The sequence below is a fragment of the Rhipicephalus microplus genome, chromosome 8 (assembly GCF_043290135.1).
Source record: "Rhipicephalus microplus isolate Deutch F79 chromosome 8, USDA_Rmic, whole genome shotgun sequence".
Classification (NCBI taxonomy): domain Eukaryota; kingdom Metazoa; phylum Arthropoda; class Arachnida; order Ixodida; family Ixodidae; genus Rhipicephalus; species Rhipicephalus microplus.
The window spans coordinates 52,180,661-52,324,839 of NC_134707.1; the positions used below are offsets into that span (position 1 = coordinate 52,180,661).

Sequence of the window (144,179 nt, forward strand, 5' to 3'; positions counted from 1 at the left end):
GGTCTTGAACGCAGTCGAGGAGGCGCTGTAGGAATTGCTGTGGCTGGTCTGGTAGCTTCGTTGACGTGAAGAAGTCTCCCGGAAGCCGTAGAGAAGTGCCATACACCAGCTCTGCTGTTGAGCACTGCAGGTCTGCCCGGATGACAGCTCGTAAACCTAAGAGCACCAGTGGCAAGGCATCAACCCAGGTGGCTCTATTGAGGCGGGTAGTCAAGGCGGTCTTCAGTTGTCAGTGAAGGCGTTCCACCATGCCGTTGGCGCAGGGATGATAAGCCGTGGTACGGCAATGTCTGGCTCCGAGGATGCGATTAAGGCAAGTAAACAGCGCGGACTCAAACTGACGTCCACGGTCTGTTGTCACGGTGCCAGGACAGCCAAAACGGGATACCCACGTAGAAATGAAAACGCGGGCAACTGTCTCGGCTGTGATATCTTGAATGGGAACAGCCTCTGGCCAGCGTGTGAAGCGATCGACCATGGTCAATATATAACGGTACCCTTGAGACACTGGTAGAGGGCCCACAATGTCTAGATGAACATGGTCGAAACGACGGCCGGGTGGAAGGAAAGGTTGGGGCGGCGTCTTAGTATGACGGGAGACCTTTGTCATCTGGCAGGGCAGGCACATGCGCGTCCAAGCGCGCACATCACCATTGATTCCGGGCCAGACATAGCTCTGGGTGAGAAGACGCTGAGTAGCCCGAATGCCAGGGTGACAGATGTCGTGTAAGGAGTGGAAAACGGTGCGTCGTAATGAAGCGGGAACGAAAGGGCGGGGAAGGTCAGCTGAGACATCGCACCACAAGCGCTCAGATGATAATGGATGAGGCACCAGGCGTAGTCGGAGAGAACGGGGGTTCTCCCGAAAAGCGGCAAGCTCTCTATCATCCTGCTGTGCCGAGGAGAATGAGGCCCAGTCGATGGTTGGCGGTGGAGAGTCAACCGCGGCTATACGAGAAAGGGCATCTGCGGCGGTGTTGTCAGCTCCTTTCACGTGGCGGATGTCAGTCGTGAACTCCGATATATAAGCCAGATGGCGGAGTTCACGGGGCACGTACTTGGATGAGTTAGTGCGGAAAACATACGCCAGTGGCTTATGGTCAGTCAGCACGTAAAACGAGCATCCTTCCAGGAAATGCCGAAAGTGCTGTATTGCAGCGTAGATGGCTAGTAGTTCCCGGCCAAAGACGCTGTAGCGGGTCTCAGCAGGAAGTAGCTTCCGAGAGTAAAACGACAAGGGTCTCCACTCGGAGTTAATGCACTGCTGTAAGACGGCTCCGACGGCCACGCTGGATGCGTCCACCATCAACCGAGTAGGGGCGTTGCTGCGTGGATGAATAAGAAGCACGGCGTTAGCGACCGCTTGCTTAGCAGCAGCAAAGGCGGCCTGGGCCTCTGACGACCAAGGAATGGCGGAGGACGGGCCGGCGGTCGACCGAAGGAGGTCGGTGAGCGGTCGTAGCAGTTCGGCACAGTGTGGTATGAAGCGCCTGGAAAAATTCACAAGCCCCAGGAATTGGCGTAATTGGCGCAGTGTTGTAGGCTGAGGATAATCCTGAATTGCTTTAACGTGGGACCGGAGAGGGCGTATTCCTTTGGATGATATGTGATGGCCCAAGAACTCGAGCTCAGATGCGCCGAAAGTACACTTAGAGGCGTTCACAACGAGGCCGTACTGCTGAAGACGTTGGAACAGAGCGCGTAGATGGTGCTCATGATCTTCAGGTGTGCGGCTGGCGATGAGGACATCGTCAAGGTACGCAAGCACAGTAGGAAGACCCCGTGTGACCTCAGAAATGAACCGCTGGAAAGTTTGAGCCGAATTGCGGAGTCCAAAAGGCATCCGCACGTATTCAAACAACCCAAAGGGTGTCGTGATGGCGGTCTTAGGTATGTCGGCGGGCTCGACAGGAATCTGGTGGTACGCCTTAACAAGGTCCACTTTGCTGAAAATTGTGCAGCCGTCGAGGCGCGATGCAAAATCCTGGATGTGAGGTAGAGGATAGCTGTCGTGGACAGTCTTGGCGTTCAACGCTCGATAGTCCCCACAAGGACGCCAGTCACCAGGATCACGCTTTGGCGCCAAATGCAGCGGGGAAGCCCAAGCGCTTGACGACGGGCGGATAATGCCAAGCTGCAGCATGTGGTCAAACTCCCGTTTAGCAATAGCTAGGTGGTCTCCGCACAGGCGGCGTGGTCGAGCGGCTGCCGGTGGACCCCGGGTGACGATGTGGTGTGTCACCGTATGTTTAGGCGGCTGAGTGAGGTTGCACGGTTTAGTTAGCTCCGGGAAACTCGCCAAGATTTTTTCGAACGGTGAGGAAGGTATCAGCATGCGGATGGCCATTGGAGCGATGTCGGACAGGACTCCCGAGATGGAGAGACGAGTCTTACCATCTATGAGGCGGCGCCGCCGCACGCTGACGTCCAAATCGAAGTATGAGAGGAAGTGCGAGCCGATGATCGGTTGAACCACGTCTGCGATGACGAAAACCCACCGGAAAATGCGGCGAAGGCCGAAGTCGAGGGTGAGAGATCGGAGCCCATACGTTGCTATAGACGAGGCGTTGGCAGCACGAAGCACTTGCCCCTGTGACTTTGAACGATCAGCCTTAGTCGGGGGCACAACGCTAATTTCCGCGCCCGTATCTATAAGGAACCTGGCGCCTGATAGCTGGTCCGTGACCATGAAAAGGCGGCTGGGACGAGAAGGGAGATCACACGCCGCCGTCAGTGATCCCGGCAGGCGTTTCCCTGCCACGAACATGGGGGTGTACACTTCGTGGCTCGGTGTCGGAAACGCCGATGGTACCAGCAGAGGGGTGGAGGGCTGGGACTCCGAGCATCTCGTGTGCGTGGAAGAGCTCGACGACCGGAACGAGGCGAACGAGTCTCTTGCAGGGGGCTCCGGAGTGCGGCAATGGAGGCGGCGAGTTCGTCGATGCGGGCCTCAAGGCGCGAAATCGCTGTGTCTGCTGGTGGTAAGACAGCGTTGACAGATGGGGAGGTCGCTTCATGAACCTGATCGGCGAGCTCCGCCAGGCGGTCGATATTGACGTCGCCGGCCGCCGCGAGGACGAGGCGGATTGGCTGAGAAAGGCGTTGCAGGAAGAGCTCGCGAAGCAACGCTGAGTGGGCAGAGACGTCGTGTTTCCCAAGAAGCTGTCGCATTCGGCGCAGTAGTTGGGAGGGGCGCCTGTCGCCAAGGTCCCCCTCTGCAAGGAGCTGCTGTAGGCGGACGCGTTCCGAAGGCATGAATCGTTCCAGCACCTTGGTTTTAAGGTGCTGATATGGCGTGGTGTCCGAGGGGTGGGAGAGGACGTCGGAGAGCTCGCTGGCAACGTCAGGAGGAAGGACGGAGGCTACGTGGTAGTAGCGTGTCGTTTCCGAGGCGATGCGGTACAGGGAGAATTGCGCCTCGACCTGATGAAACCAAACTTGCGGGTCCTGTGGCCAGAAAGATGGGAGACGCAGTTGCACGGCCGAGACGTCCTGCGGACGTGAGGCTTGTTCGGTTGAGGGTGCATTCGAGTCAGTCATTGTCTTCGTCCGAGGTCACCACTTGTAGGCGTATGCCACAGGAGCGAAAGAAAGACACGCCTGAACGATAACCGATGCCAGCCAGGAACGCGAGCCGTGGCTTCACGTGCCACGGCCTAGCGCCTTCTTTATTTTCCTCTGTCGCCATCGCGCGCTCTCCGGTTTGCGCGCCGCCCGAACGAGGGCGCTACAACCTACTTGTGCGTGCGTTGTCCCGTGTCCTCTTTTTCTTTTGCGCCGTTATCGTGCACCAACGCCAGCACGTCCAACCTTTATTTTTACTGCAAGTTAATCTTCTGACGCGCACCTATTCTCTTTCCTACACACGACCGTATCGCACCGCGGCTAAGTCTGCTACACGTGTCATATCGCGGCACAAACCGCGCTTCTAAAGCTATCGAAACATGTTCTGACGTTTCAGCCTTCTCAACCACGCGTAACTAACCAGCAGTTCATTCTTGAACGCGCACCAGTGATTATGCTGAAACTTAGGGAGACTCGTGCGCAAAAAGCCGATGGATCATATCGCCGACGACGGACGACCGTATACTCACCGCTATCACGCACGTGAATTTTGTTTATTTTTTTTCTTTCGTTTGCTGCCTGTTTGTGCGATAAATGAATTCTTTACGGGCTTGCCTTTTCAATTCATCTCCGTCACCACCACTTGGCGTCTGGCGAACGCACTGTAGCACCCACACACAAGCCACAAACTCTGCGCATGCGTAGAACATAAGGTTAAAGCAGCTCGCTACAATGATTGTATCCGTAGCGACCCTGCTCTTCAAGACAACGACCAGGACGACGACGCCGGCGTGTCCTCGTACGTCGTGCTGCAGGGACTAGCGGCGTGTATCATCAGAAAGTGCTTGCATATTCAGTGTGCTAGTTTCGTTGAAAGGCCACGAGCCGTATGTCGGTAGAACTAAAATGAACCAGACGGTGTAAACGGCCGGCGCATGTTATGATCTGCGCTCTTGGAAAGCCTCGTGTGTGGTTCTTTTGATGAAGTATGCAGGGCCGACCATACGCGTGCGCCGAGTTCCATTGCAAGGGGAGAGAAGAGCGAACCTTCATTCCTCTCCTACCTATTATGCCAATGTATGGCGCTGACTGCGTCCCCCTTCCACTCCGAGTCGCAGCGCCCCCATCTTAATTATGTAAGTGTATGGGGCTACGCCTTGCGCCTCTCCCCTTATGTGACTTGGGAGGAGAGCCCTCACCACTGCCCTCCCCTCCCCCGGTGCACGCCTCAGTGAACACTTCATCCCTATTGAAGCGAGTAAAAAAATTGGAAGTCCCTAAGCTTCTCCTTTAAGAGTTGAACACGTACGGTAGCGATATCCTGTCCCCGACCATTTAGGGCATACTTTTTTACTTTGTCACAGTACTCGATAAGTTTGAATTGGGTATTACTACGCTCTATTGTAAACTCGAAACTGGCTTATGGCATATGACTGCGTTTTCTGTAATTGGTAGCACGCTTGACACCACTAACAATTATGCGCGTGTTTCGAACTTGCTATGCACCCTCTACCTTTGTCCTTGGGCACACGCGTAGTGACGTGTGTGCCTTTTGTAATGGGTGACCGGCTGTAAACCACGAAGTACTCATAATAAGCACATGTTATGACGCCCGATGGCTATGTACACTCGTGCCACGCAACATTACTGAGCTACCGCATTTACTCGAATGTAATGCGAGTTTTTTTTTTTTCAAAATCTCTCTGAAGTGATTTGGGGGTCCGCGTTATAATCGAAGCACCTCAAATCGGGCCTTGGCGGTGCCGCCCCACTGGTTCCTGAATTTGAATTTGAGTCCGCGGCGATTATTGCGTGCTGTTACTTTTCAGCTGGAGCATCCTGCACCTGGGGGTTACTTGCAGCTGTGACGCCGGCTGCTTTGTCGCTTCCCACCCCCACCAGTACTTCGCTGAAGCTGGGTCTTTTGACCGTTGAACCGGCTGAATGTGTTTTTTCTGAACCTGTTTTCTCTTTCTTCTCTCCCGTTCAGTGTACCGGCGCTCTACACTTCTCTCCATAGGGCACTCCTTTGTTCGCCTTCGCTAGTACCTGCTCAGCTGACCTAGGCCATCCTTTCATAGCCCTTGTTTTTTCATGCTCAGTCGCCAACGCAGTCTCCAGCTCACTGATTCTTATCAGCAGTTCACTCTGGCCAACCATCATTTTCTCCATTTTTCCTCAACCTCACATTGCCTACACTCTGCGTCAGCTTCTTCTGCATTCGCGTCCGCACTAGCATCCAGTTTCAAACCCACCCCACATCCTGAAAATTTTACGGCATTTTTAACCATGTCTCTGTGACACCAATCGTCCCCATGAATTGTCCCACTCGATAATTACAAAAAACAGAGTACGACGAACCCTACCCTAAGCAAAAATAGTCTAAGATCTACTACGAAAATTCGCATGTTCGGTGTACGTGTACCTTCACCAACGCGTGGCAAGAAAGAAAACAAACACATACACAAAAACCAATAAACAAGTAAATACCTGGTGACTGACCTCCAAAAAGCCATACAATGTAATAAGTGCTATATAGGTTTATACTGCTGCCTTATTATTATAAAAGCAAGCTCGAAACATGCAAAAACACTTATGTGCACAGTCGATCGGGAGCCCTCGAGAAACACGCCCATCCACCGTGCCAATCCGGACTGAGAGCTCTATAAAAGTACCATAAGAAACTAGTGCCCCAGAGCGGAGCAGCACCAGAGACTACATGCCCTCAAGCTTCGGCGACACTTAAACACGCTGGATCGATGGAAGGATTGATGGATATGGCTGTACCCTAAATCGGGCGGTGGCTAACGCCACCACGCCGTAATACTTATTGAATCAAAAACTATATTTATTTTTTCCCTTGAAATAGGGAGGTTGAGGACTGGTACTTTGCAGAGAAGGGTTTAATTTTCATTCCTGCCTTGACTTTAGCCACCATTTAGATAACCTCCTTCGAGTCAATTCTACCCGCTGAAAGTCAATTTTGCCCCCCCCCCCCCCCTATCCCTAAACCCCAGTGCTTTGAAAAACTCTGCGCCATCATCCTGAAGGTTAAGCCCTTTACAGAACAATATCAAGTATTCGGCAGTTTCCTCATCCTCTCCTCACGCACCTCATACCGTGTATTCCTTCGTATTTGGCCCGATTTCTACCCCTTCGTATTTGGCTCGATTTGTCCCGATTTGTCTTGATTCGCAATACTCCCGTCCTGGCCTCAAATAGTAGAGAACTACCCCGAGTATTATCATAGATCCTCTCCTATGCTGTTTCCTGCGTAAAAGTTTGATAGATCTCTAGTGCGGACTTCTTAATCATGCCAATTCTCCACATATCGGTCTCAGCTTCCTTCACCTTCTCCTTCACCGACAATTCTTTTTGGTTTGGCCCCCTACGGTTTTCTAAGTATTTACCCGTCATTTTTCTGGTTCGCTTCCTCCATTTTGTATTGACATTCTTGATGTTCGAGTAGCTGAATATTTTCCTAGCCCAACGCTCCTCCCCCATTTCTCTCAATCGCTCCTCAAATTTTATCTTGCTGCGAGCTTCCCTGCCCTCAAATGATGTCCATCCCATATCACCTTGAACTCCCAGATTTGGTGTATTTCTGTGAGCTCCTAAGGCAAGCCTACGGATTCCACGTTGCTTAATTACTAATTTTGCTTGAACTTCTCATCTCTTGCACAAGACCACATTGCCGAACGTCAGACCAGGAACCCTGAACCCTTTCCATATTTCTCTCACAACATCATATCTATTGTAATTCCACACTGCCCTGTTTTTCATCACTGATGCATTCCTGTTACCTTTAGTTGTCACGTATATTTCGTGTTCCCTTAGGTACTCGGTCCCCTTGCGTATCCATGCGACCAGATATCTGTATTTATCTGTTATATTTAGCATGACCTCCTGTATTCTAAGCTCACTACCTTCATTACCATTAAAAATCATGACTACTGATTTTTCTTTACTAAATCTAAAATCTAACCTATCTTCCTCATTACCGCAGATGTCCGTCAATCTCTAGAAATCTTCCTTGTTGCCGGCCATTAGCACTATATCATCTGCGTACATCAATGCTGGTAGTGCCTGTTCAATGAGTTTTGCTTGTTCGACGAAAGAGAAGTTGAAGCCCGGTCCACTTCCCTCTAATTTGGCCTCTAGTCCTTGTAGGTACATCATGAATAACAAGGGTGATAGAGGACACCCTTGCCTAAGCCCCTGTTTTACCTCTGTAGGGTTGGATACCTGTTTTTCCCGCTTTATAACTACCTTGTTACCTTTATTGATATCCTTTAAAAGATTTGTGACTCCCTCTTCCACACCTAGTGTGTTTAGTATTCCCCACAAGTCCTCTTGAACCACGCTATCGTACGCTCCCTTGATATCCGAAAATGCTAGCCACAGGGGCCTGTGTTCTTTTTCTGCTATTTCAATGCACCGCGTCAGTGAGAACAGATTGTCTTCCAACCTCCTGTGTTTCCGAAACCCATTCTGCAGTTCCCCCAGCACCCCATCATTCTCTATCCATGCCTTCAGTCTTTCCTTTATAACCTGCAAGGCCAGCCTGTAGACCACTGTAGACCACTGATGTCACTGTTATAGGACGGTAGTTGTTTATGTCAGCTTTGTCCCCCTTTCCTTTATAGATCATGCTAATCCTGCTAAGTTTTTATTCATCGGGGACTTTACCATCAATTATTATTTTGCTCACCGCCTCTCTCAAAGTCTGCTTAGACTTCAAACCCAATGTTTTTATCAGCATAACTGGAATGCTTTCTGGGCTTGTTGATGTACTACTAGGAACCCTCTTCTCGGCCTTTCCCACTCTCGTTGTGAAAATGGAGCCATTGCGCCACTTGATTCATCCTTGTCTATTGTGGTGCATAAGGCACTTCTTAGTTGAAATTTTTCTGTCACCCTGGTTCTTATTTATTCAATAGATTCGTCCCCTTCAAGCTTAGCACCTTGAGCTGTAGTTATAAACCTCTGTTCCAGGTTCGTCTCCTTTATTAGGGAGTTTAGATGGTTCCGAAATTTCGCAGCTGCCTTAATTTTCTATCCTTTTAAGTACTTCTGCCAGCCACGGACCCCCTTTCTTCTAATCTGTTCATTGATCAGAATGGATGCTTTCCGTCTACAGCTTAGAAAGATGTCCCATTTTCTTTCAACATCATCTGTCGGTTCACCCCGGTATTTAGCATGTCTGTGTTCCCAAGAGGCTTCCTGACGTTTTGCTATAGTTCTCTTAACTTCCTCATCCCACCAACTCTTGGGTTTGTGTCTTCTTTTCCAGGGTGACTTGTCATGTGCCTTTGCAAGCTCTCGCTCAAACAGTCTAATTAGATTCGTGTATGTCCACACTGTTTTATTATACTCAGTGATTACTTTCTCAATTTGTTTATCAGCTATTTCTATTTGCCTTGCTGAATAAAAATTTTCCTGTAGTTGCTCATCTTGTCTCCTTCCCACTTTCACTGCTCTTCCAAAACTTAGCTCGATACGTTTGTGTTCACTACCCAGACTTCTGGAGCCACCTTCATCTATGTGCATTGCTCTGAGCTTATCATACATCCTATGTGACATCAGTGCATAATCTATCGTCGACTGCAGCCTTCCTACCTCCCATGTTATTTGCCCTTCACACTTCTCGGTACTGTTGCAAATTATCAAATGATGCCTTTCACACATATCCATGATCATTTTGCTTGTTGGGTTGGTATACTCATCTATATCTTCTATGTGTGCATTCTTATCACCTAGTATAATTATCTCGCACTATCCTCCTAATTCCTCAATGTCCTTTGATATACACTCTACTATTGCCTGGTTTTCCTCTCTGGCCTTTGCTCCCATCCACATGTACACCTAACCAAGGAGTGTCATTTGCCCTCCCACTTTCTCTTTGAGCCATAAATGTTCCTTGCACTACTGCTTGACGTTTTGCCAGTCTGTACTTTTATGAATTATTGCCCCAATACCACCCCCTTTCTGCTGCCTTCTGTTCTATTACAATATTCCCATGCGTAGTCCGGATTGTTAGGAGGTATTCCATGTCTCTAAGATGTGTTTCTACAAGACCGTATACCATTGGCCTCTCCTCCCTTAGCTGTTCTTCTCTCTTCCCACTTCAGCCTGTTCCTGCCACCCTGTATGTTAATATACCCTATGTCTGGATCGGCTCGGCCCTCGTGGCTACGTATATTTCTGCCCCGGACTCAACCTGTCGGAGATATTGTTGCCACTTTGGAATCATATCTGTCCATACCACCTGTCAAAGAGTCCACCTGGTTGTCTTCCTCGTTACTAGCTATCCTGCACCTCAATGGGCCTGCGTGCCCCCCCCCCCCCCCCCCCAAATCTACTGCGCATCCTGCAAGTCGCCAACCCACCTCATGACCTAGCCGCCCATTGAAGTGAATTCTGTCTCGTTGAAAACCACCCCACCTATGCACCTTTCTGTCTATTTCCACCACCTCAAAGTCTTTCTCGTGACTCATCCGCCATATCTCTTGGTTTGCGTTGACAACCGCTCTTTGCAGATTGCCGTCACGCACCGGTATGTCTGGTATCGTGCATATCACTACCTGTACCTGAGGAGAAGTGGCGCGCATGTCATGGACTCCTTTCGCCATTGTGGTCACTAGTCCTGCCGTACCTTCATATAAGACATCCGTTAAACCGCCTAAATTTATCCCGAGGTTTCGTCCATCAGCTGTAGTTTTGAGTTTTGTGCTCCCTTGCCTCTTGACTGCTTTCAGCTTGTGTCCTGGGAACATCCCTACTGCAACCCTCTTGTCACCTCTTACCCTCTCTATAATTGCTTCTGCGCACCGATTTAAATTCGAGTGCCCAGCGATTATCACATGCTGTGACTTTTCAGCTGGAGCGTCCTGCACCTGGGGGTTACTTGCACCTGTGACGTCGGCATCTTTGTCCCCTTCCAGCTTCACTACTTCGCTGAAGCTCGGTGCACTTGCTTGCTCTTTCTTACAGTAGGGCACCGGTAACCAGAACATTGGAGAAGAAAGAGCAGTTCCCTCCATCGGCCGCTCCTTTGTTCACCTTTGCTAATGCCTCCTCGGCGGACTTCAGCCTTTCTCCGATAGCCCTCGTTTTCTTTTGCTCTGTCGCCAACAGAGTCTCCAGCTCGCTGATTCTCATTGGCAGTTCACTCTGGGCAACCATCATTTTCTCTATTTTTTACTCGACCCCACATTGCCTACACTTGGCGTCAGCCTCCTTTCCATTCGCTTCTGCACTTGGGTCCATTTTTGAACCCACCCCGCATCCTGAACACTTCAGTCTTTTCAACCATGTCTTTCTGACACCAATTGTCCTTATGAATTGTCTCACTCGATAATTGCAAAACACGAACCTTGCCCTATGAAAAAGAGAGTCTAAGCTCTACTACGAAAATTTGCGTGCTCAATGTACGTGCACTTCCCCCATGGAGTGGCAAAAGAAAAAAAACACAAAGAAACAAACACATACTAGCAAATACCTGGTGGCTGACCCCCGAAAAGCCGTACAATGTAATAAGAGCTACAAAGGTTTTAACTGAAACCGTATTATTTATAAAGGCAAGCTCGAAACACGCAAAACCACTTATCTATGCAGTCGATCGGGAGCGCTCAAAAACACGTCCTACCAGCAAGCCAGTCTGAACTCAATGATGAAGCTTTGACTGAGGGCAGCGCCACCAAGTGTTGGAAGCGGTGTGTTTGTTGCAACCAACGATAGATGGCACGCACGTCGATTCTGCTAATAAATTTGTTTCACTTCTGCCTGACTGGTGGTTTGAATACACCCACCTGACTGGTCTATTTTCGTCTCGTTTCTGTCGTGCCTACGCTCCCGCACGCGCCATTACATCAGTTGTCATGTGCTTACCACGGAAATGAACTGTTGCTTACGATATCTCCCGCAAACTTTCAGTTTGAAATCAAGCGCAATGGTCCATTGCTGAGATGAACGGACAACTAATTATTTCCCGCTGACTGGGTAAAACACGCCAGTTGTTCCTCTGGCGGTTTAGAGCACTGGTTAGGAAGTTGTTGCCGAGTGGCACATTTATGACAATAGTAAGCTTCTGATAGTTTCGTGAAGCATATTTTTTCGTAGACGCTTCGAGATAAAGAAAACAAGCTCATTCATTTCTTATATGAAAATTAGCATAACACGGAAGTGATACGTGCCTTCACGGAAGTAGTTAAGCGTTTATTGTGCATTGATTGGCCGCGAGTACGAAAGAATGCATACTTTAGCAAGGAATTGTAATGTCACGCAAAAAAAAGCAGCTCGAAACGTGCACTGCGGATGTAGAAGGAACGCATGGAAAAAACATACACAGGATGAGCGTGAAATAACCACTGTCCCAGCTCGACACTTAAGGGGAGATGAGATTCGGAAATAAAGTAGCGTTATTCTGCAGCCTTGGACAAGAAAATTTTTGCTGTATATATAGGCCTTTTTACTGATTTCACTTATGTAATTAGTTCCATAGTAAGTTTTGCAGTTTTAGTTTTATGCCATGACAATGCGTAAATGAGTTGGTTTTGGACAAACACTTTACGCCACTTAGCGTTATGGTTCTCAGCCATTAATAGCTGATGTTGCTCGAAATGAACTGTACAATGCAAATAACTATGAAGAGAGTGCGTAGGAGACATTTCAAATTAACAAGAAAAATTGTAATGTGAGGACACCTAGGATCATAAGCCCATACTAATTGTTTATTTTAAGTTTGGAATAATTATAGAGGTTATATCAAGTTTTAAAGAAGATAATTGCACTTTTGACAAGTTAAGAATGATGTGGGCAAAATTTTATTCTTTCAGGGCTATCAGAACTACCTGAAACATGATGTCTAAACTCAGAAGGTTGCCCATAGATGGATCTGGACGAAAACGCATTTTCAGCCTCTATAAGTTAAAGGTCATCTATGGATAAAAAATATATTTTTAAGATTATTTCTTCCATCACCATAGCTTGGCAATCATGGTTATTTTGAGTATATGGCTTTAGAAAACTCCTCATGCAATGGAAAATAGCCAGGTTACAATTTTTAGGGGACTTTAGAAAATTAGCTCCGTTTAGTTTTTAGTAGCTACTTTGTGTTCTTTAAAAGCGATTTTAACCTACTTCAAGTTCAATTGAAATGTTCAGTTTTTTTTTTTTGTCGTGAAAGTAGAAAAACTATACTTGTGAAGGCAAATAAAAATTAAAAAGACGTAATTTTGGAAAAAAAAAAGTTATGTTTTTCGACTCGCATCTTCCCTCAAAACGCGCTGCTGAAACACCATTTGAGAAAGCACGAAATGAATGCAAGTGTGAACAAGAAGAGCACAAACTAACTACTTTCAGCGGTAACTTCTTTGTGCGTGAGCGGCGCGCTCTTCTTGCAAAAGCGGCCGCTGCAGTGACCAAAGTGACCTTAGTGCTCTCGGGAAATTCAACGGAAGCTTGCGGTAAGAGCACAAGACGCGTAAATCACCCCCTTCTGAGATAAGGCGCGGGCATCGCAACACGCGGGGCAACAATCTTTAAGTTTCACCCTTCGAGCCTGTCGCGCCATCACGCTAGTCATAACGAAGACGACATACCGAACCCTTCGAGCTCAGATCACTGCCAACGATAAATGGTGGATATAAACAGCTCGCCATTAGTATGCCAACCAATGTGCCCTTTGTGGCCTAGTGAATTCACGTAGCTTGCTGCAGGGTGAGAAGTCGTAGGTTTTACTCTGGGCAAATAAACGTTTTCTTCAAATTTTTTCTTGGTATCCGTTTTTTACATTTTACAACATTATATCCGTTGTAGTAACACGTCAGTGGAGCCATGGTGGACCCCAAATAAAACACTTTTGTGTTGATATACACAGCTAGCCATCTGGTTACCATTAGTATTTTATCAATTCATAATTATTTTCGGTTTAACGTCACAAAACCAACATACAATTGTGAGAAGCCGTAGTGGAGGGTTTCTGGCAATTTAGATCACCTGGTGTTTCTTTAACGTGCACATAAATCTAAGTACACAGACCTGAAGCATTTTCGTCTTCATCGAAAATGCGGCCGCGATGGCGGGGACTCGATCCCACGGTTTCGGAACGGAAGGGAATAACCTTATGATCCCTCCGGGTACAAACTAGCACGTAAAAGATTGCTCTTACGTTGGGGCAGATAGGCTCCGTGCCGCGGCCTGGTAATGTGCTTATAATTGTGCTTCAAAATTTAGGCTGCTAGAGACTGTAGGTAATCGAAAAACCACGAGGCCCACTTGAAATGACACCACTGATGCTGCCACCAGTCCACTCTCATCTTCTCCAAGGCAGATGCAGTCATGGTCTCGAGGTACTCCTCAACATAAAGGGCACAGTTCGCAAATTAGTTTGTATGTACAACAAAACTAGTTTATTGGGAAAGGCCCATGCATAACTACATCAGATCTCATCTAAAAAACAAGCACTCCTTCTTTGAGCAGACAGTGATCAGACGAAGTACGCGGCCAGCTGCGCCATCTTGTCCTTGGGCTTGCCCCGACGCCGACCACGGCCCCGGCCCCTACCGCCGCCGGCATTGGCGCCTGCTGCCCGGCGGTAGTTGTTCCTAGGCTTGAGTGCTTGGTGCCTCTCCACGAGGCCAGACAGTGTCACGTCACAAAAGATGCAACCAACCGCTTCAGTCTGTGCACCCGGGAGCTTCGTCTTCTCCTGCAAGTGAGACAAGTGATCAATGTATGAGCAGTGATGATAAACTGCTTTTCCCAGTGCTGGTTCAGGTTAAAGGAGAGTAATATAAGCATCATCAAAATGTAGATAATGTCACAGGGTCGTGACGTTGACAAAAGCTGAGATGACGTGCCTAAAGTTGAACTTTATTGGGCTGCACTTGTGGCAGGGAATATGAAAACTCAAATTACAGCAAGCAATGCGTGCGGTACACTCATATATGTGAACAGTGAGCTGGCCGTCAGTAAAATTGATCCGGTGGCAAGGCAAGTCGACATTCATACATGCGGCGTCTAACATTTGAGCATCATCACAAGTGTCCGCGTTTCTTCTAGAATTAACTCAGCTATTCACCCTTGCGTGCTCAAGCCTAAGAAATGATCTCAAGATAATCTTGAATACTTTGAGACATTCTGCAATGATTTGTGCAAGCCATCATCTACACGTGCGATGGGCCGGCAATAAGAAACACAGCAAAAAAGGTGCATGGGTGGCAAAATGAAAAACATTGCTTTCCGAAAGGGGTCAAATGTAAAATGGTTATGTCAAAATTTACCGCCCCAGAACATCTGCGCTTGTTGATAAAAGACAGCTGGCAGGCTTTTTTACAGAACCCTCAAAGACTGCAGAAGAAGAGTGAGCATTTTCAGCTGTATATATACATCGGTCACACTATAGGCACCATTACAACGTAATGGTGTACAAATTTCTCAGCTTGGCTAGTCTAACAGCACATTACATTCGACCCAATGACTATGTTTTTGTGCCGCTGCTTTTGGAGACTTGCGCAGGCATTTGAAGACTCGAGCTTTGATTCACATTACACGTTTTAAAAGGGTTCCAAAGCACTTGTACAAGTAATTATTGATTGACCTTGTTATGAAAGTTTATTGGCTCCTGTAGTGGTCCCCACAAAAGATTTTTCAACCAGACAACTACAAGTGCAATTACAGGAATTTGCCACCTATTTTAAGCGCTTTTTATGTTCATTCGAGAAGTGAGCAAACGACCTGAAGTGAGCAAACGTGTTTCACAACATTAGCTGATGTAACCTCTTTTTCCTCTGTCATCCACTTGTGCAGCTTCTAGTGCACCTCTCAGCAGAAAAGAAGAAATAATGCGCTTGAACTTTTCAACCAGCTTCCGCAACTCTGCTTATTCCTGACGGATAAAAAATTTTTGCGGCAATCGATTCATGGAACAATAAAATCTGATGACTACACACCTGACTTAATATAACAAACATGGATATAACGAAATATAGGTTATACCGAAGTAAGTGACGAATAGTCTCGCAAAATAGAGTTTCGAATATACCTTTACAACAAATTCTTGGACATATGAAAGTCTTTTATGTATAAAATGCAACTTCATTATTATGAGGCTTGAGTGTACTTAGAAAACTGCTCAGGGACCCTTTTCATACGACCCTAGTTAAGACTCGAGAAAGGATCATTCTTGGTAGCACAGATTTTTAAACTTACAAGCTTGTACTCCACGCTGACCAACTGGCTGCCACATTCATCACACGGCTCGTCTTCCACGCACACTTTCCGGGCATCCTCGCAAAGCTGGACGATCACGTCGCACCTGGGCAGCAAGAAGAGACGAGATTGCGTGCAAGAATCACGGGTAAACACCAACGTCATTGTCATCTTGATAGTAGTACAATATTCACTACAGAATGGCCTTTTCCAGTGGCAAACACTAATTACCTTCGTGCTGATACACATAGGGAGATCCCAACACTTTGAAATGCAGTTCGCCTCAGTGGAACAGCAGTTACAAAGCTCAGCTGTTGACCCAAAGGTCGCAGCTTCAATCCCGGCCGTGGCGGTCGCAGTTCAATGAAAGCAAAATGGTTCCGGCCCACGTACTGTGCGATGTCAGTGCACGCTAAAGAAGACCAGATGGTCAAATTTTTTGGAGCCTTCCTATACGGCGTCTCTCATAATCATTTTGTGGTTTTAAGACATATAACCCAATATATTATGATATTACCAATTAAAAATGCATGTCATCTCTTGCCTAAGAGGCAGTGCAATGCCTGCCTAAATGCAGTTCAAGTGTTTACTTTCATGCATCTTTCAGCACATGTGCACCACCAACGTCCCTGCTCCATACAAAAAGTTTTATGAAAGAACTACAAAGATGCTGCAATAAACAATATACAAGATTTTGTAAGTAGATTTTCTCGTGCGTCTACTTTGCATCGACTGAGATGAAAGGCTAGAGGCTCGTGTACGTACATTGAAATGAGCGTTAAAGAACCTCGGGTGCTCGAAGTGTCTGGAGTCCTCCAATATTGTTTCTCATAATCGTATCACAATTTTGGGACGGCATACTCTCGACAAGTATTATTATAAACCGAGGTGGTGAAACTTCGGCTGACCCTCTTGCTGAAGCTGAGAGACAATTTTGAAAGACCGTGAAGAACACAAACGAGGCTCATGCACAGTGGCACACATCTACATCTTAATCGTACTTAGCGCACACGATTAAGGTTCCCTTGCACCTTTACAACTCACGCTTACTTACTGTCACTGATCCCACTGTTCCTTTCATCTCACGTTACTTTTGGTTCTCTAGGGCCATAAAAGGCCACGGTGCTATTGAATGCTATATAAGAAAGCCATGTAACAATCACTAACGAACTGACTTGCTTTGTGTCGTCTAACAAGAGCACACTATGCAGTGTAAACAGTAAGTCTGCACGCACACACACATGCACACAGACAGACAAGCAAAGAAAGGCCACAGCAGCAGCAGCAAGAGACAACCCACCTGTTGCAGCCTATCTTCCACTTGGGAGCCGACGCCGGGTCCAGCACCAACACGCCAGACGTGCATTCGGGACAGACTGAGATGCCGTTAGCCATCATGGAGTGCGGGCAGGTGGGGTGCGTGCAGGAGTTGCAGCCAATCTGGCGGCCAGTGTCTCGGAATGGCGGGTGGTTGTAGCAGTAGGGGCAGAAGATGAAGCTCTGGATAGTGAGAGCAGGGGAAGCCGAGGAAAGCGAGAATGCGTGACCAGTTCTTAACAAGATGTGCCGCCATGATCGTGCAAGTGAGATAGCGTAGACGAGAGTGCATGATTGCCAGTGATGCGTAACTGTTCGCGTAGCACAAATATTTGATGCAGGACAAGAAAAGAGATGAAGACAAGCGTCAACATTTATCAACGTTTTGTTTGGTCTCTTGAAATGCAAAAAACAAGTGAAATACTATTCAAGAGGCACATACTTGTCGTGCCCAAACAACCTACCGAAATTGTGAGTTGTTTGCACATGACGTGCATGCCTCTTGGATGGTGTTGGAAGTCTTTTGTTTGTTTGCTTCTTGCAACTCGTGCAAATACTGTATGTTTATGACCTCTGAAGTAAATGTTGCCGAAAGTAAGCGCTCGTCTTTGTTCGTTCTTTCGGACCGTGTCAAATATCAGCACTACAGGAACAGTAGAGATAAAATTTTACCCCGTCTGTAAATCTGCAGTGCCCATGGGTCAAAACAAAATGATTGTAACCTGAAATGCGCATACATTCATTTCTACCACTTTCAGTTCCTGTCCTCTCGGCATAATCATCAATCACATCAGAGCCAACGATACATACCTTCAGCAGTCAGATTAGTCAGATGACGCGATACAGCTACGTTTAAAAATTGCACGTACCAATCTTTATGCTCAATGTTTCGGTGTTGTGTTTGAATCCACAAGCAGTTTTTATTTTAACCTTGTTATAACATAGTGCCACTACACAAAAATAGTTGTCCTAATCTGATATTAGTTTTCGGTTAAGCAAGCACCGCGATGTTTTTGTTTGAGTCAATAGTCGTTTGAAGTTAGGAAAAGCATTTATTTCTGCCGGGAACCTCCAAAAAAGATTGCGGTTTAAAGTGGGGAAGAAAAACTAATTTCTGTGACAGAACAGTGTTCTGGGCGGTCTAAGGAATAAAAGATAGGAGTGTGAAAGAAAAGCCACCTTCGCGAGGCAGCACCCACACCACTTAGCTTTAGAATAGGGTACCCCTCTCCCAACCACAAAAGCTGGTGCCTGCCCAGCAACACTTTAAACTGAATTCGATACCTGCCACAGTGGCAGCGGACACTGCACCACTGGACCAACAGCACATTTGAAAAACAATAGGAAAACGCACTGACAAGCATCGAAGTACATTGAATAATTTGACCCCAACAGCTCTTCTGAATTCAGTTAATAGTTAACATTCTGTGGTGATACTCTGATGTGATGAGCGAGAAGGCCATCACATAGGAGCTGTACACTATTGTATTGTGACACCCAATCGAATTTCTCGGCTCTCTGCTACGCCACTCACATCCGTTCTTTCAATAAGAGGCAATTGAGCAACCCACTGAAAAGCCACAATGTGTGGCTCTGAAGCGATCCCTTTCCATGCAACGACACCCCGATACAATATTAACTGCGGTAACACATCTGAAGGTAGCTTTACAAAAGCTTCTACTATAGTAAATCATTCATAGCACTTGAAATTGACAACATATTTTCTACCCTTCAGAGGCCTCAAATGTCAGTACTTGTCTGAAAGCATTTGTGTGCTATTCTGTAGGAGTTCTTTGCTTTCTCAAACTCATGTTTGCTTTGTCTAACCAAATGCATCTTCTAACTCCTCATACGATGGTCTTAACGGAAGCATGCTTCAACAGCCAGTGCACCGAAGTAAACTCACCAATGCAGACAGTTAGATATGATTAGAAAACGGTAGCGTGCACCAACAGCAATGAGCGAGTCTCACCAACCTTTCCTTTTGTGCCGCCGTACCACTGCAGCAGCTCGAAGTCATCGAGGGGGCACTTCAGCTCCCGGTACGTTCGCACGCTGCCGTTCTGCGGTATGCTGTGGGTGTCATTGCACTGCACACAATGCAGCCGGCTGGGCTTACTGGCCACCAGCTTCAGGTATCGCCGGCACTTCCCGCATCTATGATGAAACAACAAAAATGAAACATTTATTGCGACGGCAATCACATGGACACTCTTCGCTGGATTTTGTTGCCGCCATCAGTGTCACTCATCGTATATGTATACATATCTATAAATATATATAATTAAAATGTGAGAAAGAAAAAAAAAAAAACCCTGAGAAAGATCCCAGCACCCAAAATCTAAAACGAAACTTCTGAGTCGTGAATGCGAGGCGTTAAGAACTGAGCCATCAAGGGGCACGTCTTTCAATGTTCAAACGGCAAGCTATTTATATCTACCGTTTATCGCTGGTGATGAGTATCTCAGGAGGGAACTGTCGTGTTTTTAGCATTGCCAGCAAGATGGCGCAATGAACGCGCGGCGATGCACATTCTCATCTCCCACGCGTACTTTGCCCCTCAGAGTGGAGAAGGTGGACGCTGGCTCATGCGCCCTTATCTCGCGGTAGGGACAATCGTACGTCTTGGCTGGCGTTGGGCTCTCACTAGAACGTTTCTGTTGTAGTTACCGGGAGCACCAAGGTCAATGTAATCGTTGCACAGTCTCCGCTTGCGAAAAGGGCACGCTTTTCAGACACAGAGACGTAACAACTGAGATGCTTATTCGTGTTCATCTGTACCTGTGAGTATGTTTCGTGCATCATTAGTGCGTGAGAAACGCGGGGCATGTTTCGATCTGCTTGCCATTGGGCGCCTGACCTTCCATTTTCTTGATATTGCATTCATTGCTTCGCTTCTGCAGCAAAGCTGTGACTTTTTTTCCCTACTTGAAGATGAAAGCTCAAGGCGCCTCATCAGTTGTGAAAAGTGACCATCAGCACTGTTTGCGTCAACACCAGTAATGTAAAAAAATCATCGTTCATGCGATTAATGAAACCATCATCGTTACAACGGAGGCAGCCAAAGATTATGATGTTGCCATGACGTTATACCTGACACATGATGTCATCATGTGACATCATCGCCTTGTCAGAGATAAGCTAACCATAGAGACTGTGAAAAACCACATGAAGTGCGAAGGATGAAAGCTTCCACTGCCTTTGATACCAAAGGCAGTGTAGAAAAAATTTTGGCTTGGAAAGCTTTCAGTGGAAAGGGGGAAGGGGTCTACACAATCGACTATGACTACCTACTATGCCCGTTTACAAGTCAGGAGCAGTCTGGCTTTTTGGCGTCCTTTAAGAGATCCTTCTCCAGCCAATGGTGTCGCTGCATCAACGTGAAGTCACGGCTACTTTGTGACACGCTTTTACACAATTTGTGATTCCTCTTGTGCGTGCGGTGCGAAAATGGTTGGTCATGATGTCACATGTCACGGCAGCACCGTTGGTTAGAGGGGAGGGGGTTCTTTGGCAGTGAAAAGAAGCACTACTCTTGACTTGTAATCACGTATATGAAGAAAAAGAAAGATTTTTTTAACAGGTTCGACTGTATTGCCACAAGCCTCATCTTGAATATTGTGTTCATGTGCTTTAAGTCGTTAACTCACCCTCATGCTGCCGACTGCTACTATTCTGGTTAGCTCAATTGGTAGACTGACAGGGTTTGATTTCTGGACCAAGACGAATTTTTATTCAAGAAGAAGCTCTCCTTTCTGAGAATCTTCTAGCTGCTTGATACTACAAATGGGCACTTATTATTTATTCCTTTCATAACGTTTTCACCACCTTGCTAGAATCTGCTGAACGCATTCGCAAGCCTACTACTGTGCATGCTCAGAAAATATCGGTGAACCGCTTCATCAGTTCTATCAAGAAGCAAAAATCTGTGAAACGCTATATCAGTGAATGGAAGTCTGTTAAAGGGGACTGCTGCTTAAACGAAACAACAGCCTTTGATATGATAGGTTTCATGTAGGCTTATGCAAATAGTGAATTTTAGGTTCCACAAGAATTCGAAGCAAATAGTGATTTTGGTCGAATAATTTTGAATCGAATTCCAATAGTATATATGATATGTAAAGAAAAATGAGCGTATTTATCATGACCTAACTAACTGCAAAATATGTTTTTCTGTGCGAAATAAAGCCTCTAGGCAAATGCCTTTTCTTTTTCACAGCAAGTCGAAAAAACTTTGAGTAGTGACAGGATCTGACTTTCAGTACAATGCGAGTGACAACATATAAAATATGTAGCATTTTAAAAATGTATTTTACTTAGAGCATATGAGCCGCCATAATAAGATTTTAAACATAAAAAATGATGAATCAATCTAAGCATAATATGTTCATTTAAAGAAGCCCTGCAACACTTTTACAAGTAGCCATGAAATGGATTCACTAAATAAGCTTATTGCCTCACAAATGCACTGGTGCAAAAATTTTAGTCTATAGAGTATCAGCGGAGTTTCAAAAATTTAGCACACGCTGCAATCGAATTCTCTACTCTCTCGTTCCGACATTAGAGCTGGAAGCTATGCAGGGAGGGATGGCATGACGAAAAAAAATACGTCACACACGTCTCGAATGTGCGGCTTTTCAGTGTGCTAGCGCACGTACAAATGGCGGCCTCCCTCGGCTGCTCCAGTAACAACCACGCGCGCCATGCTCAAATCAGCCAATGGCTGTGTGAAGTGATTTTTGAGCTTGTAGCATCATTTGCACTGAGAAGAGAGCAATTTTTAGCTGACTTTGAGAATTAATTGTGAATTACACGCCACGCGCTGCGCTATGATATTTGGCTTGTGCGTTCTCGGCTCCCTCAACCTTCGATCGGCAGCACTTTCTGACCATGCTTAAAAAGTGTTGCAGGGCCCCTTTGAATTTAAAGTGAGGCTTCGCGGCAGAGCGGATTTCTCCTGGACAGAATTGGCGGTTTAGCACCTCTTCACTACAGTGAAACAACCTTTACAAGTGTCTACATGAGGATTAATACACATATTCATTCATTGCGAATACTTTGAAATTTTCAATAATATAAATTCGAATCAAAGTGAATTCAATTACCCTACTGTTCGTTCGAATATTCAAAGCATTCAAATATTTGCAAGAGCTTAGTTTCGTGCTTGCAATACGAGTCTAATGTGCATGCAAGAGCAAAAGTATAGCCAGTAATCGCTGATGCCCTGACCACACGAGATATAGCACAGCAAGGCTGACCTTGACAAGGGCTTTCCGCTGTCCGAGAGCGGGGTGAAGGTGACTTCGAAGAGCTCGTCCATCTGCATAATGCTGGTGACAAAATAGCAGAACTTGAGCTGGAACACGGTCAGAGTGTGGCTCAGGATGGCGTCGTAGTCAGCCTTGCCCACGGCAATAAGGTTGAGCTGCTGCTCGACGGCCGCTCGCATGGTCGGCAGGATCAGGTCTTGATCAATCTGGAAAGAATGCGTGTGACGCAAGAGATTAGGGAGCTTTAGATGTTTCAAGCCCAAACATTCCGCTGGCCGAAACTGGTGCATCCCATCATGGTTTACAGCATAAAAAGGACACGAACAGAAGGAAAGCGAGAACAACAAAGCGTCGACTTACAAATCCCATTTACTGAAGAAATGCAATGGGACATAAAGGAGATGTGATATCACGAAAACTCAAAAAAGGCAAGCAGTTTTGAAAGACGTGACAAGAAAAATATCTGCTTTCCTAAATCATGTGTCGGTCAAGCAAAAATTGCACTTCATAAATGTCAATTACGTCCGAACGGTTCATCTAATCTTTCATCATGCTTATCTTTCACTTGATTGATCTTAAAGGGACACTAAAGGCAACTATTAAGTCGACATTGATTGTTGAAATAACAGTCCACAAAGCCCCGTAGCGTTACTTTTGTGCCAACGAAGGGCCTATTTTGACATAAAATCACGTTTTAGTGGTCCACATGGGGTTAGTGCGCTTCAAATTACCCGCCTCAAGATGCAAACCGTCCGGACCAACTCACATCACTCTTGCTGTGCACAACGTTGCCCTGCTTTTACTGCGCTAGTAGCAACAAACTGAAAGCAGTGGAAGCCACAGCAGCAACAACAGCCATTGATAAATTTCCCACCATTGGCTGCGAGATTGCAGACGTTCTTTGATTCAATAGCGCCCTGCTAGATGGCACCACCTGTTCAGTGTAACTACGCAAAAATCGTTCAAGGGCAACGAATTCGCTTTGCAAAGGTGATAGCTTTTAGTTTATGTGAACAAACCTTTTGGTATCCGTGCACCAGAACGATGCCCAGATTGGTGGGAATGAGGCGTCGGCCGGAGCCGACGGTGACGTAGTTCCGCTGGCAGATGTTGTTGATGTGAACCGGAATTGATGCATCCGTTCCGATTCCGTGCTTGTCCATCAGCGAAATGAGTTCCGATTCCGTCAGGTAATCCGGCGGGTTAGTCTTCTGTTCGGCCAACTTAGTCTGAAAAAAAAAAAAAAAAAGAAAACTTGAAGAAGCATTTAGACAATGGTTCGTAAATCTTTCAAGTGTGGCAACTTTTCTTCACGAAATTTTCTAGCCTTCTCAATCTCCAAGTGTTCTTACTCTCTCCAACAACCAAGTGTATCTCAATCCATAGTACAAGTGGGACCATTGGATGAAATCCCTACACTCAAACCTCATTTTAACGAGGTTACAAAAATTTGGTACAAAGGTTATTGCTACCATTGCATCTATTGCAAGGCCAGTTCTCACTTCCTTTATTATAACCAGTATTTTGTTATATCCGTGTTTATTATGTGATTGAGTGTATATCTGAACAGGAATATAGGTAAATGACAGGCTAGCCCATGTTTTGATAGATGGACCTGTCACTGGTAAAGTCACCTTGTCATTTTCGGCAGGCTAGTTTTGATACGGTTAGTCACTACTCTCTTCAAAACTCTCTGAGCAACCCTTTCAAAACTAGCACGTCAAGTATGATCAGCACCTCAAGCATGACTTGTGACGAATGCGACTCCCATGTATCCAGCACCAACCTGCTTGTCTTAGACCCTTATTCCAGTTCAGAAAACCTGTACAATGCATATTGTGTTCAGTTCTTGCAGACAACATAACTGCATATTGTTTGTCATGAAGTCCACTCTCTGTAACCCAAATTTGGTAACCCGCCCGTTACGTGATACCTTTTCACCGGGGTCTTTAGGGTATTCAAGCGAAGTGAATAATGATCTTTCTAGGAATTGCCCCTTGAGATGGGGCGTTAGCGAACAGTCGGCGGTTTCCAAAAATGCACTCATATGCAGCAGCATGTCTTAATTCTGCATCGTACCTGTACGATGGGGACCACGGTGCCGGCCTTCAGCTGTGGCAGGGCCTCCTCGGGAGCAACCGCCTGCCACGACATGAACTTGGTGAAACCGGGGTTGATGACGCTCTTGCCCGTCAGGCTGAAACGCTCCTCGCCAACCGTGAACGACGCCGTGGTTTGCAGGTACTTCATGTCTTCACTCACCTGGAGTTGAAGCGAAGCGAACGAGAACCGATCAATTGTCAAAGATTGGCAGACGAGAAGTCTGACCGCCATGTGAACATAACCGACTGGATTGAGCGATCGTGTTCAATGTCCCAAAGCAACAAACCGACCAGGAGAAAGGCTGTGGTTAGGTGAAGGAAGCGTTCACAATGAATTTTCAATACGTGGTGTTCTTGCAGCGAGATGGACACCAAGATATACACTTACAGTGCAGGACGCAAGGGTTCTTGAAGTACATCTCCATCAAATTTCGACAAACAAAGCTGTAATACAACATTCAGCAGTGAAATGCCTTAGTAAGCTTGAACTATACAAAAGACAGCACAAGCAGAAGAAACAGGCAACAAATCCAAACTGTTACTACAGTTCAATCTAGCTCAACTCAATCCTGCAGTCTCTCGAAGCTTATCATATAGTGTGACACTGTCATAGGACACAGTTCTAGTCAAGCAACACCATCACGTCACACCAGGGTCTTTGTCGTCGCCACCATCTGGCGGTGACATCACACATCAAGTGGTTTGCTTTGAAACTTCAACTAACATTTCGTGTATATACTAATTCGATTCTACACTCCAAACCCTTCTACCACTGTCTGAAAACGTATGTGAAAGATTATCTACGTTAATGACTAGGGTGTGCGAATATTCAAAATTTGAAATATTTTTTTAATAGAGCTTGCTATTATATTTGGCTTGCACTGGAATTTCGCTATTCGAAGTTTCCAGAAACAGATAGCCAACGTCTGACTGGCCGTGGCCTTTTCAGATTTTTAATACGCATCCCCCTAATCACACTATTGTATTGTGGCAAAGCTGCCTTTCAGGCTCCACCACGATCACAAATGTATAGACTCAAGAATACGCCGGTTGCAACACTGTGACATTATGTGCGGCAGAACTGGGGGCTCAATTAATGCTGTTTTGGATCTGAAGTTTGAATAGAAAGTTCTAAAAATCGGATGTCGGAGATTTTTAGCATCCCAAATTTCAGATATAATAATGTCTACGAGGTACATTTCGAACTTCGGGCTCGAAGGAAGCCCTAGTCCGTCACATCAGTTGGGCTTCCACAGAAGTGGAAAGAAAAGGAGAGGCTGAGGAAATAAATACCATCTTTGCCTTTCGTGTGTAAAGTGTTTTCGGCAGTCCTTTGATTGTACCAAATCATTTACACATATGAAATCCGGTCTCTGCAGTGCCCTATTCTTGATAAAACAACTAGATAACACCACCCCACCAGCACCTCATCGACCAAGCCAAAGAAACATTTGCTATCTCATAAAAATATTCTTGGAAATTCTCTCCAACTTCTTTTTCTACAATTTTGCTTCGAAGTATTCGAATAATATTTGAGAAATATTCGATTAGATTCCCACTCACACAACAATAATCAAATTCACTTTGCACCCATAATTTTACTATTGACACAGCTCTAATGACAAAAAAAAGTGTCTAACCTTGATGCTATGATATCACTTGGTCAAGGAACACCCGACGTGAACATGCTTAGGATGCTCGCTGTGTTTTATTGCATACGTCCACGACATGCATTATGATGCCAAACGTTCTCAAGTTACATTTCCAAATGCAGAGCTATGTTTATCACTATCATCAATATTTTACACTACCCAATGACACCAAGCATTTAGTTCATATTACTGAATATGAAGGTAAGTGTGCAATTACCTTAAATGGTGCTTCACATTATCAATCAATCAATCAATCAATCAATCAATCAATCAATCAATCACGTCTTAATTTCAGTTTGTACACACAAACTGGGACTGCATTATGCAACAATCTGTGTTACCGTAGTAACTGGTGTTTTGATGTCTTGATTCATTCAATGAATCTGTGTTTTTATAGTACTGCTACTTATCAGGACAGATATGCTGTTGTACCAGTTCTATCTTTTTGTAAATGCATAGGGCCTTGTACAAAATTTCTATGCGGCACTTGTTTCTGCTTTGTGCCTACTGCTGACATGTAAGGATGGCAAGGCCTGTCAAGTGACGTTAAATTGATTGCTCTTTTTCTAGTTACCCCTGGTTTGTGAGTACAAACTGATGTAAAGACATGACTCTACACTCAAACCTCACTATAACAAAGTAGCACTTTATACAAAAACAACTTTGCTATATCCGGAAATTCATTACAAATATGTATTCCTAACACTATATTTATGACAAGACTATGGTATATTGCTGTTTATAAGTCGACTCCAATATTATAATAAACCCCCCCCCCCCCTTGCAACCCCATCTAGGCAAAAAAAGAAAAGAAAAAGTTGACTCCGAACACAGCTTCGTGCAGCAACCGTAGCACACCAGTAAGCCTTTCAGAAGAGGGAATGATGCAAAGAAACATGTATTTGGCCGTACAACATCGCTCACGCCTCGTCATCGCTTGAGAGAAAGATGCAGCAGCCACGGTCATTGCCATCGTGTGAGCCATTGCTGCTGCTCGCCGTCGGAAGGGCGGCTGGTGGTACTGGGATGCCGCACGTGGGAAACGCTGTGCGGACCATGTCTGTTGTCAGTCCATACCAAGCATCACTAACAGGAATGAATGCTTTGCCTTTAGGTGACTCCTGAGCGAAGAAACGCGTTCCGTTTTTCTTTGTAGGCTTTGGGAAACCTGTGGCATCCAGTTGTGCGTTGTCTTAGGCTCAGTCCGGTCTGTTTCATAAAGTTTGTGAGCCCTTTTTCTGACACTTCAAACTCCATTAGCGAGACGCACATATTCTTCGTGACAGTATACGCTTTTGCTTCAAAATCATCGTAGCAAACACACAGGCTTTTGCTTTTCTGGTCAAGAACCCAATTTAGAACTACCTCCTCAACGGCAAGGTATCGCCCAGACTTAAGTGTGTTAAAGGAACCACGTGTCGCAGTGCGTGCGAAGATCTTGGTCCTTTGTTTTCTCCATTCCCTCATGTACTTCTTTGACACATCAAGCTTCCGCCCTGCTTCAATGTTGCCTTACGACTCTGCGGAGAGGTTCGCTTGTTGTCTGAAAGCAGTGCTGTACTGTTGCCGGCGTTGCGGGGGCACCTTGGCGTTCATTGAGCAGCTGCGCATACTGCGCACACCACTGTTCGCAAGCGAGGCGAAATGCAGAAGTGGCGAACAGGCGTGAGCGCAAAAAGAGGGGAAGACGCTTGTGGGCGAGTGTGGCTGACCATGTGGTTGATTTCTCTGCAAACTGTTGCCAGCCCACAAGGCGCTACCAGCTTTTCTGTGGAATGCCCATGATGCTTTGCGGGAAATTTAACAGCAAGCGCTGTTATGGCATGCTGTCTACCAAAGCGAGGAATGCATGTCACGTCTCACGAACGATAAACGTCACGTTTCTTGCAAGCGAGAGATGCTTGTCGAGTTTTCCGAGAAAAAAAAAAAAAATTCATGTCCAATTGTTAGCAAGCGATAAATGCATGTCGGGTTAATTTCCACTGCCTGTAACTTTTGTAAATTTGCAATTTAGATTTTTTTCTGGGTGAAGGGGCCAGTCAAGCTGTGAAATGCAGCTTTTTTTCCCTTCGCACCAAATCACGTATACAGTTTATTTTTCATGTACTTGTCACGTGGTTGAATAAACTCAAACTCAAACGCACTGTCATACCCATATGCAGCAAGTGCCAACGTTGTTGCCGATCTCACTCAACAGATGCACCGATGTGGTGGCGCTACCATTAAAACCGTAATGCTGCTGGTGGCACGTCAAGGGAAAATGCTGTATCTCCTACGTGCCATTGCTGACACCTCCCAATCGTCGCGGCAAATCGTAAAGATGTCTCTGAAAGTGTCGCGCACGCGTTGGGGAACAGCACTTCCCACCACTCTATTGCCTCTGCGGCTAATGTTATCGATGCATCGAATAGCAGTAAATCTAAGGACGATGACTGTTGGTCGGACTCCTCAGGGAAGTCGACTTTATGATTCCAGGTTGACTTTATGATTTCACATATGGGATAACACCCGAACTTAAGGAGGCCGTTTTATGAACAAAATGTCGCAGGGAAGTCGACTTTATGATTCCAGGTTGACTTTATGATTTCACATATGGGATAACACCCGAACTTAAGGAGGCCGTTTTATGAACAAAATGTCGACTTGTAATCAGCAATATACAATATTTTTAATTTCCTTCATTATAACTGATATTACGTTATATCCAGATTTGTTATAACGAGGTTTGAGCGTATTATGTGTCCCCCATAGGGTTAATCAATTGCGTGAATGAAGACAGAAACCACACTGACCGTGGCTACAAAGTGTCTCGCAATGTAGTCGTACAGCTTCCACGCATCCCCGTCCAGTTCACTTCGTGACGCTTCCCTGGTTGGCGTTATCGGAGGGTGATCCCCCGCGTCATGGCCTTTCCTGCAGCGTACATGTCACAGAAAGAAGATGAATGCATCATCGACAGCATGCATATAAGGTGGGGTGAGACTTTGAATGTGGCTTTCGAAATTTCGCTATACAGCAGTGGTAATAAAAGCTATGGATATAAAATTCGCAAGGCATTTGAATGGAATGTGCAGGTTTTATTTGAGCTCAAAGTTAGTTCTGAATTGTGTTAGTGCCTTTTTTCTTAGTTTTTCTGCATATGTACTTTTTTGTAGGAATCTGCCAATTATAGAACACTGCAATTTTAAAAAAATGTAGCTCCCAATGCATTACAGAAGCAGAGCTAAAATCGTGAGCATACAACAAAAGAAGATTTGTTATGTTTTCTTATGTTCGTTGATGCATGAAACTTGCCATTTATGAAGAGCTTTTTATACTAAAAAATACAAATACACCTAGGCTTCTGATTCTAGTTCTAGTTATGTAGATACCATGAATCAACACATGTGAAAATTTTTGTTCGTTTCTTCTCTATATACAGTGAACTCCCGTTAAGATGAACTCGTTTAAGACGAATTCTCGCTTATGCCGAACATTGTGAAAATGTTTGTTTGGTTTTCCATAGACCCAATGCATAAAAAAAAATCCACTTAAGACGAACAGCCTTGCAGCTGCTCTTCTGTTAAGACAAACACTTTCCCGGAGACCAGGAGACCGAGGCGATTTTACAGAGGAATTATGGCAATTTTGGGGGGCCATTCCCGCGGCCGGAGGGAAAGAAAATACAAAAGCAGCAACGGCGAGAAGCGAATTCTTGCCACGGTGGAGGGAGGCAGCGACGAAAGAATGGCCCGCGGCATCACCCACACTTCGACCCGCAAAGAGAGCGGCAAAGCAAACAAGAAGAAAATGAGAGAGCGAGAGAGTTTTGAGATCGGCTATTGGCTGCGAAGAAACAAGCAAGGGAAAAAGTAAAAAAACAAAATGACGACCGAGACTCCCTATTCGCGAAGAGAGGATCTCTCATGACCAATGCCGTTTCTCAGTGGGAACATGTGAGCTCGCGTCGTACAGCCACAGCCCTCTCCACGTGAATGTTCTCTCTGTCCGACCTCGCCGTCGCTGCCGCGGCCATCGCCGAGGAAAGAGTTCTTTCTCTGCGCCGAGCCTGCGATCGCACGTTTTCTATTCCATGCGCTTTGTTTGCTTCGCTTGTCTTGTTGAAAATGGCCAGCAAGCCAACTGTACAAAGAAAGCCAATCGAGCTTTCAATCGAGCCAGTGGCAAATGATGCTGCAGATCTCTACATTAGTTCGTTAAGGAACTATTTTGAGCAGCATGAAGGAACTGAAGTGTTTTTGAGATCGCTAGGAGATATGGCGTCATTTGTGGCTGCTCGCCGATGTGCAAAACAGCGACAGACGTCCATTATGGACTGGATCAAGCCGAGCAAGAGCACTTGAATGCAGTTGCCTAATAGGTTACTCCCTCAAATAAATTATTTTTGTGTCTTTTTCCTTCACTGTAAGTGTACAAATACTTTGTTTTGAACTAAGATATTTGCATGCACCTAGGTATGTAGCCAATTCTTCTTTCAGGGTGCTTCTTATAAGATGAACATCTGATAAGACGAACAATTCTTCATGGTCCCTTCGAGTTCGTCTTAAAGGGAGTTCACTGTAGTTTTTGAAAAAAGCGTACGCAAACTCCAAGAACGTTGTTTTGAGAAAAATGCAGAAATTACGTAAGGATACCCACATACTTCCTGTCAATGTGTCAAAAAAGAAAGGAAAAAAAAATTTAAACCACAAGTGCCGAAGTATGACATACTTTTTGAAAGATATGAATATTCTCAACAATAAGGTGACTGCAAAATCTCAAAACCAAACTTTTGGGCCAATGGAAGTCTCACCCCACCTTAACTTCCAAGTACAGAACATCACTTAAACAAGCTTAAAGGCAGTGCAAGAAGATACAAGCCCCAAGCAAAAGCCAGATCAAATGCACGCAGTGCCAGAAAATGCAATGCGTGCAATGTTCCGCGTGTGCCAGTTCTCACTGTTGCAATCCAAGTCATGGCACAGTAAAGGCCAGCCCAATGCACCCAAAGTACGAAGAGCCACAAACTAAACCCAGAAATATGAGACGGCAATCAACCCACCAGTAAGCACACTAGCAGATTAGCGGATAGAGATGCGTAGCACATACAGGCATAAATGTAGAGATTGCACACAATCATCTAATCAGCACACTCACACACATTAGAAATCTCACTTTGGTTTGTTGATCCCCTTGGAGAGCAGGTCTTGAACATCAGCGCTCAGGTCTGGCACCCTCTGGAGCTGGTGTAGTGTGCCCCTGTTGTAAAACAAGTCGGGTACATCTTACATTCTTAGCACGTGTGCAGTAGACTTGCAATAATTCACTCTGTTAATTCATAGTTTCGGTTAATTCAAACAAAATTCAATATTTTGGTTGGTCCTCTATTCTTTCAATGCATTTAAAAGCCTGTTCATTCAAACTCCATCATTTGGTTAGTTCATACTTTTTGCCGTTCCATACCAGAAGATATCTTCTGCTTTCCTACTACTATTTAAAATTTCGCGTGCTTATATATACTAACAGTCTAAAAATGAAAAATAAGCACTTCAGGCCTTCAAGAAAAAAGGGTTTGCTAGTAAACAAATGTTTGAAACGAAGCACACACACATGGTAAACCGTGCTGCTTCTTAACTGATATAGAGAGCTTTGTGCCGAAGGCACATACCTATAGCAAAGAAGCAAAGAAGAAAATATTTAAACGTGATAAAATCAATGCATAATCACCCAGAGTCATCTATCTGAGAACTTCTGATAATTCAAACTTCTTGATAAGTCAAAGAAGAAAAATTCAGAGGTCCCTGTGGGTTTGAAATAACGAGAGCCTATTGTAAGTCCTGAATTCTTTTGGCGTTTATGGGTGGCAATCAAGCACCACCATGTATAGAATGTGCCGAGGAGCCGGACATTATTGGTCATGCAGCACACTTTTTGAGGATTAATAACAGCATTTCCTACACTTCCGGTGTCAAAGACAAGAGTGTTTTTGTTGGTGCAGTAACTTGAAATGAATATGTCTAAACTTTTGCAAGTAGTTAATTTTAATTTTGAAGCGAATATAGTGATTTTGGCTCTACAATCTGAATACAATCTGAATAGTACAAATAAAAAAATTGTAAGGAAAAAATGTGCATATTTGTCGTACTTTTAGGAATCGAAACCTGCCTGTACAAATGCCATTTTTTTTTGTTCAAAAGAAGTGGAAACAACTTTGACTAGTAGCAGGATTTGGTTTAAAAATTTACTCTACATACTTAGAACATGTAAGCCAATATAATGAAGCTTTTAAACATGAACAAATTGCAGATGGTAATGACTTCTGATGGCCCACGACTATTTCCGTTGCTTGCGAATGCCTTTTTCACTTGTTTGCACCGCACATTAGCAACAATCCCTGCTTAGCGTGCTCCGGGTGTCCATTATTCAAATTAAGCTGGCCGTGGCTAAACCTGACCAAATTTGACGAAAGTTTAATGCCATTAAAAATGCAAATGCTTGCCTGGACCCCAGAACACGTTTGAAATATCCTATTTTTGCCCTATATTGGGGACTGAATAAAAGAGCTTATTCTGCCTCTTCGTTATCTCGGAACAGGTTTCCTACACTGTAGAAAATGTCTCCGTAAGCTTCCTTTTGAGGCATCTAAAAAGGAAGCAAGCTCGGCCAAAGCCTACCTGAGATCGAAGTTTTCAGGATACTGGGTGGTCTCCGTTCGGGGATAGCTGATGTAACCCTGGGTGTAGAGACGCTCCGCGATCTGCATGGCGTGGTGCGGACCCATGCCCAGACCGGAGCTCGCTATGCGCATCAGCTCAACAGTGTTGAGAGCCACGGGCCGAGGCTTGCTCTTCTCTTTCTGGGTGACATCCGTTATACTGCAAAGAGAGAAGTCACGAAAAAGTCGGAGGCACACTTTTCTTAATACAAAGTATTCTATGTGCAGTTAACTTTTCATGGGAGACGTGCAGTGGGAGGCAATTCTCGTCTGCTGTCCGAGGTGAACAGAGTACCACGGTTGCATTTTCTCGTCAACACCAATTATAGGCACGCTGCTGTCTCTTATACATAAATATCTGGTACATCAGCATCTCTTAAAAAGGCATTCGACTGTATGAGCTCAAACCTGATCCCGTTCAAGTCTCGTCCAACATCAAAAAAGTCTCATTACACTGGAAAGTTCATAATAGGCAAACGTTCGTAACACCGTATTCAAAATAACGCTGTGGTTCATTTACTTCGCAACAACCGATTATTACGGTAGACTCTCGGTAAACGGGAATACCCTACATGAAATTGCTGATAAAATGAACTGCTTTTAATTTGATTGGTTTCATGTTCGAATTCAGCCCCCTTGTTCACTAATGAGTGAAACAAATATCTTGACAGAACATATTTTCTTGGTCCCTGAAGGCTCCATTCAAGGGGATGCCGGTCTTCTACGCAAAAATTTCACCGAAAAGTCAGATTGCTGAAACATTTTTTTTGATAATCTATACATTCAAGAGAATTTACTTCTGCAACAATAATGCATTCTGAAAAGTAGTTACAGTATTTTGTTATCACACACTAAAATTAGTTTTTTGACAATTATCATTGACAAATGCGCCCCAGGACGAAGAACATTTCTTTCATGTAGTGTGCTGTTGACCAAGTTATCTTTTGATGTAGTGTTCAGATTTTACGAGTTCCTACACCCAATAAGGCTGACAAACTATAAATTATTTCACGACAAAATAACCTATTGGACGATACAATGATAAAAATTCCGGGGTTCCCAACCGCCATATTAGCCATGGCAATAACTTCTATAAGAACTGAGCTAAAATTACACTGACGGTTAAGTTACCATCTCTGATTGCCCTAGAATACACCCTTATAATTGTTTTCAAGATATTAAATGCTAAAATTGCAAGTCCATATTGCATAATATGTTGAATATTTCAAACTATTGCAGATCAGAAAAAAAAGAGGACTAGCAGGCTAAACATAGTCTGACTGAAAATTTAATTTTTAATGATAAAAAATTAGCACAATTTTACATTGTAAGAACAATTTAAAGTCATATTTAGTAGAAAAGTTTCTAGAAATAAATGACATCAGTATGACTGCAAGCTTTTGGCTGAATTCGATGTTGCTGTTGCTTGGTAAATAAATATATTTGACATTTAAAATTAACACAAGATAGAAAGGTTATTACACCATTGCAGAAATTTTAACGCTATTTGCATCCCTTCAGAAATATGCCACAGTACACTGCTTCTAGGATTAGGATGCGCTAACAAAAAGCTGCAAAGAAGTGTTACATGCCAACAGTGCTTGAAAAATTTGGGAGCATATGCATTTTCACTTAAAACACACAGAAACAAAAAGCATAAGGGTTCTTATACTTCCGAAAAGTATACTCAAACCTCATTACAACAAAGTCCTACCTGCCGAGAAAACACTTCGTTATATCCGAAAATTTCTTATAAACATATATTTGTAGCAATGTATCTATGACAGACCTATTTTCCAATTACTTCATTATAACCAATCATTCGTTATATCCAGGTTCGTTATACCGAGGTTTGAGTTATAAGTATTAGTAAACGAATTTAAGTTAACAAGTGCATCCCCTGTGTGCATAAAAAAGGGCTGTTGGCTGTAGGATGTTCATGATGTTTATACTTTGATGCTTCAAATGTGAGATTTTGTGTGCTGGCACCTCAATATCTACTGTACATTAAACCAGGCCTTTTATTTGGCTAGAAAATTTGCCATCGGCCTTCAATGTCAAGAGGCTGCAAAGCGCGACCATTATGACATGCAGCACTGTAGTACTTGACCAGACTTCCGAGTGATGAAGAATGTGCAAAAATGAAATCACGGATAAATACTATCTCAAAAAGAAACAAGCAGATGCCTTACGTAGCCTCCTTAATGTTGGTGGTCTGCGAGAGAAACACCATGGCCACCTCACGGTCAAATATCCTGCCCCGCTCCCAGTCCAGGGTCATGGTTTGCTCGTTGGTCAGCTTGACCTGCGAGTGAAATGGGGCACTCGAACGATTTCAGTCAGCCTTCCATTAATGTTGTGCAATAGCGTTTGAATAGCGTCAATAATGGTGTGCAATAGCGTCTGAAGAAAAGGCACACTGATAGGCCTGCACCTGGAGCATGCCAGCTTTGGTGTAACATGTGGCTGCATTAGAAAATGCCGTGGACTATCGGCAAACAGAATTGCTGCTTCAATGTAACAACTGCCTCTGGATTAGTTGTGTGCTTCAATATCTCCATTCGTGTTTCAGCAAATCCAACTACTTTTAAACAAAACATATTTTTCTGGTCCGTTTAAAGTCCATTTAATGAGTCTACTGCACTGCAATGGGGTGTCCTGTTCATTTTTTTAAAGATCTCTTCATGGGATCCTGCAGAATTCAATCTATTAGTTCCTAATGTCCAGAGGCTGGAAAAATACTTTCATAATGTTTAACTTTCTTTTATATGCTCAAAAGCAAACACGTCAATAAACCTGGACCCTGAACCAATACCAGAAGGAAAAAAAAACACCAGGCTGTGTGGAGGGCGCGCAGAGTCACAGCAAAAGCTAGAAGGGCAGTCTTTCAGAGCTTTTCAAAACACTCATTGGCTAAATACTGCAAGCACACTTGCCCGACACCCACAAGGGCATTAATAGGAAAATTTTTTTGGTAGTAGGCTGGCATTCGCTATTCTATTTTTCGCCATTCTTTTGAGAATCGTGGTATCCACTAAACACTTGCAAGGAATTTTGTACCAATTGTTCATGCAGTGGCTCACGAAGATGAGGAATCAAGGCTGAAGTGGGTATGCGCCACAGTTAATAGGTGAACAAGAACAAGCTTTTGTAATGGTTGTCACATTGGACAACCCACTCATTATGCTATTCGCATTGTGCAATGACTGCTTGCTCTTTTTCTGTTTTAAAATGAGTTTATAAGTCTTATTAACATGATCGTTTGCCAACATCAAGCCTGCCTAAGACAAGTTTGCCAACAAGTCCCACTTACCAGTGTAGCTCAGTGATAGAATACTGGGCTGGCACCCAGCAGACCCGGGTTCAGGCCCCACTGTGTCATTGATGTTAGTTTTTTTTCTTTCTAATTTTGTGCGATGCAGTTACGAACACCGGCGGCGGAAGCAGACAACTGCGCGTGACCAGAGTTGTGATCTCATAACAGCTTTGGCTGTAAAAAATATGCGTAACTGGGCATTACCATGTCTAACAGTTAACCCACTGCTACATTATAACTACGTATTTTAACCACAATAGCAGCTGGCCAAAATGAGTAGTTGCCGAATTTACTCATGAGCAGCCCAGGAGTGAACACATGACCAAGACAATAGTGATAATGTGCATGCCATAATCGTGATAACTAGCTGATAAACAATACTGATACTTCAAAAAAGCACAAGAAAAATGATTTTAAACGTCTAGGCTTGTGTGAATAGTGAATTTTTTATTTGAAGGGAATTCGAAGTGAACAGTGATTCTGGTTGAATAATTTCGAATCAAATTCGAATTGTATGTATGACATATAAAAAAATGGGAATATTTATCATGACCTAACTTGCATAATATTTTTTTTTGAATATTCTAAGCCGGACCTTCTAAGCAAATACCTTTTTTTTTCATTCAAAAAAAGTCGAAACAATTTTGAGTAGTAGCAGGATTTGAGTTTTGGTAAGATGCAAGTGATAACATGTGAATTCCATAGCATTTTAAAATTTATTATACATATTATACATATATAAAATTTATTATACATATAAATATGTTATACATATATAAGCTGCCATGAGCAATTGATTTGAGGGAAATAGGTTCATTTAAAGGGGCCCTGCAACATTTTTTCAAGTAGCCATAAAATGGATTCACTAAAGAAGCTTTATTGCCTCACAAATTCGCCGCCACAAACATTTTTAGAATCCTTTTAGTACGAGCAGAGTTGCAAAGATTTGTTTGCATGCTGCTCTCTCTTCTCGTCCCGACGAAAACGCTGGGGGGGGGGGAGATCACATGCACCTCATGACATTTGGCACTCTTTCTGTCGTTCTTCGAATACGCGGCTTTTTCAGTGCGAATGCGCACACACCTGTGCACAAGTGGCAGTCCCAGGAACGACCGAGCGCGCCATGCCCACGGCTCATACAATGGCTGTGACGAGGGATTTTTCAGCTTGTGGCTTCATTTGCCGAGAGAAGAGAGCAATTTCCAGCCAAACTTTGAAAATTTATTGTGAATTGCAGGCCGCGTGCTGCGCTACGACATTTGGCTCACGTTTTCTCGGTAGCCTCGACTACCGAACGGTAGTGTTTTCTGACCATCCTCAAAACGTCTTGCAGGGGGACCCTTTAAATTTGAAAAAAAGCTTCCCGACAGGGCGGGTTTCTCCTGTAAAAACGCTTTCACGGCTTAGCATCCTTACACTGCAGTGAAACCACTTTTACAAGCAGTTACTTGTTGATTAATATTCGTTAATTGCGAATACTTCGAAATTTTCTATAGTTTAAATTCGAATCGAGGCGAATTAACGTACATTACTATTTGTTCAAATATTCGAACGCGAATTAAAGTACTCTACTATTTGTTCAAATATTCGAACCATTCGAATATTCGCACAAGCCTACCAATATCTTAGGCGTACAAGCTCCTGAAGTTAGCATACATTTGAGAAGGTTTTTTTCTTTGAAATGCTCTTAAACAAGCTGCACACGGTATTGTAAAGAATAAAAAAAATAAAAATAAACTATGCTGTACTTACTCGCGTAATTCTCCAATCTCGTGACTCTCACACCCCCCCCCCCCCCACACACACACACATTTTCCAACACAAATACGATTTTTTTTTCCATGAGTATTTTATCGCATTCCCAGAAATTCCAGCCTTAATGTTGTCTGCTCCCTCCAACCACAGATGATAGTGCACGACAGCCTGCGCCATCCCTTAAGTATTATGTGTACTATAAACGCACGGCGGCCAAATCTAAACCAAGCTAAAGCGGCAAGTGCGTGTTGCGGTAGTTACGGCTTGTTTCGTCCATTCTGCTGTTACGCTATTGGGCGATACAGAAGCTACACGGCTGCTGTCCAAGTTGAAAGTGATTGATTATGCACTAAACAATGAAAACAAGGTCTCTGGTATGCACTTTGAAGTTGAGGAGTTTTCTGTTTACCACTTGCGAAGACGACACGGGCAGCTGAAAACCAGTAAGACGCCCTGGGCCTTTTGTACGCCTAAGACTGAGTGAATGGTAAAACTTCATTTAGTCGGAGGGTAACTGCGGACGATCCCGTGTTACGCAGTAATCGGCCCGAGGTTGATGTCGTACGATAACGTTTTGTGCGCTCCCAAAAGTGATGAACGCTAACGCTTTGCCCGCAATGTTTGCGTACAGTATTCCAAAACACTCTGCTATTTGTTTGCAGCTTTTGTGTCTCAAATAAATCTTTTCTCGACTTGAAACTGTGATTTTACTGCTAAGGAAAGCCTTGATTAGTACTTCTCATAGCCTGTATAATCAAAGGCTAGCGTGACAATCTCAATTTGTAACTACTTCGTTTTCTTTACTTTTTTTTCGCTTTGTACGTTATTACGAAAAAAATTTTCTCTCGAAATTCTTCGAACCCCCTTAAGAATTCATCGGTTTTCCTTGAAAAAAAAATTAACAAGGAGTATGCAAGTAAATACGGTAGTTCACCTGCACACTAAGGAACCAGTAAGGCTCGGGCTTGAACGACTGTATCTTGTCATGCCGGTCGACACAAAAGCCCAGCGTCGGTGTCTGGCACGGTCCAAATGACACACACGCACTGTCCAAGTTTCCATACTTTCCCTGCAAGTAAGAATAACGCATCAATTTAGTAGAGACTCGTTCTACATCATAACGCCCATTCATGGTAAACTCTGAACCTAGAAATTTGTGTTGTCAAGCACCCGCTTTCTGTGGGGCAGATATAAACTTCGTGGTGATTTGCCGCAAAATCATGAGCAAGCACCCGCTTATGAAAGGTAATCAGACAAGGTATGAAAGGGGAGACCCTTGCTCGGTTGTGGACTAAAATTGAAGATGGCAGCGGAAGAGGCTTCAAAAAGATTGCACACCTGCCCATCTAATGAAATGTTTTGTTGAATATGTGTGAATATACTGTTTTTACTGAACGGGAGCGAATCCTCATATGAAAATACATGCGTTATGACAAAGAGGGAAAGACATTTTTCAAATGTTCTGAAAACGTCACACAAATGCGATCCTGAGGTCCCACACTGTAACAGCCGCACACAGGGCGAATTTTGGAGCCCTAACCTGGCCCGGGCCTGCTGACTGCTTCCAAGCCCGCCCGAGCCCTGCGAGCCTGCCCAGCCTGGCCCGATATAGTACAAAAAACAAAAGCCCAGGTCCAGCCCGGCCTGACATTGTGGAAGTTTGCTGTGGAGACAAGATGTCGTTATACAATAATGTGACATTCTATTTAACATTATTGGCACTTATTTAACATCTTTTGACAATGAGAAGGGCGTGCTTGCTCAGGTAGAGACGCTTGCTTGGGATCTAGACAATAAAGGGCCCATAAACCACCCAGTGCAGGGATACTCAAAGCGGGCTCCGCAGAACCTAAGTGTTCCGCAGATCCCTCCTCGTGGTTCCACAAGTCACTGATAAATTTTTTTTTGTTCCACACTCGCCCACTCAACCCACTTAGATGGCAATCCCAAGGTGTGATTGACCTAGGGAACCTCCATTATTCACAGCCCAGCTCCAATAAACACATCTCGGCCCGTAACAGAAAAGCGCGGGCCGCACAATAAATACCACCGGCAGTTTGTAGCCAGCCAGACTCCGAAAATGGGATGCGCGGTGGCTTAAACTTCGGGGGCCTTATATTACCACCATGCGCATTTCGGCTATTTGAAGATAGGTGCCACTATGCCTAGGCTCTGCGCCTCTACTATGCTCATTTGTCCACCACCACGGTTGGCCCTGCACGCACTGCGCGCTACGCTTAGTCCTCTAGACACAATTTTGCGTCGTTCAACACGAGCAAGAAGGCCAAACATAGAGCTTACTCCAAAAGCTTCTCACAGTACAGGTTTTCAATTTGAATTTATCGAACATAAATATGAAAACAGTTGGGGGGGGGGGGGTCCTTGGCACATAATTTAGCTTAGCACAGTTCCCTAGCACCAACATGCTTTTGAAAGCCCCTGATCTAGAGGATGAAATTTATTAGCGTTGCAGCTGCACACGAGTCTACAACTAACACGTAGCTGTAAGAATTCTTCGAAATCGTGCCCCAATAGTGGAGTTACCCACGTTTGATGACCGAAACATGGCCGTCACATGTTTAGTTTTTTTGTCCTTGACTTCTCTATTCGCAAGTAAGGGCATGAATATCTGCTGCGGACAAATACGTTCTTGTTGGTGCTGATCTGACGAGATGCAGATGTCGACATAACGAGCAATGCTAAGGGATCCGAAAGGCCTGGAGAGAATAGCAGGATTGTTTTTATACTCAGTGGCACACCCAGTCTTGTAGCGCTGCTGTGTTCGGCATTGTTAGTCGCGATGGTGTTCTGAACTTAAAGCAATTATTTACTTGAAATGCTGCAAAAATTCTGGGGATGGTTTAGGGGCCCTTTACTGACAATGATAATCACAATTAGTAATAATGGATGGTTGTTACGTGCAGCACACAAGCAGCAGCTAAGTAAAAAAATAAGCTTCTGAGATTCTGAATGTAAAAAGCATGATACAATTACATGATTATGCGGCGCACCGTAGCAGAAGACTATGGATCAGTATTGATGCCCTAGAACTTTTTAACTTATATTTAAGACAAAGTTGAACATATTCAACAGATTTTAAATTCAACATTAAAAACTATAGACTAAAAGTGGCTGGAGAGTGTTTTATTCCTATTTAAGAAAAAGCATGGAGGTGTTTTTCTATTTTAATATTATCAAAATTATCCACTGTGGGCAGAAATGGAATTCATGCTTTGCAGTTCCAAAAAAGGAAAGCTAATTACGAACACTTACCTGAAAGTACTTAGTTTGGAAACGAGTGAATGCACATCCAATGCGAAGGTCGAGCTCCTGTCTTGCGTCCACAGACCTTGCTTCATTCTCGTTGGGCTCCACCAACTGATTCATGGCCGCCTTGATGTCCTTCTCGGTGATGGCACTGAACCGAGCTCGGAAGATGTACTGCAAAGCAAACACACGCCAGACTCAAATTGATGAAACATTCGAAGTCAGTGTACTGCCCCACCAACCTAATTATCAGTTTGCCCCTTCAGGCATTGAGTACATGTTTGTGGGACACAACTTCTTTTGGACAGTTCTGGGGCGGCGACGGCTACGGAAAAGCAACCAGTACACGGGCACTGTGCTTATGATGAATTCAAGTGTCTCCCCCATACCCTAAATATTCATTGAAATTGCAGTGTAATTAAAGATGAGCTGTTTGTTGAGCACGTTACTATACTCGCGGGCATGTTCGATACCATGAATATGACAACAAAGGCAACGGAGTATTTTTTTTTCTTTCGCCTCTCTTAATCCTTGATGTTAATATCTAGCTTGTGCACGTATTTTGAAACTGTGATTCAACATTTATAATAAAAGAACACAATAACACAACAAGCAAGCATTTAATTATTAGGTAACTATCGTGGCTGACTGGAATATTTACAAGGCAACATCCAACCATCTCAATTTTCTTACAGCAAAGACAAACACCTTGTAATCAATATTTATAACTGTCATGGACCAATTATAACTTACATCTGAAGGAGTTAAACGTGAGAAATGCTAGTGGTCTGTTTTAAAAATGTAACAAATCTCTGAAATCACATACAAGTCTGTACCTTCCATCTGATAAGAAATGCAAGGGCTCCAATTATTCTTGTTTGAAATCATCCACAAGTAAAGATTGAGTTTTATCTCGCTAATTGAAGTTGCGTGTAGGCTAGATAACACACAAGGAATATTTCTGACAATTTTCTTAAGATAAACACAAACAACCCAACATTAAGCTTTCACGAAATTCACATTTGATTATATGCGAAAATTCTAAAACACCTTCACTGTCAAAGCACGGTTCCTTTAGCAAGCGAAAAAATTCTCTTGCATGTTCGCCAAAACCAACCTTGGTCCAAGCATTCCCTTTCCCAAGGCATCTTCCTAAAAGTTTTCACGCTACTGCAAAAAAAAAAAAAAAAAAAAAAAAACACCCTTGTCTTTTTAGCGAAAATTAGCTTTCCGTGATACTCTGTTTTACACAAGTCACTGGCTATATCTGTTGCGTAGTCTTGATAACATGCGCACCTGTTGGTTGTACGATGTGGGCTTTCTCAGAAATGGTTTGACAATGTTGATGACTTCGAAGCAGATGTTCTCCCCTTCCTTGTCGCAGTCTAGCCACAGCACCAAGTAGTCACAGCCCTGTGCCTACAACACGATTCAAAGAACAAGCAATGTACAAAAGAAGTGAATTGATCGAGGGACCCGTTTTTCTTTTGGTTGACAGAACCACATGAAGACAAGAGCTAATGAAGCATAAGAAAGCACAGGAGACCATTTTTGAAGATTCCATTGAAGTATGATACAAACCGAGAACCTCGGCAGGTGCAAATTTTGCTGCATCATATCAAAGGTGCCAAGCTGTCTTTTTCTTGCACTTTCATCTTCCTGTATTCATTAATTACCACACTTCAATTAGAAAGCACAAATAAAACCCTCCATTCTTTCCCTAGCTCATTAGCTCTTGGCATTGCGTGGCTCCATCGACAAGCTATCTAGAGTTCTGGTACGAGATTTTGTTTCAAACTTACTTCTTTCTCAAGAAATCTCGGGAGTTGCAGTTTGGGGTTGGCTTCCTTCTTTTCCGTTGGTGCGTTGAACAGTTCAGCCTTCGAAGAAACATGAGACACACAAACAAAGCATACAATCAGGAGAGTTCAACAGTGATTCGTAATGGAATAACAAAAACATGTTTACCACCATCTGTTCACATTTCTCTCCTGGAGCAAAAATTTTTCCAGACTTGCGTTCACAAATGCCTTGGATAATCGATGCCACTAAATGTGCTCAATCAAGAATCAATATTAATCTGTGTAAACACAGCTTTTCTGGCTAAGCACGACTGGAATAAATTGTCGCGGCAGCTTACCCACCATATGTGTTTGAAAATTTCAGTCACTACACTTGTCTGTTCTGGACAAAAATTCTTTGCTTCAGATTGATACTGTGCAATTTTTATGGTCAGTTAACTTCTTTCAATGCCCTACATAAAATATTGTATTAATTACTTCATCAATAAGAGAATTTCAGAGGTATCCCAAGCCAAAATCATGACAATATTATGAGGCACGCCATAATTAAAGACTCCGGGATGAATTTTCACAACGACGTGTACCTAAATCCAACTAAATGGGTATTGTAGCATTTCACCCCATTGGAATGTAGCCGCCGTCATCGGGACTCAAACCCGCGTCCTTGTGCTTAGCAGAGCGACGCGATATGTACTCAGCTACAATGACAAGTTGCGTATTACTGTGCAGTGGTATATTACATGTATTTATTTTGTGGCATAATGACCTTTATTTAAAATCTTGCATAACATTCCCTCTGCATTTATCATGTTCACCACTGGGCGCACGCCGCAAGTATGCAAATTAATAAGTGAAATAAACAATTCGGCCGGCCGGTTATTACGTAATTTGAATCTAGTAGTTTGGATCTAGGATTCAGATATATTACCTGAATCAGCATCACGAAGCGCTTTAAATTATTAAAATATTAGATATGCGACAGCTCACTTCAGCGAGCTTAATCACGATCGAGACTTTAGATCCCGATCGAGCGCGATCTACATTGGAAGTGCGTGGCCCTGTGAACGCAGTGTTTTCTTTCCACCTCTCGGAAGTATTTTGAGAAGTATGCGCTGCTCACAACGAAAGATGTGGCACCATCTTGACACCTACAAGCAGTCAACTTTATTTACGAACTCAGTGATTCATTCTCGAACTCTGCTCAAACCAAGCATCACTTCGTGAAATCGCAACAGGTACACGCCTCGATTAAGCCAACATCGTGAGAAGTTTGCACCGGTCTCCTTCTCCTCTGTTCGGGCGAAATAGAATAGCGAGTGAGAAGACGATGGTACTAAACGTAACTCACGGGGTCCACTCGATCCCAGCTGTTGTACTTGCTGTGAAAGTCGGTTGTCATAACGTGACCGCACACCGATGTCATCTTGAAACGTGCCGGCTCGTTGTAGAACTTGCCCACGTACTCGTACACAGTGCAGGCGCTGCTTATGCCTTTTCGCGGCTTCATGTTGCCGTTGGACAGGATGGCTGCCAACGACTGGGACAGCGCCGGCTTCTCGGCGACCATAAGAACGGTCTTCATGGCGAATCACCAGTACGCTCGCTTCGCAAACCAAGCCTTCACGAGAGCGACATTTTGGATTTGATGCGGATGGAGGAGCGTTTTTGAGACGCACCGCCAGAGGGCCAATGTGTTGCAGTTGTGTTGCTAGGAGACAAATAGAGAGATGAACAACAAACATGCTTAGGTAGATATATGAGAAGATTCAGCAGGATTCCCTTGTTTAAAACTCATAGAGGAGGAAAATTTGTATTGCTGGTAAGCATTTTTAATCAGCAAATCGCAGGTTACTAAGATACTCTTCATTAACTGTTATCCCTAACTCTTCCTAATCTAGGGCCCTGAAAATCTCCTGCAAACACGCGGTGAACAGCATCGGAGAGATCGGGTCTCCCTGCCTTACATTCTTCTTTATTGGGATTCTGTTGCTTTTAAATGCGAAGCATTTTTAGAAAGCTTCAGCGAGTTTGACCGTATCTATCTATCTATCTATCTATCTATCTATCTATCTATCTATCTATCTATCTATCTATCTATCTATCTATCTATCTATCTATCTATCTATCTATCTATCTATCTATCTATCTATCTATCTATCTATCTATCTATCTATCTATCTATCTATCTATCTATCTACTTACGATTTTAGCTCTCCTGGCCGTTTGGATAATGGCATCTATACCAAACTTGGTATGGCCTAACATGACTGTGTGAGCAGCAAAGGTGTGGTGACCAGTCATAACATGAAAATCATGACATGCATGTTATCAATGCCATGATTTACGTGTCATGGTCTTGCTGCTCCTGCGGTGGTTTCGTTCACATGACATATCGCAGAGCTGGTATGGCATCACATGACTGCATGGCGAACGTAAGTGACAGGCCCTCACATGATAATCATGACATGGCTCATGTAAGAACATTACTAAATGCCACGCTCATGCGCTCGCGGTCGTTTCGCTAGCTTTACATATACCGAATTTGGTATTACGTGACATGAATGGAGGACGAATGTATGTGAGTGGTGCGAACATGATAATCCTGACATGCGTGTCATGCATAAGCACATGGCTACATATGCCACGCTCGTGATGCACTCGTGGCCGTTTAGCTAGCTTCACAAATATGGTATTACGTGATGCGAACGGACATTGAAGGTAAATGACAGGTCCAAACATGATAATCATGATATGCGTTTCATGTAAAACATGACTACACGCTTCGCTCATAGTGCTCTTGCAGCCATTTCGCTAGCTTCACATTTACCAAATTTGGTACGTGACGTGAGCGGATAACGAAGGTATATGACTGGGGGCGAACGTGATGATGATGATAGGCGTGTCATGTAAGAACATGACTACATGCCACGCTCGTGATGCGCTCGTGGTCGTTTCACCAACTTCTCATATACGAAGTATGGTATCACGTGACGTGAATGGACGACGAGCACAAACGCCAGGCGATAGCTTCGTAATCATGACATGAAAGTCATGTAATTTACGTCCGCCTCGTAACGTTGTGGTGATTTTAATGCAACGATTCAACCTTGCTCATTCGTGCTTCGCATATCATCGATTCACACTGTACGTGGGATCAACCAATTTTCTTTGTGGAGAACTATCGTTATAGTACCTAGAAACTATGGTGACTGTGAATATACTGTAGCACAAAAAAAAACATACAAAAATACACTGCGGGAAAAACTGGAAGCACATTGCAGCAAAAAAAAAAAAAAAGAAGCGTGAGGCCAAATGTTTTGCGTCAGTGCCCTTTTAGGCGAAAACGTCATTGATTCGCCCTCGACAGATGTGCATATTTCTACACAATGTTAAATCTGTTAGTGACTCGGATAAATGCAGTCAAAAGCACACATAGAGGCAAGTAATGCGCTAGGATAATGGTCTTGTGGAAATTTAAGCAATTACCGTTTTTTTTTCAGGGCTGTAATTCATCCAGAGGCACTCAACTTCGCGACGAATTAACAATGGGTGAATCATTGCTTTTGATTTTGATGACGAGCCAACAGTATATGTGAGTTTAACGCTCGCGAACAATTGCGTGCATAATCTGCCACAAATGTATACCATTGAACTTTGTCCGCACAAGACACTCATGATCTGCCCCTATTGCCGCACGAGGTGATTTGTTTAGTTCGCTTATGACACCACAGCACGTCTCGCTAACGAAAAATATCGGTAACGTAGTGTACTTGTACACCTGGCGAAAAATATAGGGTGAAATGCAGGCTGAGCAAGATGCAGAGGTGTTCACATCGGGCCGGGTTGGTACTGAGGCACATTTAAAAACCCTTGATGATGTTTAATGTTTTGTGGCGAGAGGGCCATTTCACGGCCAAAGAGCGCCAGTTCATCTTACTAAAAATATGGACAATGATTGTGATAAGCGGCTGTATAAGGGCCATAAAATTCCTCGCGGTAAGGCGGGTAAGAACATACAAGTAATAAAATCATGACCATGCCGTGAAAGGTGCGTGTGGTGTGAATAGATGACAAAAGTTGGTGATAATAAAAGACGATGGTGGATATGTATGGCATTAGCACAAGTGCCTCACTTGTTCATACCCTTGAGTCCAAGGGCCGTGAGGCAAGTGCTTTCTTGTGTAACCACCGCAGCAAAAACCTCTCTGGAGAGGTCGTGCTACGGAATGCCCGGAAATATGATATGAAAACTATGAATTTCTTTAAAAACTCTAACAATGATTTATGACTAAAAAGCGGTTCCCTACCGACGAACATTGCAGGGTGTAAAGATATATGTTGTTGGTAGGGTAATGGAAAGTGTTGTTTTCTTAGAGTTTCTAAGTGTTTGCACTGGATTAGTATGTGAAGGACTGTTAATGTTTCACCACATTTGTCACACAATGGTGGATCGTCACCAGACAAAAGATAAGTGTGTGTCGCATATGTGTGTCCTATCCTGAGTCTCGTTAGTATTATATCTGTATGACGCGATTTTGATACTGGCAGCCAATGACCAAGGTGTGGCTTAATAATGTGTAGTTTGTTTTGTGTGTGTGTATCCCACTTGCTCTGCTAGTAGTCCCTGAGGTTTCGTTTGAGAGACGGCTTAAGATCAAGGGCCGGGATTGATATGGGTGTAGGGGCAGTGCTTTTGTGGACGGATGCAGCGAGCTGATCCGCCCTCACGTTGCCTCCGATCTCACGGTGCCCTGGCACCCAGCACACTACAACATGTTGTTTGAATGTGTAGAATGTGCACAAAATGGAGTAAAGTGAGACAAGGACCGGGTTTTTTTTGTTTTTTAAGACTGTGCAGAGCCGTTACCACACTGAGGGAGTCTGTATAAATTACTTCTTTTTGTATTTGTAATTGTTTGATGTGTTTAGCTGCCACAAGTATCGCGTAAGCTTCTGCTGTGAAGATACTTGTGCCTGGATGTAGAGGGCCAGCATCCGAAAAGGATGGACCGACAGCAGCGTAGGACACAGAGGAGTTGGACTTGGAGGCATCTGTAAAGAACTCAGGACGTGTGTATTTGTGTTGAAGTTCCAGGAAGTATGTTCGGATATGGGCAATAGGCGCATGTTTTGTAACTTCTAGAAAGGACACATCGCAGTCTATAGTCTGCCATTGCCACGGTGGCGGATATGTTACAGGAGCCATTAAACTGTGTTCAAGTGAGACTCCAGTTTCCTCAGCTAGACTTTTCAGGCGAACTGAGAAGGGCTGCCTCATCGAAGGCCTGTTTTGAAACAGAATTGAGCTCGACAAATCATTAAGAGTAGAGTATGAGGGGTGCTTCTTATCCGTTTTCACCTTAAGGAAATAAACAAAGGACATGTAAGTTCTCTGCAGATGAAGCGACCACTCATTTGACTCAACATAAAGGCTTTCTATGGGGCTGGGGCGAAAAGCACCCGTATAAAGGCGGGTGCCCAAATGGTGCACGGGGTCCAGCATCTTCAAAGCACTTTGAGTTGCAGACTGATAAACAACGGCCCCATAATCTAAGCGGGTGCGAACGAGGCTTCGATACAGATTCATGAGGCATTGCCTGTCACTACCTCAAGTAGTACGTGACAACACTTTTATAACATTCATGGCTTTTAAACATTTTGTTTTTAAATACTTTATGTGTGGTAAAAATGTCAACTTGTTGTCCAAGATTAAGCCTAAGAATTTATGGTCGGCTTTGACGGACAGACGTTGCCCGTTCAGTCGAATGTCAGGTTCCGAGTGCATGCCTCTCTTTCGAGAGAACAAGAGACACGTGCTTTTTTGTGGGTTAAGTCGAAATTCGTTTTCATCTGCCCATTTGGAGACCTTGTTTAAACCCAGCTGAACCTGCCGCTCACACATTGCCAAGTTGCATGACTTGAAGCCAAGCTGAACGTCGTCGACATATGTACAATAGAACATATTGTGGGGGATGGACAAGTACAAAGAATTCATTTTGATAATAAAAAGTGTGCAACTAAGCACACCACCTTGTGGCACGCCTGTTTCCTGGACAAATGTTTGGGAGAGAACACTGCCCAGACGGACACGGAATGTCCGGTTTGACAGGTAACTTTCGATTATATGAAACATTCTTCCGCGCACACCAAGGTAGGACAGGTCTCTTAGGATTCCAAAACGCCATGTTGTATCATAAGCCTTTTAGATATCGAGGAACACAGAGAGAAAATATTGTTTATGGACGAAGGCGTCTCTGATCTGTCCCTCGATACGAACAAGGTGGTCTGTGGTGGATCTACTTTCTCGAAACCCGCACTGAAATGGGTCGAGCAAATTGTTTGTTTCAAGGATATGTACAAGTCGGCAGTTTATCATTTTTTCAAAGACTTTGCACAAGCAGCTTGTAAGTGCAATAGGCCTATAACTTGAAGCTAAAGAAGGGTCCTTGCCCTCTTTCAAAATGGGAATAATAATAGCCTCTTTCCAGGAGGTAGGGATAGTGCCAGAAAACCAGATAGCATTGTACAAACAAAGTAAGGTTTTTCGTGTTTCGGCTGGTAGGTTTTTTAACATTTCATACACCACACGGTCAGAACCTGGGGCAGAAGTACTGCAGGAGTTTAGAGATGTTCGGAGGTCAGCTAGACTGAAAGCTTGGTTATATGCCTCGTATCTAGTGGATTTGTGTTCTAGTTCCTGCTTTTCTATTCTTGTTCTGTATTTTTGGAAAGTGTCAGTATAGTGGGACGAGCTGGATACCCGTTCAAAGTGTGCACCGAGGAAGTTTGCCTGGTCTTCCAAGGTGTCACCCTGAGTGTTTACGAGTGAAAGTGTGTGTACTTGTTTTCCTGCTATCCTACCGACCATGTTCCAGACTTTAGCCTCCTGTGTGTATGAATTGATCCCTGACAAAAACTTCTGCCAGCTTTCTCTTCTGGCCTGCCGACGCGTTTTCCTGCCTTGAGACTTTATTTTCTTGAAGGTGTCAAGATTTTCGGCTGTTGGCGAGTTCCGAAGCAACCTCCATGCCCTGTTCTGTCCCTTTCGCGCATTACGACACTCTGTGTTCCACCATGGGACGTGTCGTTTGCCGGGCATTCCAGATGTTTGCGGTATGCACTTGGCTGCTGCGTCAGTTAGAAAAGCTGTGAAGTACTGCACAGCTTCATCTATGTTTAACCTACATATGTCTGTCCAACTCAAACGTGTAGTGTTATGAAACTGTTCCCAGTTTGCTTTGTTTATCAGCCATTTGGGAACATGTAGAGGACCTTCATATGTTGTTTGTGAACTCAACACTACAGGAAAATGGTCACTACCATATAGATTATTTATGATTTTCCATTTGAGTAGGGGTAGGAGTGAAGGTGATACGATGCTGAGGTCGATAGACGAGTAAGTTTTGTTGGCAACGTTATAGTATGTTGGCTCTTTCCTATTAAACAAACAGGCACCGGAAGAGAAGAGAAATTGTTCAATGAGACGACCTCGTGCATCACAGCGAGAATCGCCCCACAGTCCACTATGTGCATTTAGGTCCCCAAGAAGCAAATAAGGTTCTGGCAGTTCGTCTATTAAAGACTGAAATTCACGTCTTTCAAGACGGTGGTGGGGAGGTACATACAAAGAGCAGATGGTGACGAGTTTGTTTAAAAGTACCGCTCGAACAGCCACCGCCTCAAGAGATGTCTGGAGTGGTAAATGTGTACACGCTACTCCTTGGTTAATAATAATGGCTACGCCACCGGATGACGCCACAGCATCATCTCGGTCCTTTCGGTATATGACGTAAGCACGTAAAAAATTTGTATTGGAGGATTTTAGGTGTGTTTCCTGTACACACAGCACTTGAGGTGAGTGTTTGTATAAAAGCTCTTGTACGTCGTCGAGGTTCTTAAGCAGTCCTCTGACGTTCCAATGTATAATTTGTGTGTCCATATTGGAAGTAAAGTAGTGCTGTGCGTACGTTAAGGGAGTGACTTGTTTATGCTGAAAGGTCGAGCTCAAGTAACAGGGCCATTATCAGGCCCTGTTATGAGCTTTTTAGTTCTCTTAGCGCGCTCCAGAAAGCCGCGCCGTTCTTTTGGCACCAGGGGTGCCGCCGTATCCATTGCCTCCTCGGAGGCACTGGATGCCCGGTCATGCGAGCTGGTTTTTCGAAGCTTGGGCCTCACCTGGCGAGGTGAGGCCTTGAGACCCGAGGACCCTGAAGTCTCTGGTTTCTGTTCAATAGTAGGCGGAGTAGACTCAACTACTGCCGCCTTGGGGGCAGGCGCCACAGCCAATGGCTCGCTCTGCGCAGGCCGAAGGAGTGGCGAGGGCTGGTGCGACAGTGCCCCCTGGCGCGCCGCATCAGCATATGTACGCCATAAAATGGCGAGACTCTTTTTCTTGCTTCTCTAAATGTAATGTTTTCTTTTATCTTCAAAGTGATGATCTCTTTTTCTTTTTTCCAGAAAGAACAGGAACGTGAGTACGCGGCATGATTACCACCACAGTACACACAGTGTGCAGGTGCTTCGCAGTTGTCGGACTCATGGCCCACAACTCCACACAGAGCACAAGTTCTCCGGCCAGGACAGCTTTGCGAGCCGTGGCCATATCTCTGACATTGGAAGCAACGGCGGGGGTTGGGAATATATGGTCTCACGGATGTCTTTGTATACCCAGTCTGAATGGTTTCCGGCAAATCGCTCGAAGCAAAGGTCAGTACTAAGTGTTTGGTTGGTATTTCTTTTTGATCTCTTCTTATCTTGATACACTGTACGTTTGTCACGTTCTGGCTCTTCCATCCTTCCAGAAGTTCAGCTTCGGTCAGGTCAAGCAAATCTGTGTCCGATACGACCCCGCGAGATGAGTTCATGGACCTGTGTGGCGTAGGTAATACTGATGGGTGTGTCTCCAAACGTTGTGAGGGTGTTTAGTTTATTTAATTGGTCTTTGTCACGTATCTCAAGGAGTAGATCTCCGCTGGCCATTTTGGTAACCTTGTACCCGGCACCGAGAGTTTTGGTTAAGCATCTAGCCACTACGAAGGGGGATACAGTTCTGGCTTGCTTGTTAGTTTTTTCGCAGTGTATAACGTGGAAATGAGGAAACATTTGTCTTGGCCGGATGAAAAAATTGATATCTTCGGTGCGTACCCGCTTTGAGGAGGCACGATCACTGAGTAAAGGGAATGCTTTCTGCATGCTAGTTGTATGTTGTTCAGCAACATTGGCGGCCACCCACCACGGAGCCCAACGAAGGGACGCTGCAAGTTTGCGGATGCTGAAAGCTTGCAGACGTCAGCCGTACAACCCTGCTATAACCCAATGCGCCTAGGCCAAGGTAGGCTATTTGCACAGGGTTAACCCTTGCCGCCGAGAACATTGGAAGTAAGCAGAAGAGAGAAGTAGACAGGAAAGCTAAAAAAGTAAGAAAGACGAAGTTGTAGGGAGAGAGAGATAGGAAAAGGCGACTGCCGATTTCCCCTGGGTGGGTCAGCCTAGGGGTGGCGTCTACGTGAAGCCGGGGCCAAAGGGGTGTGTTGCCTCTGCCGGGTGGGGCCTTGAAGGTCCAATCACCCAGCGTCGGCTCAACCCCCAGGATCCCCTTTTCCCCGGACACGGCAAGGCCACGCACGGCTAGGCGTGGGAGGGAGTCAAAACTCCCCCGTTAGCTCGGGTCCGTGGTGTCGCTACACACCAAACGCCTACTTGCGCAGGCGCCCCTGTGGGGCATTTAAATACCCTTAAACACCACATATATTGTCTGTATTTTCAACAACAATATCAATTGGTTTTTAAACACAGCACGTGAAAACATAGACACAAGAAAAAAGTCATGTTTTGACTTTGTGTGCGTGTTTGCATGGCTTTAATTAAAGAATGAATACTTAATGAGCACCTACCTAATATCTATGTTATTTAGGTCTAATTTACCACTCATTAAATTATGTATTGCAATAGCAGCGATGCTCTGCATGCGCAACAGGACTATGTATAAGATCTTCATCCACATCCGTTTGTCAGTGAATACCCAGCTTTTGATAATGATAACAGACAGCCATCGTTCCAACTCTCCGTGGGTTTATTGTTCACCTAACGCACCGCGCAGCTGCGTGATTTTACAACACAGAGAGTGCACGCTGCATGCGCGCCAGCCGCGAGCATGTGTCCTCACACTGCGGAGGTCACGTCCCGCCAGAATGCTTCGGCGCATGTTGCGGAAAGCTCAGGTGCAGCCTCGTCTCGCATTAAGCGTACACTCGCACTGTCTTATTTTTATGAAGGGGACATCCTGTTTTCAACAACCCTCTTTGCTCGACATGCGCTACGTGGTTTGGTCGTGAACGTGTACACATGTGTTCGCATTGTTTGTCAGAGCCATATTTTAGAGCCATATTTCAGAGCCATATTTTGTCAGAGCCATATTGCGCATTGTAGGAGATGGCATAACACCGCAGTTACAGACTGAAGGCCAAGGTGCGTGGCAACCATGCTGGCATCCGCACCCAAGGCGCAGCCTAGCACACCGAGAGCACAAGGCATGGGTAACTGGTTCCACACAGCCATTTGGGATAGTTGGTAGCGGTTCATTCCAGCCCCACCACGATGGTCTATTGGCAAAGGTACTCGGCTGCTGACCCGCAGGTCGCGGGATCGAATCCGGGCTGCAGCGGCTGCATTTCCTATGGAGGCGGAAATGTTGTAGGCCCGTGTGCTCAGATTTCGTTGCACGTTAAAGAACCTCAGGTGGTCGAAATTTTCAGAGTCCTCCACTACGGCGTTTTTCATAATCATATGGCGGTTTTGGAACGTTAAACCCCACATGTCAGTCAGCGGCTCATTCTAAATAAAAAAAAAAATCACATCATATCCACGTAGTGCATGGTGATGAGTGGGGCGAAGCGTCTGTGAGTCCGTCAGCGCTTCCGTCCGTCCGTGTGTCCGTCTGTGCGCCCGTCCATGCGTTAATCCGTCCGTCAATGCGTTAATCCGTCCGTCTGTGCGTTCGTCCGTCCGCGCATCCATCCATACGTCCATCCGTGGGTGCGTCCGCCCGTGCGTCTGTCTTTCCGTCCATCCATCTAGTCAACACTACAGTACCGCAATTCGTAAGTTTTCATCATATATTCATCACATAGAAGTACCGCCATCCAGCGGACATTCCAAGGACTAAACGAGAGGTGGCACAGCTGGACTAGAGGAGCGGTACGCGCGCACTCTCTTAGGGTCTGCGCTTGGGGTCTAGTTCGGACCTTTCACCGCCGCCGGTTCATGGCACTGCGGCCCAACCCTCGCCAAAACTTGCTAAAATTAAGGGAGTTATGCCCAGCGATTTTAACGTGGCAACCTTTTCTGGTCAGGTAGTGCTCAAAGTGCGTCCTTCTGTTACTAGTTTTTTTTAGCGAGATTCAAATTCAAGCAAATTTTATTGGAGATTAAGTCACCAATACACGTCTCTGTAGGTTATTTCACCAGAACTATCTTTTCATTTATGATTAACGTGCGCGGGTTTCCCCCTCAATTCAAAAGAGTGCGCGCTTGCCGCTCCTCTAGTCCGGACGTCGAGGTGGCTACATACTACTACGACAACTGCTACCACTCCATACATCGCGGACGCACGACCCATGGCTTAAGGAGCTTCGCTTCAAAAAGTTGGGTGCAGCGCAGAACAGCGACAAGAGCTGTCGTTCTCTTCTCATGCCCCTGTTCCGGACCGCGTCCTACTTTTCGTATTTAGAATTGGTAACTCAGCGAGCCTTATTCGTGATCTTTGTGCTTTAGCACTACTGCCGATTACATACGCAGACGGGTTGCCATTGAGACCGTCATGGAGGCAATGCCTGATTTCTTACATCGCGTAGAACCGCCCTTCACCAGCGTTATAGGTACGTTGACGTGGCCATATATCAAGAGCACTGCGGGGCAGAAGTAAGTGTTGTTGATCATCGGCTTAGGGAAGCCAATAACAGCGCATCGATCAAAAGCAATAACACCTTCGTGGCTGAGAAAGTAGCGATCGCACTGGGCACGCACCAGAGCGTAGAGTTTACTGCGGAAATGGTTACTGACTCGCAAGAAGCGTGTAGATGGCACACCACTGGACGCGTATCCACTGCAGACATCCGCACACTTAAGGCAAGAAGAATCACCTTAACGAGCTGTTCCATTACGGGGACATCAGGATACGAACCTGTCACAGGGAACCAACGTGCCGACGCCAAAGACCGAACATCTATACGCCAACCGGGTGGTGCACAACGACGAGGAATCAGGCACAGTCACTAGACACTATAAAGCAATTTTAGACCACTAGATAGTTCTGAGGAGGATTTACCCCCTTTTCCATAAACACCTCAGCTAGGGGCAGTGGGTTGCCTCGAGACAGCTGCAGACTAATACGCACCCAATCTCAGTCTTCTCGGCAAAATCTATCCGGCAATATGTGACAACAAATGACCGCTATGTGGATAAAACCCAACACTTTATCACGTGACGTGGGCCTGCCCAACACTCAAAGGTAGTGCCGAGAAACAGCACACCAACACCGCAGCAGTGTCAGATGACGCATATGTCATTTAATAAAGCCATCATAACAAGCTTACGTAAAAAAAAAACACGAAATATTGAGCTGTATTAGCAGAAAAGGAAGCATCATTGCATGCTATACTTCGTAGTTGAAGTTGACAGTGATGTCCATGTTTTCGATTCGCCTTCTCTCGCGAAGTAGACGGCAAAACATGCGCATATAGGTGTCTAATATTTTAACTTTCCAGCTTGGGCGTCTGATACTCACAACCAGTTAGGTAACCTTAAGGGGTCGCTGACGAGAAATGCGTAGTTGAAACGAACAGTGACACTGAATAATGCGCGCAGGTTTAGTTGGGAGTGAAAAGATAAGGCTTATCAGTTTGGATATCTGCAAGCAAGGACCTGGACCTCTTACTCAATTTCTCTCGCCCCAGATTTGGTGCTGAAGCGTTGTCGTCACGAATGTCATTGCCCTAAGAAAATCGGAAGGCGGTCCAGTCCCGTAGCCATTTTCTTTTTTTTTTTTGGGGGGGGGGGGTGCTGAAGGGTTGTCGTCACGAATCTCATTAAACTAAGAAAATCAGAAGGCGGTCCAGTCATGTAGCCATTTGGGGGGGGGGGCACTTGGGGATGAAGACCTTTTGTTTTTGTAGAATAAAGTCACAGCATGTTTACGAATGATGACGAGTGGGCGAAGCTTGGTCCTAAGGTCTATAATGACTACGTTGAAGTCGCCGACTAGTATGAAGGACAGACAGATGCACGACGGACGGATGAATGGACGCACTCATGGATGTTGGGACGGAGGGAGTCGATCTATATTTAAACAATATGTACGCGATGTACACTCTATGTACGGTATATGTAACACCTGTGTGGTCCAAGTTTGACCTATGACGACGACGACGGTGACAACGGACATTGTGAGAGGAGCTTCGATCGCTCCGAAAAATTCCAATTTTTATTACTAATTTTTGGTAAAACATCTCCTGCATCAGAATTTCGGTAACGGGAGAGAGGACTATAAGGAACCCCCCTTACTATGGGCCTCGGCGCCGTAATACGTCACCACGTGTGCATATAAATGAACGCTCCATGGTCGCGGCTTTCCTGATTGCTACGATGTATGTGGCTGCGACGTTTGAACCTCGAGGCGAAGGACTCGCGATGGAAGCAGAATTGCCTTGCAGTGAGTCTAAAATGATCCCCCGCGCCCTCGCGTCCGCTCTTTCTGCGTTTACGCGATGTCCGGCAGCAACCGACGGAAAGCGAAGCTTCGTTTTCATCGACGTCATGCGAAGTGTCTAAGTGTCGACGTCATCGACGTCATTCGAAGTAGCTAAGAGGCCAGAATAGCGCCGTAGAATAGCGCCGTGTATGTGTTCTGTGTTTTCTTCTCTGTCCCGTCCTGGATGCGCTATACCTCGAACAACTCGAAGTGTCCGTTTGCCGAATACTCCATGTACACGTGTATTTCGTTTTCTGTTTTTATTAATGGCGCTTTCTGTTGGGACAATTGCAGCAGTGGCTTCGTGTGGCAGAGAAGCAAGAGCAGGACCACGTAGGGTCACACAATATACCGCACGATGAATGCGGCACGCATCGGAAAAGTAGGTAGGAGGTTGCCATGGCGGAGAAGTGCACCACGTGATCAAAACCGTCGAAGCCCCATAGTTCTCGGCGGTGCAACGGTCGAACACGAGTGAAGTCCGGCGCAGACTCGCTGCGAAACTCGGTCGTGCAAAGTATGTCAACATCGCTGGTGTCAAACTGCACCTGGCTGCATGCCATCATCCCCACCGCGCTCATCGACAAAAGCAAAATAGAAGTGGTTTGGGGCGGATACCACGATGACTCTCGACAGATCGCGAACAGGAAATCTCGCTAGTACCCGCTCCTAGATTTTCTATTCTTCATCATTTGATCCATGCGAGCAACGACTGCGTTTACTTGGGTGTCAGACTCGAGAGAAACCTAAAATTTCATAGAAGAAAACAATCAGGATAGAACAAAGCAACCAGCATAACAACTTCTACCGCACCTAACAGCAGTTCCAAACAGTTGTTCTTCGCGTATAATGTTCTTACAATGCACGATACAGTTAAATACAATCTAGCGTTCTGGTTATTTAAACAAATCAATAATAGCTGTGCCACTTCTCTCACCCCTTTTTTATTTTTTAACCCTAACAACACTAGAGTTGCTTTACACAATAGCTTCATTTTGCCCAGAATCCAAACTAACTACGGTAAGCAAACCACTCATTCCAGTCCATTTTTCCAATGAAACTCATTGGCATCTGTCATAAAATCAGTGATTCTAAGCTCATTTGTCAAATAATTAAAAAAGTTTCTTATCAATCAGTATACTTCCAAATAACTTTCTCTTTACACAGCCCCTAAATATACTTTGGTGTTGTTTTTACAACTTTTGTATATATTGCAAACCCTTTTTTTTCTCCTTCAGGTGTATCGCATGTTTTCTTTTTTGTTATATTAGGTACTAGAATTTTTTGTAACCACTGTTCTCAAAATGCGCATTGAAAATTTTCCTCCTGTTTGCCGATGCAAACGTTACACTTTTCTCCATGTTTAGCCTGCACAAGAGATCCCAGTTCTGTCCTCGACTTCAGGACCTTCTCCTGTATACTCAATCGCAACACGGAGGAAGGAAAGGTAAGGAGCGGCCCTGACGTCACTCGTTGTGAAGCCGCGATGAAGCCGGAAGTCGGCCATATTGAGTAGGCAAATTCTCCTCTCTTGTTTACATGTGAATGCGAAGCAGAAGGCGCGACTCCCTCTCCCTCTCGGAAAGCACGTGGGCTGCGCAGCGCGTGTGTCGTGACGATCCGAAACTAATGGAACTGGGCTCATCACTCTGAGCCAGCAGGACACCTTCAGCGAAATCGCTTCGTACGAGTAATAACAGGGAGTAACAGCTCGCCGACAACGAAGCAACTACGAGAGAACGCGCGCTAGATGCACTGACAACGGCGAGTGCTTTCACGTCATTATTTCAGCAACTGTACAGACAACGCGATCGGTCGTGCGCCTTCTACGGTTGCATTCCGCCACGCGACTGACGCAGCGTCCTGCCACTGTGTCCGTGTTCCGCGTGAAACTCACCTGCGTCAGCATTCTGCGACCGTGGTGACTTTGAGCACGGTGCTAGTGACAGTTGAACGTGGTTGCTGTTACGTTGAGATTACATGCAATGCTGGTGGAGAGTGTACAAAGCGGAACAGAAAAGGTGTTTTAATACGCACATGCAAGTTATTACTGTACACACACAACACGAAACTACGTATGTGCACATGGTCCTCACGGCGCGTGTTGCTGGACTCAACAGCGTCGTCCGTTGTCACAAGCAGCAGCACTGCTCAACCGTCACTGACCTGCAAGGCGTTCGTCGTCACTGAGCTTCGTCATGGTGCCTAACGCAATTTCGCTGAACACTAACTGCTTCATCCGCGTCATCCGCCGCACGACACATGGATAGCACTTGTTCTACGCACTGTTGAAACCCCGTGATGGACAAAGGGATTCGTAAACGTTGCTAAGAGTAATGTAACAGCCAGGAGAACACTGCGTAACCAATAACGCGGCGCAGAGCACAGATATTGCCCGCCACGGCTCAGAACGAGACCTGGGGAGGCACACATTCCGCCGCCAGCCGCGGCCGCTCACTGCTAGACCAGCTCCACTGCGCAACACGTAACCATAACAACGCCGCCATTGTGCCTACTGAACATGGCCGCCATGATGTAATTTCCGCCACATTTTTTACGCCCTGCGCCGGCTGGGCATGCCCTCTCCTTACCTTTTTCCTTCCTCCGTGCAATCGCAATAACGGGATTTTATAGAAATAATAAAAATTTCTGATTCGGACTGCGTTGGTGATCGCTGCGAGAAAGTTGAGGTGGCGTTAGTAGATCCAGAGTCCTTCAATATATTTGTGCGATGGTGGTACATCCTTCCATTTTTCGCTACTTTCTCGCTTGCTAAAGCTCAATTCACAGTAACAGTGACATGCGTGGGATTGTAATAAGATAATTTGCCATCACAGTTCCGCTGCCTTCATCTGTTTGGCATTGTACCCGTGGTTCACCGCCGGAGATACGGTCGTTGAAATTGGATCACGTGATGCCGTCTTGCTTCATGGATCCCAGCTAAGATGCCGGAAGCTGGCCGCCTGAGAGCGTTTTTTTCAGTCTCGTCACAACCTTGTAGCGAAACGTCGGGGTTGTTTAAGTTAGGCGCATCGGACGACCAGGGAGACGAATAAGTGTGGGTGAAACTCCGCGGAGGCAATCGATGAGAAGTCAACACGATGATTTCGGGGAGCACTCATTGGGGGTTTATTTAGCTAACACAACTTCAATTTACAAAATGCACTGGGTCACAAAGACAAAACATAGAAAATGGTGGCATACCCCTCGGCCTGCATAGCTGGTCTCCGGTGGTGAGATCCGCTGTTGACCCCGACTCTGCTGCTCTTTTCGAATCAAACATCCTCTTTTTAACCCTTGGTCGAACAAAGAGTCTTCACAAAAACCTATCACATGTTGGGATTCGCAGCATCACAACCAATCACAGAAACACTTTCATAAAAGCACTACATTTGTAAAAACCTCGTCCCCAAAATGAAACACGCAAGGCGATAGGTCCTCCGCACGTGACACTCTCTCCCATGCCAGGCCGTGCTGTCCAACATTACTCGTGCTGCCTCCTTCGGCCGACTACCGTCGGCGGCCGTTCCCACGCTCGGGCTCCGTCAGTTCTTTCATTAACTGTTGCTTCCTAGAAGCGTCGTTAAGAGCGATGGATACACCATTAGGCTCCGTGCGCTTTCCAGGTTTACATGCGACAGCGAGGCGCCCCGACATCATAACAACAGCGGGGGAGATTATGGTCGTTTACCTGCCGCCACTATGTCTCGGTCAGGCTAAGTGGTCGCGTCCCCATGTCATTCTCAATGACACGCGTGCCTGTTAACAAGGGCTTAAACTCGGACGGTGGCGCCGGACCTGCCTCTTGCTAGACGCTTTTCCGAGTAAGCTTTCCCCTTCTAGTCCCGAACGGGGGCGACCTTGACTGCTGCGCTTGTGAGCCGTAAAAGAACAGGGTTCTACGCGAAACCTTGCTCTCGCGACAACCTGGTGATCGCAATCAGACTCATTTCAAAAGCAGTTCATGTGCGCTCACTTTTAGAAGTAAGAGCTTGGAATGAATGACCAATTTTTACGGCCGCATGGTGCCCTGGGGCTGTGTGAGTGAGTAAGTGAAGCAACTTTATTATGTCCACAATATACGCGAGTTAACTCAGCGTCACCTGGCTAGGCCCACTCGGGGACGGTCAGGTTAAACCTGACCGTCCTCGCACGGGCTACCTGGATGGCCAGGTATTGAGAGGTAAGGTCCTTGGCCTTAATCAGCTTGTTCCTTTCCTCTTCTTGGAAAAGGGGACCGGCAAAGGCACAGCCCCACAGGACACGCTCGAAATTAGCATAACCACCACACAAGAGGCAATTCGGGCTTGAGAATTGTTCGGGGTATATTGTGTGCAGTGGCGCAGCGCTCGGGTAGGTTCTTGTTTGGAGCAGTCTGGGAGGGGCCCTGCGCAGTGAGGAGTGTGGTAGGGGCAGCACTCTTCTTGAGAGACAACGGTGCTTGCATATCTCGTTGTACGTGTAGAGATGCTCGGATCGCCCAGGAGACGACGCGTTACCCGGCACACGGTCTGTCAAATCTCGTGCAGCCGAATGCACCTCCACGTTCTGATTGATCGAAGCGCCCTCAATTGGTCCAAGGTGAGCAGAAAACCAGACCAATGAGTCATTTTTTAAGTCTTTGGCCTTTTTACGGTTCTGTAGGACCTGGGCAGCCACCATACCCATTTAAAACGCCTTGATAGCCGCCTTGGAGTTTGAATAAGTTATGTCATGTACGCTGTTCGTTAATGCAAGGACAATGGCAACCTGCTCTGCAACGCTGGAGCTGGTAGCGCCGCTGATTAATGCACCACGTATGCAAATGAGTAGGTTGTACCTTTCTACATTTAAAGTTTTATCTCAAGGATAATGAATATCACAGTGAACTGTTCATGAAGCTTAGAAAGATCAACAAACAGAAATCCGGCGCACGTGTTCACCGCAATCACTTCCGAAAAGGCGACTTTGTTTGCCCACTAGGAGCGCGAATATTAATATGATTAGCAGCAGTGAGTTGATATGTGACGTTTCCCCCTTCCAGTAGAAACACCCACACGTCAGAGCTCTTTATACGCGAAGCAGCTCTTTGACTCACGTGTGTAACGCTGTACGTACGTCCGTCCGAACGCGCCGCAACGCGTGCTCTTGCTGCAGGTATTGGAGTGGTGCCAAGTAGGTCACGCCGCAGATGCGCGTTGACGTCACGCTCTCCCCGCACGCTTCTCTCGGAAGTGCACGCTGACGTCACTCTCTCCCTCACGGACAGCACGCTCGCTGCAGCGACCTAAGCCAACACCACCTAGAACTAGGAGAAGGCCCACGCATGTCCCCCTCTCCACACCAACTACGTCACCACAGTGAGATCTGCAAGCCCGACGACGCGAGCAGAGAGAGCGCACGGCGCGCACGGGAACTGGCGCGGCTCGGCTTGGCTTTCGGCTGTGGCTAGTACGGGATCCATCTGCCAGCATGCGCGTTGTGGGTAGAAAACTGTTTATTGAATGTGGCAGCCGCAAGGTGTTTTTTTGATGCAGAAAATAAGGAAAATTTATATGTGTTTTCATTTACATCATGGTCTATTCATGCGGCGCAGTACTGGTTATAAAAATTGCGATATACTGCAGGCTTGAATACATAAGAGCACCAATGCTAGCGGTATCAGCCTAAGCATCTGGCAACGCTGACACTATTTCCAGTGCTGCAGCTTGTTGGCGTGCATTTTCTTTGTACTCAGTTGCTCAGGCGTGCTGCATGAACTTTTGCTGGTGTGCTGGCGAAAATGCCCGGGTGCTGCTGTGCACCGAACTGTCGATCGAACTACGCTAATGGACCGCGAGCACGCGTGTACAGGTTTCCGTTGGACCCCGCCCAAAATGCAGCGTGGACGAAGGCTGTGCGGCGGGAAAACTTCACACCTACGAAGTACACTGTGGTAAGCACATGTTCCCGTTTGTTTTCCGGCAGTCGTGCTTCTCGTGGGAACAGAGTCTAGTTAATTACGTGACGCATGCAACCGTTACGACGCGCTATGCACCTTAAGGATTGACAACTGAGCAAATGGTGTGTTTCAGTGTAATATTGTTCCATGTTCGTGCCGTAAAGTCTATAGTGCCATGTTTACGCCTCAGGTTGCTCATGTGCGGTTCTGCCTAATCAGAAATTGATTTAGCGCAATGTATTCGCGAGTAAAACTGCCTGCGTCGAACATACGATGTAGACGGCGTAGTTACTTTACATGTGGGGCGTCCGCCACTACTTGAGCGCCAAACAAACGATGGCTCGTGGTTTACCGTCTCAAAGCAAGGTTCGCTAAGTGAGACGTCATTCTTGTTGACTGCGTGGTCGTGGTTGCCGTACAGAAGCAGATAAATAAAGCGAAAGAATTTGTCTTAATCTTTACAAACGGCGCACTGGGATCATATAATTCTGTAAAACTGTTATGTATAATTCTGTCGCTTTCATCTTATACTTCGTTGTTTGTGCTTATGTTCCAGATCTGTGAGCACCACTTTCTTGAAAGTGACTTCGTAGACTCCACCAGCTACACTGACAGCATGACTGGGAAAGTAATTGAAGTACCCCTCAAGCTGAGGTGCTTGAAGCCTTCTGCAATCTCACGCGTTTTCCCTAATTGCCCTGCTTACTTGTCCCGCCAAGAAACTTCTGCACGCGAGAGCCCAGAAGAAAAGCGCGCTAGTGTGGACGCAGAAGCGTTGCAGGAAGCAATACGGTTATCAGAGCAGTCTCACGAAGCGGAAGAAAAGAAGAATGTCATCGCCACTTTCGAAGACCTATTGACAGCAGTAGGTGACCTCTCTCTTACTGACTTCTGGACCAAGGTGGTCACCCAGAAACAAGTACTTATCCTCAACTTCAGCGACCAAGGTGCCCCAGTTGTGCATCGTGCAGTGACAGTGGCATCCGACCTTTCTTTGGCAGTGTATGTTGGTAAAATGAGGTTACAAAACCTAGGTTCCTCTGTGCTTCCTATGACAATTTCTGACTTGAGAGTGCTTCACAAAGTTCTGTGCGATGTGGAAGACGTCACGAAGGATTCCACAAATAATGAACTCCAACTAGAGATTCTGCTGAAGCGTGTCGTGGCACTCCTGGAGCAACTGTCATCTTCAGCTCTCCCGCATGAGTGGCAAGTGCAAGTCGTCAAATTTGTGACACAGCAACTTCAAGTTCTCCTCACTAAAGCGTCGACTTACCCAGCTGACTTTCTGGTGAACTTTCTCCTCACTAAGGCGTCGACTTACCCAGCTGACTTTCTGGTGTTCTGTAGCCTTGTGTACACAATATCGCCGCACGCATACAGATTCATCAGGAGTACAGCAAAATTAAAGCTCCCACATCCACAGACAATAAGACGCATTTGTGCCTTTTACCGTGCCAGCCCATCCAGAGAGCAACAAGAGGATTCATTCCTTTCTTATGCAAGGAGACTGGCATCAACACTAAAAGACCATGAGCGCTTTGTGACGCTTATGATGGACGAGATCCACCTGCAGGCATCCTTTCAGTACAAGGGTGGTTATGTCACTGGTGCAGCGACAAACAATGAAAATGCGGCAAAGACAGCATACGTCTTTATGATACAAAGCTTGTTATCATCAAACAAGGATGTTGTGCATATACTTCCAGTAGCACAAATAGAAGCGAAACAGCTACATGAATTTCTTGATCTGCTGATCAGGCACCTAGAAGACATTGGAATACGAGTAGTTGCAGTGGTGTCTGACATCAACTCGATCAACCGAAAGGCTATGTCATTTTTTGCTGATCCTCCCAAAGTGAGCATTGTATACAGGCACCCGTCAGACTCATCAAGACCCTTGTTTTTTATTCTGGATGCAGTGCATATATTAAAGTGTATCCGAAATAACTGGCTGAATCAGCGTAATTGTGGAAGGTGCATCTTCTTTCCCAATTTCAGTGCCCTCTTGGAAAACCCATCTGTCCTGACAGCCTCGTTTAACACACTATGCAAGTTGCATGAAGGAGAAAAAAATGAGCTTTTGCGACTAGCTCCAACTTTGTCCTTCAAGTCGCCGAATCCATCCAATCTAGAGCGACAAAATGTAAAGCTCGCACTGAGGATCTTCAACAGTTCAACTGCTGCAGCACTAAGAAGCACCAAAGTCGCACTTGAGCATAAAGCTGGTACATTGGAACTTATTAACATTGTTTTGACATGGTGGAATGTGGTGAATGTCAAGACCCCATTCAAAGGTCAGCGTCTCCGAGACCCATTTCAAGAACCGATAAGTGCACTGCAATGTCACCAAATTGAGTTTCTAAACAAGATTGTGGATTGGTTGGACCACTGGCAGAGCTTGAAGCATGATGCTGGCCAGTTAACTCGCGAAACGCACATGGCACTGCGACATACCTCACATGCCCTTGTTGAGGTGTCAACGTATTGCATTGAAGAACTTCGTTTCAAATACGTTTTGCTAGGGAAATTTCAAACCGACAGTTTGGAAGACAGGTTTGGCAGGTACATGCAGCTGTCCGGTGCACAATACCACGTTTCGATACGTCAGATTTATGAATCCGAGCAGAAGCGGAGACTTCAGAAGCTACTTGATCTTCCCACTTGGATACCATTGCACCTTGCATTCCTACCACTGATTTGAAATTCCTTGTTAAGCAGTTTGATGTTGCAGTGATGGACGATGATGTGAAGGAGAAGGAGAAAATGCTACCAGCTATTACATATATAGCAGGATATTGTGCATATGCTGCAGTTAGGAAACTTGCCTGCTCTTCCTGCCAGGAAAACTTGACTGTTGAGAATCGGACCATTGAACTGGATGATGATGTGCTGATAGCTAGTGCAACGCGTGGTGGACTGAAATTTCCACAAGCGGTAGTTGTGAATGCCGTGCTCACAATGGAAATTGTGCTTGACAAGCTGAGAAGTCCGAAGTACGCATCACAATTTTTTGCTTGCGCAAAACAAAAAGAAGTTCTTGTAAGCCTCGTGACTTCCCTTGTTGAGTGCAATGAAGACTTGGATTTCTGCGATGGTGGCCACTCACCTGAACTTGTCTTAAACTATGTTCTCAGTGCTGCTGCCAATACGCTGCTGAATAATTTGTGCAAAGTTCAAAATAACAAGCTGAATGAAAGCAAAGCTGCAAAGCGGAACAAAGTTGAAAATAAAGGAACTGAAAGCAAGGCTGCGAAGTGGAAGCTCAGTACTCTTCAAGCATAATCTTCTTTCTTATGAATTGTTCTGCCTGTTTGGATTATGATGTATCACGAATAAATATGTCTCACAACGAAAATTTAAGCCTCTTTTAAACTGCACTAAATGGCTGTGCATGCTGTTAAAAATTTCACGAGTGCCTGATGAATTATTTCAAGCCAGCGTTTAGTTAAAACATACTAAAAATATTCCTTAATGCAAATATTCTGTGCACTCCAAAACCGCGAAAATAATAATAATAATGTAGGGAAAATGCCATTTCGGAAAGAAAAAGCGTAGCATTGGGTGAAGCCGACTTTTAGGCCGATCTCACTGCGGTGACGTCACGCAGCCCTGCACAGGCCTTCTCTAGTTCTAGGTGGTGTTGCCTCCGCCCGCTCACAACACAGTTCTCGCCCGCTTCACCCTCTCCCCCGGGCGCTGCGCTCGACCACACGCCCTGTGGAAATACTCTTTCGACTCGTTTATCCACGATGAAACTTGCACGAAAGGTGACGAAACCCAACCCGCCTCCCGTGTCTTTACGTTTCAAACAAACATTTACTCGAGTAAACGCTACGCCGAGTTTCGCTTCAAACCGTTCTTCCAGCACCTGCGTCGGCGCCCGTTTCAAGCGGGTCAACGCCGTGTGCACCGCTGCTGCTTTACATCTTATCAGGGTTTCCCTTCCGAGAGATGGTCCATAATTTTCGAAAATTACTTTGGGAGCGTCCTATATAGCCAACTATTATCGTACGCATGGTGATAGGAAAACTTGCCATTGGGGAAGTACCGATACGAAAAGAAGAAATGGGAAGGAGGGAACGCACAAGTACATATCCCTACATTTATGCCAATGAAAGATTCCTTCATTGCTACAAAATAAGCGCATTGATTTTGATAGAAGCACGTTGTCATAACTACTGCAAGTTTCTTCAGTCACGTTTGCATTGCGGAAAGCATTGATGATGAAATCGATCACTCTATGTTTAGTGACTATTGCCCCGCCGCGGTGGTCTAGTGGCTAAGGTACTCGGCTGCTGACCCGCAGGTCGCGGATTCAAATCCCGGCTGCGGCGGCTGCATTTCCGATGGAGGCGGAAATGTTGTAGGTCCATGTGCTCAGATTTGGGTGCACGTTAAAGAACCCCAGGTGGTCGAAATTTCCGGAGCCCTCTACTACGGCGTCTCTCATAATCATATAGTGGTTTTGGGACGTTAAACCCCACATATCAGTCAATCATGTGTTTAGTGATTATTTTAGAAAAAGATAGCTTAACCATGCGCCACAGATTTAGAAGCCAGCACATGTAATTATACAGGAAAATTTAGGCCGCTATAGTGCTACAATGATGCTGGACATTTGTGCAAATTTCTCCCGTTTAATCACTACTTGGGTGTAAATTTTCGTTTGGGCGACCACATAAATGTTACATCCTACTTATATAGTTTCTTAAAATTAACTAAATGGGACTCTGGAACTGCGTTCATTCAGCGACCGCGGAAATTAAGGGTATGACATGGATTCGCCTAGTCTTCATGCTTTTGGGCGGCTAATCACACTTGTAGCTTCGTTTATTGCTGTTTTACAATGTTTCGAATGAAAGAACGAACCATTTCGAACTTAGTGAGCTTATTTGAAGTGGTGAAGCGTACCTGCCGAACATTTGCCGATGGTTGTTTCGTGACAAAGCAGTGACACGAAGCCAGAAGGAACGTAAAGTACGAAGACTAGGCAAATTCGTGTACTACCCATGGTTCCCATGATCGCTGAAGCGTCATGGTTGCGTTACAGCTTCCATAGACACTAGCGCCAGAGTTCCCGCTAAAGTATATTTAGGAAACTCATTGATTTAAATAAGAATTTGGTATTTACTGTAGGTTCTTAAAGCGAAGATTTCTGACTATGGAGTAATGAAGGAAGTAACTGCCCTTACTTTTTTGGGGGGAAAGAAATGCGTTAACCTATTTTTTAGGTAAGGCACAGTAGCAACGCGTTCGTTTTTCTTAAGTGTAACGAGTAACGTATTTAACAACTTTTTTTCTGTAGCGCACGCAACACTGGTCGTCGCATGTGTATTTCACTTGCCATTGCAGAATATTTCTAAAGTTCTAGTTGGTGATGTACGGTATTGCGTCAGTTTACGTAATTGTTATGTGATATTTTTATCGGCTGAAGGTAATCAAAATGTTCTTTTGACAAGGCTTGTGTGTACTTGTTTCTAATGAAATCTTGGGGAATTCGTGAACTGTTTCGAATAGAGTCACATAAGCGTTATAGGGCTGCTTTGGAAATGGTTCCCTTACTATTCGAAAACTATTCGAATAATATTAAATTCGTATTCATATTCGATGTTATAGCGATTCGATCCGTATCAGTTCTAGAATTCACTGTTCGTAAACTCCTCTTTATAATCTATGTGCGAAGCTGACACCAACATCAGGAGCATTTGAAAAAGGAAGTTGAGGTAGGAGTGCAATTAAAGCCACTGACAGGCTTTCTCCAGATCTCTTGCACCGAGCTTCGCCCGACCCACACCTTAGTGAACAAGGAAGCAGGAAAGAGTGACCGACCCAAAACGCAATATGAAATTCTGGAAGTCCTCCGGGCAGATCGAATAATCTTTCCTCTACCATGCGTGAACCTCATAGCAGACTAGAAGGGCGCAAACGCAGAAGTGTTTTTTTTTACAGATAGTCCACCGTGATGTCACTGTAGTTACGGTGCTCGTCTCTTCCCGCAAAGGCTGCGGGTTCGATTCCGCGAGTGACGGTCGCATTGTAATTGATGAAGGCGGAAGACCCGTCTACTGTGCGGCGTCAGTGCACATTAAATAACAAGGACATGCCCAATAACCTCAACCAGGTTTGCACGTGTAATGCCGCATATATCGTTATAAATATTGAATACTTATTCCATGGGTATATAGGTTACTTACCGACCGGCAACAGGAACTCACTTTAAGGACGGCAACATTCTCGAGTGTTTTTTTTTATTATCATGTGCTCGAGTGAGACACACGAGGCAAACGAATCGCAAGCACAAACACAGTTTTATTGTAACAAGAAAAAACAAACAAACCATGCACGTTTATTTCGACAAGTTGATTCTCTCGTACGAATGAAAAAAAAAAGTTAATCACTGATCACTCGCTCGTTTCAATCTTTGAGCCGGCGCTTACATAAACATAGCCCAGGCGCAAGCTTAAAAGCAGCCGAGAAATCGGCCTGAATGCATTTCGCACTGTACAAACAGAAACTTTGTATTGTATGTACACTTACATACAGACCGTACCAGCGACCCGACCGGTGCGTAGTATATTCAGCATCTGAAGGTTGCAACACAGATAATATACAAACTTTAGGTGATACAGCAGGTGGCATCGCACCGACATCGCGGTTAGGAACGTTATATATCACTACTACACGATAACTACACAGCTCATTTTTAAATAAAATATAAAACGAGGGCCAACGAACTGCATATTTGGTTGGTGCTTTCTTCACGCAGTCCGACGCACGCGGTTAAGGTCCTACGTGCATGCCATTAGGCGACTCTGGCTACATCTCTCCAGCGGGTACCACGGCAACAGCTGACGTAATAAAAAGTGTGCAAGAAATAAATAAATGCAATTTATAATAATTTCGTATTTAATAAAAGCCGTAAAAGTACATAAAAGCGTCGAATCGTAGCCAATCTAATTGAAACGTTAATGCTCGTTTCGAGTGTCCTAATGTCCTTAGGGCGGGCGAGACTGTTTCGCTATACGTGTGGGCGTTTCGCTGACTGACACAGGCATTTACACTCGAAAGTTAAACGAGCTTCACAGCTCCTGTGTCAACTACCACATACTTTCAACAGCCTAGCATCCGGTCTTCGTCGATAGTAGTTAGTTGATATTATCTTCGAACCCTCGAGTGCCACTCTAACAACCCTTATCAATGCACACAAAAGTATCCGTTCAAAGTCTGTTGTCAAAGGCAAAATAAAAACAAAAAAAAAGTATCGGTACTGTAGCAGCATTGACGAACCGACGTAGAGAAGATCATTTGTTATGTCCTTATCGGTCACGTGGATGACGTATCTGTTCCCGGCGAAGGCTAGTCAGCAAAAGGCTGGGAAGTTCACAGCTGCCTAACAAGGTGCAATGTCCCCGCAGTGATAATGATAAACTCCGTGATAACCATGAACTGAATTTATATTCACGCTCTACTTGGTTGCACTTACGTTCAGCAATCAGAAGAGAGTTTGATAGGCCACGATAAGACGGAAAATATGATTGATTGATATGTGTGGTTTAACGTCCCAAAACCACCATAAGATTCTGAGGGATGCCGTAGTGGAAGGCTCCAAAAATTTTTTACTACCTGGGGTTCTTTAACGTGCACCCACACCTGAGCACACGGGCCTACTACATTTCCGCCTCCATCGTAAATGCAGCCGCCGCAGCCGGGATTTGAACCCGCGACCTGCGGGTCAGCAGCCGAGTACCTTAGCTACTAGACCACCGCGGTGGGCGTAATACTTTCTTCAACGGCTTTATTTCCGGGCTCACGTTGTTCACGATGTTTCAAGACAAGCTGGCTGCCTGAGCACAGAAAGAAGCCGTATATGGCCGGTGATGCTTTATCTACTGAGATAACGGCTATAAATCTAAAGATAAGAAAGTTTATTGCAGTACACATGCGGATATACCAAACCATGTGTGCATGGGCAAGAAAAGATACGGAGCAAAAACGACTCATTCTAAGAAAGGTGCAAGCCACGCGCACTGCATTAAAAAGTTCGAGGATGAAGATAGCTTGTTGGGTCGCAATGATGTGACTTGTGAAATACAGTTCTATCACACACAAAAAAGAAAAACAGCAAGGAAAGTCAGGTTACGGCAAAGACCGACTGGAGCAGAAAAAAGTGTACGCTATGAGTAAGTTCCAGAAATTCAGCAATTTAAGCAGGTGAGCGGAATTGTTGTTGATACCAACATGAACAATTGACATACGGTAAATGATAAATGGGTAATTGACATGAATAACTGGGTGGCAATTCAAACTATGAGGACATATGAAACAAAGATCGGCAAAGCCCCACGTTGAGACAGGTGGGATACATTTTTTTTATCGAATATCGCGGAAAACGTTTACATCAAGAGCACAGTAGGGAGAACCACTCTAAAAATGTACCGGAAGGCAGAATGATATGGTCTACAGGCAAGACAACTTCAATGTAGGACATAGATTGATAAGGAAGTACTGACATCACTGACATGAATTCTGTCCCTATCGTATTGTGTAATTGAGTTGCATGACACGCAGCTGTAATGTGTACAATGTGGACACACATTGGAATAGAATAAGTATTGAGCAGACGGTAAGAGAAGTACCGCCCAGTAATACAACGCCATAAATCTTAGCACTGAGATCTGCGTAACAGGACGAGTGGTAAACGACTAACAACATATGCGTTTAACCATTATTATGCGACCCGGTAAACGTATACAAATGTACTAAAATAGACCACTGCTGGTGTAGTTTTGGCTGAGTGACAACCGAACATGAGATGTCACATAACGAAGACGTGACATCACACAGGGATGTCCTGCACTCCTCGGGCACGCACAGTTCACGGCTTGGCGCGGTTTCACGTATAGCGGCGGGCGGCCCTCGGCGCTCATTGCATGTACATCTGCGCTCCGTGAGTCCACGTGACGGGCTCCGTCCAAGCAGACCAGGAGGAGCGGTGTGACGTCGCTAAGTTGGGCTCGGTGGGGAATGACGTCACCAGGACCGGCGAGGAGCACAGGGCCCCGAGGCTGACGTAGCGACAGGCCTTGATGACGGTGCGCTTGAAGATCTTCTTCGAAGAAGTCTTCTGCGAGAGAAAAGAGAGAGAGAAAAATAAAGGTCGGGTCACTACCCGAAATTTGGTGAGAAGTAGGGTGAAGTAAGGAATAAAATCTAGTAGAGTTCTACCCTAACTGTGAGGGCGTAGCCAGTTTTTTTTTTTTTTTGGGGGGGGGGGGGGCTCTTTGATTTCAGATAGAGCACCCCCTTCAAATGGTCATTTTTCGCTCTTTATGTCATGGCAAAAAAAAAAAACTTCCGGGAGGGGAGGGGGGCACGGGCCCGGTTTGCCACCTGCTGGCTACACCACTGCTGTGAGCTGTATACGAACTGCGCAGCAGTGATTCCACTGTGTGTTTTTCCTTCTCTTTATGAATGAATGAATGAATGAATGAATCTTTATTTCATCTTGAATACTTTTTTGCAAGAAAGGTACAGGAGCTGAAGGTGAGCAGCACCGGACAGGGGCCCCCTGCACCCACAAACACATTAACACACCATATTGCATTATGTAGTGGTAGTTCATTGACAGTGAACAAAAAAAAAACACACAGAAAATCGTAATAATTTGCGATACAATAATACAGGAAAAAAAAACTTGCACACCATTACGCTCGCATAGTTATTATGCCACTATTTTCTTTAAAACATGGACCATAGTATAGAAAAAAGTGCTGATAGCAGGAATAAAACAACTAATATAAAAACGGTAAGTCGTAGCGCTGAACGCATAAATTACAACAGTATACAGCGATGAAGATACGAATGTGAGCATATACATAATTATTATAAAAAAGCTATACATATTTATATATATGTACACATACACATATGTACACACATATATTCACACACATGCACATATTGCTTTAACAATCACTTTCTCAAATCATCTGTTAGTAGCATTTCCTTTATAATATTTTCGAATGCATTTCTAGTCGTGTTGAAGTCAATATTACCTTCTTGCTTATTTAGAATTGTTAGCACTTGGTAGCTGGTTGTTTGTTTACCATAGTCCTTGTGTTTAGTGTTCGTCTTCTCTTCAGTCTCATATCGTATATGGGACTTCGTTACTGCTGCTATCTATATATGTAGTGCATTGGTATGCATATTCTGTAATATTTAAAATCAGAAACTTGGCTTGTTGAAGCATTCGATATATCAAAAATATCGGTGATGTGGTTAGTTGGTAACATGGTCCCTGATAGTTTACCTAAATGCGCAATGTTCTCTTTTGTAGAAGAATAAGCTTGTTGTGGTTGGTTTTTGTTGTGGTACCCCAAACTATTGTTTCGTAGGATAGTCTCGAATAGAATAATGAATTGTACAAGTTTTGTTTCAGCCAGATAGGTGCTAATGGGGCAATTTTATACAAGCATCCAACAGTTCTGGATAGTTTGGTAACTAAATTATTAAGTTGAGCATTCCATGAAAGGTGCTGATAGAATCAGACTCCAAGAAACTTTTGCTCTTTAACCCTAGTTAACTGTTGCCCTTGAAAAGTTAGGGCTATTTCCTGGTTGATATTTTTGTTTAGAGCACGAAATATAACATTGTTTTTGCTATTTTAAATTGCAGCCTATTTTGTCTTAGCCAAGACGAGGGTGGTAGAAGGTACTGATTGGCCTTAGATCCCCTACCTTTTGATTTTGTGGATTAAAAAAAAAAGATGTTGGCGTCATCGGCATACATAATAATTTCCGGAGAGTGTGTATATAGTTACAATATCATTAATTTAAACAAGGAATAGAAACTGTCCCAGTATTGACCCTTGTGGAACTCCCTGTGTTACGGTTACTTTCGATTTGATGATGTGGCGTTTTTTACTTGCACAACTTGATACCAATGACTCGGGTAGTTTTTAATGAGCTCTAGTGCTCCTCCTCGCACCCCATACGTAGACAGTAAGGGGTGCAGGGAGTAGCACTAGAAGTCATTAGTGTTTATCTGCACTTTTCTGTTCTTTTCTATTTTCCTGTATTTATTTTCTTTCATTTTTTGTTCGTGGCATTCTGTGATATTTTCCATCACTTTTCTGTTCGTTTCTTGTGATTGTCTCATTCACAATGCGATTATATTCTGTAGATTTGCGTCTAACTCTCGGCGCTAGTGTTTTGTTGTCGCTCCGCTGCCGAATTAGCGAATTAGCTCTCGAATTGCAATTAGTCGAATTAGAAGAATTAGCTCTTCGGCGATGATGGCGCGCACGGGCAAGAAAGCGTGGGCGTTCAAGACACGCAGCTTGTTCGACTTATGTTTACCAAACGTGTATGGCCCCAAATGTCCGAGACAAAACCTGCGTGACGACGACGCAGTACATGAAACTACGCGACAGGGTGGTCCCTTAAAATGAGTATAGTTGATACGTGGGATTTAACGTCCCAAAAGCACCATATGATTATGAAAGACGCTGTAGGGGAGGACTACGGATATTTGGTCCCTTAGACTGCTCAGCAGTTGAAAAAAAAAATGAACTGCACAAAATCCGTCTGCACGAATGAGAGCGGCAAAACATTCGCGGACTCGCAAATGTTTTCGCGAACTCGCTTCGCCTTTAAGAGTTGAACGCGATATAGCGATACTCTGTTCCTAGTGCGTACTTCAAAATCCTAGGGTATGAAACATTTTCGAACTGTCTATACACCCACTACGTGGCCTTAAGTAGCGTGTGTGCCTTTTTCAGAGGGTGACTGGCTTTGAACGATGAAGTTATTATGACCCATGTTCTGAAGCCCAATAGCCATGTACGCTTGTACCACGCATATTTACGGCACTATTTGATGTTGCTTTGTGAAGCATGTTACAATACACGTGTGTTTTTAAAGCACGAAAGTTACTTTCAGTTCATTTCCAAGCAGAAGACGTAATTTTCACTGTATTCCACACGCAAGGACCTACTGAGTACACTCTTCCCACCTCCATTGTACCGTTCACTCTACGCCAATCTTCCAGGTCACGATATGTTGAAGCGAGTGCGCAAAATGTACATTCCACCGAATTCAAAAACATTCTTCTATAAACTCCACTCTGAAACATTGGCGGTAAACACATGGTTAGAAAGAAAAGGTATTTTCATTCCGTCTGTTAACTGCCGTCTATGTGATGTGCCGGAAACGATTGAACATTGCTTTGTTAGCTGCAAAGATGCCATACTCTTTTTGGGATGTCCTTTAGCGAGCACTGAAAAAACGTTTCGTCATTAATTCTCACACAATACGTTATCTTCTGCCAGCAGCGCTTGATGAAGTACCATATGATATGTTTTTTCTCATGGGTATGCACAGCTTGTGGAAGACACGAATGCAAGACCGCAATGTAGAGCCCACCACCTCTTCAAGCGCACACTTCATTCAAATGGCTATCCACCTGAAAAACATTTACGACGAGCTGGACTTTAGACCGGACTGGTACTCCGTCTTAGAGAACTGTTTGACCTCACCCCCCTCTTGTTTGTATAACACAATGTGAAGAACTCTCCATGTGAAGAACTCGCGCTGTGTTAGGCATTTAGTGTTTATGAGTAACACTTGAACGCTTACTTTCGCGATTTGATTGTACTTTTGTTCGCTTGATTTTGTCATGATTGCCCAAGTACTTTAATAAATACCATGGTAAAAAAAAAACACAGGTGCGGCTGTGTGGTAAAACACCCACTTGCCACGGAAACGAACCGGTTTCGATCCGCACTCAAACCAGAATTTTTTTTACTATTTTCTTCTATTTACTTTATTTGCATCACTTTAGAGTTTTCGGTAACGCAAAGATAATGTTTTTTTCCCTCACAGCTAATAACACCGACGCCTAAGTTTCTGCAAAACAATCTTTTTACGCTATCGCATAAAAATATGACAGGCTCTTGCAAGAAATTTGGTACCGTATTGAGACCCCTACAAGCCCCTTATCCACATTTAAAATGGGTGCAAGAGGGGGCGATTATTTACGTAATATATATAAAATGTGCATATGTGTATATATAGGCAAGATTACCCCGCGTTCTGGTTGTTGAGTGAGTACAGATCTTAAGGTAGTAAAGACGGTAAGCGCTCTGCGTCGCGATTACATGCGCCGTACACCAATCGATGATGAGGCTAATTAACTAGTCCGACGATGATCTCATTATTCTCACTATGCACAGGGAAGACGCTTGTATCTATTTCTGCGAACGGAATACCGGACCACGCGGCCAGTCTGGAAAGGCGCGGGAGCACTTTTCTACCGTTCCAGTCCCGCCGTAGCCAAACATGCCTTAGGCCTAACGCCGTGAAACCACCATAAGATTACGAGAGATGCCGCAGTCTAGGGCACTGAAATTTCGACCAGCTAGAGTTTTTGTTTTTTAACGGGCACCTAAATCTAAGCACACGGACCTCCCGCATTTTCGCCTCCATGGGAAATGTGGCCGCCGCGGCCGGCATTCGACACCGCAATCTGCGAGTCAGCAGCCGAGTGCCTTAGCCACTAGACCATCGCGGCGGGGACATTGTAAAATATAAGGGCGACAAATGTTGGCTTTGGAAAATTAACAGCAAGGTAAATAAGAATGGGGTGGAGTACATTCGGCAAGCACTCTCAAATTATGACAAGTAGATTGCCACTATCTCTCAAGAGGAAGGTATATAACAGCTGTATCTTGCCGGTACTTAGCTACGGAGCAGAAACCTGGAGACTTACAAAACGGTTTAGCTTAAATTGAGGACGACGCAGCGAGCAATGGAAAGAAAAATGGTAGGTGTAACCTTAAGAGACAAGAAGAGAGCAGAGTGGATTAGGGGACAAACGGGGGTTAAGGATATCATAGTTGAAATAAAGAAGAGGAAATGGACATGGGCCGGGCATGTAGTGCGTAGACAGGATAACCGCTGGTCATTAAGGGTAACTAACTGGATTCCCAGAGAAGGGAAGCAGGTTAGGGGGAGACAGAAGGTTAGGTGGGCAGACGAGATTAAGAAGTTTGCGGGTATAAATTGGCAGCAGCAAGCACAGGACCGGGTTAACTGGCGGAACATGGGAGAGGCCTTTGTCCTGCAGTGGACGCAGTCAGGCTGATGATGATGATGAAATAATGTTTGTGGCTTGGAATGGACCAGCTTGTAGACTTTGGGGAAACCACTAAACCATTGCGAGTATTCAGAACAAAAATTGTGGGCATAAGAACTAGTATTGCCCTTCTGGGGACATAAAATATTTTATTGAGTATTTGAGAGACAGCATGTATAAGAGCTCCTAACTAGATAGTCTAGGCTAGACGACCATATATAGAGCGACTTGCTGTAGGAGCCTGGCGTGCCATAGAACCACTTAAAAGTGGAAGAAACGATCGAATCGTTTGAGACTCCAAAACGTTCGTGGAGACAAGCTGGTCAAGCTGCGGGCTAATAAAATGAAATGTAAAATAAAGAAGAAAAAAATTTGATTCTTTTGATCTGTACTAATGCAAGAATTCTGAGAATTCCAAGGCGTCCCAGACGAAAGAAATGCACGCTAATGGAGGATATTAATTCCTAAGTATGCGTTTCACAAAATTGTCCCGAAACTGAAACTTTATTTCGATCACGTAATGCGCGTTGCGAGCTTTACGGGAATTCATGCTTTTAAAAGTTACGGTGAGAGAAGACGGGATTGTCTGGACACGAAGCCCATCGCTAAGTGGTATTCTCCAGCCCGTATAGAGGAAGTTCTGGAGAGCATAAAGCCCAAAGAACAAGCGTTAAATACAAATTTCATCAAAATTCACCCTGCGCACCTTTTGGCCGCCGTCTTTCAACAGCTCCGTGACGCCCGTACTGCTGGTTATCTCGGCGCTAATTTCACGCACGATCAATGTCCAACGCCTTTCGGGTCCGCCTTTACCATTGCGTGCGGCGAGATGTCACCACCTGGGACCTGTGCCAACGCCGCAACCTGCTTCCACGCCTCCATTTGGCCGTCTCCGTTCATGCTATCACTTTCGCACGTGTCAGGCTTACATTAGTCGGTCCGTTATGTCTGCTGCCTGCTGAGAGCAAGCGGATTGCCATTGCGACCGGTTACGCTGCTTGCTACGCCAATAGGCGCGTGCACATGGAAGGAGGAGGAGGAATAAATGAGGAAGGACAGGGAGGTTAGGTGCACATGGAAGGGTTGTACATCTGCCTGACCATCTGAATCATCATTTGGGGACACTAAGTGAGCCCGAAATCTCAACTCAGTCGGGCATGTCCTACAACTGTAGTTGTTTGATGTGCAGAGCCACGATGGCGCGAAGGTCAAGGTACTGAATCCCGGCTGCGGTTGAAACCTCTGGAGCCCCCTACACTATACGGAGTTCCTCGTGGACCAAAAGGTGGTTCTGGGGCGTAAGACCCCAACAATTACTGTTATTATTAGGATCATCGATGAAGGCGAAGACTCACGTGCTCAGATTTTGGTGCATGCACGTTAAAGAACCCCAGGTGGTCGAAATTTCCGGAGCCCTCCACTAGGGCATCTTTCGTAATCATATGGTGGTTTTGGGACGTTAAACCCCACACATAAACCAAAAAGCATCATCAAGTCGTGAGTGTGTGACCAAAGGCATCACCGAGTGGGGAGGTGGTGGTGGGCGCTATGGTACAACTGCCACCTACTCTTACTGGAAAACCTGCGCATGTCTGTAGCTACGCCGATGAATGAGCCTTACCGATTTCCAATGTAACATACGCAGGTCACAGTTACGCGGACACCGTTTACAAGTATTCGTCGAGTTCTGCATTGAACTCATCCTCACATAACAACACTGGTTACTCGCTGCTTCCCCGGCTCTCCGGCCACGATCCCACGTTCTGCCCTATGACCACTCTCCTATAGATGCCCCAAAGCATCTTAGTGTTCTCGCTCCCGATGTGATCTCCCGACTGCGAAGGCCTGTCAGATTGCAAGTGATTGCCTCGTATTTTTGTATGTCTTATCAAAAGCCCAGCTATACGACATGACATCCCATGGATGTTTAGTTTTCGTTTGCTTGCCCCGCCGTGGTGGTTTAGTGACTATAAGGTACTCGCCTGCGAAGCCGCCGGTCGCGGTACCGAATACCGGCTGTGGCGACTGCATTTTTGATGGAGGAGAAAATGCTGTAGGCCTGTGTGCTCAGATTTGGGAGTACGTTAAGGAAACCCCATGTGGTCAGAATTTCCGAAGCCTGCCACTACGGCGTCTCCCGTGATAATATGGCGGTGTTGGGACGTTAAACCCCCCATATAAATCAATTAGTTTTTGTTTGCTTCGCTAGCGATCTCGTGCTGATCATCACAAAACTATGAAAAAAAAAACTCCTGTCATGCGGTTCCAGCACTAAAAGGTAGAACTACAATGTTCCGCCTTAAATGGGCGAAAAGTTGAGCTAGTCGCTTGGGGGTTCGTAATAAAAGATGGTAGGCGTATACAAACGTGGACACAACAAAGAAGTCAAGACAGCGCAAACGGCGGCGTTCGTCTTATTGTGACTTCGCTCTTCTGTGCACATTTGTATGCCTATCGTCTTTAATCAGTTCTCCTACGTCACACCTGAAGTACCGCCTTCCGTGTCCACCACGACTATGCACAGGCTGCACAGGGACGGCGGTACATTGCCAGGGGGGGTACTTCTGACAATGTCTGGAATTGTGCAAACAATTCAGATAATTCTTTGCAGAGTTACCTGCATATAGACCACGCAAAAAGACTAACAAAGTAATTTATAATATTATCCTTCTCTGCCGACACACGCATAACTTTTATCTTATTTACTTTATGTTGACATTTTTGGAAAATTAGGGTGTTGATATAGTTTATTAAATTTACTATTTGGTTAATAATTTATAGTTGTTACAACAAGTGAGCATCAAAATTTCGTTCTAACATTTAACGTTTTCGGTTTATAGCTTTTATTACGCTAAAACTTTATGAGAGTACAGAAGACCACTCAATTCTTGCCCCAATCCCCCTCAGTGGGTGTGAGCCACAAGAGAAGGTGAACATGAATCATTTTAGCTGGTTTAATGAAGTGAGGTTTACTGAAGTGCGTTGGATGAAATGGAGTTGAATGAAGTGCAATGAAGTAGACGAATTAAATGAGAGTAGAAGCGGTAATAGTTAGTGGCCTGGTGGCGAATAGTAGGAGTCTTGAGTATATAGGGGCCCTTACCCATTTCCTATTTACGACTGCCACCCGACGACGAAGCCTCAAGTATACGAACAGCTTCGATATTAACACACACAAAGTCAAGAACGATCAGCTATTATGGTTGCCGTGGCCAAGAGTGCAACTTTTTTTTGGCTGGTGATCTAAACTCGAAGTGAAAGCCGAAGGATTGGAAGCGCGATGTGAGGATAGGTTGAACGAACAGGAGAAGGTGTTTTCGCGAAGGCGGGGGATGTTTCGATTGAGGGACCTACGTTTTGCTAAACGTGCTTCGTCATCTTCGGCGTGTTAGCGTTGGTTGTCGATGCAGTTTCCCGCTGCTTCGCAACTAGCTCCTCAACAGAAACGGGTCCCACCGGAAAGTCGCCTGGCCTGTTCTTGCAGGCACGTTCTCCATTCAGCCTTTCATTAATTCAGCCTTTTCGACTGCTTCCACTATTTACGTGGAAGAATTTCGGGCTTGTTGCAGCCTCACAATAGTGTATACTCAATATACGCCAGATCCAACTAACGACAAGAACACACAAGCGCAAGCACCGGGGAACATTCGTAGAAACAGAAAACAGCGCAAAAAAAAAAAAACGCCAGGCCTGTGCGGAAGGCGCAGCTCAGTCACAGCGAAAGCTAGAAGAGTGGCCTGTCATCGCCTTTTCTAAACACTCAATGGGTAACTACTGCAAGCACACTTTCCTGATACTCACTAGGGCAATAATAAACTTTTGGGTTGTAGGCAGTCATTCGCTGTGCCATTTTTCGTCCTTCTTCTGAGAAGCGTGGTATCCGCTAAACACTTTCAATGAATTTCGTGCCAATTGTTCATGCAGCGGCTGACGACGATGAAGAATTATGGCTGAAGTGGGTATGCGCCACAGTAAATAGCTGAACAAAAACAAGCTTCTGTAATGGCTTGGAGCATTGGACGACCCACTCGTTACGCTATTCTCATTGTGCGACGACTGGTTGTTCTTTCGCTGTTTTAAAACGCTTTATAAGACATATTAAGGCGATTGCTTTCCCGACATCAAGCCTGCCTCAGGCAAGTTTGCTAACAAGTCCCAAGTACCGGCGTGGTTCAGTGGTAGAATACTGGGCTGGCACCTAGCGTACTCGGGTCCGGGCCCCACTGCGTCATTGGTGCTAGGTTTTTTTTTACGTGTTTACGGAAACCGGTGGTGACGGTGGCGTACGACTGTGCGTGACCAGAGTTGTGATCTCATAACAACTTTCGCTGCAAAAACTTTTTGTCAACTATTAGGCATGGAACGTTTGTACGAATATGAAGTGGCGAAACATTGAAGTTGGGAATGCGGGAAGGACGAACTGACGGTACGCGTACGCAAAGAAGTAGTAAAGAAGGAAAGATAACCTGTCCAGGAAAGCAGGTTTGCTACCCTACACGTGACAACGAGAATGGGGGATGGAAAGAGGCAGAGCAGAAAGAGAGAGAAAGATAGCCGTGATACAGCACACACACACACAAACATGTCAGTCACATGTCCATCACTCTGGCTTGGTGCGCGACATCAATGTCACAGTCGCTTGTCCAAATTTGTTTTTCTAGCAAACATCCATTTGCTAAAACGCTAAAACGGTTAGCGGGCAAAGAGTTAAAAACTACGAGCCACAATAAAGAGCTGAGTAATACCATTACTTCGGTGATTGAATTTCTGTTCTGGTCTAAAACTCGCCTACAGCATGTAAGCTGTATATGTAGTTGAACCGAATGCAGTCAAAATTCAAGGTTTTTTTCAGAGCTTGCGGTAACTAAATTTTTTACGCCAACAATGCGGGGCCACTACGATGGACAGCACCCCGTCCGGATCGCCTTTCAGTGTTGTTTTTAACGCGACGTGCTGGCTTCCTGCCATGATCTGTCCAGAACAAACGCCACTCTCGTTTCACTTCCTGCAAGCGAGCATTGCACTTTCAGTGGCAAGCGTACAGATACATTCGTGAACTAAGCCCGGGAAACTGTGGCATTGCACGGATCGACGTTCATTTCTCCCCCAAAATGGCCAAGAGCTCACCTGAGTGCTCTCGCGTTGCTTGTCCATGGCCGCTTCCGCGGTATCGACTGTGCGGCGATGAGCTTACACGTCCTGCCGTACACCTGCAGCGTCTAATGATTGCAAGACACACCCGAGGCGGCTTCTTATACGTCACGTGGATCTTAGCTAATATATTTTGTTTTGTATCGGGTGAGCGACGTGAACTGAATGCTCCGGCTGGGAGTATCGAGGCCGGAATCGGAGAGAGACGTTGACCTTGACTGAAACTTGCGGAGAATGGGATTTCCTTGCAATGGCCACATACCATTAGCGCGAATGAAACTTTCGCGCACTTTCACTAGCCACTGCAGATTCGCCAACATCTCCCTCTCCCACTAACTGTCCCCCTCCTCCTGTTTGTAATGCTTGAACTTGTGAGCAGTGCCCAGTTGGCGATGCCTCAACCTTCGAAGCCCGTGAAGAAATGTTTACGAGACGAGAATTCAGCCAGTTCGAACTTGAGGGCAGTGTAAAACACGTCCGTTCATGCTTTCGCGGGGATCCGGGAGGTGGGTAAAGTGTTTGCTGGAGTCAGTCTCCACTGCAAATGTGAAGCTCTGCTTTGTTAAGACGCGATGAATCATGTGATGCTTAGGACATACTGGTGGTCACTTAGAGAGATGGAAAGAATATAAAAGAACGGGATATACAGAAACTCATACTCTGCCGAAATGCGAGACAAAAACTTGTTGGGCAATATAGTATCTACTTTCCAGTTACTCTTGTTTGTTCTTTGCTACTGCATTTGCTGTTTCTTGCTATCATTTCCGCCTCTCCTCTTCGGCTTATGTACGAATGGGCAGACTTTAGTGAGACAGAGTTAATCTGCCTTTAGTTCTTTCAACACAGGCAGCATATGTCCACATCATCTCAATAAAAAATCTCAATTAACTATTTAATTAAGTTTGCCACGTGACCATGATTCAGTGAATGAATTTATTTGTTTGTACTCCCGTCAACCGCTTCTGCACTTTGACGAACCATCTTTCCTCCTATAGTGCAATCAATCAATCAATCAATCAATCAATCAATGAATGAATGAATGAATGAATGAATGAATGAATGAATCAAGTCACCTGAACACCAATAAATGGCATCAACGTTGGTTCCGAGAGGAAGACATGACGGAGAGAGAGAGACCTACACGTAGGCAGTATAGGTGCGATATTACGGTATATACTTTTTTGTAACGGCCACGCACATTGAGCACCTTTGCACAACCGCTTAATAGAGGTCACGCTCGTGCGTCCGAGACCCGAATCGCGTCCGCGTAATTGGCTTGTTTTCAGCGACGCCGGAAGAGTTGAGCCCCTCTCCCCTCTCTTTGCATCGTGACGGGCGTTGCGGAGGAAGAACAAAACTAATGAAAAGGAAGATTGCTACACACATCGAGCATTTGAAAGCTGTTTGGGCGAGAGATAATTGCGCCCAGTTTTAGACATACGTGTGTGCCATCCAACTGCGCACTCCGTTTGAAAATGAATGGACGTTTGGGCGGAAAGCTTGGAAGCGCTGATATTCTCCACTGGTTTTGGGAGCGCTGATATTCTCCACTCGTAAGGCCTACAGACCCGAGTTGCTCTCCAGGAGACATCGAAAGGGGACTGCATAGGTTTTCGAAGAACCTCTAACACCGGGTTAACCCTCGGTTCGAGTTTAAAGGGGCTCTTCAACACTTTTTTAGACTTTATAAATTAACAATTTTTTTGTCCACCTCGGTGGATCAGTGGCTGTAGGGTACGTTCTCGGCTGCTATCCTGAAGGTCGTGGGTACGACCCCAGCCACGGCGGTCACATTTCGATGGAGGTGAACTCGTAGAGGTCCGTGCACTGTGTGATGTGAGTGCGCGGGTAAATAACACGAAATGGTCAAGTTTTGCAGAGCCCCCCCACTGTGGTGTCTCTCAAAACCCTATCTTGGTATTGGGTCACAAAACCCCACATGTTAATATTATAATAATATTTTTTTTATATGTGGGTTGCGTAAACTGAAGGCTGAATAGATTCGTGCGACAAAAACGGCAGCGATGGGGGCACGCCGTTTTATATCACTCAGCCTAGAATATTTAAAACACAATAAAGTGAACTCTTACTCTCAACTAACTGTATCTTCCCGGGGTCACCTGACTACGTTTCACACGCTCTGTCACGTTTCAGAGTACCCCAATGAATAGAACCGGAAGCTCATGTATACATACGGAAAGCTTGCATACCATTTTTCCTGTTATTTGCAACGCATTGATAACGCCGTGGCGACATGTTTACCATGTGGTGCTTGAAGAGTGAAGCGCATCTGCGAAGTGAGGCAGCTCGCAAACTGAATCGAGCAGAGTGGTCTCGCTAGTCTTACGCTACTTAGAATGAAGCTGTGTATTGAGAGGCGGAGCCAGAATTAGCCCGTCCTTGCGAACGCAGAATCTTCTAACGTGTATGTGCCACAATAATTAGGTAAGGATCACTACTATTCATTATCCACTAATAGTTAAGAAGCCGTCCGCGTGGAGAAAGTACACGGGTTAATCCCACAAATCATAACTGGTCCATCAAGAATGAGGAAAGAGCAAAAGGGTGGCAAACAGCATTTGTATTTCTGGATATACGTTATTTATAATTGAGCGACTCTTTCACGAATCCCGGCTTCGGCGGCTGCATTTTCGATGGAGGCGGAAATGTTTTGGGCCCGTGTGCTCAGATTTGGGTGCATGTTAAAGAACCCCAGGTGGTCTAAACTTCCGGATCTCTCCACTACGGCGTCTCTTATAATCTTATGGTGGTTTTTGGACGTTAAAGCCCACATATCACCTTTCACGAACCATCGGGATCAACGTGGCGCTCCGTTTTCATTTCTGGTGCTTCCTTTGGCACTCGATGCAGATGGTTAATCAGCTTCGCTCTCGGTTCAGATGGTTCTCTGGGTGCGGATAGTTAACCTCGGTGCACATGATTAACCAGCTTCCTTCTTGGCGCAGCTATTTCACCAGCTTCGTTCTCGGTTCATATTATCAACCTCAGTGCAGCACTCGGTGCAGATGGCTAACCAGCTTCGCCCTCAGTAGAGATAGTTCACTTGGTGCAGATGGTTAACCTCGGTGCCACACTCGGTGCTTCATCAAGCTCGGTGCAGCACTCAGTGCAGATGGTTAAAACCAGCCTCGCTTTCAGTGCAGATGGTTCACATGTGCAGATGGTTAACCTCAGTGCAGCACTCGGTGCAGATGGTTAAGCTCGATGCAGCACTCAATGCAAATGATTAATCAGCTTCGCTTTCAGTGCGGATGGTTCACATGTGCAGCACTCGGTGCAGATGGTTAAGCTCAATGCGGCACTCGGTGCGAATGGTTAACCAGCTTCGCTTTCAGCGCAGATAGTTCACTTGGTGCAGATGATGAATCTCGGTGCAACACTCGGTGCAGATGGTTAACCAGATTCGCTCTCAGTGCAGACGGTTAACCTTGGTGCAGATGGTTATCGATCTTTGCCGGTTAACTATCACCACCAAGTGAATTAACCCTGATATTCCGAAAGGCAGCCAACCGAACCTCCAGACACACACCTACGTTGGCAAAAAATTTTTTTTTTTGGCAAAAAAAGGTAGGGTGGATATGTCAACCAACCCTGTGTATATTCGTGTGTGTTGGCATGTGTGCGTTTAAAGTAGACTGCAGGGGGTACACAGGGGGTAAAAATGAAAATTTTAGAACGACGGGATAAAACTATCCCCCATATCTTCCGGCTATGCTAAGGCAAGTATCAAGCGCACTGCATCGGAGCACGCCGTGCGTTGCCCTAGCTGTTCCAGTCACCTCGTCGCCATTCGAGTCACCGTCTATTGCGCACTCGCCCAGACATGGTGCAACCGCCACTGATATACGAGCGCCGCGGAAGACGCCGATGTTTACGAACAGGAGACCGTCGCGACGTGACCGGTACATTCCCCGTCTTCGATAGCAAAGGCGAAGGATCACAAACAAGTGTCTCGCCCTTCGATAAGAATTCTCGTGCGAAATTCGCGCGTACATGACTGTTGTGGCGCGAGCACGAGGTGCCATTCTCGTGGTTGTTGCTGTTTGTGGCGGAATATCGAACACTTCGCTTGATAGTACATTAAGGGACGAAGTTTGAAGCGCGAAAAACAAGGACCGAAGAGAAGAGTACACACGACAAGCGCTAACTTGAAACTTATATTTAATTTAATAAAGAAAGGAAAAAAAAGGTACACACCTTTTGGACGGCACACATGCGTGTACACTCGCGCATACTCATTGTTAGCGCTTGTCATGTGTATGTACTCTTCTCTTCGGTCCTTGTTTTTTGCGCTTCAAATTTCGTTTCTCAATGCCGTACGATCTCGCCCAAGCTTCCGTCCTTCTAAGAGACTACATGCCCATAGAACAAAATCTCACGCAATCAAGAAGTCAAAGGCGGCTAAATAGGTAAAGCCGAGGGTCGGACGAAATGTCGTCCGGTCGGTATGAATGGGTAAATTGGTTGACGCCGACTAATAGGGCGAATATTTTACTGACGTTCCCAGTTCCTTGTGAAAACGGCTTCCGTGTGTGCTCTGCCTCGATGGAACAGTGGTTACCGTGCTAGGCTGCAGGTCGAGGGTTCGATCTCTGTCGCTATGGCCGCATTTCGATGGAGGAGAACTGGTATAGAGCCTCGTGTACTGTACGGTGTCAGTGCTAGGTAAAGAACAACAGATGGTCAAAATTTCCGGAGCCCCTCCTCTGCGGTGTCTCTCAATATCACATCCTGGTTTTGAGCCGTGAAACCCTACATAATGTTGTTAAGGCTCACGTGTGGGAGTCGAAACGACAATGCATATATTTAATTTAACCTTGATTGACGTCCTTCAATGTTTTCACCAAAGACAGACAGACAGACAGACAGAGAGACAGACAGACAGACAGACAGACAGACAGACAGACAGACAGACAGACCCGGATATATATTAAGAAGTCTGAAGACGCCTCGCCTAGGCGACAGCCGCACGGCAGCCGATCGCCTACGTCCGGCTCATGACGTCACCCAGGAGTGTGTGACCGTTGGTGCAGGCCCGTGGGCACCTGCTTTTGAGGAGCAAACGCCGCGGACTAGTTGTGTCCCACTATAGATTGATGCTTCACATTTAGAAAGGAGAGGATATCAACTGTCCCATAAAGAGACAACCTCGTCGGGCAGCACAACATTGGCACCGTCCTGAAGATGCGTTGATGATTGGCGACGGCGTCCATAGCAGCGTCATCTGTCAGCCGGAAACGCTAATGCAAGACAACCGTCTCAAGAAACGAATGTTTTTTTGTTTCTGTTTGTCTGTCTGCCTTTCCCCATTGAACGTATACGTAATACAACTGTACCGGCAGACAGAACCATAAACCTGCCTCCCCCTTCCCATGCCTGACCGCAGCACGGCTTTATTGTTCAGCAGACGAAGACTGTCGACGGCGTGGAGTGAAAGGCCGAACGAAGAGTTGTTGACGCCCGCCGTCGCATAGAAAAAAAGGGAGCGGCGGGGAGTTCACACAGAAAGGCCACGAATGAGCCACCAAGGGTAGCGGATATGCGACACGAGACAAGATGAGGAAGTGACGATCGACCGCGGTTGGTCTGCTCCTGTAGTCGTAAATAGCCCACTAATAAGGCGCGCCGAATACTCGGTCAGCTCAGGTCACCGATGAAGCGTGGCAGTGGATGCCTTAGGTCTTTATGTACTGCGTTGCGCGTCGTTTGAGCGTAGTTGTTGCGTCGTGCGCTAGTGAGTTGTTTGAGGCACAAGCACGTCTAAATTATGTATATATTTTGTATTTTTTTCTGAGACTTTGAAGATACGTGCTATTTGTAATTTATGCATGTTAATATCACCTATGTCTTTTTATGCGCGTAGCTTTCCCCCCTTTACATGCACCCATTCATGCATTGCATTTTTTGCTCTTGCACGTTTGCTGCTTCTTACCAGAAAAGAACGCAGACCTATAGTCGAGCATTTATGTGGTTACATCTGAGTTTTTTTTTTTTCAGCCGTGCAGTGAGGCGCGAAACTTATGCGCTTCGTTTATGATACGTTTGCTTTAGTTTTTGTGAAAGGGGAGCAGACAGAAATGTTGTGGGTGCAGCCACTCTCCCAGGCCTGCCGCTGGCACCGCACTGTGGTCCTCCAGCTTAAAAAACACAATACCGTACCCCACGAAAATATACCTCGGCGAGTCTCGATAAGATCGAAAAGTGCAGAAGGAACGGGCAAGCCGAGATCATCGCGTGTTTTACATCATTTATTTACATAGTCCGAATTCTCGTCTTCCTTCTGTGCCAAGTCATCTGTGCCGCCTTATTTGCCTGCTTCGATGGCCCGTACGAAACATTTTATAGGCAACGACCGGCATTCCGAAGCTTAGGCCTATGAACCATTCGTTCTCGTGTAATAGGAATGCACGTTTAAATAACAAAGCAGTGCGTCTTGAGAATCGGCTCACTTCTCCGAGCTTTTGTGTCGGCTTTGTGTCCTGTCGCAGGCATCCGGACACATGGGCCTGAATTACGTATCGCGTACCAGGACAGCATGGGACAACACGTAAACAAGATAGCAGCGAACTCCGTTTTTCTATCTCTTTTTTTTTCGTGATTTATAACTGGCGCGAATTTCTTTCACTCGTGTGGCTTTCTATTCTGTTGGATACGACTGTAGGCGCATTCGGCATGGATTGTATAGATTATAGAGCAGGGCAGCTCGAAACCAATGCGGGCGATGTCCTCCGCGGTGGATCAGTGCCCTATGGTGCTCGGCTGTGAACCGAATAGGTCATGGGTTCGATTCCGGTCGCGGTGGTCGTCTTCTGGTGAAGGCGAAATGGAAGAGGACCGTTTACGCGCACTCCTTCAAGACCACGTGACAATATGCCAGTGGACGTCGAAAAACACCAGGCATAGTCTAGATTTACGGAGCCCCACGTACGGTGTCCCTCATGATCTTTTCGTGGTTTTTGTACGTGAAATTCCAGCAATTATTACTATAGCTTTAGGATGCAAACTATGCACGCTTCGGTTTTTTTTCCATGTGACTTCAAAACATCGCGAAAAATGAACACACAGAAAAAACCTGGATACATAAAACCATACCAACACGTTTCAAAACTTTTTCCACGTGGCGCTATCAGGTTATGTAATACGGTGGTTGCGATAATGGCAGCGGAAATTGTTCTTTTCGAAGCAAGTTATATTATTTTTTGCAGTTTTTTAATATTAAAGCGTCAGATGCTTCATTAAACAAAAAAATCGAGCGTCGGCGGATTCAGCAAGAGTGATGCGAGTTATCATCATTATTTGATGGCGCCATCGTATGACGCCACGACTACGCCACAAATCACCAGGGCTAATGACGTCAGGACGACGTTAACATGACGTCACACGGTGACGTCACCACATCACATCGCTGCTATAGGTAAGAGATGTACCGTTAGAGGGGGGCGCAACGAAATCACGCACTAAAGTGACTGATTATGCTCTCTACAGGAGCTGAGTGCATAGGTCTGGCTAGCAATCACAGCCATGCGGCGAAGTGGCATTCAACTTTTGGAGTCGATCAACGTTTTTGCCGTGAACGAGCAGCGATGAATGCAGAAACACCTCCCTGCGGGACTTTAAAACAGGTGTACAATTGCTGACTTCACAGGTGGATTTGAGATAAATGAAGGGATAAAAGAACTTTATTAAAGTTCAATAGGTCACTCTAGTGTCCTAGCCCAAAGTGGTCCGCTCCCACGTTGGTACCGAAACACCTAGCTTTTCAGCCGCTTCGCAAGCCCGCTGGACTGCCCATATTTGTACCACTAATTGAGGACTGCATAAAGGGGCGTCCCATCGTTCTTCGGCATTTTTGGGCCAGGACACAGAAGAAAAACGTTGCCTTGGTTTAGATTGATAACCTGCACTCCGAGAACTCTAATGCCGTAAGTTTCCTTGTCATCAGTTCATTATTGGCGAAAAAAAAATCAAGGTTTCAGTTTACTTTTGTAAAACTTCGCGCCAATCATCTCCGCACGTGACGTACCAAATGTGAAAATGCATTTCTCGTATTTTCACGACACTTGCTCGATGAAATCTTCCGAAACTTACTCTGCGAGGTTCATGACTTCTACAGATGACAATGTACTTCATTGTTTTTTGAGTAGAAGCTTTGCAGGAGCCTTTAGACGCCTTCAAAACATTTTATGTCTCGGTGTTTGGAGCGGAAACCTCCCGGTGGCGTCTCTACCCACGTTTTCTTTTTGCGCGTTTTCTCGCCTGACTGAGTGTCTTGTCGCGGTACTTAACTGATGCACGAAAAATAGTTTTGCTCTTTAATTTTGTCCACCGGCGGACAATGGTGCCGCCACTGGAACCCTCTTGTTAAACCTGTTGGCTGCAACAGCGATGGGGAGTTCAACTTCTCCGCAGCGCGTGGTTGCTAGCGGCGTTAGGGATACAGTTGCGCAACTCTGCTACCTAGAGGTAGCATATGCAGTAACCCTAGCACGTACGTTGAGGTACAGAAACTGCATTCCCCCCCCCCCTCCTACCCAATAAAAAAAAAGGGGGGGGGGGAGTTCAGTACAATCGACGCCGAAGTAAAAGACGAAGATGGCCTTCGCTTTGTTCTGTTTTTGCCTTTACCCAATGCATAAGGCACTGTGTAATGCTTTGAGCTCAGACCTTTACTTCTATTCGTAGTGTCGGAATGCTAGTCACACACTGTACAAGCTCAGACCTGCCAAGCGTGGGCTGCATTGACCGACGAGAGACTGAACACCAGACGACGTTGCGTAAAAGTGGAGCGGTCGGTATGCGTCATAATGGGATAACGCTAGCTGAAACGAGTGTTGTAAGGTTGTGTGGTGTGCACTTAACTTCTGAAACGAAGAAAAAGAGCACTTCAAACGGAACGGAAGCGAAATGACCAAAAACACCACGGTGTAATCGTGACATTCCATCGGTGAGAAAGAGAACTGTGGCGATGTTTTTTTTTCTCTCCTTTGCTGGTTCTTAGTATTAATGAAACTATATATATGAAGAAGTCAGGCTTCCTTGTACTATAGAGAAAATTGGTAAAGGGAAGCTTACCGTGTACATGGTTTTTTCATCTTCATCTCGATCAGCGTACAAAAAGGTCAAAAACAATAGAAAGTGCGCGAGACAAGTGCTGTGCCATGCATTTTCTTGTGTTTTTGTCATTTCTGTGCGCTAATCCAGATGAGTGTGCACCAACTAGCCCAATTTGCTACTTTACTTTCTTTCATGCTTTCTTTCAACATTCCTTCTACCTACCTACCTACCTACCTACCTACCTACCTACCTACCTACCTACCTACCTACCTACCTACCTATTAACATATCAGTCTACCTACCTACCTACCTACCTACCTACCTACCTACCTACCTACCTACCTACCTACCTACCTACCTATTAACATATCAGTCTACCTACCTACCTACCTACCTACCTACCTACCTACCTATTAACATATCAGTCTACCTACCTACCTACCTACCTACCTACCTACCTACCTACCTACCTACCTACCTACCTACCTATTAACATATCAGTCTACCTACCTACCTACCTACCTACCTACCTACCTACCTACCTACCTATTAACATATCAGCCTACCTACCTACCTACCTACCTACCTACCTACCTACCTACCTACCTACCTACCTACCTATTAACATATCAGTCTACCTACCTACCTACCTACCTACCTACCTACCTACCTACCTACCTACCTACCTACCTACCTACCTACCTACCTACCTACCTACCTACCTACCTACCTACCTACCTACCTACCTACCTACCTACCTACCTACCCATCTCATTGCGCAATGCTCCCTCCTCACTGTTCCCTTCCTCCGTGCCGTGGATAGGACCATTATTCGCGTGTTCAGCAGCGCCACCCTTCAGTTACTGCAGGCAAAAACGACGGCCACGCATTCACATACGGGCAACAATGAATCGTCAACCCCGACAGGACAGGTCACCCCGATAAAAAATAACAGGAAAACAGTTGATCGCCGTCATACCCGCGTTCGAGATAGCATCAGCTTATCGGAAAACGGTGGTACAGGTACGCGTGTGACCAGCACACATCCGAAAACCGCATTGCGTGCGCTCGCCGGTGGCGTATTTAATAAGAGTTTGAAAGCTGTAAGTTATCTCCGATATATATGTGATATCTGTCGATCGTGCCTGCGTGCGTGGTTGTGTGTGAACTCTGCGACCTTCAGTATTTATATTCAAAACTGCGCATCGAACGGGGCAGATACGAAGTAATCAGGAACACAGTGGTGCAATCGTGAAATTTCATCCGTGTAAATCAGCAGGAGGTCGTGTTTTTGCTTTGTGCCTCATTCTATGCCGGTCGTTATCTAACTGTGATTGGCAAAAAAGTAGAGTTCAGAACATTCGGGAATGCAGTAACATCGGTTAAAAAACAAGCATAAAAAATTAAAACAATTTCATACCACCGTCTACACTGTGTGCACGGCGAACACACACACCAAGCTTTCGGTGGACTTACATAACCTGTCCCGCGTTTGTGGCAGACAATTTGTTCCGTGATATCGTTAGAAACGATATCGCCAGAAAAATGACAGCCCATTATGAGCTGTCACGCAATGAAGATAGGAAAGGCAGGTAGGTATACATGCCACACAAAGAGACCATAGCGAACATGTCTACACCCGCAAAGCGGAAAGAGTCGAACGATACAGAGTACAAAACCATGCTATTTCGACTAACACAGCGCAATACAGTACAGTTCATCAATACACTAACGCAGCACAGTTTAGAAAGAGGAGAAAAAAAAAGATTAACATTTCGACTAAGTCCTGGCATTCTGGTATCAGTAAATTTCGGTATAAACAAATGACTTTATAATAATAAAGTTGTACATTCAATCATGGTCAATGTGCCTGAGTATAGGAGAGCGTCATTCGTACATAGATAACAACCACAACTAATACGGGCGGTCGATTGCTGTTTGCCTTGTGGCTTCTGCATACCTGTACGTGAGAGCTCTCACGTGTTACACCAACAAGGTTACTGACCAGTCTTGCCTATATCGCAATCTCTACTTTCTTTGTCTTATAGAATGCTCACGAAAAATGAAAAAGAAAAGTCATTTATTCAAATCACTACAGCCGCGGGAGTTCGCGAAATATTCCATACCCTCCACTGTGGGCGAAGTTCTTGTGTATGTTTCCGTAACGCGTGACTGGAATACAGCCGGCACAATATACGTCTCTACAGCCATAAGAAAGCCGTAAAAAAAAGACAAGCACGTAAGAGTCGTAAATATCGGCCGGCGTGCGCGGTTGCGTAGTCGGGCGTACAGAGCTCACGTGACATGCGTGTACGCCACAATGGACCACCGCGGTGCCAAGACATTTCGCACCGAACTTTTTGGAACGTGGCCGAAGCGTGTGACGCTTTCTATACGAGATACAGTGAGTAACTTCCGCGTTCGAAAGAAAAAAAAAACGTATCGTTCATAAAAAAGAAAGGAAAACAACGTAGGGGGTGATGTGGTCGGACGCTGTCCCGCTGCGCAACTGCCGGCCGCTCGGTCAAGGTTGTTATTGCCCTACAACGTACCCGCGTTCATTAAGTCTCCTGGGCCCCGCACGTAGCCTCGACCTTGCTAGGACGCCCGCAATGAAGGGGCTTAGCAGTCGCGCTACGCAGTTTTTCGGTTGCCTAACTAAACATCATGGAAGTCGTTATCGACTCTATCTCTACTCTGCTATCGGTACGCTTTCCAGGACCAGGCGTTCTCACACATGCGTCCTGTGGAGCTTTCGCTAGCTGCCCGACCTGAGAGCGACTGTCGTTGTCCCATAGTTGATGTTTTATTTTTGTTAATGGGTATTTACAACAGTTAACGTACGTGACTATAATCTGCGACTGGTATGTGACTAGGCCCGTGTGCTCAGATTTGGGTGCACGGTAAAGTACCACAGGTGGTCGAGATTTCCCTCCACTACGGCGTCTATCATAACGATATCGTGGTTTTGGGACGTAAAACCCCAGATATTACTGTAAACCTTTTTTTTTTGTCGTGAAGCGCTGAATTTTAACAGTGCTAACACATGAGACAAGCGCTCACGAATAATTCACACTGAATGTGAGGGGCGAAGAACCTTAAACGGCCACCATCAACCGGCTCCGAAACGCGCAGAAAAAGCTCGCGCATTTTTCCTGCGCGTGACCAACCTCCTTTCACGCGCAGTGACATCAACTCGGTGATCAGCGACGTTGACTTCATTTCTCTTTGTTGAAGCCTGGTTTAGACCAATCGACTAGCTGCGCGCTTCGTGACGTCACCGATTGCCGAGTTGACGTCACTGCACGTGGAAGGGGGTTGGTCACGCGCAGCTTTTCCTGCGCGTTTCAGAACCTGTTGACTGGCTCTTTAAGACCGCACCATGTCTCCGTTCATGCGTAAACCACCGCCTGGCGTCTACAGCATACGTATAAGCCGAAACATCTGTGATTGATTGGTATGTGGGATTTAACGTCCCAAAACTACCTTATGATTATGAGAGATGCCATAGTGAATGGCTCCGGAAATTTGGTCCTTCTGGTGTTCTTTGACGTGCACCCAAATCTGAGTGCATGGACCTATAGCATTTTCGCCTTTATCGAAAATGCAGCCGCCGCAGTTGTGATTTGATCCCGCGACCTGCGTGTCAGCAGCTGAGTACCTTAGCCCCTAGACCACCACGGTGGCGTGAAACATCTGTGAACAACGAAAAGATATTGAAATGGCTGTTAACTGGAACAAAAGAAATGAAAGGCCGCAATGCCGGAAAAGCGCCTACATTTAACCATCCAGCGATGAAAGCATGGGACATAACCAAAGGTTAACAAATAATAGACAGCCGTTAACCCAAACGAAATAAAAGGCCACGATTCATGATCCTATGCGCACTGATTTTCCATCATCAACATTCACTTTATGGATTTGCGTGAATTTTATTTATTGGCACTAAAGCGTCAGATTCGTGGGAAAGCGTTTCTGGAAACAGTTACAGAGGAATAAGGCACCGCATGCGGCCACCATGAGTTGGCACATACCTGTGGAACAGGTACACTGTACGTTACAGAATCGGCGCCCATGTCCGACCCGTTCTATAGAGACCATTACCGGCTTTCTCGAAAACTGATGTCAAATCTGCCCCAGTAATTACCCATATATGAGATATTAGAAAGGCCCCCTTAAAGAAAAAAAGCAACGTTACACGACCCTTCGTTCACCCCTCCACTTCTCCTCCGCCCTTCCGCTCGAACCTTCTTTATTGTACCGGTCTTTGCGTGAGACTAATGCCAAGTAAGAGTTTTCGTTTGAGAGCATTCGGACAGTGTTTTAATGTGGTGAATTGAATAGCTTTGAAGCTCTACACCTAGAACAAGCAGGTATGCCAGTCATGTCCATCCTTCCACACAACGTATCGGCCCGGTAATTTTGGCGGTGATGCTTCACTGTTATTCTACAAATGTTTTTTTTTTTCAGAATCTCCGGAGCTCTCGAAAGCGACGAGTTGAGTGTGATATAAACTTCTAGATTACGGCTGGCTAGATGAGGTAACTTTGAGACCCTTAGTTCCAGCTACCTCTGGAGCACTCATGTTTGTCCATATACCCTTATGCGGAGCTTAACGTGCATCGCGTTAGGGGCGCGAGATGTATAACCTTAGCTGAGCTGTAAGCTACAGTGCGCCAAAATTTTAAGTGTCCAGCACTTTCATCTAACGTAATATTTACAGGTAAATTGACACAATTGACCTTTACCTGACATTCGACCTGTCGTTTCTATGATTGATGGTAGCGTAAACTAAGGACACGGACAAAACGAGGCACATTTTAGACACCACAGCTCTGTAGAATCTTGAATGTGCCTTCTTTTGGCCGTGTCTGTGCTGCCATAAATTATTATTCTACCAACCAAAAAGCCCAAATCAATGATTGTTAGCCAAGCTCATCGATTGTTATTTCCAGAGCCTATTCCTAACACACTTATCAGTAGTACATTCCTACTGCACCTATAAGATGGAGTGGCTGTAGGGTTCCTTGTGCATGGCATCGTCATGCATGCCACGACGAAGTTCGTCAATTGTGCACCTTTATTAATTAACTTTTGTTTATTTCGGAAGTATTGCCAGAACCTCATCAGGGGTCTTTAAGTATTGCCACATTGAGGAGGGGCCCGATAAGGGCAGTTGTGGTTACAAACAAACGGTAGAAAAACTTGCGCACGAGAACTGAAGCATACAGAATTTTCGGACTCGCTCCAAAAACAAATACCCGTGTGCCGTAAAGAAAACAACACACGGGAACGTTCTGCGAGTCTCATTGCCCCCCCCCCCCTCCTCCTCATTTTTTTTATAGCGCGCCCCAACATGATGTGAACGCTGTTCCAACTAGCTTTAAAAGCAGCACGTATGAAAGTTGAAGCTTTGGCTGAATGAAATAGCTCACGACTGAAGAGAACATAAGGAGCGCGTCATTTGTACTAGCATTAAGCGCTTCCACAACGTAGATTGTACGAGAGACACATAGTGGAATTGGTTGCCTAAAAACGCTCCGCTAACGCAATCACGCTCACACTCTACTTTTACATGATTCATTGAGATGGCCGCCACCGAGCACACCGTGTTAGATTGCCACCGTGCCATTATTTCTTCTCTTTTGAGAATGACCACATCTGTTGTACGCAGCCCAGGATGCGGACAGTTGTGTGAGAGCGTGCAGTCGCGTACGACTCGCACGTGCAGGCAGAAAACAAAAATAAAGCCTAGTCCTTGCTTGGAAAGATTAAAACGCTTCCATTTGCGGCCATTTCTCCCAGAATTCTCCCATTTTCCTGTCCACGTGCAGGTTTCGAACAGGGTTGCTTGATTGATACCTGGGGTTTAACGTTCCGAAGTCACCATTGCCTTTGGTGGCTATTTTGGGCCAAATCGGTTACCTTTCGACCTGTTTGGTGGCGAAAACTTACAGTTGGGGCCGTGATTACTTCCACCAATTTGTTTGGCGGTGTTCTTCAATTTCGTGAGGGCTATGGTATTTTGCGTGCCATGTTGAATTAGCATACCCCGCACTCCAATGATCAGAACCGGAGGAACCGGGCCGCTTTCCAACACAATTTTTATCGGTGCTTGTTGTTGGGCGTCCGTACCTGGCGTCTTTTTGGCTTTACTTGTAATGATTAGGAGTTCGGATTTCGAGGGGGAGCATGTTAACCCGTTGTGTCTAAACATACTCTTGCACAACGTTGGCTGCCTCCTGTAACGCGTCATTCATCGCACCGTCCGAGCCACTGTTTGTCCAGATTGTAACGTCGTCCGCGTATATGACATGCTTGATATGTGGTATTCAGTTTAGCTGTCGTGGTAATGGAAAAAATGCTACAACGAGACCTGACCTTCATGCGGGGCGTACCCAACACAGTGCAGTACTGGCAAGTACGCCGCCAAGAACTCTTTGCCGTAATTCGCCAGCTGGGCGAATCGCATGCGTTCCGCACGCTTTCTGCCGCGGAAGTACACTAAGGCAGGCTACTCGAAACTCTGCAACGGCTGCGTGTGGGATTCACGGTTTACCGATGTACCTCCGGAGCTTCGCCCACTCTACATCCTTCACTCGATGGAGAATGCTGCGATTTTTTTTTTTTTTGACGAGCGGGTGACGCGGTGAAGCGTTTGGCGGCTGCATGAATGATATTTAACAATAATCCTGCCAGCGCGCCATGGCTAGTGAAGCGAAATAGTACGCGGGTGGCGGCAAATAATTAAGAGGCCACAGATGAGGCGTTTGGAAAACTTCGGGTTTATTACTCAAGGCAACCGGGTGGTTTTCATAAGTCGTCTGTTTCACATCCGGTCACAGTATATTTTGTCGTTCTGAAAACATCACACGTACATCTCTTGTGCGAGTTATGCAGCGGTGCAAAACTACGATGTAAGTGTGGAGGATTTCCCGCTATTTCGATAGAGGCAGTATGATAAGGCCCGCACACTGACATGCAATTGCAGATATTATGAGCTCCAGATGTTCGAGAATTACTGGGCTGTTCACTACGGCATTCCTCACAATTATATCGTGGTTTTCGCAAGCGAAGCTCCGGATGTTATTACTAACACACCCAGCCTCAGACCGGGAAAAAGTATTGCGCACAGACAAGCCGCAGGGCTGCGTGAAGACGGTGACAGGTGGTGCAAAATACTACAGTACATGCAATTGCGATGACAACTTTATGATACTCCCCATATCAGCAGTGCGCGACGCACGGGACAAGAAAGGCGGCACTTGCATTCCAAAGGTACGCTAAGAAGCGTTTAAATGTAATATGGTTGCTGCTGCGATAAAGACTGCTGCGACGTAATAACAGGGCGAGGTACACATGACACTGCAGAAACCCTGACATTGCTTTCATAGGGTAGAGATGGTGCTTGTTCAAGCTGCACAAACTGCAGATTTCTTTGCCGTCTCCGCATTTCACGCCATCGTATGGGTTTTGGTGAACAAAAAAATGGCAAATCCCACGTACAGTGGGAATCGATGATATGCGAAGCACGAATGAAAAAAAAAACTTGACATGTGACTTTAAAATCAGCACAACGTTATGAGGCGGAGGTAGATTATGCCATAAACGACTTCCATGTCATGATTATCATGTTTGGACCCGTCACTTACCTTCGTCATCTATTCACGTCACCTGATACCGAATTTGGTATATCTGGAGCTAGCGAAATGGCCGCGAGAGTGCTATGAGCGTAGCATGTAGCCACGTTTTACATGACAAGGATGTCATGATTATCACGCATGGACGTGTCATTTACCTTCACCATCTATTCATGTCACGTGATACTGAATTCGGTATATGTGGAGCTAGCAGAATGGACGCGAGTGCATGGTATGTTGTCATGAGCATGGTATGTTCTTACATGACACGCGTGTCATAATTAAGTTTTGCACCAGTCATGTACCTTCGTCATCCTTTGACGTCACGTCACACCAAATTCGGTATATGTAGAGCTAGCAAAATGGCCGCGAGCGCATCATGAAGAGCCTAATATACTCTGACGTAACGTTGACGCGCGCGTACGCTGGGCACAGTGATACCACATCAGCAAAACGCTAACACTTTATATAGTCTGACGCCAGGCGTGACTGACGCGAGCAGCGTCCGTCAACATGGCCCGGCGGCAACCGGCACGGAATGCGACATGCTGCATTTCGCGCCGATGACATTACCCAAACAGCACTGCGTCTACCTCTCTTCATGACGGAGGGATGCAGGTGGCGCTCAAACGCGCAGGCGCCAAAGCAACGCAGCGGGGCGCACGCCTGCGAGTATATGGCAGGCAGACCCGCTCCTGGCGTCGCATCGCCGGTGTGACGCGACGGAACGAACGCTGGCACGCAGGCGCAACGGGCCACGTCGAAGCGTATTGGCGCCTTGATTGTAGCGTGTAGTCTTGTTCTTACATGACACGCATCTCATGATTATTATGTTTGCACCCGCCGCATACTTTCGTCATTCATTGACGTGACAAAATACCAAATTTGGCATATTTGAAGCTAGCGAAACGGCCGTGAGCGCATCATGAGTGTGGCATGTAGCCATGTTGTTACATGACACGCATGTCATAATTATCATGATTTGACGTGTCACTGACCTCTGTCGTACGTTCGCGTCACGTTATACCGAACTTGTTACGCGTAAAACTAGCGAAACGGCCGCGACCGCATCATGATTCATGAGCGTAGCATGTAATCGTGTTACATGACCAGCATCTCATGATTATGTTTGCACCAGCCACATACCTTCGTCATTCATTCACGTTTCATAATACCAAACTTGGTATATTTGAAGCTATAGCAAAATGGCCACGAGCCCATCATGAATGTGGCATGTAGTCATGTTACATGACACGTATGTCAATTTATAAGTTAGTGTCTATCGCTTGTCTTCGCCATGAAGTCATGTCATGCCATACCAGTTTTGTTACATGTCATGTGAACAAAACCACCGCAAGAGCTGCAGAACCATGAAATGTAAATCATGACATTCAAGACATACGTGTCATGATTTTCATGTTGTGACTAGTCACTTATGCCTGCTATACATTCATGTTATGCCATGCCATGCAAGTTTGGTATCGATACCATTATTGAAATGGCAAGGAAAGCTAAAAGTCGTAGGCGGCTAGATAGATAGATAGATAGATAGATAGATAGATAGATAGATAGATAGATAGATAGATACGCTCAAAGTCACCGAAGTTCGCTGAGAAATGCTTCGCATTTAAAACACTGATTGATTGATTGAACTGGCTTGTCTTCTAGCTTTCAGCACTGGCGCTTGGTACTCATCTTCATTTAACACAGACTGTCACACATGACGACACCGGGCCATCTGTGGCGGGCTGACTCTACCGGTTCACAGTAAAGCGTCAGGCGTCACGCTTCAATTCTATATGCTCGTCTTTGGTTATCATCCATGCTGCCGAGGGCGCTGATGGCATTCCCATTCGCACATCTGTGAGGTGACAGATTTAAGACAGACGAGCACAGAGAGGTCTCTGCATATATTATAAGGCCACTCTGTTCTACCAATGTTCTTGGTCTATTGCATCTTAGACGATAGGCGTGCGCACAAAAAGAAATAGTTGAAACGGGGACGAGGGACTAAACTTTTAAGAGGGTGCACCAAGGCCTTCCCATATCTACACTCTGTCAAGCCTGTCACGTCGCCGTTTGAAGCACAAGATTACGGCAATGCAGATTTTTTATGATAGTGGTGACCTAAGGACCCTGAAGTTGTGTTCCGAGAATTGTTTTCTTTTCAAACTTCAACATTACCCTCGGAAAGCCGGGTTTCAAAGGCAGGTGTTCCCGAGGTGTACGCCATTGCTTCATTTTCGTTTTGGCCTCCATGACAAAGCTTGTTTGATTTCATGCACGATCAAGGAATAGGGGTCTGGGTGACGGTACAACGATGAGGCCTTGCCCCCACGTGACAGAGAACTCTGCATACGCCTATGCCATAGACATGCGCTATCCAGCATGGTGGTGGTCTCAAGTTGCACCAAATGGACAAACACCTCCTAGGCGCCTCCGCTTGTTTGAAAACTCCGCTTAGTTGCGATGAATGCGGCTCTGTTATCCTGGTCAGCAGGACGGCCCTCTGCGCATGAAACATCTACGCCTTAGTGGAGGGTGGATATTTACCGATGGTAGCCTCTTCCCGGTGGTCAGGGCTTGGACTTATTAGCGTTTGTGCGTTAGCCTCGGGCTGTCATGAACACAGGGCTGCTATCCACAAGACTCTGCGTGACTGTGCTCAGCACGGCTCAGCGCAGCACGCCTTCCTGCCACATTCTTGATGCAGCGGGCAGTCGGTGAACCTTTCCACGTAACTCCGTGGAGGTCGTCGCATGGAAATTCCTGGGCAATCATGGCTCATTCCGGATGGCAACTGGGTCCTCACGTAGGGCGCCGCATTTGTGGGATGTCTACATGAACCGAGCAGGTTCCAGGGTCCTGTCAACTGGGACAAGCCCTGTAAGACCACAACATTTTCTCTTTTCTTGCAAGATGTTGCTTCAACAGCAGCGTAGTTCGAGGTGATGGATAAGTGGCACGTTACGCTGGCCTTGAGTAAGGGTGTGTGCCGACAGCACTGAAAAGTTTGCAGAAAAGCATGCACTTATAAGCGAATAAAGTTTCGCTCAGTCAGGCTTTGCTCGCTCATAAAAAAGGGGAATACCTTCCGTACCTGGCTGATATCCTAAAATAGCACTTTAAAGTCGCTCATTCAGCATCTTCACGACCATGGAGTGCTCTCAAATCATCACCCCCCCCCCCCCCCCCTGTCTCAAACATGCTAAGAAAACACCTGCCAACTAGCTTTACGTCACGGACCACATACACTCTTGCATTATGACGTAGAAAGTTTACTAGTCAAGCCACTGACCAAACACTCCACCCCCTCTGGCTGTGCGCCTTCCAACTTTCCTAAACAACTTGTTTGACGCGTATATTTATCGGACACTGCTCGAGAGCTTTGCACAGAGGCGTGCACCAGTTCTTATCAGGGGTTGGTGCGTCTACTGATTTAGGCGCATAACTCGACGACTGGATGCCTCACTGGGTCTGCGTGCTCGTGGGAAACACTCGTGCATCTCTTATCTAAGCGATACTGCCCTCCCCTGCGTTTACGCGAGCCAAAGGCATTCGTCATCGATATGGCTCTTTCTTTTGTGACTGTGTGCTCCCCCCCCTCTCTCTTACTCGTGACCATAACGCAGTCAGACGGTGGCGAGAATGTGCTGTGTTGTCAACGAACCGGCCGCCACGGGGTGCACGAGCGAGGTCTCCCAACGCCTACATGCAAAAATGAGGTCGAGTGTCATTGGCAGCGGTGTATGAGATCGTCGAACGAGGGGTATTTTTGTTTCTTTTGCTCGGCGTGCGTGATATAATGCCTAGCCATTGTGGAAAACGAAGTTGAACACGTTAGCTTTTTTACAGGCGACGCGACAGGATCCCTGGGAGAGGGATGAACTACAGTACGGGCAGGGGCAGCAGCAGCAGCCGTTTGAATGAGGCGATTTTCGAAGTAGAACGGATGTAAACTGACGTGGGCTGCGGGTCGTGGAAACCGTACGCAATTGTCATACGCTTTAAGAAAAAAACTGAAAAAAAGGAAGAACAAACAAACTGGGACACAGCTGTCAAACGGGCAAAAATGCGCGCGGACTTATCACACATTTGTTCTGAGCGAACAAATAATGGTGAAGTAGAGGAACCCAATGGCTCGATATTCGCGAGCTGCGAACGGAGAAGAAAAATAAAATAAAGGAGCAGTGACGCCAGGATAATTATAAAAATAATTAGCTGTTCTATTCTCCTAAAACAATAACTATAATAAAGCCGCTGTGATAGCTCAGCGGTTAGAGCATCGAACGCGATGTTGAATAACTATAATAAAAGAAGTTAAAGAGCAACACGAAATGACTATATGACGCAGGAGGGACTTCGAACGCGTACACCATTCCGTACTAGTCGACAGAGCACTAGTACGACGTCAGTCGCTTCGAGTGACAAGCCCGTGGCAGACAGCTGGCGTAAAGTACAAGGCGCAGGTTTGACCCCCTCCTATGTCTCCTCCTATTGGTCAGCTTGTTTTCTCTTTTGGATTTCCCACCTTCGCTGAAAACCGGAAATTTTGATTAAAAGCGCTATAAAGTAAAATTATTTGTACCCTAGTACGTTTCAATATTTCATTTAGTATGTCTTGGTAGAACCGCGGCTAGGGTGCTCCGGAAGGACTGAAAGCTGGGCCAGTTGGTGGTAGTACTTGAGCATATTATAACACAGCGCACGACTACGCGGACACAAGAGAAGAAGAGACAAACCGCAGCGCTGACTCGCAACTGAATTTTTATTCGCTTCTTTTTGTGTCGGCGTAGTCGTGCGCTGTGCTGTAATATGTTCAAGTGCTAGGGTGCTCGTCTGCTAACCAGAAGGTAGCGGGTTCGATCCCGGTCGTGGAGGTCTCGTTCCGATGGAGGCGAAATCATAGAGGCGCGAGTGTTGTGTGACGTCAGTGTATGACCAGGATTTGGGGACATGTGTAGGTAGCGCCATCTCTTGTGGGCCACAGCGGCGGCGTGCCGCAACTGAATGCAAAATAGGCGAAAAAAGATCATATCTGACGAAAGAAGATCGTTATGAAAAATGACTCCCGGTTTTATACAACAGAGACTTACTTGAACACTTTGACAAAGTTAAAGTGCCGCACTACAGACGTCTTGGATTTCCAGAGTGTTCAATATTTCACAATGGAATCCCACGCATTTCTATTGGCGGTGTTCAACTGTCCTGGGAAGCTACACGTTTTCTAGTGCAATACTGCAATTTTACCAGGATGTACCAGTGGGTCTCTGCTACATATAACCCGTAGTCGTTTTGGATAACTACCTTTTTTTTGAGAGATAAGAAAAGAGAGATAAGACAAGATAAGGTTCCCATTCAGTTACGGCAGGCTTCTGTTCCTGCTTCCGATAGATGGCGCCACATGGAGATGTGTCCCATTCCTGGGAATGCACGGCAAAGAATGCCGGATGGTCAAAACTACCGGAGCCCTCTAGTATGGCGTCTCTCGTAATCATATTGTGGTTTTGGGAAGTAAAACTCCAGATGTTATAAGTAAAATTTATTTCATATCACGAAGAAATTGCAGAGAGATGTTAGCTCGTTTCTACATAGCTACTCTGTCACCCACAAAAACAAACGCCCCAGTGCATGGCAGATGCGTAACGGAATACATGCAGCCAGTATATATGAACGCAGAAACCCGAGGTTCTTTATGGCAGCCTAAAAAAAGCAAAAGTGTCCACGTAAAAACTAAATCATTAACTTGTCCACGAACACGTGTAAGAAGGCTTGGTATTGTGCGCCGACATTCTCAGCGTCAGATGTCTCTACGCGATCGCAATAGAAAAACGTTGGAATTTCGATGCGAAGGGAATCGGCTCCGAGCTTGCCTCGCGTTTACTGTACACCTACGAGTGACAGAAAGTGCATGCGCGCGCAGCACACGCGTGTTGGCAAAATGAAACAATGGTTGCAGCGAAAGTGTCCCAATTTTGATGTCGAGACGGTGACTTGACGTCCACCGAGCCCGCACAGCTGTGGCGATCAAAGGTAGAAAAGCTTCCGCTGTCAAAAAGCGGCGTATGGTTAGCCGCTATGATTCTAGTGCACGTATCAGTTCTGTTTACGTTTTAGACGCCCTGAAGCTGACGCTTATAGTTACCCAATACCTGTTATCGGAGTATGCAGGTTAAGGGTACGTCGTGCGTCATGTGCATGCATCTAAGCCGTTATATTGATTATTTGATTACTTTTCATTCAAGAGAAATACAGAAAACAGAACGCTATATAGCAAAGTGCGCGTATAGTTTAGACTGCAAAATAAAACAAATATCGACAGAGGACGATGAGATATTTGAGCGGATGACCACTTACAGAGATATTACGCAGTATTACAGGCTAAGCAGGAAAATTTATCCTCCCGCACACTCGTCATTGAGCAAAGGACAGGCGGTGGCGTGGCGCCTACTCCAGACCCACACGTTTTCTAGTCCGGTAACAATGAACCACTGCGTGCCGGAACTTCATTTGGACAAGTGCAAATTTTGCCACAACAGGGCGGACTTGAGCCACATTTTATGGGCATGCCCACAGGCCCCCATGAGAGGCGAATTTCCAGACGGGAGTGGATGGGATGCCGCGCTCCTCAGCTCTGACTCTCAATTACAAGCCCGCCTAATACGGCAGGCCGAAGACGCCGCCAGAGCCCATGGGACCATGGCCGTCGTCTAGGTTTGGTCCTCTCTTCTCTCGCACATGAAAGGGGAGGAGGATCTTTCTGCTAATTAAGTAAAGTTTGTTCATCCTCATCATCGATTGCAGTAGGACTAGATGGATGACGTGGGGTCTTTGCTACGTCTTCTCTGGGACCCCAATAAAGTTTTCGTCGTCGTCATCATCATGATCATCAACTGCAGTTAAAGCAGGTAGTGTACAGAAGAGTATGTACCAAATTTTAGGTTTGAAATGGGAGCAGGAGTGTCATAATCGGCAAAAAAAAAACGCTGTTTTGATATAGAATAATAAAGGCAGGTAACCACGGGCACTTATCAAAGGCACGACCCCGTTGCACATGTGACTGTGTAAGAAGGCCGTGCCAGCTGATTTCCTTTAAAACCCTAACCGTCTTTTCCGTGACACTGTAAATAGCACGCCTAGCGAAAACTAAATCTCCAACGAAATCTCTAACAAAGCTTGCTAGGATTCCCAAGTTTTCAGTGACAGGAACAGTTGCCTGTATGGGGAACAACAACTATAGGAAACACGCGAAAAGTACATGACGTCATGGAAATGAGCAAATGGGATTGGATGGACCGCCTATGAATTGTAGCTCTTCCCGGGACAGTGATGGCAGTCGCTCTGTCCGGAGAGTGATTTCTAAGTTTTGACCGACCGTAGCACGCTCTCTGTTGGAGAGAATCACTGCGCCTCGCTCTGGAAAGAAGCCTTGAACGAGGCGTCAAAGGTTGTTCGTGGCTATGTAGGGCGCCGTTCAGCCATATCTTGATCCGGACGGCGACAGTCCGGCTGGAAATCGGAGGCAGCGTTTCCGGGTCAGGGATACGCAGTGACCATAGTCACTTTCACTACCTGACGCGTACAGCTATTCTCGCACCGTATAACGCAGTTACAGATCTGCACAAAATGCGAGTTATGCAGTGTTCCTGTTCAGTACAGAGTGGTAATAACAGCTATGGTAGTAGAAATAGTATTAGTATCAGCTATTGTAGCATGTGTAGTAGTTGTAGAAGTAGTAGCACTGTAGTAGATATAGTAGTAGTTCGAAGGAATGAACGATGCTTATTTATGCAACCCCTAAGCGGGCCCAGCACAGCATCGTTGGGTTGAGGGGAAACGAGCGCGAATGAAGAGAGGCTTTCGGGTGCAAGCGGTGCTTCTCTCTCCTTTACGTTATCCTCCTTTCACACGTTCTCTTTGTAGGGCAGCGAAATGAGACAAGGACACTGGTCCGTTTGACCTTCCTGCCTCCGCCCCCCCTCTCCTCTCCTCTTTCTGTTGCTTTCTTTGTGCCATTCAGCTGTACAACGTTCTATGGCCAACCACCCATCTGTAGAATTAACAAGTTAACGGAGCATACAGTTATCTTGATATACAAAAAGAAAAAAGGGAAGCTATAAAAAAATGACACGATGGAGATGAGCTCCACCTGCTTTGTCAAGCAGAAAAAAAAAAGAAAAGAATTTACGCGGGAAGCGTGATGGAATCCCATTGAATCCACGTGTGCACTCCAGCTGAACAGTCGATGTTACAAATCATCCGCCCTTTTCGATAAACTGTCAGAAGACGCGAAAACATGCTTGCACAGATTGACCTTTACAGTGGACCACTGCGAATCGAAAACTGAAACGACAGCGACGATCCGATCGATATCGTATTTGCACTGGAGAGTCGCAGAAGGAAAAAAAAAAGATAAGCTGAACTTTTGAGCTGTTAACTGTGGTACTTTTGTATTGCTTTTGTCCCACATAGGAGTTTCTCGAGTTTCTTGGACTGTGCAGTCAAACGCCCTCATAAACAATTGCTCGATGCCTTGAATGTACTTCATTACTTCGTTGCACAGGGTGAGTTGTTTGTGGTGAAGTGCACGTTCCGTAACGCCTGTGACATAGTCGGATTAATTGATTGATTTGTGGGGTTTAACGTCCCAAAACCCCCATTTGATTATGAGAGACGCCGTAGTGGAGGGCTCAGGAAAATTTGACCACCTGGGGTTCTTTAACGTGCACCCAAATCTGAGTACACGGGCCTCCAACATTTCCGCCTCCATCGGAAATGCAGCCGCCGCATCCGGGAATCGAACCCGCGACCTGCGGCTCAGCAGCCGAGTACCTTAGCCATTAGACCACCGCGGCGGGGCATAGTCGGAACAAGAGTGTTATCTGTATATATCAATTAAAAAAAAAGGCTTGATTTGATTTTACGTAGAGAATAGTTCATCGCGAAAGGTCGTTCGTTGTAGGTGGATTCGAAGTTATTTTCGGCTATCAAAAAATAAAAATAAAAGTTCTCTTAAAAAAAAGACACACACAGACAAAAAAAAAGGGGGGGGGGGGGTTGCAAAGAAATGCCAGCTGTAAGGGCCTCCCGATATCGCGTTCCCACAGAAGCGAGAAGAGAAACAAAAAGTGGCCGCTGTTAAGGTTGCAAAAGCGCAGCGACACAGTTCAAGGTGAGAGACGTGTTTACAAACAGACTATTGCGCATGCGCGCAGCCAAGGCTGTCGTGTAAATCGCATCTCCCCGAGGCCACGTGTAGGGGTGGTGCCAGATTGTTTTCCTTTTTTTCCTTTTTTTTTACTGCTTAGTGGGGGAGGGGGGAAGGTAGCACCCACCACAAGATCTGTCGAAGAATAGTATAGAGTGTTGTGCTGTTGCCGGGTGGTACACTTTTGGCGCTAGAGCATAATACTGAAATGAATACGAATATATAGGCAAATCAAATACATCCGTTTACTTCGGACCACTGGTCCCCTAAAAATGAAGAAGAATGTACGCGGGTGGCAAACATCAAATAAAATTTCAGGGCAGATGAAACCAGTAATAATTTAGAAAGGCTACCATAAGCAACCGGCATTAACCTTGTGATAACTGCCGCGGCCGCACGCTTCAAATTCGCTGCTTAACAACCTGTACTGTGTTTTACAGTACGATGTTTGAGTGTACTGGTTAAACAGCTCTTCGTCCTGGGTGGTGGCATTTTCTTTTTTTTTTACGTAGTAGTTTATCCGCCCCTATAGTTTCAAATAATAGTGTTAAAGCGTTCTTTTACTTTACTGCTTCGATTTTCCTCAACATTCGAGCTTGCAAGAACTATATACATTTTTTTACAATGTACCTTTACATGTGACTCCTGCGGAGCTGAAGAGGCCATTGAATACGTCCTGTGCAGCTGCACTTGCTATGCCAGCTCCGGATGGTTTTGAACCAACTGGACTATAGACCATTCTGTGTGCAGAAGATTCTGGCACCTTGGGCGTCTGCCTCAATTGCGCAGAAAGCGATTAAAGCACTCCTACTTTATTTGAAGACAAACCTGAGCGACCGCCTGTAGATTGTGTGTGTTCCCCCGAGTGTGCTTGTGATAGTGCGTACCTTCCTATCTCTCTCCGACCTTTTTTCTCCTCTGCATCCCTTCCCCAGTGCAGGGTTGCAAACCGGATGTGCGTCCGGTTAACTTACCTGCCTTTCCTTGCATCTTTCTCTCTCTTTTCGAATGTATACTGACTGAAAGACTGCTCCTGCTGGAACACCTGTTTCATTCTCACAGAGTGGCGCGAAATAATGAAGCGGCATTATCATTAAGCACGCACTGCTCCGAACTGGAAGGGTGTCTGAAATTTGCGCTCGCAACTGCACAAACGCCGATCGCTTTGTTTCGTGACGAAACAAAGCGACGTGGCTGTTTCTGCGTCCACTCAATGCCTTTGAACCACATAACTGACAAATCGCGCGGACCTTGCATAAAATGTGCGTCTCTCCTGTTTCTACCAATCCATTTCTTCTCTCTTCACCCAAAACACCAACCATCATCACGCGCATCTTTTCAAGTTCAGACTGTTTGGAAGCGCAGCGGTCTGTCGGCTTACGGATATCTGCAACTGGGGAGCTATCCCACGCGATGATTCGTGTGATAGATAGATAGATAGATAGATAGATAGCATCCAAAATGGGGATTTCACGTGCCAAAACCGCGATATAATTATTAGCGACGCAGTAGTGATGTGAAAGCTCCGCAAGTTTTGACCACCTGGCGTTCTTTGACGTGCGCGTAAACTGATTTCACGGCTGCCTTGCGTTTCGCCTCAATCGAAATGCGGCCCCCACGGCCGGGAATCGAACCCGCGCGTTTGAGCTTAGAAGCGTAACGCCCTGCGTGATAAGCCATAGCTATACCACGGCGGGTGAAATTGGATAGCTAGACAAAAAACGAGGTGTTCCCGGAAGCACCGTCAGGAGTATGATCAGATAAAAGGAAAAAGAATGCACACGCATGTAAGAGTGCACTCTGAAGCATACGCGCATAAATGGGCGCGCATACTCGTAAACACGTGCGTGTAACACGCCGGCATGAAAACAAGCGTAGACAAACTTACATAGTTGTTACATCGTGCATAATGAATAGCACAGCATAAACGGAGACATCTTGTTTATTTCATCTTCTTCCTTCTCCCCCGTGGCGGCCACCGAGCGCGTGCCACCGCACAGCGCTGTAGTCGGTAGCGACGCCTTATACCACATATCCCCTCTTGCAAAAAAAAAAAAAAATAAAATAAAATAAAAATAAATGGTAGAAACACACAAAACTGTTTTTGTCTACTTCCTAACGAAGTCCTTCAATTTCTTTGGGGTCTTCTTTTTACGCTTGCTTTTCCTTGCAGGCGCATTAAATCCTGGACTGGTCAAAGCTTGCGTGCCGTCTGGTGGAGATGATACGGGGTCTGCCCTTTCATGACCATCCGCTCTTGATGTGTCCCATTGGGGCGCACTAGATGACCGATCAGATGCAGGGGACCAGTTCATAAGGGCAGCGGTTTCAGGCTGTAATGCATGAGAAGACCGATTAAATGCAGGTGTCCAGTTCATAACAGCAGGGGTGCCCGATTTCATTTTGTTGACCGCTCCGGAGTGAACTGCGATTAACTTAGATGCGTTCCACACACGCCCATCGTCCAAAAGGTACGAGGCCGGTCCCCGTTTTCCAATGATCTTCTTGGGCGCGGAAAATTGTGAAGACAGCTTACCGTGAGCTGCAGTTGTCTTAACGCGCACGTAATCACCAACGACGAAACTGGGTTCCTTGGCTCCACGTTTTTCATCGGTGTAGCTCTTCGAGATCATTTGCTTCTTTTTGACATGCTCTCGTAGCTGTTCAATCGCCCTTGACGGGTCCGTGCTGAAGCATCTGTCGGGCAATCCCAATATGTCAAGTCTGGTGCGAGGTTGGCGTCGATGAAGAAGAACAGCGGGTGTCGCACCAGTAGTCGCGTGAGGCGTACAGCGATATACTTGCAGGTAATCAAGCATGGCTGTTCGTACGTCACGACGTTCAAGCAGGGCTAGTTGAATGTACGACTTCAGCACCCTATTGAATCTCTCCACCAAGCCGTTAGCTTGTGGGTAATACACGGAAGAGTTGTAGTGCGTTATTCCACGCTCCGTGAGAAACTCGTCAAAGCTTGCTGAAGAGAACTGTGGTCCATGATCGGATACAATACTACGTGGGTAGCCTTCTCGCGCAAAAAGTTCAAGTAAAAACTTCTTCACTGTAGACGTGGTCGCATCTCGCACGAACGCCACTTCAGGCCACTTGCTATAATAGTCAATAACAGTAATCGCAAAACGGCAGTCGGCCGAAGCTTGCGTGAAAGGTCCCACAATGTCGATGGCAATTTTTTCCCACGCCGCGTCAGGAAGAGGAACAGGTTGCAGTGGCGCTGGAAAGGTACGTGCGGACTTGTCACAAGACTGGCAAATCACGCATGTGCGCACCAGTTCTTCAATGTGACTATCCATGCATGGCCACCAATAGGACTCTCTCAGGCGAGCTTTGGTACGACTAATGCCTGGATGTGACTCGTGGGCCAGATCCATAAGGCGGCGTGTCAACGTTGCAGGCACGACAATCCTGTCACCCCGGCATAGGATATCACTTACAACAGAGAGTTCAGCCTTCACGTAAAAGTAAGGTAGCAATTCTTTTGACAGTGATTTCTTGTCAGGCCAAGAAGTAGTCGTGAAGTGCTTAACTTCACAGATAATCTGATCATTGGCACTTGCTTCTTGAAGTTCTGGCATGGTAACTACGGGAGACAACAAACAGATAAATTCCTCTTCTGGTGCATCGCGGATTAAACTCTGGACGGGTAGCCTGGAGAGAGCGTCAGCCACGACGTTTTCGCTACCTTTCCTGTATTCGACGGTATAGTTGTAGCAGAGCAACCGTGAGGACCAGCGCGCAATCCTTAATGGTCGGTGACCGGTGCCTTTCGTCGAAAGAAGCGTAACCAGCGCTGCGTGATCCGTTCGTAAGATGAAAGGTCGTCCCCATAGATAAACGTGCCAGTGTTCGCAAGCCCAAACACAGGCAAGGGCCTCACGTTCGCCGACTGAGTATTTCCGCTCATGCGGTTGAAGTGTGCGGGAGGCGAATGCGACAGTTTGCAGTGAGGTCCCGTTGTCTTGCTGAAGTACTGCACCTAATCCATATCCTGAAGCATCAGTTGTAACGAACACAGGCAAGTGAGGATCGAAAAGATGAAGCACTTCGCAAGATGTGAGCAGAGATTTCAGGCGCTCCAAACTGCTCTGTGCTGCCGCACTCCAAACGAAAGAGGCTTGTCCTCGTAGCAAGGCGCGCATTGGCTCGACAACATCCGAAAAATGAGGAATGAACTTGGAATAGAAGCCTGCAAGCCCCAGTAGCGAGCGGAGTTCGTTAATATTTGTAGGTGATGGTGCCTTTGTTATCGCCTCAATGGATGACATCAACGGAAATAATCCTTTGGCGCTCACAACGTGACCTAGAAAAGTCAACTCTGCCACGTCAAAGACACACTTGTTGTTGAGCCGGAGGCCAGCATCAGAAAGACGTTGCAATACAGCGCGCAAGTTTCCCAAATGGTCCTCTCGGGATCGCCCATACACGATGATGTCATCAATGTAAAATAGGACACATTTGCACCCTTTCAAGATCATGTGCATCATTTTCTGGAACGCTGATGGCGCCGACGCCAGTCCGAAGCAAACCCTCTTGAAGCGAAATAGTCCATCGTGAGTGATGAACGTGGTAAGGTCACGGCTCTCTAAACTGAGCGGTAACTGGTGATATGCAGAAGCTAAGTCTAGCTTCGAGAAACGCTGTGCCCCAGCCAGGCTGTTCAGGAGCTCCTCAGTTTGTGGCAAAGGAAAACTGTCTACTACCACAGCTTTGTTTGGCTCCCGTAAATCAACACACATGCGAATCGAGCCGTCTTTTTTTCTGGCTACGACAATAGGGGAGACCCACTCAGAAGAGTCGACACGCTCAATGATGCCCTGAGCTTCTAATTTCTGAACTTCTGCCGAGACTTGCTCGCGAATGACAAGTGGCAGTCGTCTCAGTTTGCTGGCCACCGGTTGTACAGACGCGCGAACTCTGACCTTGTGAGTGAAACCTCTCACAGTTCCCAGCTCTTTTGCAAATAGGTGCTCAAACTCAGAACGTAATTCTGGAGGTAGCACCGGAGTTTCTTGCGTCATTAGAAGACACCTGAGCGGTGACCCTTGGATCTTCATATCCAGAGCAGCGATGCCGTCTAATCCCAGAATGGTCGTTCCCCCAGGCACAACGTATAGTAGAACAGAAGTGCATCGGCCGTGAAATGAGGCAGTAGCAATGAAGCATCCTTGTATAGGAATTGCTGCCTTTGAATAATCGAGAAGCTGGACGGATGTAGACTTCAGTGGATACGCTTTAGAAAAATAGCGTTGGTAAAGTTCTTCGGCCAGGATCGAAACCGATGATCCTGTATCGATCAAAAATGGTACAGAAATTCCTTCTATTTCCAACGCTGCGTAAATTCCCTTCTTACGGCTCCAGATCTGACAAACACTTAAATGGTCGTCTGGATCAGCTGTATCGTTACCTTCCGCTACATGCTGAACATTCTTCTCAAACTTCCGCAATGACTTGCACACCTTTTCAAGATGGCCAATTTTCTCACATTGTCGACACCTATGTGCTTTGGCCTTGCACAGAGAGCTATTTGCAAGGTGTGCCGTAGAACCACAACGATAACATACTTGCTCTTTCGGAGATATGCGACTTTGACCGTGCATGTTATAGCAAGTACATGTGCTACAATGCCGTTCTCTGTGATTTGAAGTATCTTTTACACGATGAACTTGCAAGTCATTTTGTGCAAGTTCTCTTGCTTCATTAGTCGCTTGATCATGCTGTTTGGCAATGGTAAGAGCCTTAGAAAGCGTGAGAGACTCTTCCAGCAGAAGGCGTTCACGTAAGTATCCACTTGTGGTTTTCTCTATGAGCTGGTCGCGTATCATGTCGTCCGTTAGATCACCGAAATTGCATGCTCCTACAAGACTTCTCAGCGCGGTGACGTAATCAGCCGCAGTCTCACCTGGGGCCTGCGTACGTTGACGGAAACGGTGACGCGCTGCAGTGACGTTCAACGTGGTTTTGAAGTGACCTTCCAGCGTCGCGATGGCGCGGTCGAACACATCAGGACTAGGGGACGTCAGTGTACCTGCCGCAGCGCTCGCAGGCACGAGGCACGGGTCGTCAGTAGTCGTCAGAGTCTGGAAGATACGTTGTCCTTCCAAGCCCAAGCAGTTGAGCAGGATCGCCTTCCGACGAATGGCAGGTAGGTCGAAGGCGCCCGAAGCAACCATGTAATTCTTGAAAGCCTGGATCCATTGCTCCCATGGAATGTCCGGGTGTCCAGGTGACGACAGGAACGGAGGTGGCGGCTGTAGCCCCGAAATACTCATCGTAGAAGATGGTAGGCAATAAACGAGGGCACAGATGAGGTTCAGGCCGGTAGCACATGGGCTGGTGAATCCTCGTCGCCAAAATATGTTACATCGTGCATAATGAATAGCACAGCATAAACGGAGACATCTTGTTTATTTCATCTTCTTCCTTCTCCCCCGTGGCGGCCACCGAGCGCGTGCCACCGCACAGCGCTGTAGTCGGTAGCGACGCCTTATACCACAATAGTGAATGTAGGTAGGCGAGCTTTGTTGTTTGTCAGCCTACTTAAGTATCCTTCTGATACGGATTACACCCAACTCGCTTAACGAAGAGTTTCCATAACATGGACGAGTAAAACCGACTCTTTTAGTAAACTATTTACTGGACGAATAATGCGCATATGAGATGTTGTTGCCAAATAGAAAACGCAAGTAGCGAACTTCCCTTTTTGATAAGTCGATCGTATCTTTCCGACCAAACGATTCGGAGGTCAAGTGGTGACCCGCTCGACTCGGCCTTCTTGGCAGCTATCATTTCTTAACGCGCAATATTCAGTGTTATGGAACTGCAGGAATAAATTCTTTCCTGTGTGATTTGTAGGTGAATTTGAGATGGAGGCGGAGCATTGCGAAGTCTAGCACAGATGTTCCTCGACCAGGTGAGGCATGAAAATGCAACATTCATAAATGTTCGTATTGCGTTTTTGACACAACTCAAGCAAGGAACAAGCAGTGAAAGGAACTGTACGTAAATCTGAGCTACTTCAGGTACATCACGAAGTTCGGAATCACGAAGCTCCTGGACCGTGTCAGAAAGGGAATACTGCACAGATGGCTTTCAGCTGTTCACAGTTAAATCCCGTTGGTTAAACACATCACTTGAAATTAATCGACAACCAGATGTAGTGTGTGTCCTAGTTGAGATTCAGAGAAAGGAAATGTGCCTTGCCAGGTATCGTAATTTACAGAAAAAAAAAATAAAAATCGATGGTCGGTGAGTGCTACGGAATGGACACTAAAGGACGAGGACTGCAGCAGAGGGCTGCATTCAGTGCAGGAGGGGTGATGTAATTTACACAACCAAATGTGCAGGTAGGAGACGCCATCAGCTTGCAAAGGACAGGACAAATAGATCATTGGGAGCAGCCTTCGCCATGCTATGGACGTGATAGGCTGACGATGACGACTATAGTTGAAGGCCACTACGAAGCTGACTGTGAAGCCCCTCAGGACTTCCAAAATCGATAGTTAACTTTGATAGGCGGTTACGAGCCACACTCACCGTTGCCGTGTCTTCGAATCGCACGGTCTTCTTGGTCTTGTTGGGCGACCGGGTCCCGGCGGACGGCGGTTTCCTCATCGACGACCTCATCACTAGGGACTCCTCGGCCGTCGACCGGGAACGCACGCCGAACACCAGCCCCAGCCGGCGTGCCACCTTCATGATCCGCTGTCGAACCTGCATGGCGTCCTCGCTGTGCGGATGCGGTCGCTTCTCGTCGCACACTCCGTGTCGTGCCGATTGCCGCGAGGACGCCGGCAGCGACCTCGGCGCGATGATAAGGCTGCGGTTCATGATCTCGGGGCACCCCTCCGGAGCGATGATAAGGGGCGCGATTACGATTGCGACGCCTCTAGATTATTATGACACGCTATAGGAGCGTAACAGTGGAAGCGAACCAGCCCAGCGTAGGTAAGGATCTCTGTGTGACCAAGCGTCGTCTGCGTCCACCGACGCGCGGGCGTCCCTATGTTTACGACCGCTAGGCCTAGTGTCAGCTGTACGCTGACAAGCGTCGCACGCGCGGCTGCTTGAAAGCTTGTTTGGGGTTTCGGAGCAGCCGCATGTCGTTTTGTACCGCGCGCCTCCTCCAGACTAAGGCCGGCCTCGCCGCCAGGTGGCGGCACGAATCGGGAGAGTTGTTTGTGTTGCGTCACCTTAATGTTTTGAAAGCCAGCGCGCGGCGGTTTGAAAGCGTGTGCCGTTTGTGACGTTGTTTTTTCCCAGTGTGATAATCGCGCATTCCGTTATTGAATGAGAGCTGACTGTGAATGATACCGGATGCTGTGCGTACGTCAACAGCTGCGCCTGCGCCGGATGTTTGGGAGATATTCTAAGCTGCGATTTCTTTTACTGGTAAAAACTGCGCCTCGTTGAATGCTGGACCGCGAGTTGGAGCGGGTCAATTTATGATTCTCTTTCTCTTTTTTTCCTTCATTACTTTTCCGTATTTGCGATACATCTACAGAACAATTTGCGCCAATACCACACCGGCCGTCCAGTTTAGTATTTTGAGTGATAGCGGAAACTTCGAAATAAAAGGTCTCGACGGAATGTTTTTATCGCCTCTGCGGGATGCTGGGATTCACACGAGCGGATGGAGCGGGGTTGATGTGGATAAGCACATTTGTTTCGAATAGATGCGCGTTTGACATCAGCTATTATTGCGGTGTGGCACGTGGCATGGATTATTTGGCAGGATTGAACAAATCGGAAGACGTAATGTAAAATGGCGGATGTGAACGCAAAGCGAGAGTAGGAATAAGAGTACTAACATTTTCAATTAACGCATTATGAAGGAAATGGAACTATTCATTTCACACATTTATAATTACAATCACAAAGGTGTCACTGCGGTTGGTGCGGTGTCTGTACACGTCAACGACGATAAGGTCGAAATTTGCGGAACCCTCAATTACGTCATCTTTCATATTCATGTCATGGCTTAGGGACGTAAAAGCCCAGATATTATTATCACTTCTCAATGTGCTTAGCTTCACCAAACACCAGAGAAAGAAAGAAAAAGAAGGATGAGAATTTGTTATTTGTGGAGTGAACATTATCCGACCAATATTTCGGACATAGGAACAGCTGCTTTCGAACACTAATTTCCAATCATAACTTTCTGTAGATGAGTAGCAGGCATGACGTCCAGTATTTTTTTTCTGTGTTAGTAAAATCTAGGTCCCCAGAAACGCAGCGCTACCATTCCATTCACGAAACTGATATTTGTGCGTTATATTACGTGTTTAATTGATTTCGGTACTTTCTTTCGATTACGTTTTCTTTCGTTCCCTGTATACGCAACTCTTGTTCTATGAAAGTATGTCCTTTAAACAGTCTTTCCCATTCTCTGGTTTTATACTGAAGTGCCTGATTTGGTATATATGTTCCAGTGGGTCTGACGATCTGCGCATAGATCCACATTTATCGACTAGACGAGCCAAAGCACCTCCACAATGGAAGATCAGAAATATTTTGTAACAATACTGATTGTTGGCCTAGTTGGTACTTGCTTACTGACATGCTTTGGCCGCTTGGAAGTGCCTCTTGTGCTTGTCGTTGAGTGTTTCTTTACTTTGTGTGTGTGTTATTTTGCGGTCAAAGCATGTCAGTGAGAAAGATCAGAAATTGGCACAACACATACCTTTGAAAAAGATGCATAAAATGTCTCTAAATTTGTGTTTCACTTTAACCACTGGCTTCACGGATACCGCAGTCGTCAGTTGCGCCAGAATAAGAAATTTTAGCACACCTTCAGTGTCCTGATTGCCTTAGTGTTGGCTCCCTTGAAACAGTGAATTTTTTTGCATGCCACATAATAATAATAATAATAATAATAATAATAATAATAATAATAATAATAATAATAATAATAATAATAATAATAATAATAATAATAATAATAATAATAATAATAATAATAATAATAATAATAACTTGGGTTTAACATTTCAAAACCATGATATGATTATGAGAGACTCTGGAGTTCCTTAACCTGCACTTAAATCCAAGTAAACTGTCCTCAAACATTATCACCTCCATCGAAAATGCAACCGCCACAGCCGGGATTCGATCCCACGACCTTCGGGTTAGCAATAATCTCGGGTTAGCAGGAAAGGGTTATAAGTGCTAAACCTAACGACATTCCCTGGTTCAGGAACCTATTTTGTCAAAATGAAAGTTTGGTGTGGGCCAGTTCGTTCATATTTCTGTAGAAGAGCGCGAGAAACAAAAAAAATGGTGAAAGAGCGCAAAGATGCGTCCATTTTATTAATTAGTTTTAAAATAATATATCATGGCCATCAACTGAATTGAACACTGACATGTTCGTAGTGTCAATGCATCCGTAAATTTCGGTTAATCTAATCTTCGAATCAACACGTCACACAGGTTATATAAGAGGACAAAAGGGATGAGATGAAGAGGTTTTTTTATGCCATCTATGCATTAGAAGCAAGAAACTCTTTTACAATTGTGAATCCTTGGTATTTGGGGGCTCAAGGCTGCAGCCTCTTAAGACAGATACCTGTTCCGACTTTGTTGAAACCGCTCGTGTTTTCTCAACTGCTCTGTCCACTCCGTCTAGCGAAGTTCATCAAAACTTTGGACACGTGAATGTGGGCTTCAAAAGTTTAGAATGCGCTCTCAAGGTATACGGTGCCCACCCGCCCGTATACGAATACGAACTCTCCAATACAGCCTTGATCCGTCATGATTGGATCAGTCCGGCTGTAGCTTTGCGATGTGCAGCGCCATCAGTGCCAGGAGTGCCATGCGAAATGAACGGTCACCTGCATTTCGATTATTGGGAGTGAAAAAAATTACACACACACACATTTCTCAGCGTGCGTTGGGCGCACAGAAAATACCGAGATGCCTTCCTTTAGGGGCGATGCCTTCTTTTAGGGAAGATACTGCCTTCCTTTAAAAGTCGAAGGTCCTAGCTCTTAGTCTAACCTTGTCCTGCGTCAGGATTAACCAAGAGAAGACACGAGAAAGAAAGGAAGGCAGTATCTCCCGAACAGTATAATAGACGGTGTTGTCTCATAGAAGTGCGTAGAAACTGCAGTTGAGTGAAGAGATTCTAGATGGCGCTGTACCGCTACTACGGCACCGTACGCGATGGTTTGTTGGTGGGACATGGACGAAGCAGAGCGACGGGCGCGGAACAGTGCGGCGGCTCGTGCTCGTCGCGGGGCAGACAAAAAGACAGACAGACAGATGGACGGACGGATGGACGCATAGACGCATGCATGGATGGATGCACTGACAGGCGGGCGCTTCGCCCCACTCATCATTTTTCACTCCGTGCATAAGCTGTGATTTTTTTCTCTCGTCTCTTCTTCTCTCGGTTGCGTCTGACGCAGGACAAAGTTGGACTAAGCGGAGCTTCGCCCGTAATAAAAGGCTGTTATCCAGAACAAAATAGAAGGCCACTATTCATGATGCGGTGGACACTGCGTCTCCCGATCATCAGTATTCACTTCGTGGATGTGCGTGTTGCTTTTTTCACCCCACTTTTCCATTGGCGAAATTCTCGTTTTCTCCATCGTCATTCACCACTCTTTCACTCCCCAGTCACCCTTCCCCAGTGTAGAGTAGCAGGCCAGAGCAAACTATAGCTCAGGCCGCCCTCTCTACCTTTTTGTAAATAAGTTATCTCTCTCTCTCTCTCTCTCTCTCTCTCTCGCTTTCTAGTTGGAGTGTCTATCAGCACATCAGTTGCTTAGGACGGCTTTCAACTAACAGCAGTTGTGAAAGCGATTATTAAGCACAGGGGAAGTCTATCCGTCGCGCTCGACTTGGTTTGACCGGATGAGGTGGCTCTTTCAATCCTTGCTAGCTAGCCAGGCTTTCCGATGATTTGTCATAGATGTACTCAAAAGGTGAGAATGGCAGTGCAAGAAACACTAGGACGGAAGACAGACGATTAGGACCAGCGCTCGATCTTCTAAGTGCGGAGCGCTTTAGGGGCCCAGGCTGCCAGATGCTGTCGCGCGCTGTGATCACTTGGCGTAGCCACCTGTAGCATAGCGGTTTTAAGAGTGCGTTAGCAGACAAGATACAGAAAGCAGAATTAGAGAAATGTCTCTTGTATATTGTCTGATTACGCTCTCTTATTACCGCTGTAAATCAGTTCATACTCGCCTCAAATATCTGCGTTTCTAAACATTTGTAGCATTTCGAGCGCTCGCTCGCACCCAAAAAGATAGCTCTGATTTGAAAGCGCCTCGATGATTATATCAAGAGCGAAACACTTTTGGTATAATGCACTATAACCTCAGGCGGTGGCGTCATCATGGTGTAGCACACCGAGTCCGTCTCCCCCTCACCTCACCCGAAGTTTTTTTCATCATGACATACAGAGCAAATATTGATCATTTCAAGGGGCTGCCCACCCCGAAAACAAAAAATGCCCCCTCCCCCCCCGGAAAAAAAGGCTGCCCACGCCCCTGAGTTTAAAGACCCGGGTCATCACACGCTGTCATCATCACTTGGCGTAGTGCAGCCTTGCTTGTAAAATCTCACTTAAAGTCTCACTTACGTGTAAAAATAGCAGAAAAGATCACGCAAGTGAGAAATACAAAGAGAGAGAGAGAAAGAAAGAATGGGAGCCAGTGGGAAGAGAAAGTAGAAACACCTAGAAATAGCGAAAGGAAACAAGACAAAAACAGGAAAAGAGAGAAACAAAATTGACAAGAAGCATGGTAGGCTGCCAAGCATCGCACTTCTTTAAAGCTGGGCGCCTCCAGTACGAAACTGCCCCATGTTTTCGTGCTCCTCGCGTCTGTGTTTCGCGCTAGTCTGTCGCGGTTGACCAGCGGTTACTTTGCTTGGCTGCTGACCTGATGGCCACGTGTTCGATCCCCGCTGTGGCGTTCGTGTTTAAGTGTAGGCTGAATGAGGTGCAGGCCCTGGTTCTGTCAGTGCGCGTTAAAGAACATGGGGCTGTCGAAATTTCTGGAGCCCTCCCTCCAAGAGGGCCTCTAATATATAAACACATAGTGGTATTGGAACGTGAAAAACGAAATATCATTAGTTCTTGTTCTTCGCTCTGCAGTACCACGTAACTACGTGCCAGCCCGCCAAACTCTCCACCTTAAGCAGGTCACGTGGCATGAGCAGAAGTTTTGCGCGTGACGTCATTGAACTCCGTATGACGTTATGCCATTATAGTACGGAAAGGCGGGCTAGTTGGTTTGCATGTACAATAAAACTCTTGCGCCCACAGCACCAAGACACAAATAAAAGGTTCACAAGGACCACCGCAGACTATCAACTGACCATTAATTTGATAAGAAAGCACAATTTATACGCGTCACACCACCTCTTGATCACGGCGCATGAGCAGAATGGCATAGCATATTCCTTTGTATAAACATAATAAAACCTTTAACAAAGGCATTGTACTACCACATCTAATTTAATGAATCAATTCCGTTGTCATTCAATAACACAGATAGATGATTAGTACGAGAAAAATTACTTTTTCACTTAGTGTTTCATTATTGTGTTGAATTGAGACATACGTAATTCAAGGCTTCTGTAGATGAAACACTCATGTTCTAAAAATCAGACGTATTCTCGTTCATCGGCCATCCAAGAAAACTTACGCCTACGTTATCCGAAAATATATTTCAGAATAGCCTCTAAATATTAAGCTATAAATAAGTAACCTATTATTTTGCGCTTATAAATTAGTAACCATATGTGTTATTAGAAATTTGTTTATAACGGCAAATCCGTTTGAAAGTGCACGGTCTATATAAAAAAATAATGCGCAGTTGTGTACTCGAAAAAATAAGAATGAAAAAAAATAGCAAGCAATATTTTTACTGCCAGCCGTCGCGTTCGCCGTCCTTGGTGTTCTCCTGTAAACGAAGTGCAGTCATTAAACGAACACCGGAAATCGCTGTCGACAAGGTCGAGGTATTCTCATTGCCAGAGCACTGTTTGAACGTCCGGTGCAGAGAAGCTTACGAACCGTGTACGTGTCGCGTTCAACGTTCCCATGCACGTGACTATGATAGACAGATCAAAGTACAAATAGCTTAATTATAAAGCAATAGTAGGCGCGCTAATACTGACATGAGAAGAGAGAGCAAGACGACACGAACTAAAGCGGATGTTTGTGCAAGTTCGTACGACATACGGACATCAGTTTGACAAAGTGTCTACGATAGCAACAATGTAAGAACATCAATACAACACAAATGGTAACACTGATTACGCAACAATAATGGAAACATCCATGGAAACATCTATCGATTCAAACACGCTGTGCACGCTCCGTGCTGCTTCGCATCGCGTCATGGTCTTCTTTAGCGGGTGATGGTGTAATTTTATTGGAGTTTGCGCCGTAGAAGCCCAGGCGTTCAAGTTGTCTAGTGAGGCGTTCCGCATGGACGTTGGACCCGCGTCGTCTGTCAATGCGCGACGCGCATGTCACAGGACCTATAAAAGCAGGACACAGGGAACGAACAACAGATTGTGACAAATAACCGTTGTTGCAAAGAATGTAAATTTAAGGGTTTGTACGAGCTTAAGAAACTCGCTAGCAGACGTTGCCTGCGTTCACCTTGTCACTCGCGGGCGAAAGCGGGTTCTTTTTCCTTGCAAGCTGGCAGTTCGGCGTTCACCGCAGAAAGAGCATTCCCATAATCAACTAATACCTCTGCTCCTACACGGCTTTCGGTTTTAAATGCGATTGCATTTCTTAGTCGGGCTATGTCAGGCGTCCGGCGGCGTCCGCCCGCTGGCAGTTGTTATCTCTCCGCTCTAACTCCCTCTCCTATAGCAACAGCTGTGGGCGCGTGCACTTATTCTCGCCGCTTAGCAACCGGAGCATGTGGTGTGGGCGCCGTAGCGGAGAGCGAGGGGAGAGGAAGAGCGCGCTTTGGCATGTGAAGGCGCTCGCATCGCGAGAGCTCAGCGGAGTGGGTAGGTGCAGTGCTTCGCCGCTCATTCTCTCGCCGTTCGCTCTCTCTCCTCCCTGCCCCGCCGCGGTGGTCTAGTGGCTAAGGTACTTGGCTGCTGACCCACAGGTCGTGGGATCGAATCCCGGCTGTGGCGGCTGGATTTTAGATGGAGACGAAAATGCTGAGGTCCATGTGCCCAGATGTGGGTGCACGTTAAAGAACCTCAGGTGGTCGAAATTTCCGGAGCCCTCCACTACGGCGTCTCTCATAATCTTATGGTGGGTTTGGGACGTTAAACCCCACATATAATCATCAATCGATATCTCTCTCCCAGTGCTTCACCATCCCGCCCGCTTGCTTCGGATGTATATATAAATGGAGCGAAGCGCTCGCTTCTCTTTCGACCGTTCACTTGCTGATGAATGTGTAAATAAATGGCTACTGTAAAAATCTTCGTCTTGTCAATAATTTACGCCATTAAAATTATTTCTACGCCGTGTACTCTCGGCGCAAAAATGCATCCGCATTTCCTCACCATTTCATTCAGGGAGGTAGGGAGATTTTTTTTTAGATGACGCACCTTTTCGTTGGCGGGAAACGAAAGCCTTTGCGAGTAGCCCGCCCACCTTCAACACTTTTCTCTCTGTGAGTGACCAAATATTTTCAACAGCAACCTCGATGCTAATTGCCGGTTTTGTTCAACACACGCAATGGTACGCTTGAAATGAGCGAGGAACAGCTCCAGTGCAAAAAATGTCTAATGTTCGCAGATCTGCACTGTTGAGCTCGACATAACAATGCCGGCTTCCATATGCTACGAGAGTGTTAAAGAGAAAAAGAAAATCACAATATATCCACGGAGTGAATTATGATGAGTGGGGCGAAGCCTCCGCTTGTGCATCCATCTGTCTTCATGCGCACATCTGGTGAACTCTCTATGTACCACTATTTGGCATCTTTTCATCATATATTGAATGGATGGATGGATGGATGGATGGATGGATGGATGGATGGATGGATGGATGGATGGATGGGTGGATGGATGGACGGATGGATGGACGGATGGATGGACGGATGGATGGACGGACGGATGGATGGATGGATGGATGGGTGGATGGATCGATGGATCTGGCTGTGCCCTTTATATCGGGTGGTGGCTCACGCCACCTAGCCATAAAGTTAAGTACTATCACTGTGTGTTTAAGGATTGAATTTCACTCGCGCCTTGATTGTAGCCATTAATCAATTAGCCTCCTTCTGGTTATTTCTACCCGTTTAAAGTCTATTTTGCCTTCACTGTCCCCATACCCCAATGCTTTGAAAAAATTGGTGCCATTATCTTTGACGATAGGGTGGAGCCTTTTACAGAACAATATCAAATTTCAGTCGTTTCCTTCTCCTCTCCACACGCACTACATACCGTGTCTGTGCCTTCGTATTTTGCTCGGTACGTCTTGGTCCGAAATATTCCCGTTCTAGGCTCGAAGAGCAGAAAACTACCCCGAGAATTATTGTAGATCTTTTCCCTTGCAATTTCCTGCTTAAATGTTCGGTAGGTTTCCCGTGATGATTTCGTAAGCATTCTCATCTTCCACATGTTCCTTTCTGTTTCCTTCACCTTCTTCTTAACCAATGTTTCCTTTTGGCTTGATATTCTGCTGTTGTCTAAATACTTGCTTGACAATTTTCGAGTTCGTTTCCTCCATTTAGTATCGAGATTCTTCATGTACAAGTAACTGAAAACTTTCCTAGCCCAACGATCTTCTCCCATTTTTTTTTCAATGGCTCCTCAAGTTGTATCTTGCTGCTAGCTTCCCTGCACTCAAACTATGTCCATCCCGTGTCTCCTTGTACCCCCTGAATTGGGGTATTCCCGTGTGCTCTCAAAGCAAGTCTACCTATGCCACGTTGTTTATTTACAATCTTGCTTGAACTTCTGATTTCATGCACAAGACCGCATTGCCGAACGTCAAATCTGGGACCATGACACCTTTACAAATCCCTCTCACAGCGTCATACCTATTGTAGTTCCACAGTGCCCTGTTTTTCATTACGGCTGCATTCCTGGTGCCCTTAGTCATTACGTATCTTTCGTACTCCCTTAGATACTCAGCCCCGTTATTTATCCATACGCCCAAGAGTTTGTACTTTTGCACTATTTCTGGCGTGACTTCCTGTATCTTATGCTCACTGCCTTTGTTATCAATAAAAATTATGATTACCTATTTTACCCTGCTTAACTTTAAATTTAAACTATCTCCCTCATTACCACATATGTCTACCAATCTCTTCAGATCTTCCTTGTTGTCGGCTAATAATACTACATCATCTACATAGACCAATGCTGGCAATGACTGTTCAATGTGTTTTCCTTGCTTGGCAAAAGAGAGACTGAATCCGAGTCGACTCCCCTCTAATTTGGCTTCTAGTCCCTGGAGACACAGCATAAATAACAAAGGTGACAAGGGACATCCTTGTCGAAGCCCGCGTTGTATCTATATAGGTTCAGGTGCCTGTTCTTCCCATTTGATAACTACCTTGTTACTTTTATAGATATCCTTTAGAAGCTTAGTTATTCCATCTTCGACGTCTAGTGTGTCCAGTATTCCTCGCGAGTCTTCTTGACTCACACTATCGTAAGCTCCCTTGATATCTGGAAATGCTAGCCACAGGGGCCTGTGTGGTTTTTTCTGCTATTTCAATACGATGCGTCAATGAAAACAGATTGTCCTCCAACCTCCTGCGTTTACAGAGCCCATTTTGTAGTTCTCCCAGCACCCCCTCATTCTCCAGCCATGTCTGTAGTCTTTCCTTTACCATCTGCATCACCAGCCTGTAAACTACTGATGTAACTGTTATCGAATGGTAGTTGTTTACATCGGCTCTCACCCCCTTTTTATTATAGGTTATGCTCATCCTGCTTAGTTTCCACCCATTGGGAGCTTCCCCGTCTATTATTGCTTTTCACGCTGCCTGTCTTAGTGCTTGCTTAGAATTTGGTCCTAGTTTCTTTATTAGCAAGACTGGGATGTCGTCAGGGCTTGTCGATGTATTAGGAATGTTTCTCTTTTCTCTGCCCTTTCCCACTCTGTGTCCCAGTGGAGCCACTGAACTGATTTGTCCATCCTCATCTGGTATGGTACATGCAGTGCTTTCTTGGTGGGTAAATTTTTTTGCCATCATTGTTTTTATATATTCCATTGTTTCATCCCCTTCTAGTCTCACCCTGTTTGTTTCATGCTTGTCTTATAACTCAGAGAATTGAGATGGTTCAAAAACTTTGCAGCTGCCTTTCTATCCTTTTTGTTTTTTTCCGCCATCCATTGGGCCTCCTTTCGCCTAATCTTTTCACTGATCAAATCGCACGCTTCCCTTCTGCAGCTCAAAAATTTACCCCATTTTCTTTGGCATCATCTTCCGGTTCACCCCTCTGGTTAGCATACCTGTGTTCCCTGGAAGCTTCCTGACGTCGTACTATGGCTTCCATAACTTCCTCATCCCACTAGCTCTTGGCTTTGTGTCTGCTTTTCCGGGTTGATTTGACTCGTACCTAGGCAAGCTCTAATTCAAACGATCCAGTTAGTAACTTGATAAGACAGATGCATGAGCTAGTTGGTGATTGGGAATCAATAAATTTGCACAGCGCAAGACTACGAGTAGCTACGGCGTAACTACAGACAAGGACAGAAAGAAACAGAAAGGACAGCGCTCTTTCTTTCCTCGTCTTTTCTTCTGTAGTTACGTCATAACTACTCGTAGTTGGGCGCTGTGCAAATATGTTGAATCGAGTTAGGTTTGTGTACATCCACTCTGATTTAGCATCCTCGGTGATTATTTTCTGAATCTCTTCAGTTGCTATTTCTAATTGCCTTTCTGAATAAATATGAGCGTGTGGTTGCTCGTAATGTCGCCTTTCCAATTTCATTTCTCTTCCAAAACTGAGCTTGATACGTTTGTGATCACTATGCCTAAGCTACTGGACGCATATTCATCTATGTTCATCACCCTTAGTCGATCATACATCCTATGTGACATTATTGCGTAATCTATCGTCGACTGCAGCCTTTCCACCTCCCATGTTATCTGCCCTTCGCATTTCTCGGTGTTGTTGCAAATGATTAAATCATACCTTTCGCACATATCCATTAGCATTCTGCCTGTTGGGTCAGTAGGTCCTTCTAAATCGCCTATGTACACATTCATATCTCCTAGTATAACTACCTCGCACTCTTCTCCTATAGTTCGTCAATGTCATTTCCTACACACTGCACCATTTGTTGATTTTCTTTTCAGGCTTTTGCCTGTGTCCACAGTTATGCAAAAGCCAGGAGCGGCATTTGCCCTGCCACCTTCCCTTTTAGCCAGAAATGTTCCTTGCACTGCTGCTTGACCATTTGCCAGTCTGTACTTTTATGAATGAATGCCCCAATACCACCCTCCTTTCTGTTGCCTTCTGTTCTATTACTATTTTCCCACGCGTAGTTCGGATTGCTAGGAGGTCGTTCAATGTCCCTAAGATGTGTTTCAACAAAACCATATACCATCGGCCTCTCCTCCCTCAGCTGTTCTATCTTTTTCCACTTCAGCCTATTCCTGCCACCGTGCATGTTAATATACCTTATGTCTGAATTGGCTCGGCCCTCGTGGCTACGTCGATTTCTGCCCCGGACTCTACGTGCCTTAGAGATTGGTGCCACTTTGGAATCGTGTCTCTCTAGAACACCTGTCAAAGAGTCCCCCTGGTTGTTTTACTCGTTACTAGCTATCCTGCTGCACCCCGAAGGGCCCGCGTGCGCCCCCCCCCCTCAAAAAGCTACTGCGCGTCCTGCAAATCACCAACCCACCTCATGACCTAGCTTCCCATCGAAGTGAATTCTGTCTCGTTGAACCCCCCTCCCCCCCTGTGCACCTCTGTGTTTATTTCCACCACCTCAAAGCCTTCCTCTTGACTCAACCGCCATATCTCTAGGTTTACGTTGATAACGGCTCTTCGCAGGTTACCGTCACGCATCGGCACCTCCGGTGTCGTGCATATCACTACCTGTACCTGAGCAGAAATGGCGCGCATGTCATGGACCCCTTTCGGCAGTGTGGTCACTAGTCCTGCCATATCTTCATTTAAGACATCGTTGAAACCGCCTGCAATTATCACGAGGTTTCGTCCATCAGGTGTAGTTTTGAGTTCGTCCATCAGGTGTAGTTTTGACACACACACGCACACACACACACACACACACACACACACACACACACACACACACACACACACACACACACACACACACACACACACACACACACACACACACACACACACACACGCACACGCACACGCACACGCACACGCACACACACACACACTCACACACACAAACTAGTAATTACCTGGTAACAGACCCCCGAAAAAGCCGTACAATGTAAGAACTACAAAGATTTTAACTGTGGCCTTATTAATTATAAAAGCAAGCTTCAAACATGCAAAACGACCTATCTGTGCAGTCGATCGGGAACGCTCAAAAACACGTCCATCCACCGTGCCAGTCCAAACTGAACTTGTATATATTATTTATCTTATACAAGTACGGCCATCCAGTGGATATTGTAAGGACTAAATGAGACATGGCTACTACTACTACATTGCGTAAGAAGCTTCACCCATAAAAAAACAAAAAATACCTTCTGCATCGTTCTCGTATAATTCTGGTCTTCTACAATTAATAGACCGTCATTTCAGCGCGGCGTAACTGGCGTACCTACGAATATTGTTATGCCATTAAGTGAATACCGTTGATAACAATATCCAGAATGCTGTACGTTGTTTGCGAACTATTCACAATAAATATTTAGCATGCGATTTGATTCGCCTCTGGCATTCTTCGTTTAGCATTCCATTCGGTCTCCAATACTATTCGTACGATTGTGTAGCGATTTATACGGGCGAACGAGACTAAGAAGGAAGCGCTTGATTTTCCTGGGGCCTCGAGAAGTCTATTCGCATTCTTCCCCTATTGCAAAAGTACCCGCGTTAACTTACACTTAAGTCACAGTAGTGTGGGCGCAGTGTGACATCCATAAATTATTCGGAAAATGGTGTCACAGCTTTTCCATTTACCTTTTTATTATGCGCTTGCATCCGGTTTGAACGGCCTGTTGACTTACGTGTGCCGGATATTCAAGGCTATCTCTTTATAACGACAGAAAGTTGAAATAGCTGGTGGGCCGTCATTCTTTAAGTAGATAAGGCGTGAAAACAAGTATGCGAGAGAACGGAACAAGCAAAAAAAAAAAAGAAAACACGGTCCATTAACTCGTTATCAAAAGCAAGTCGTTAGGCTATAGTTAGTTAATATTGGGCCAAATGGTCACATCCATAGGCATTCTTCAATGAGAAGAGAGGAGGGTCACCCCTCACACTTAACTACTAAAAAGGGCGCTATGTGGACCCATACCGCTATCTAGTCGGACATGCACCGCGGTGGCTTAGCAAGTAGGGTTACGGCAAGATGACAGCTGGTTATTAATGGTACATTCGACTGGTCGTTTTCGAGCGCCTTAGAGGTTCCCAAGAAATCTACGTTAAATAGCAACTCAGCATCGCCGCCAAAATCATCGGGCCAACACATAATAAGCAAGAAGGAACGTAACCGCTATACTGGCTTGTTCTCGTTGTAAAGCTTTACAGCTGCGGGATTCATCACTTTTAAATGAGGCCAGAGCTTTCTCAAACAGCCGCACAAATGAGCCATAAGGGTTACAGGTTAAATTTGAAGAGAAGACATTGATGCCGTAGGAAAAACTTGCGCAATAAAAAAAGAACGAGATAAGGCAAGTGAGTGAGGGGCAGAAAGAAAGTTATGTGGCCAGAGAAGGCTCGCAGTGGGCGTCGTCAAGGGGATGATGATTGATTGATATGTGAAGTTTAACGCCCCAAAACCACCAAATGATTATGAGAGACGCCGTAGTGGAGGGCTCCGGAAATTTCGACCAACTGGCGTTCTTTAACGTGCACCCAAAATCTGAGCACACGGGCCTACAACATTTCCGCCTCCATCGAAAATGCAGCCACCGCAGCCGGGATTCGATCCCGCAACCTGCGGATTAGCAGCCGAGTACCTTAGCCACTCTACCACCACGGCGGGGCAAGGTGATGATGATGGCAGTATGGAGCCCGCACTGATTATCGACAATAATGGTGGCAGAGGATCTCTGATGTTGCACTCTAAGAACTCTCACGTTTACCACAGAAAAGCCGGGTGCCTAGGCCTTTGGGAGCATCACGCCGTGGCTTCATTTTTGGTTTTGCGTTCATTGCAAAGCTTATTTTAGAAGGGGGAAGCGCCTCAGTGTCTTGGTGTGTCAGCGTGCATCGCTGCTGCTGTCGCGAAGGTTCGTTCGCTTTTGCGCAAGACGTAATGCACCATCTCGGCGCTTGCCAGGTGGCGAGAGAGGCCCAACGGCACTCGAAGCACAAGTTTTGCTCACTTCCAGAAGCGTTTGTCACGTGGTAACGAAGTCTCAAGCAGTCGATATATCCTCGAGTCACGGTAGTTACATTATCCAAAGAAACGATGCCAGCAGTTCGTCAAATATCCGGCTTTTAATTTGGTGAGTTCAGGGTGTAGTGGACGTGGAACTCTTTGGCGTCGTCCTGTAAACTTCCGGTTACATTTTCAAGTAGAGTTCAACGATGGGTTGTCAACGAAATGAGACACTAAGCACGGTTTACTCGGAGTCGCAGTGACTTGTTCAAAAGTTATTTTTTTTTTGTCTCTCTCTCTCTCTCTTTGAGTGTGTGTGTGTGTGTGTGTGTGTGTGTGTGTGTGTGTGTGTGTGTGTGTGTGTGTGTGCGTATAACACAAACGCCAAAATTCCATTTTCGGAGTTGAAAACATCACCTTTGGTCACTGTTTTGACGCACCTACTCGAACTCCAGCGGCTGTGAAGTAAAAGTAGCAAATTTGCCCCACCCGGGAGCCCGGCAGGGTTACCCCTTGCCATTGGCCGCTGAGGCACGCCCTTGGTTTTGGCACCGTTTTCCGTCAAGAAGCTCTTCTGAAGCTCGTCGCTATCACCACACACCCCATGATATCGCCGTATACTCGACAGACCTCCTGAAAAATTGGTCAGGTAAATTGTCCAGCCGCCGCCATTCGGAAAGTGGTTGTACTTCAGGAACACTTAGCTCAATTCTCCCGCAGAGAAACAAACATTGGAGACCGGAAGAACATCAAGCCATATTTGCGGCGATGTTGTCTCCAGGAGCTGGACCAGTGGAAACAGTATGGAGTCACGATGCTGCTGCTGTCTTGGGCACAAATCATGCTTGCATCACACTCGTAAATTATACGCTGAGATAGATAGATAGATAGATAGATAGATAGATAGATAGATAGATAGATAGATATGAACATCCAAAGCGCCTGCTGTTTGCTACGAAATGCTTCGTATTTAAAAGCAACAATGGCGTTTTGGCCTCGGCACGATTGCACCCGAAATAACTTGCGCGCTTGCGCGCTATTTCCATTGTTTCCACAATGTACACATCACACGCCGATCGTTCAGACGAACGTAAGTAAAGAGACCGAACGCCATGCAAATAAGCGCCCTAATCGGGTTCTTGAAGCGCAGATAACGCGCCGTTGCCAGATTCAATAGCCTCTGATAGAACAGTCGGAAGCGACTGCGCTGCACAGCATAGCAAACAGTGCTTAGGTATTCAAAAAAACAAAAGCAAACTCGTCTGATAAGTTAGGTTAATCAGCAGTGAGCAGGAAGTGCCATTAACTTCATTTTTTTTCCTCTGTGTTTCCCGCAATCTCATTTCAACAGGGCACCTATATCGCTTTTAGTTGGTTTTGTTTTCTTCATTACTCAGCTGAGTGCGATAACAGCTTGATGTACAATCTACCGACGTTCATGGCAGGAAAGTACGCGTACTCACATAACTATTGTTTTGTGCAATGATAGGGTTAAGGCCCACAGGTGGATGCGTGCGGCTCACCAGCCGAATATCCGCATTTCAGACGATTTTTCTTTTTTGGTTTTTAGGGCAATATGCAGCGCTTCCTGGATAACTTTTAGGGACCAGAAGAGATAAAAATGCGTAGATATATTGCTATGGTTGCGCAGGAAGTGAAACATACGCGAAGGAAGATTTCGCAAATTCACCTGTCTCGCACGTGTGCGTGCGAAACTACATATGGTGATCTCCGCGCTGTAACAGTGGTCCGCAAGTCTGCGAACGTTCTAACGTTCTTCAGAAAGAGAGCGCAGCAAAGCAACGTGCTCCAATACTAATACTTATTTAGTAATTATAAAGTTAATTATATATGAACCACGCGCAAGAAGCAAAAATTTGTGTTTAAGATTTGTCTGCCCCAATCTTGTTAGGGCTGTGACGTTCGAATTAGGGAGCGACCTGAAATACTTCGATGTGAAGTGATCCCTAACACACGGTCATCGAAGCTGCCTGAAGGCATGTGAAGCTATTTAACACAGCTATTTGATGGGAGCAATATCATTCCTTCAACAGCTACGCCAAGTTAAGTTCGAAGCGGGCGTCCGGAATCACACCATTGCTTCACGTGCACCACGTAAACCATGCAAACATGGTAACGGTGAATTGAAAAAAAAAATAGCGTGCGCACGCTAAACGTTACGGGACGTTAAGCGTACTGTACGTGCGCATTTTGATCCTGCTACACCACTAGGCACACTACTCCGCTAAGCTCGTTAAGCTTTACCTATCCTATGCTATAGAATAATACGACACAATGCTGCAGGCGTTTTGTTTAATCTTTTTTTTTAATTCCTAAGCGACAGTAAGTGGTCATCACTACCTCTTTTCGGTCATATATCTATATATACCGCATTATGGCTTCACAATATCAATGTATTAGGACAGTGGTCATGGAACCGCGATGTACCACGCCCCCTTCGACGTAATTGTCGTAAACTGCATACCTCTGCAATGTAAGATCACTTATTCAAGACTTTAAAGCAGTCATGGCTGCCAGCATTTTCTACGTATATTAGATGTGTGGCGGCTGCATTTCCGATGGAGGCGGAAATGTTGTAGGCCCGTGTACTCAGATTTGGGTGCACGTTAAAGATACCCAGGTGGTCGAAATTTCCGGAGCCCTCCACTACGGCGTCTTTCATAATCAAATGGTAGTTTTGGTACGTTAAACCCTACATATCAAGTAATCAATCAATCAAGGTATATTAGATGGGAAATATAGAGTGCGGTTGTTTTCTACGATGTTGGATGTCAGATGAAGGTAATAAATTTCTTTCGTGGTCATTGTTTTTTCCACGCATGTGTTTTTCCCGCGTTCGTTGATAAGTCCTCATTGTTATAGGACAACTATGCAAAAAACAAACAAACAAACAAACAAGGGTGTAAACGGAAATTCCCGCCGGCGTTGTATCGGCAGTTGTCCTTATCTATACCGAAACGATATCGTTCAGCCGCAATAGGTCTGTAGCTTGTTCACGGCTGTCTGCTTATCGAGAGCTTTAGCGATACGTCGGTATCGATGAGGCTTGCATGGTTACGAAGCAATGAGTTCTAAGTGTCACGTTTTTACCACGTGACGAGTGAGCCTCTTTGCGATATAGGTTGTTTTGCAGTGAAGCTACGGCTAAATGTTGTCTTGTTAATTGCATCCATTGTTTCAGGATTCCCAGGCACGCGGAAATCGGGTTTGTTTTCTTTTATTGTCTAGGTGTCTGAAGTGGAAAAAATGAATGAAACTACTGACCAAGCCTGCACCAAGCCACCAAACAGGGGCGTAGCCAAACGTTTTTTTTTGGAGAGAAAGGTAATTCAACCACACTTTATGTACTACGGTCATGGGTGTGTTTGTATGTGTGCGTGTGTATATACGCAAGCAATACTAAAAAATTCGGGGAAGTTGCGTTGGAAAAAAATGGCGAATGTTGTTTTGACATTGACTCACAAGGCATGAGAAGCTACACATCTTCGCTGTTAGATATATTCATGGCTAGGAGAGCCATCGCAATTTTTTTCGTGCACCGAACTAAATAACCAGATGAGTGTACCGAAAAGCAGCCTTTCCGTTCGTGGTATCCGGACTCGCTGACAATTATTCTTATCATCAAAATAGTTATCTGGTACTCCTTCTGATACTTCTCAATGAAGTTTTTACCATCCACTTTGCAGTTTTTTTTCTCCTTCAAGTTTTTGATGTTTTTTGTTTTTTAATATATCCCCCCTCCCTACTTTAATGCAATCGGGCCCTGAACGTACAATGAATGAATGAATGAATGAATAAATGAATGAATGAATGAATGAATGAATGAATGAAATCTGACGCATGTCGGCAAAATGCGTTCTGCACTCACCACCTACGCTACGAGTGGCACCGACTAACACTCCCACGAATTATAAATACACACAATACAATGCAAAACAAATACAATAAATACAAAACAGAGTGAACGAGGGAGCGCACTTTGTCGTAGCTGAACAGGTTGAGCATGGAGATCAGATCTCGCAGACAGAAAATGCACTTTTTTATTGCGCTTTAATAAACTTCATTTTACGTAATAGTTATCACCCTACAGTTAAGAAAAAAAAAGCAACCAGAATCGCTGGTGCGTAAATGAAAGATTCAGAGAGGGCGTTAGCAATGTAAGGAAAGGTCAGAGAGGTCTTCTTGCATTGCACGTTAAATTCCGCACGTGTCCCCCAATTTTTAATGAAGGTTACATCGTGAACAAACATATGAATAGACATGTACAAGAGATTATCGATGCTGGCATAATTCAAAGGTTGTGCAATGAATGTGACAGTTCGGCGTAAATGTTTAATCGAATAAAGAGTGCAATTTTCTTCGATCTGACTTTTCGAGATGATGGGAAGTGTGTCTGTTTTGACGTACGCTTTGAGGCGGGTGTAGGAATACATGTGAGGAGAAAACTGATCTAATAAACTGTCGTAAATTCAACACTGTGTGCGTTCCCTTCCTTTGTCCCCGTTATTATTGGCTCTGTATGTTTCACAAGAATCATTATTGTCGCCTATATGCTTTCCTTGAGTTAATTGTATGTTAGTTTCACTGGTTGCGCCGCAATGATATTGGGAATGAACACGGGACAGGCCTTCGCCCTGCAGGGGGCGTAGTTGGGCTGATGATGCAGAAGATGATGATATCGTAGTTCTTGCAAATCAAATGTAAAAGCTTTGTTCCTTTCAACCCGCATAAGATAAATATTGCTACAACGGCGAGAAAAGATTTGACGAGGATCGGAGAGCTCACCGTTGTAGTCGCTGAAGGCATCGCGCTCTGGACACTGGAGCTCCAGAAGCTGGCAAAAAGCGTGCTCTGCCGCGAGGGCGCTTCCCAGCTCTAACGCCCAATCGTTCACTGTCAGCGAACATCTATGCCTGCGCGTTGGAAGTGCGGAAGAAAACGGTACCAGGACTCCTATAAGGTCCGATTGCAAGAGAAAATACGGGGGCGGAGAAGTCGGTCTGATGGCTGGCGTAGAGAGGGAACGAACACGTTATGCATCGGAAAAGGCAAGTTGCCGTTGAATGCGGCATGCCTACCTCAAAAAGGAGAAATGGGCGAATGAAAGTGGTTCTTGCAACTTGGTCCGTTCGATTGGCTTACTTTTGATGGAGTGTTGGTGTTCCAACGTTTTCTCTGTGAGCGAGAGAAACCCTGCCTTCTGTTCCTCATAAGAAGGCAGAATCCCGGAATATGCGTTTAAATGCGTTATTGCAGTTGCTGATGGAATAGAAGTGAATACGGTGGGACATGCATTCTTACTAAAGCGTTCTATAAAGCATGCAAATAATTTCTTATGCTTCCGAGAAAGTCTTATGGATCTATATGGAAACTACATGAAAAACACATCGTAAGCTTGACTTTCGTCATGCGCTTACGGCAGGAACATATTAGAAAGAATATAGTGTAAAAAAAACGAGGGTAAACTTGAATTGTTTTTTTTTCATGCGTGGTTGATATGGATAAAATTCTCCGAAACACGCTGAAAAAAGATTAGCGCATTTGATTCAGCATATGTGACGTTCATGACGAAATTGATTTCAGTCGGAAATGTGTCACTTTATTGATGGCTCATTGACGCATGTTTCTATGCCAAGAGATACCATGATAACGGCTTCATGCACTGTTTTCGCCCTGTCCTCGTTTATCCGCTTCACGATTGTTGTTCTTTGGAATTGCGGTACGTAAAGAAACATGGAACTATTGTAATGGAATGCTGAAAATTTCAGTGGGGACGTGTAACTGTTACCCCCTCTTTCTGAATGAAGGGAGATGTTTGTGTAGAAAATGAGGTCTAGTGGAGCGCTTACTCATACTCGAAAATTCTCTACTATTTCTGGCAAGTGTATTGTATACTGACTTTGTTTTGTACCATCGGCTTAATTAACTTGACGTGGTACGAGAACTGTATACCGTCCACAAATGAAATATATTTCATGTTACTTGTGCTGCTATACTAGCGCGCAACTTTATTTAGCCGTGAATTGAGGAACATAGTACCTAATTTTGCCAGTACAGCCGCTAGTCGATGAAGTGCCAGCTTAAACTGTTATATGGCACAAACTTCAGGGACGACCAGCAAGAGAATGTGACACAAGTGCTTCGTAGTACAGCAAACACCTTCGTGTAGTATACCAAGATTACGTTCTCATTTCTGCGAGGGAAGCAAAGCGAATTTCCTTCATTTCAAAATAATATGTAGGAAAGGCGCTTGCATGTATTGTGTTGCAGTAATGAAATTGAATGGTATACCAACTCATCTTCGAATCTTACGCCATTTAAATATAACACTTCTTAGTGCAATCCGAAGTAGCACCACACGATATTTAGAATTTCTTCACGTGGCAGATATTTCATGTCACGCTGGTTTATTTCGAAGAACAGCAAATGATACACACACGTATGAAAAAAAGAGAGAAATTTGCAATGAGAAAGTCATCCACGCATATAACAAAAGATGAAGCATTCAAACGGCTCAGCTAGAACATCGACGAACAGTAGTGGACCACTTGCGTGCCGGGCCCAAGTGCTTGTGCCCGACGTCCAGGTGCGGAATCAGCACCACCGAGGCCACCAGATTCTTATAATAAAGTTTCTTCCCCCTCCTCCTAGTTGAAGAAAATCAATCGTTCAATAAAGTTTTGCATCCATTCAACCACCCATCGCTGGCAACAGCGCTGTCCTACGCGAAAGAAACCCGCTCGCGCATGGAGAAATAACCGCGAAGACAACTATGGGGGTATGTCATCTGGCGTGTCTTGAACATAAACAGTCGATATGCAATGACAACTCAAAGCAAGGTCCCTATATACTGACCACTAAAATGAATCCGTGCAGCCGGCTCACCACCCTATGCGAGTGGTTTTTTTTTTTTTTTGCGTCGTTCAGTGCTGCGGTGGTGGGAGCATGCAGCAGCTATAGAGCTCTCACCGATGCAAAAGAGTGTTCGGCAGAGAAAAAACGGGGAAAACTTTATTAATTGTCGGCAGATTGCTAAGCTGAGCTTCTTCACTGCTCAGAGATAACAGAAAGACCGTGCCTCGCGGCTGCTTCCTTGGACTGCTAAATTGCGCAGAGTTGCTCGTCCAGTTCCGAACGGGGCCCCGCAGTCTGCGAACGCGTCCGAAGGGATTCAGTCATTGGAGCTGAAGCACAAACAGGTAATAACGCACAACGAAGCACCAAATACACCTGTCACATGACATCACAATCAAATCAATGAATGCACAAAGATGAGCACAAAAAACTGAACAGCAGCGAATTTTACATAGAAAAACCACGTGCCGGTAAATTCAAGTAATGCAGTTCTTTTTTAGTTAGTGCGACGAATGGCTTGCTGACGCAGCTTCGTTTTGCTATCACCACCGCTTCATTGATGACCCTTACACTTTCGTTAGAGAGAGTAGCCAACACAGTTGCTTATATCAAATACAGGATTGCATTTGCATTCTGCGCAATGAGTCACCAAAAAACCATCAGATCCTTTTCAACTTTCTGCTTATGTTCAAGTAATTGCACATTGAAGCATTTGCCTGACTGTTCGACGTAACTTAGATCGCAGGTCAGAGGTACATACGTCTTATACCGTCTGCACCAATTGGCATGTTGCAGTAGTAAACGCCGGTCCAGGACTGCGTACTTTGCACCTTCCCAGGTTTTTCTGCTGCGCAACGCCGCCGTGAACGCCAGCTTCAACTCCACCGCTGCCAGTGTAAGCGTTAGCACCTGTGGCTTCGCATCTACACATGGATCCCTTTAGCGGGACGTGTGTAATTTTCTTACTTCTTTTATTTACCGGGCTGACTGGTGGTCGTAAAAAATATCGCAGAAACAAGGGAGGTATGCAGGAACCGCTCATTAAAAGGGTGGCACCAAATTCTAGTGGGTGAGCATTCCTAGTACGAGACTCCATTGGCGCCGGCTGCTGCATGAGCTCATCGGACCAAGACCATTTGGACCTGCATGTCTGAACAGCCAAGCGGGGGTCACCTTCCACTACTCTCGGATTGTATTGGGCATAGGGCGTGTAGCAGGGTTGCAGGTACATGCCGTGACTATTCTGCGCCCAGGGGTGCAATTCAGTAAATTCAGTAAATCGAAAGTGCATTAAGAGGGTCTTGGGCCTTCCAAACAACACAAATGAGGAAAAGCTCAAGGCTCTTGGTATGCATAATACATTTAGTGAGATTGCAGAAGCGCAACAAACAGCACAAGCTGCACGACTGTCCTCTTCCAAAGCTGGGAGACGCATCCTGGAGTTTCTAGGCTGCGAACCAACTATGGTAGCAGACAAAAAGATACAGCTTCCACCCAAATTGAGGGAGCAGATTACGGTCTCACAAATTCCTAGAAATGTTCTCCCTCTCTACAATGTCGGCCGCCGGGCCGCTGGGGCTAGGTCGCTCCTCAGTTCCGCCGCTGCCACCCCTGAACTTGTGGCGTTCGTTGACGCAGCACAGTATCCCGGCACATCCAATTTCGTGGCTGTGGTCACTGACCTTCACGGTAAAATCCTCACAGCAGCATCTCTTCGAGATACCACGCAGGCTAGGGCAGAGCAGGCTGCTATAGCAATGGCCGTGGCGATTCCCATGCGCACGCGCATTTTCACTGATTCTCGAGCTGCTGCACGAGCGTTCATGACCGGGTCAGTCTGTGAGCAGGCAGCCCATCTTCTTACCAAAAGACCAAATTGCACGGAAATCGACGGCCACATCACCTGGTTTCCTGCCCACATGGGCAAGGATGTCCACCCTGTTATCCCCAATGCCAATGAGCTTGCCCATGCCCGAGCACGCGAACTGTCCCACCGTGACGGGCAATCGGCATCTAATTTTGGGGATGGTATCCGGCAGCTTGATTCGCTCCTCACCTTTAACGAAATTTGCAAAAATTATCAATTGGCCAGGCGTAGCTTTCCGCTCCCGCACCCGCAACTCTCTAGGGCCCAGTGCACAATGCTTCATCAGCATTGTGCGCTGTGTTTTTGCCATAGATCCTTACTTACCCACTAGCCCGGTGTGTCGTACTTCACCAGCTTCTCGGCTTTTGCCAACTCTAGCGATGTGTGCGTTGTCTGTGTTCTCTCTGTATTTGTTACAATTTATTTGTAAGGCGAGATGCATTTGTTGTCTACTTTTGTCATATTGTGCTTTTTTTATTCTCAGACTCTACCTTGCCTTTGAATAAAACATTGCGGATACTCTGTCTCTTTGACTGATATATACATTGATCACTTGTTCCAAAAGAAAAACACAAGCGCGATGAATAAAACCGTAGTGAATTATCATTACCTGCATCTCTTGTTATAACTTAATCGAAATAAAAATTGCGTCACGACCAATTCGCACGAACCACTGAACAAAACAAAACAGGGAATCGCTAAATCAAAACGACCTACAAAAACTATCAATTTGGGCGATGAAAAGTGGTCAGAAATCATGAACTTTCATCATAGCCAAACGTCGGTTACGCAAAGTAATTCAAAATTTGCGCCAGTGAAACCGAAACAGGAAGCGCACGCCACTTGCTCTCACCAACCACCAGGTGTGCTAGGGTCGATTGGGCCGCTGGGGTCTACGGGAGTGTCCACTCTTAACCTTTTTTTATTTCTCTATGAGGACGGCTCGAGAACAATGAGTGACGCTACCTTGTTTCATCTAGGGACCTTAACGTGCCTAGATGCGCTCGTTCACCTCCGCCACACGCTCGAGGCACTCTAACGCAGCGCCTGCAGAACATCATTCACCGATTTTCTTGCTCAGAACTTCAAATAAATGTTGTGTTCACTCTCTCCAGACGCAAGACTATCGTCTTTAGACTACATTTACAGTGTAACGTGTCGATTCGGGCCAATTTTTTATTTTATTTTCGGGCAGCTGACCCGCAGCTTACCGACATCGTCGCTGCAGACGTTATCGCAGTTATACACGCAACACTCTTGTGTGAACGTGAATCAGCTTGACCCCTTAGCCCTGCTATTTTCCCGCCTACGCAGCCATTCGCAGTCGCAGCTGATTAGCAGCGCACCGTTCCGTATAGAATGGCGCCACTTGTCCAGTAAAAACTGCAGCGCACTAGGCCCATAGTGGCGTCCCAACGAAGCCGTCTTCATGGCTTGTGCATCATCCAAACGCAGGTAGATGTACTCGTCTCAAACTCCTACGCGAAGTTGTGCGGCTTGGTTCGCGTCTGGTGGCGCTCAGGAAACTCATGGCAATGCTATACGCAATGCTTAATAAGCGTTGCATTCCGACAGACACGCCGCTTAGCGTTTGCGGTACGTGTGTCAAATGCGCTATTTTCTTCCGCGCTCAAAAAGTCGAAGTGGCAACATATGGTATAATGTAAAACAAATACAAATATCCCACTGGTGGGAGCTACGTCCTGCCTTAAATGCTATATGTGAAAAAAGAAAAGGAGTACAGCTTTATATATAGTACAAAATATACTGTGGGACTAAGTTCATTGGCGGTAGGATACACGTGATTTGGCTCCGTAGCCTTCAATTCATTGCCATGATAAGTTGTGTGGTAGAATTTATTTTCTGTTTTTCTTTTATCCGGGAGTGTAGTGAAAGACGAAGACGAGGGCAGTGGAAGATTTCCACTCGAGCTTCTGAGCCAATCAGGATGAAACGAAGTGACATGAACAAATCAAAAACAAAACAAGAGCCAATCACCATCTTCCACGACGGCAGCGTTTGGGCAGCAGCACGTGCATTACTGCTTGGAAACTCTGCATGCGCTGGTTTGCTCAGTTCAGGGATTCGCTCGCTGGATTTCAAGCTGGACGGTTGTGCCCTCGCGATCTCCGACGCCAGCGTAGCTCCCGCCGACTGGTTCGCCCTCCGCGGTCTCCTGTCGCCGTGCAGCTCTCGGATGGTGGCGCCCCGCCCTTGGACTGCTTCGACCGGATCCCCACTTTCCTATCTCCTTCTTTTTTCCGTCGCTTGCCTGTCTACTTCTTCGTCTATTTCCCTTCTATTCTTTTTATCCCTCCTTACCCCCACCCCTATAAGGCACTGCGCCGTGTCGCCTGAAGGCAGACAGAAATTAGGTGCCTTTTTCCTCTTTCTTCTACCACTACCATCGGCAGGCATCGAAGGCGAACGAGCACACTCCTACGATCGGGTCAAGGCTTAGATGACGATCAGTGTCTTGGCATTATACGCGTCCCTGGACGACACCTGCTGCCTATTCCAACCAAAAGCGTCGGCAAAATAGACGGCTGGACATCCCGGCAGTGGGTGAGTCGTGGTTAGTTTTTTTCGCGGGTTACTTCAAGGCGAAAGTAGGGCTAACTTCTCGCACTCAGTTAACTTATTAGGGAGCTTAATCCTCGTATTCAATGCATCGCAAACTTATTTCAAACGCGCTGCTTCAGGAGATGGAAAAGCAGCACAAACGAGTTTCAAGCGCGATGCATTAAAGGCGGTAACATGTGAAGATCAAGTCGATGAGCATTTCATAATACGGGGATTCTAATAATTAACTCAGTTTGGCGTTATCATTTTTATTGGAAGCGTATCCGTCATACGCGATCCTCTTGAGTAACCAGTAATTAAGAAAGTGGCCCACGTACGTAACGAACGCTCTTTGCGTACCTTAGTCCTAGAAGTGTTCAAGGATGCACGCAAAGGACTGTTTGAAACAAGTTAAGCAGCACCTATGTGCTATTGCTCTACCATGTATTCCTTCTTTTGATAAATGTAAATGTTCTTTCGAGCCGTTTGCTATTTGTGAACCGGACGCGTTGAGTTTGCCCTATAGCTTGTGCACGCACTTGCGTTTGGTGTCAGATGACGCGTTTCAGCCGATGTGTAGAAAGCAGTTCAAGAAAGTGCTGTTGAACGTCACCAACTCGTGTCGCAACGTAACCAGGACGAAAATTTGTTCTGGAGCGCGTGAACCGAACTCGCTGTGGGTAGGTGGAACTTCGTTCGCGTATGCACATATCTAGACGCTGACCGTGTTCTGTCATGGCAATCTTTCAAAGACACGTTCGTGTAACCTGTGACTTCCGTTGATACCCTTTTTTATGCGTATATGCTGTAAAGAAGCTCACCTATACGTCGTTCAATTTTACCGGAGTCTATCCAGCGTGATAAACCCCAATTTGCGTAAAGGGGTGTATTTTGGAGATGTGCGCAAGCGTGCGCCGTTGTGTCGGCCGCGCGTTTTAATTTGGAATTCAATTTAGCCGAACGCTATTTTGTAGATGCACATACATCTGGAGAAACATTTTTGCCGTGAAACTAGCAGCGGAGTAGCAGTCCCGCTTTGTTCTCGAACCACACACCCATAGCATCTCTTGCAGACAAGCGCACGTTATAGCGCTAACTTATTATGCCAGTATAGGACGTTTTAGAATAGCGTATATGCTTAGTTAGCGGGTGGAGTGCTTCCGTACGGGCGCCGTATACGAGTTTTCGAATAGTATGGCCCCACAAACGCTGACGCACGCTCGCTGTACGCTCGCTCACCGCAAAAAGGGTTTTCGAGCCTTCAGGGCCGCACGCTATTTCGGCTTTCTTGCGGGCCGACCGCAAGCGCGAATGGTGGTTCGCTCTGGTCGTTCCCTCTGGTCAGTTTACGGTGCCTATAGCGACATTCTTTGCCTAGTGTATACTACCATCACTTAATGCATACTTTTTCATTGTATTATGCTACTCGACAAGTTTATATTGTGGATTATACTACAATGTAGAAAGTGGCTTGTGTTAGTGAACCTTCCGCTTATGGCTGTGCGAAGCGGTGGTCTATCGGGTAGCATGCTTTAAACGACTAGCAATTATGCGCGTGAAATGTTTTCGAACTTGCCGTGCACGCACTATAGTGGTCCTAAGGAAATACTCGTAGTAACGTGTGTGCCTTTTGTAATGGGTGACCGGTATTAAACCTCGAAGTCATTATGATAACAGGTTCTGATACCCGGCGAGAATTTACAGCCGCCCAAAATTTTAATTATAGTGCGCGAGCGCAGAATTTGTGCGTCAGCGCCGTGCGACGATTCTGATGGAGGCAGAAATGTTCTAGGCCCGTGTACTCCGATTTGGGTGCACGTTAAAGAACCCCAGGTGGTCTAAATTTCCGGAGCCCTGAACTACGGCGTCTCTCGTAATCATATGGTGGTTTTGGGACGTTAAACCCCACAAATCAATCAACCGTGCGACGATGCCAAGTTGCAAACGGGGCGAGAGTGAGCGAAATACCCACGAAGCACGCTCAGCTGAGCCCATGGATAGTCTGCTCGTCTGTTCCGTCGCGAGAAATTCGGACGAACAGGCTGGCCGTCTTGATCGAATCTCATATTCCGAAGATCGGCAAGCAAACGGGAACGTGAAATCTGCAGATACCTGTCACGCCCCCGTGCACGAAATAAGCTGACGAATGTGGGTTGTCTGAAGTGAGTTAATGCGGTGCGACGTTCTTGCTAAGGAAAAGCTGAGCAAGAACGTCAGCAGTGGAGCAGCTGTCATTGAGGTGCCTGTCACCGATCATTATCCTATTTATGCAAGCATAGGCATCTCCAATAATAATAAAATAAGTCGATGCTTCAAGAATATCTTAAATACTGCATCATTCATTAACATCATCGAGCAGTGTGATTGGTCGGCAGTTAAGAAATGCAATAATGCTGAAATAGCCTACCAACAATTTTCCTCTATCATTTCAAATGCAGTCACGGCCGCTTTAACATTAGTAGTAAGCAGAACAAAGTACCTTGTCCCAATTAATCCGTGGTTGAACCCTAACCTGTTAAAATGTCTGGGGAAAAAGGATAACTTATACAAAAAGACGAAAAAGTGCCCTTTCAATGTTCACCTTCAAAAGCACTATAA

At 45.7% G+C, this 144,179-nt stretch overlaps 2 protein-coding genes across 4 annotated transcripts; both read right to left on the reverse strand.

The window, feature by feature from the left end:
• Positions 1 to 13,953: 13,953 nt before the first annotated feature.
• On the reverse strand, positions 13,954 to 44,543 carry Top3beta (DNA topoisomerase 3-beta). 2 transcript variants are annotated; one of them, XM_037416677.2, is made up of 16 exons: positions 44,301 to 44,543; positions 42,953 to 43,030; positions 42,447 to 42,569; positions 41,157 to 41,324; positions 38,818 to 38,952; positions 35,005 to 35,117; positions 32,772 to 32,972; positions 31,273 to 31,356; positions 28,911 to 29,031; positions 24,444 to 24,626; positions 23,384 to 23,593; positions 22,353 to 22,570; positions 19,071 to 19,251; positions 17,078 to 17,277; positions 15,778 to 15,883; positions 13,954 to 14,275 (listed from the first exon to the last, which is right to left on the reverse strand). In XM_037416677.2, exons 1-16 carry the CDS (start codon positions 44,532 to 44,534, stop codon positions 14,054 to 14,056), a joined length of 2,577 nt encoding a protein of 858 aa, XP_037272574.2. In that variant the 5' UTR covers positions 44,535 to 44,543; the 3' UTR covers positions 13,954 to 14,053. The 2 variants fall into 2 exon arrangements, with proteins under 2 accessions (XP_037272574.2, XP_075727926.1); XM_075871811.1 differs by lacking the exon at positions 17,078 to 17,277.
• LOC119164481 (uncharacterized) lies at positions 44,535 to 115,859 on the reverse strand. Of its 2 annotated transcripts, none has more exons than XM_075871812.1 (2): positions 115,378 to 115,859; positions 44,535 to 44,660 (listed from the first exon to the last, which is right to left on the reverse strand). In XM_075871812.1, the coding sequence occupies exons 1-2, from the start codon at positions 115,669 to 115,671 to the stop codon at positions 44,541 to 44,543; spliced, it is 414 nt and encodes a 137-aa protein (XP_075727927.1). In that variant the 5' UTR covers positions 115,672 to 115,859; the 3' UTR covers positions 44,535 to 44,540. The 2 variants fall into 2 exon arrangements, with proteins under 2 accessions (XP_075727927.1, XP_037272576.2); XM_037416679.2 differs by lacking the exon at positions 44,535 to 44,660 and adding an exon at positions 71,213 to 71,746.
• Between the last annotated feature and the right edge of the window lie 28,320 nt (positions 115,860 to 144,179).

What these genes read in the sequence shown, in the direction of transcription:
- Top3beta (XM_037416677.2), bottom strand. Translation starts at nt 44,534, where the DNA reads ATGAAGACCGTTCTTATGGTCGCCGAGAAGCCGGCGCTGTCCCAGTCG. An exon ending in ACTGGTTCCTTAGTGTGCAG is followed by an intron (nt 35,118 to 38,817) that starts GTGAACTACCGT and finishes TTTCACTCGCAG; the next exon opens with GTCAAGCTGACCAACGAGCA. An exon ending in CCTGAAAACTTCGATCTCAG is followed by an intron (nt 31,357 to 32,771) that starts GTAGGCTTTGGC and finishes GTTTTACAACAG; the next exon opens with GGGCACACTACACCAGCTCC.
- LOC119164481 (XM_037416679.2), bottom strand. Translation starts at nt 115,671, where the DNA reads ATGAACCGCAGCCTTATCATCGCGCCGAGGTCGCTGCCGGCGTCCTCG. An exon ending in GATTCGAAGACACGGCAACG is followed by an intron (nt 71,747 to 115,377) that starts GTGAGTGTGGCT and finishes TTTCTCTCGCAG; the next exon opens with AAGACTTCTTCGAAGAAGAT.